Source organism: Cnephaeus nilssonii (genome assembly GCF_951640355.1).
Source record: "Cnephaeus nilssonii genome assembly, chromosome: 9".
Classification (NCBI taxonomy): domain Eukaryota; kingdom Metazoa; phylum Chordata; class Mammalia; order Chiroptera; family Vespertilionidae; genus Cnephaeus; species Cnephaeus nilssonii.
This window is the reverse complement of record NC_137080.1, coordinates 90,663,115-90,782,273: the sequence shown is the minus strand read 5'-3', so window position 1 is coordinate 90,782,273 and position 119,159 is coordinate 90,663,115. Positions and strand designations below refer to the sequence as shown.

The 119,159-nt window shown below is 56.6% G+C and overlaps 2 protein-coding genes across 4 annotated transcripts in view; both read right to left on the bottom strand.

The window, feature by feature from the left end:
- Positions 1 to 4,315: 4,315 nt before the first annotated feature.
- CPNE5 (copine 5) lies at positions 4,316 to 88,281 on the bottom strand (the record flags this gene model as incomplete). Of its 3 annotated transcripts, XM_079780998.1 has the most annotated exons (20): positions 73,997 to 74,028; positions 52,732 to 52,835; positions 52,212 to 52,251; positions 51,896 to 51,972; positions 50,152 to 50,211; positions 48,111 to 48,161; positions 47,763 to 47,826; positions 37,225 to 37,328; positions 32,826 to 32,930; positions 25,327 to 25,368; positions 23,522 to 23,597; positions 18,420 to 18,473; positions 14,915 to 14,976; positions 10,832 to 10,878; positions 9,121 to 9,302; positions 8,201 to 8,328; positions 7,894 to 7,996; positions 7,267 to 7,324; positions 6,805 to 6,878; positions 4,316 to 5,865 (listed from the first exon to the last, which is right to left on the bottom strand). In XM_079780998.1, the coding sequence occupies exons 1-20, from the start codon at positions 74,018 to 74,020 to the stop codon at positions 5,647 to 5,649; spliced, it is 1,674 nt and encodes a 557-aa protein (XP_079637124.1). In that variant the 5' UTR covers positions 74,021 to 74,028. The 3 variants fall into 3 exon arrangements, with proteins under 3 accessions (XP_079637124.1, XP_079637122.1, XP_079637123.1); XM_079780996.1 differs by lacking the exons at positions 18,420 to 18,473; positions 23,522 to 23,597; positions 25,327 to 25,368; ... (7 more) ...; positions 52,732 to 52,835; positions 73,997 to 74,028 and adding an exon at positions 18,494 to 18,597; XM_079780997.1 differs by lacking the exons at positions 4,316 to 5,865; positions 6,805 to 6,878; positions 7,267 to 7,324; ... (11 more) ...; positions 48,111 to 48,161; positions 50,152 to 50,211 and adding exons at positions 74,791 to 74,831; positions 88,161 to 88,281 and having other exon boundaries at positions 51,892 to 51,972; positions 73,997 to 74,043.
- Positions 88,282 to 100,120: 11,839 nt separating this feature from the next.
- The window catches only part of PPIL1 (peptidylprolyl isomerase like 1), a 21,884-nt gene continuing 2,845 nt past the window's right edge, over positions 100,121 to 119,159 (bottom strand). The window contains exons 2-4 of the mRNA XM_079781525.1: positions 118,355 to 118,509; positions 101,811 to 101,879; positions 100,121 to 101,265 (exon numbers count right to left, since the gene is read on the bottom strand). Coding sequence (XP_079637651.1) covers positions 101,045 to 101,265; positions 101,811 to 101,879; positions 118,355 to 118,509 — 445 coding nt within the window. The 3' untranslated portion in view covers positions 100,121 to 101,044. The remainder of the gene's footprint in view (positions 101,266 to 101,810; positions 101,880 to 118,354; positions 118,510 to 119,159) is intronic.

Genomic DNA, 119,159 nt, shown 5'->3' with positions numbered 1-119,159 from the left:
AGCAGCAGGAGGGACTCCAGGTAGACTGCAGAGTGGACTCTCGGGAAAGCGGTGAGTTCTCAGCGCATGCCAGCCACGGGGGCTCAGGTCACAGCTTGGCTTGAGGCCGATTGAGGAAAGAAGGGTGAGCCCCTGCGCGTGTGGCTCAGTTGGCTGAGCATCGTCCCATTCACCGAAGGGTTGCTGGTTCGATTCCCAGTCGGGGTGCATGTCTAGGTTTTGGGTTCAATGCCCAGTCAGGGTGCATGTGGAAGGCAACCAATCAATGTTTCTTTCTCACAATGTTTCTCTCTCTTTCTCCCTTCCCCTCTCTCTAAAACTCAACAAAATAAATTAAAAGAAAAGAAAGGAGGGTGGGACCAAGCAGGTTCTTCAGCAGGCTCTGCAGGGGCTCGGGGACCTGCAGCCCTGGCTCTGAGCCAGCTGGAGAGGGTCTCCAGCCCTGTCCCCACTGTAGGGAAAAGGGGGCGGGAACTGGAATGAGGACCCCACTGCGCCATCTTGTTTGTTGCTGGGTCCCCAGCACCTGGCCCAGGTTAACACTCAGGAAATGTTCATTTGTTGAGATACGGGCCAGCCTCTCCCCACTACAGGTGGGAGGGCATCCATCCTGCCCTGCAAGGCAGCAGGAGGCGACATCAGCCGTGGGCTGACTCTGGGTCTGCACCCCATCTCCCAGGCTGCGTCCTCTCAATCAGGCCCCCTGCCCTCAGCATGTGGGTGGAGTGGGGGTGAGGAGGGAGATAACAGCTGGGATGCAGCACCACCACCCCCAAACCGTAGAGGCTCTAAGTGGCCGCCAAAGCCCAGACCAATAAGTCACGTCTCCGGGGGTAGGACCTGTGCATTAGTCTTTTCAAAACGCCTAAGTGACTCCAAGATGCAGACAAATTTGGGAACCAGTGGTCGGGACTCGACACCTTCTCAAAGCCCTGGGCACCCACTGTCATACATGAACCTCAAGTTAAAATCTCCCTGTTTCAAGGTCAAGGTCTTTTTGTTCAAAGAAGAAAGCATAATCCTCTCTGTCTCCATCTCCATCTCCATCTCCATCTCCATCTCCATCTCCATCTCCATCCATGATATTTATTTATCAGATTCCATTTGTACTCAATGAAGAAATTTTAGAAATAAGAAATTAAAAAGAAAAAAATGAAAATTACCTGGATCTCGCCCTTTAGCGACAATGACTGTTGACATCGTTTTATTTTCTTTATTTCCTCACTTCTTACAGTTGAGGAAACCGAGGTAGAGAAACATTAGGTAACTTTCCCAAGGTCCTGGAACTACCAAGTAGCAGAGTCGGGATTTGAACCCAGGGCCTTGGCAGAGCCCGTCCCACCAGGTTGCTGTGAGGTCTAAAGGGGCTAATGCATGTCCAGGGCCTCTCCGGTACATAGGGGTCTGTGGAAAGAATGGGGCTCAACAGGGGAAAGAGGGAGGCGTCAGAAACACTGGGTTGAACCAAGTCAAACTGGTCTCGTTGCTGCAGGACTTATCAGAGCCTTGAATGCCCTAAAGGCCACTTGGATTTTCTGAGAGGTGCTCAGAGCTGGCAGTTTCCTAATGTTTCTCTACCTCGGTTTCCTCAACTGTAAGAAGTGAGGAAATAAAGAAATGAAAACGATGTCAACAGTCACTGTCGCTAACGGGCGAGATCCAGGTAATTTTCGGGCTGCTTTCTATGCGTCCTGATGTGTCTGGAGCGGAATAGAGCCCAATGCCACGGTCACTGCCAGGCCCACAGCTACACCTGAGTGACTGCTTTGCCAGGCTCTTTGGCCTCAGCCTGCTGGTGGGGCTGCTGGCCAAGGGGCTCATGCTGCTGGTGGTGGGCCAGGGCCCAGGTATGCCCACCGGACCCTGCCTGCTCCTCGCCCTGACTAACAGCCTCTCCCTCCTCTGCCTGCCCTCCCCCCGCTGTCACCCACAAACCTCTCAGCCCAGTAAGGGAACACAAATAAAGTCAGCCATGGCGCCATGAGTCTGGGCCTGGGAATTTCTGAGCACCCTGCTGTCTTCTCTGTGGTTCTCTTTCCCGCACGGCTGGGGTAGGGGCCCCTTTGAGGCCCTTCCTTCTCTCCAGAGCAAATAGAGGCCTCCATCTCCCCTCCCCCAAATCTACGCGCTCTCTCTGGCCTCCTGGGAGCAGGCTCGGGCTTGTGTGTTGGCCTGGGAACCAGGGATATTGTCTCCACTGAAATTCCCAGACAACTTGGTCTGCTTGGTAATAGTGCTACAGCGAAGCACACACACACACACACACACACACACACACACACATGTGCACACACGCGCGCACACTGACTCCACGGTCAAAACCACTGGGTTGAACCAAGTCAAACTGGTCTCGTTGCTGCAGGACTTATCAGAGCCCTGAATGCCCTAAAGGCCACCTGGATTTTCTGAGAGGTGCTCAGAGCTGGCAGTTTCCTAAAATCCATGCTAGGGAACCAGTGTCCCATGGAACACACCCTGGGAAAGAACCCAGGAGAGGAGTTACAGTGTTGAGCACAATAAAGAGGCTCTCGGCACCCCGAGGCCGTGGCTCCGAGCCTCAGTTCCCCTGCCAGGTGGGCATCTCCTCCAAAGCGCCCAAGGGGAGGTAAATGGGCCGCTGGTTATGGGAACACCCCTCTTCTCGAGCTGTGACCGTGCCGGTTCCCACTCAAGCATATAGGAATGCATGTCAGAGGAGCAGCTAATTTCAGGGACAGCCAGGATGAGCTACTGTACTACGAGATCCTAAGAAGTAAACAAGTCCCAAACTTTGGTAGCATTAGTACCACATTTCTTGTGATGTGCAGATCGGGATGGCTCTCTGGGGGCCTAATCTGAGAGCAGACTGGTCCCCGATGGCCTCAGTGATTTACACGTGGAGCGGGACAAGGAGGAAAGGGGTCTGTTTGTACCTACAGCGCAGCAGGCCCTGGGTCCGGCACACGCTCCACGGGTGCATATCTACATGTCCCTCGTCTGGCCACACCCTAACCCTGGGAGGGAGGAGTGATGGGAGGAGCAGAAAGCATCCTGGCACATGGCCTGTGAGTTGTCCTCCGGTGCCCACAGACCCTGGCCCCGCCCACTGGCTTGGCCGCGGGACCCAGGGAGTAGGAGGTCCTTGCCCACTGCTCCAGAGCAAGGGCAGGCCCTGAGGATGCAACTGTGAGTCAGGGTCTCGGCCCCCGAGTGGGGCCTGGCACTAATGCTCCGTCAGAACTTGCTGAAAGATGAGTGAGTGAATGATCAAGTGCAATAAAGTGACCCACTTGTTCTACTTACTTATTTTTAAGGAAGATCTACGATTTGGGGGAAGGGGACGTGTTAACGCCTAAATAAATTCCTCGTTGTTGTTTGTTTTTCCCACTCGTTTTAGAGAACAATCTGATCATGTTACCTCGTTCACCTCCAATGAGTCACGCTGAGGCCTTCCCATGCGCCCTGGCTCTTCAGCTCCCTGACCCGATCTCCTGCACTAGCCCTTCTTACCGCAGCTTACACTGGCCTCCTTGCTGTCCTCCGAACACACTAAGCAGGCTCCCACCTCAGCGCCTTTGCTCCTGCTGTTCCCTTTACTTGGAGCGCTCTTGCCTCCCTCTCTCATTTCTTTAGGACTCATTTCAACGGCACCTCCTCAGAGAGGCCCTCACTGACTACTTCATCTAAAATATCACCCTGGCCCTAGCTGATTTGGCTCAGTGGATAGAGCATGTGGACTGAAGGGTCCCGGGTTCGATTCCGGTCAGGGGCATGTACCTAGGTTGCAGATTCGATCCCTGGCCCTGGTCAGGGTGCATGCAGGAGGCAACCAGTCCATGTGTCTCTCTCACATTGATGTTTCTCTCTGTCTCTCCCCCTCCCTTCCACTCTCTCTACAAGTCAATGGAAAAATATCCTCAGGTGAGGATTAATAAAATAAAAGATCATCCTGTTACTCTCTCTCCTCTTATTCTCTCAAAATTTTGTTTATAACTTATCACCACCTGAAATTATGTTGTTTGCCTATGTGTTTATGTGCTTACTGCATTTTCCTGTCCTGTCTGTGTCTGTTGTAAACTCCACGTGGAGACGGGGTGTGTGTTTGGTTCATTGCTGCATCCCAGTGCTCAGCACAGACCCTGGCACATGCTTGTTGCTCAGTAAATCCTTGTTGAACAAAAGAACGAAAGAAAGAGAGACGAGAACCTGGACTCTGTCAAACAGCAACCTCTGTGCTATTTGTCTCGGGAGAAAAGAAAACAAGGAACTGTAGTAAAAGAACCAAATTTACTTCAGTTTAAGGCAAATTCCACAGAGACTCTCAGACACAGGCACAGGACCAGACAGTGTAGAAACTCCACCATCATGCATGACAGGGAGGGAGTGGTGTCGGGCGCAGACAGGGTGGGGCCTGGTCTCGCCCAGGCACAGGACGTTCAGCGGGCTGAGGAGCCCCGTGCGGCAGAAGGGACTGGCATGCATGGCCTGCTCCCAGGTGGGGAAAGGCTGGGCAGTGGGTGTGCCCAGGGGTGAGATCACCTTCCTCACCTTTCCCACGGCAGGGGCAGGGGCTCGGGCTCAGAGGGCAGAGCCCAAGGATGGAACAGGGGGACCCTAGAGCCAAGACGGCCTGGAGTAGGAGGTCGCATGGGTGAGGGTGGGATGGGGAGGCTGGGCACGGGATGAACGGACTCTCAGGGCCTCAGAGCGGCAGGTAACCCCGAGACCATCTGGTCAACCCTCTTGCTTTATAGATGTGGATACCAAGGCTGCCACAGCAGGCAGGGGCTGCAGCAGGGCCTGAGCCCAGGACCCCTGGCTCCTGTCTGTGGGGTGACGGGGCCGTGTGGGCGTGCGGGGCTGGGCTGCTCCTTGCCCGGGCCTCTAGGTGGGCAGCAGAGGAGTGGGCACCAAGGACCCTGGGCGGCCTCTGGGGGGAGGTAGGGGTGCCTAGAGCTCGGAGTCAACTGTGGTGCCCACGGGCCCACCGCCAGGGAGAGGCCTGTGGCTCTGTGTGTAGAACCAGTGCCACGCTGGGCTGGAGGGGCATGGAAAAGACCCTGTGCCTGAAAAGCCTCCATGGCTGGCCCATCGGGCGGCCTACGGTCCACATCACAGCCGTCCCTTCATGGAGCTGCGGGGTCCCCACTGCAAGCAAGTGTCCCTGGGAGGGAGGGCCACGCGTCCAGGCCTCCTGCCAACCCGTCCGCCTCCTGGGGCTCCCTGGGAACAGGGACAGGGTAGGTGCTGGGGTGGGGGTCGGGGGCCAGGGAGCGGAGTGGACAGCACAGGCGGAGGGGAGGGCGAGGGGGTCTGGAGGAGGGAGGCCCAGCCCAGGCTTCGGCGCCCGAGAGGAGCGGACGGGACTGTCCAGGGTGCTGAGGAGGACCCCATCAGCCTGATTGCTAACACCTTCCTGGCTGGACTAGAACCAAGTGTCAGGGCAGGAGGAGAAGAGCAGGGGCCCAGAGCCCGCCTCTCCCGCCTGTACCCCAGCTCCCTGGGTTTGGGCCACAGGTGAGGCCAGGAAGCGGGGAAGGCGTCTCCAGAGGCCCGTCCTCATCCACACGGGTTCCAAAGGCTGGGCCGGGTGGACGGTGGGGCTCTCGGGACCCAGCGTACCCTTCTCCTGGCCTCCTCAGGCCCCAGCCACCGCCGTGGGCAGGCTCAGATGTGCGTGTGCACGGGGGAGGCAGGGGGCGTGCGGGCTGGAGACTGGGAGGGTGAGCTGGCGGGGGCCTCAGGTGGGGGGTGCGGGCGGATGCCCTTTGCCTTCATGTAGGACACCAGCTGGTCCGGGATCTCGGCCAGCACGTCTCGGGCCAGGCGCGCCATGCTCAGCACGTGGTTGCCCGTGCGGTCCACGTAGTCCCTGAAGGGCACGAACTGGCCGGCGGGGAAGGCAGGGTTAGGCAAGGTCTCTGCCTGGACGCAGCCCCCCACATCTCCAGGCTGGAGATCCTGCCCCGCCCCCCTCCATCCTCTCCCCTCTGCCCTCCTCTCTCATCCCCTCCCCCATGGTGGACCCTCCGAGGAAGCTGTCATCATGTCACTGCTCTCTCTTCCTCGCAAACACCCCCTGAGCGCCAAGTCCACGCCAGGATGCTCACCGCCACCCCTCAGCCCGAGGTCTGGGCACCAGGCACTTAGGGGGCACTTAGGAGATGCTGAATGGGTCCCTGGCTTCCGGGAGTTGGGCCCTCAGGTAGCCCGCTCCTGGCAGAGCCCTTTCCTAAGCAGGCCCCTCTGCTTCCTCCCAGGGGGGAACCAGGCCTCAGGTCACTCCTGCCCAGGCCTTCGCATCCACGGTGCCACCACCCAGACGTGCTCTGGCTTCTAGCCCCCATCTGGTCTCCACGCCTGGAACGACCCCTCCCGCCCAGTCTTAAGTCCAGGGTATGGGGAGAGTGCTTTTTCTTCCGCATCTCCTAAGCAGGGGGCTCTGTCCGCAGGGGCTGCCGGGAGGGCTGCCTGCTCATGACACCTGCATCCTACACGGAGACTTGGGGCGCTGTCCCCTAGCCGTTCCCTCCAGGGGCTGCCAGCTGCGGGGTGGGGTCAGGGGGGCGCCTGGCAGAACACAGAAGGTGCAATAACTGGGTGCCGTGCTCTGCAGGAGCCCACAGAGGCCTGGGGTGCAGGGAGGGCTGGGCAGGCGACATTAGGGGTGAGTCTCAGGCACGGCTGGGAGCTGAGATCCGAGGACCGACTCCCATTCCTTCTGGGGAGGCCAGGCCACCTGGGCTCCCAGCGCCTCCCTCTGGCCTTTCCAGAAAAGCCCCCGGGGAGTGTGAGGTCAGCCGGCTGGGGGCAGCAGGGCTTCACCTGGACAATGTCCCGCTCGGCCAGCTTCCCCCGGGAGGAGATCCGCACCTCGTCGCCGTCCAGCTCCACCATGGCTGTGGGGGAGGGGGGCAGGCGTGGGAGTGGGGGCAAGTCAGGGGCCAATCCCAGGCCCATCCGGGGCAGAGACCCATGTCAGAGATGGGGAAACTGAGGCCAGGAGACAGGGGAAGCCCACCCAGTGAGTCCTAAGTCCTAGCCCAGCCTCCAGCTCCCCGCTCCCAGGCTCCCAGGGTGGGAGGAGGGAGGAGTCATTCGGCCTCCTCTCCACAGCCTTGGGGTGTGGGTGCGGGGCGCACGCCCTGACACACAGGCCCCTGTGCAAACACCCGCGCCTGCCAGCTGACCCAGCTGGGCACACACGCCAGGTGTGTGCGCTCCCTCCGTGGAACAGGGCCGCGCCCAGGGCCTGGAGCCTCCGGAGCAGAGGGTGGGGGCACTCACCATCGAACTCCGCCTGGCCCACGCCGACGATGATGATGGACATGGGCAGTTTGGCAGCCTGCGAGACAGCAGGAGGTGGGGGTGTTTGGGGCCCGGCCGAGGGGCCAGTTAAAAGGAGGAGGAGATCATGTTTAGGGACAGAGGATAGATCAAAGAAGGAAGTCAGGAGGACAGGGGAGAAATGGAAGGGAGAAGGATGGGGACACAGAAACACAGACAAGCAGGGGAGAGGGAGAGGGCGCCAGGGCTACAGACCCAGGGGCCTCAGGCCTGTTTCTGCCAGACCCCCACCCCTCCTGTGCCTCCGGGCCTCCATCCTGTGGGGCATCTTTGTGTGGCCTGGACCTCCCACGTTCTCTACCTGGCCAGGCTGAGGGCTTCGGGCAGCTAATGAGGGAGCCAGAGGTGGCCGGCGGGAGCAGACCACCCAGCGTGATAAGAGGTGGGTGGGGAGCTCACCGGTGGGACCACTGGGACCGATGCCCCCCACCCCAGGCCAGGCCCTCCGGATGCTGCAGCCGGAAGCCAGCAGTGGTCCCCCCCAGGGCGGGGAGAGGTGAAGCCAGGCCCACGCGTCTCCCTGAAGGAGGGGGAAGGTGCGCCCGCGGGTCCCGGCCCCCAGCTCACGTTGACGATCGCCTCCTTGGTCTGTGCCATGTCCGAGATGACCCCGTCGGTGATGATGAGCAGCACGGAGTACTGGGAGCCATCCTGCACCTCGGCCGCGTTCCTGGGATGGGGCGTGGTCGGTTCCTGGGAGGCTCTGGGCATGTCCCCCCACCCCCACCCCCGCCCACAGGGTCCCTTAACACTTGGGTGGGGACGGTTCTTTGGCTGGAGGGGGTCTCTTAGGGTCAGGGCTCCCTGGAAGGCAAGGGGACAGGTGGAGACCAAGGCCTGTGAGCTGCCGGATGGGGCCCAGGGACCGGCTCACCTGGCCACGTGGGTGACGACGGGGGCGAAGTTGGTGGGGCCGTAGAGCTGCACGGTGCGCAGGCTCTGGTGGTAGGCCTCCAGGATGCCGTCGATGCCGCAGCACGACGGGTTGTCCTGGTTGCCGTTCTGGGGGCAGAGGAGGGAGGCTGAGCCCAGGAGGAGGGAGGGGTGGGAAGGCGGAGAGCCACAGGCGCAGGGGGCAGAGGCCAGCAGGCCTGGGCTCTCCTGCTCACTTCCCTGGTGGAGGGGACGTGGGGAGCGGGAGGGCAGTGTGGGGGCCCACCCTGAAGGGTAGCACGTGCTCCTCACCCCACGCCCTGCACCTGCCCAGATAAGCCCCCACCAGCCCGGCTGGAGAGTGGCTGCTGGGTCCAAGCAGCTCTGGAAGGGCCGGGCTGACACCCCTCCTTCGTCCCGTGCCCAGCACAGTGCTGGCACTCCGCGGCCATGAGGGGCGTTTGCTGAGTGACCCAGGGACCGGCTCGGTGTCCCCAGCTCATGGCAGGGGGGGGAGGAGGTGGCCTGAGGAGTCGTCCCCACACGGCCCCCATCAGCACCAGCCCAGGGAGCTCCTGGAATTCCCCGCAGTTGCCCGTAACCCCTCCCCCCCCCCTCATTTCTGGGGCCTTGGGGGGAAGTACAGCCACGTGCCCCTCCACCTCCTGGTCTTGTCAGGAAAAGGAGGCCAGAGCCACTGTGGGTGGCTTCAGACATGATGGGAGTGTTTGTGAGCGAGGAGGGGTGGGGGTTTCTGGAGGCCCAGCTACAAGACCCCCTGCACACAGCAGGCAGCACCCTCCCCCCCCCCCCAAGGCTGCCCCTGAAGTCCCTAGCGGGTAAGAGGGGAGGTGCCCCAGCCCGGGCTTGTCACCACTACCCCCGTGATCAGCCCTCAGCCCCTGCTCTGGGTCCTCCTACCAGCGGGAACTCGTGGGACACCCTGCCGTCGGGCGGCAGCTTGGCCCCGAAGCCCAGGGCAGGGAACATCTTGTCGCTGTCGTAGTGCTGGATGATCTCCCCGACGGCGGTCAGCGCCAGCGCGTAGGCGTTCAGCTGGTAGGGGCTCATGTAGTGCAGGGACGTGGACTGCGAGGGGTTCCCTGCGACACAGGACACGGAACGTGTGCCGGCGTGCACACGCCCAGCCTCCTTGGCTTCAGAGTCCGAAGGGGTGTCCAACGGCACCCCTGACTTTTGTCTATTTATCCTGATGCCGCTCTGTCTTACTGCACATCCTATCCTTTAGCCAAGCCTGGGTGCTAAGCCTTCAATCAATATCCAATCCTAGGGTCCCACGGCGTCCTCGCCTGCTGGGCAGCAGCGGCCTCCTGCCACCCTGCCTCCTCGCCCTGTGCCCGCCACCCACGCTCAGCACACCAGCCAGCGGCCCTCAATCCGCAGGCCCGGATGCCACTCTTCTCTGCTCAAATGGCTCTGAGGCTCCCACCTCACCCGCAGTTAAACCCAACTTCCTTACCAGGTCCCACATGACCAGCCTCCAGTTACTTCTGTCCTCACCGCCTACCCCTCCCTGTCACACACTCAGTCCCCTCAGGGCCTGGGCAATGGCTGCTCCCTCTGCCCTGGGACACTCCGCAGGGGTCCACATGGCTTGCTCCCCCGTCCTCCCTCTCTAGCCCTCTTCCTCGCTTGATGCTTCTCCATCGCCTTTATCACCACTAAATACTGTCCGTATTTTACTTATTTATTAATGAGAGGCAGTACGCTCAGGCTGCAAAGGTACCAGCCCCGTCCTACCTCCTACTAGCTGTGTGGTCTTGGGTAAGCTCCCTAACCTCTCAGCCTCAGTCTCCTCATCTGAGGAGATAACTCTCTCTCCTTCTCCCTTCCATTTCTCCCCTGTCCTCCTGACTTCCTTCTTTGATCTATCCTCTGTCCCTAAACACGATCTCCTCCTCCTTTTAACTGCAGAATGGGGATAACAGCTGCCTCATAGGGTTGTTGTGAGGATTACAGAGGGTTACGGTAACTCACCTCATTGTTAGCACCACCGAGGCCCCTCCCAACTCTGACACCCTACCACCCTCCGTGGGGCTGGGGGTTTCTGACACACCTGTGCCGTGAGACCTGGGTATCTTCTGATCGGCACCAAAATGAGCATTGAGCACCGCTAACGGGGCCCAGACCCCAAAGAAGGTGGTGATGTTTCTAACAGTGCAAGGCCTGGCCCTGACTGCTCCTGGAGGCTCGGTCCCAGCCGACACTGGAGACGGTCAGAGGCGGCGAGGAAGTGGGGCCGCCCCAACCCGGGAGAGGACCGGGGTTCCCGGGCTGCGTGTCTGCCCTCACGGAGGACCACGCGCTCAGGCCTGACTCCAGTCTCCCCTCCAGCCCGGCGGCTGCACTGCTGAGGGTATGGGCTCTCCAGGGCCCAGAGCAGCCCTTCCTGTTCCCCCAGGGAGAGCGGGTGCCCTCGAGGGCAAGGCGGTGGTCAGGGCCCAGACCTGCTGTGACGGTGGTTCCATCTTTGGCTCTCGGGGCCTAAGCAGCTCTTCTTCAGTGAGGACGAGGCCAGAGAGTGTGGACGGCCTGGCTGCCAGCGAGGGAACCACCACAGCCCCGAGCGTCCCCTCCCTCCCCATCCAGGGCCTCTGCCATCCCCACTCACCGTTGGAGGCCGTGAAGTCGATGGCCACTGTGAAGTTGATCTGGGTCCTAGAGGAAGGAGAACAGCGGGGAGTTACCGGACAGAGGGGGGCTGAGGCAGGGGGAGCAGGGCTGGAGGCTGGGAAGCCGGGCCCACAGCCCGCTGCTGGCCGGTGTGTGGTCTTTCCTTCCGGAAAACTGGGAGGTGACACCAGCCCCCCTGCCGCCCCCCCCCCCCCCCCCCCCCGCCTCCAAGGATTACTGTGAGCATCACAAGAGCCAGGCGGTGAGGCTCGTTGAAGACACAGATGCTCTGTGCGGGCAAATGATTACGACGTTTATTTGCTTCCCCAAACCCTGCCCCTGGGCCGCCTGAGACTGTGTAGCAGAGTCTCACTGTGTTTCTGGCTCGAACTTGGGTTAAAACTTATAAAAAAAAAAAAAGAAAAAAAAGAGAGAGAGAAACAAATAGACATTGTCCATCTCCTGAGAGAAGCACAGACACCACCATGAAGCTGTCTTGCCCCCAATTGGACCTGAATCGGACTGAGCCTCCAGAGCATCTACCAGTTGCTCACGGGAAGCACGGGGTCGGAGGGCACCGCGGGGGGTGCGGCCAGTGAAAGCCAGTCCGGGGGGCTTTCTGGAACACCACGGCCTAGGGACCGGCAGGAGCGGGATCACCTGGGGCCGTGGAGGACCCTAAGTCTCCTGCAGACCCACTGAATCAGAAGCTGGCTGCAGGTGTAGGAAGCTCTTAGCAAACCCCCCTCCAGGTACAGGGATGCGGGGGCAGGGAACTGATAGAAGAAACGAGAATTAAGAGACAAATCAACTAACCCCAATACAGGGGTGGGCAAAAGTTGTGAGTATATGAAACACGGCTTATTCTTATATCATTGTTTATTAATTATTCTATTATTTATTTGTATTATAACTGTAAACCTACTTTTGCCCACCCCTGTATATGGATCTTGCCTGGATTTCGGCTTCAAAGAAGCCAATTAAAAACTTTATAACTCAATTGGGGAAATCTGAACACTGATTAGATATTTCAACTTCCAGGTGTGATTATGATACTTGGTTATATTTGACAAAGAGAGTCCTTAAATTGTAGAGACACATCCTGAAGTACTTGGGGGAATGAATTATGGCTAGGATTTGCTTCAAAATAATTGAATGGAAGGGAGAGTGGGTGGAACAAGATTGGCCATGAGCTGGTAATTGCTGAATCTGGGCGAAGGGTACCTGGGGGTTTGTTATACCTCCCCTGCACTTTTGCATGTATTTGGGATTTTTCCATAAAAAATTCAGATTCAGGGTTGAAATTGCTGAGGCTTCAGATTCAGGGTTGAAATTGCCGAGGGTTTGGCTGTTCCAGGTTCCGTGCGGGGTGCTAACAGAACAAAGCTGACAAGACATGAGCCCTGAGAAAGTCTAGCCTCCTGGCTCACACGCTGGATGAACAGTCATCAGGGAGCTTATTTAAAAGGAAGACCCCAGGGCACCTCTCCCAGGAATGCCAACCCAGTTGGTCTGAGATGGGCCCAGAATCTGCCTCTTTAATGAACATCCTCTGGCCTCATTCAGGATTCTGAGAAGTGCAAAGTTTGGCCCTGACTGGGATCACACTTGGGGAAACTCTCTTATGGGATCACACTTGGGGAAACTGTGATGGTGGTTCCAAGTTGGGGCCAGGGATGGTGTAAGATGAGGCAGGGCTCACCTCACCTGCATTTAGAAGCTGGTCCCTATCGGAACCACAGCCCTCTCTCCACCTAATCACCGCTGAGCTATTGCTCATGGGCCCTTTGTTCCCCAGGAAGCGTGAAGGACAGGGGTAGCAGGAGACCCAAGCCAGGATCTGCTGGCCAGAGACGGTTCTCCCCACACTACTTCCCCTGGTCTGCTCCCTGGGGCAGAGCATCTAATGGACGCTAAGCTCTGAGGGAGAAGGAGCCCCAAGATGGCAAGAGCCTGGGTCCCTGAGTGACTGTGTGGAGCATCTCCCCAGCCATCCCTCCAACCCCAAGAATGAAATTCTGTATAAGTTTTATTTGTGCTAAGCCCTGAGGGTGGGGAATGATTTGTTATAGCAGCTGACCTACTCTATCCATCTGCTGTTCCTTGTCCCCTCTCAGGTGGAATACAGAGACTGTGTCTTCAGGAAGGGACACATTGGGCGGGTAAGGGCCTGGCTCCCTGGCCTGCAGGACCACAGCTGAGGGCACAGGCAGGCCTTGCTCCGTAAGCAGTTTCCCCTGCTCCGGGTTCTGCAATGACTCAGGGAATGAAGGGACCAGAAAGTGGTACCTGTGGGAAAGGTGCTCCCTGCAGGCTCACCTGTCCTGCCTGAGGGCACCGCAGGGCAGAGCGCAGGCTGCTGAGCAACCAGCTCCGTCTCTGACGTGGCGCAGAGGTGCCCGTTCTCTGCCCCCACCCCTCCGGGCGGGCAAGGGAGGGCGGCCGGCCAGGGAGGAGAGGACCCCTAGGCACATGTCACCATCAGCTGCCTGCCTGGACACGCATGCGGGGCTCTCGCCGCCTGGAGCCAGCCTCTCAGGTTCTCCAGCGAGCGCAGAGAGGCGTGGGGTGGGTGCAGGAGGGGAGGGCCAGGGCGGCTCCGTGTTCTGACTTGCCCGGTACTCCAGGCGCCAGCTTTGCGCAGCAGCCGCCCACCGCTGAGGCTCCAGGAGACGTCACAGTGGCCAGCCCTTCAACTCGGCCGTCTCCACCTGCACCCACCCCACCTGCACCCACCCCCCCCCCCACCGGGGCGCCGGAGGCAGGCAGGGAGAGTCCCGACTGTGGAAGAAACGCAGCTGTGGTGACAGGAGGCACCCTGCCAGTAGGCCCGCGGCCTGGGGAAAGTTGTATAAAGTGAAGATCCACTGGAGGGGTCGATGGGGGAAAGGGAACACATGTAATAATTTCAACAATAAAGATTAAATTAAATTAAAAAATAAAATGAAGATCCTCTTCGCCCTGCCCACTGTGTTCTGTCCATTGGGGGTATTATGCAAATGAGAAGGAGAAACAGGACTGGAAATCGCCAGGCGCTACGGAATGTAAGGGGTGGTTGCTTAATGGATGGGGAACAGAGCGGTTCTGATGAGGGACGGGAGCAAGGCCAGGTGGGGGGCAGGCTCAGGAGGGCAGGGAGTGGGGGCAGGAGGCCTCCGGTGGCTGTGGGGAGGGGTGTGCTCAGTGGGGAAAGGAGAGCTCCCACCTTGACACTGCGGTGGCGGGGAGAGCGGGCGTGGCTTCCCAGACCCTGCCTTTGCCCTCTGCCCCGGAGAACCAGGCAGCCCAGTGCCCACTTGGCTGGGATGAGCCTCTGGCAGCTGCCCTGCCTGTCTCCTTTCCAAACAGGTGTAGTTACTCACCTGCCTGCACCTGTGGGCTCTTGGCTACCCACACCCTGACCTGGCACCTGTCCTTGGCAGGCGGGCTCCTTTTCCTTCCCTGGCTGCCTTGGCCCGGACCCTGAAACCTCTGTTCTCTCTGCTCCTTAAGTTCGTGTTTGACCAACTGCTGGTCCTGGGACCACTCCCTGGCCCACCCCCCCACGCTCTCCTGCCCCTTATATGCCCCCCATGACACCAGGCAGGTTAATCGCTGCCGCGCAGACAGACCAGAGGTATCAGAAGCTCAGAGCAGGAAGGACTCTTAGAATTCACCAAACTCCAACCTCTTGTGTTCGCAGGAGGAAACCGATGCCCTGGGAGGGACAGTGACCTGCCAGAGGAACCCCGCAAATTCAGGGCAGAGAGGGGTCTGCAGCCTGGGCCTCATGACTCCCAGTCCAGGGCTCTTTCCACCTCCCCAAGCCCTTGGGACTCTTCGGCATGGAGTCCCCACCACCTCCGGGCTCATCAGGCACAGGGACCTGGCGTGCCCGCTGGCTCCATGGCCCAGGAACGCCCTCTGCAGCCAGGCCGCCTCCAGGGCAGGCAGAGCTCTGGAAGGCTGCTCGGAGCCCAGGGTCACAGACTTGAGCCAGGGCCTCGCAGAGGCCAGGGTAGGGCCAGAGCTGCTCGTGCCCTTGTTTGAGGCCCCTTCCCCCTCCCTGAGGCCACGGAAACGGGGCTGCGTGTCTTCTCACCCTCCTTTGATGTAGTCGAGAAACGTGCACTCTGACTCCACAGCAAAGGACAGCAGCGTGACCTTGAAAACAAACGGGAGCTCAGTCAGCGGGAGCCTCAGCATGTGCCATCCGCACGCATGGCTGCATGTGGGGCTCACAGCAGCCCCAGGAAGTACTGTTATCATCCCCATTTTATCCCCAAGGAAACTGAGGCTCAACAAGGTGATGCAATGTGCCCAAGGACGCTGTCCACGTGGCCAGGTGAGATGGGAACCAGGTCTGTCTGAGCTTGCCCTCTTGACCTCAGTGCCAAACTGCAGACACCGTGTGGAGCGGAGCGTGGAGGGCAAGGGTCTTCCTGACACAGGCCTAATGCTGGCCAGCTCCACGCTCAGTACTAGTCATCCGCAAACGTGCCTCTCTGGTCCACGCTTATCTTCAACCTTACTGTCCCCTCCCTCTGGCGTCTCTCAATCTCTACCCTCAGACCTGAGACCTCTCCCCCAAGCAGAGGCCTCTTGATCTACGCCCTCTGGCGGCTTTGGCATCAGCTTCGCCAAGACAGGCAGCCACTGGCCGCTGGTTATGATGCTGACTGGGGATCTGGGGGAACCAGTGAAAGCCTGGCAGCTGAACCCGATTAAATGAGGCAGGAGGGGGATAAAAACATCAATGGTGAGAGAGAATCAATGATCAGCTGCCTCCTGCATGGCCCCTACGGGGGGTCAAGCCTGTAACCCAGGCCTGTGTGCCCTTGACCGGAATCGAACCTGGGACCCTTCAGTCCACAGGCCGACACTCTATCCACTGAGCCAAACCGGCTGGGGCCATTTCTGCATTTCTTACTAGCAACTCGGTAATGCTGACCATGCTGGGGCCATTTCCCGGCATCACAGACCTCCGCTCTAGGATTTGGGGAGCTCCCTATTCGTGTAGATTCAGCCATCTTCATCCACTTGACAAAGCTGATGAGCCATTAGCCCCCAAAATGGGAGGGTCTGTGAGTGTGAGCTGGGCCTCAGAGACCCCACCCACTGTGATTACGGTCTTAGGCACCTGGACAAAGCCTCCTTTCACTAGGAATGGACTATGGCAGTGGCCTCTTCGCTGACAATTAGTAGACCCCTTGGGGAGCTTTTAAAACATTGTGTAGCCCGGGGGAGGCCCTCACGCCAATGGCATCAGGGTTTCTGGGGGCAGGCTCTTTCTTTAGCTCCTCAAAGGTCTAACCTGCAGCCAGAGTTGAACATCCCGGCCCAGGGAAGAAGTAATTCCCTAACTTGCCTGCCCGTGGATTCACCCAGAGACTTGCTACTCCAAGTGCGGTCCCTGGACCAGCATGGTCAGCATTACCGAGTTGCTAGTAAGAAATGCAGAAATGGCCCCAGCCCGTTTGGCTCAGTGGATAGAGTGTCGGCCTGTGGACTGAAGGGTCCCAGGTTCAATTCCGGTCAAGGGCACACATGCCTGGGTTACAGGCTTGACCCCCAGTAGGGGGCATGCAGGAGGCAGCTGATCAATGATTCTCTCTCACCATTGATGTTTCTATCTCTCTCTCCCTCTCCCTTCGGCTCTGAAATCAGAAATGCAGCTTCTTGGCATTTTAACGAGCTCCCAGGAGATTCTGCTCATGGTAAGTAAGGTCCGAGAAGCACTAAGCACAGATGGCTGGGCCCCAGCCTGGAATCCGGGGAACTTGCCTGGGCATCTGCATTTTAGTAAGCACACTGGGTGATTCCTTTTAAGATGCAGACTGGGAAATGCTGCAGCAAAGGAACGTCAGGAGACCGGGGCCCGGCCCTGCGCTGCCCCTAACTCACTGTGTGACCTAAGACAAAGCACGTGCCCTCTCTGGGCCTCAGCTTCTTTATCTCTAAAGTAAGAAAGCTGGACGAGGCCAGTGGTTTTCAAGCCTTTTAAAAACTGCACATCCAATACTTCTCCGCGGCCTCCCATAGAGGCACCTGGGAAGGTGAGGGAGAATTCCGGGGGTCTCACAATGACTGGGGCTCCATTGGTAGCTAGGGGCTGAGGCCTGGGGTGCACCCCACAATGCAGGGGAAGTCCTGTGAGACGAAGAATGGTCCCACCTAAAACACCAACAGCAGCCCACTGAGAAACCCTGCGGCTTTGGACAAAGGAAATTCAGGGTGGGGCAGAAGCAGGTTGACAGTGGAGAGCATGTGAAACGGTTTATTCTTGTACTGTTATTTATGACTTATTGCATTGTTTTCCATACGAACAGCTGTAAACCTACTTTTGCCCCACCCTGTATTACTCCACGCCTGTCTGTGAAGGTTACAATCAGAGAAGCGGGGGGTCGTCCCCCGTGGATAAGTAAACTGCTGTGCCGTTTATAGGCCTGCATCTCCCATGTGTCTGTCATTGCCACGCTGTGCAATAAGCAGAGTAGGAATGACGTATCAGCCCCATTTACAGATGGAGAAAATGAGGGTCCTCAGAGGACCCCCAGAACCCCTGACTAGGGCCTCTTCTGGGTTTAGAGTTGCAGTCTGCCTGACTCAAATGACTAAGTTTCGCTGCATTCGCTGATGTATGGACTTCTGGAGTGGGGAGGGACATGAAGGGTAGAACTTGGGTATGTTTGCCCTGCAAAGATATTGGTTTATTCTGTAAATGTATTGTGCGCTCTACCCCAGGGCCTTGGCACATGCTGATTCCTACTAGAATTCTCTTTCCCCAAAACCCTCAATACTTGCTTCCTCACCTTCTTCGAATCTCAGCTCAAATGTCAGCGGAGAGAAGCTTTCCTTTTCTACTTTATATGAAATAGTAGTCTGGTCGCTGGCATTCCCTACCCCTTTACTTTGCTTTTGTCCACAGCACTCATACCACCTGACACACACAGGCATATACACGTATGCATCGTTACTTGTTTTCTGTTTCCTCCCACTGGAATGTGAATACCACTAGGGCAAGGACTTCCATTTGTTGGTAAACGCATGGAGATCAGCCCCCAGAAGCCGCTGGGCCAGCGTGAGCCCAGGACGGTCGCCGGCAAGCAGCGGCCGGGCCCGTAGCAGCCGCAGGCTCTGGGTTTAACCGTGGTGCTGACTGCCACCCCTACCACTTTCCAGCCCTGTGACCGTAGTTGAGTCACTTCCCTGCCTGCAGCCTCGGTTTCCTCTGTCAGGACCAGGGTATGATAACAACGGCCTCCCCAGGAAACAACCTGCGAAAAGCACCTAAATTGGGAATTTCCCGGAGTAAGGGCCCAAACACTGCTGCTCCTTTCCTCTTCCTGCCCGCAGGAAGTCCAGTCCCGTGGGCGTTTCCCTCTGGGATTTCTCAGTCTGAATCACAGAACCCGCTGTGCTACAACCTTAAACGCGCCTTCCCGCTGGGCGGTGGCTCCAGGGGCCCCACCCCTCTCCACCCCCAACTCTCCAGGTCTAGTTCCCACACCGCAGGAGCACACCAACACCCAGGACTCCCGACACCAGACCCCGCTCCGGGCTCAGCGTGTCTACGCAGCTGCACAGCGGGAGGGCTGGCTACTCACGGTGCCAGAATTCACGTATTTCTTTTTCTTCATTTTCTTTTTTGGGTTTACCACCTGCAGGAAAAAACAGTTACCAGGTAAGAAAGAGGCTTCCAAACTGGCAGGCTGGGCCCCCGGGGCTTCCACAGAGGGGGGGCCCCCCGGATGTGGCCCAGACCCCAGAAGCAGAGTAGGCTGAGAAAATCAGCCATCGCGGGAGGAGGCCTCAGGCATTCAGATCTAGAGAGCCTGGCATCTAGACTTACGCAACTGGGCTCCCCCATTGGACACAGTGTCCCATAAGCAAACACACCAAGAATAATATTTACTTAACCTCCTTTCCCACTATTTCCCAAACACACCCTCCTCCCTGTGCAGCCAGAGGAGGCTCGATGTTGCAAAGGGGCCCTGTCCATGCCTGCCCTGAGCCGGGGCAGGCTGTTGTCTCAGCGGAACCCGCCCCCCACAGCCCTCCCTGCTCCTCCTTGGAGATCCAGCCTTAGGGCTCCCTGGGGCCTGTGAGCTACGCCCCCCCCCGCCCCCCGCCCTCACACTGCACTTAGAGCCTCCTTCACCGTTCTTCACGTGTAAGCTTTCATTCCAAACCCAACCTGTCATCAGGGAAGATAGCTCAGCCCTAGTTAGGCGTATAGTAGGTGCTAAACAAACACTCCCTGGTGGGTTAACTCGAAGGTCTTCACTGGGGGCCCATCCCATCCCTGGAGAGATCTGGCAGCGTCTGGAAATGTTTGTGTTTGTCACAACTAGGGGAGTAGGCAGAGACAAAGGATGCTGCCAGACACCCTACACCCCGCGGGACGGCTCCCACAGCAAAGTCCCTGGGTGCGATGCCAGCAGTGCGAGGCGGAGACCCTGGCGCTGGGCGCCGTGCCTGGGAGCCCTCCGGGCCATCACATGCACACCTGGGACCTAATCTGAGCCTCGCAGGCTCTTTTGTTTTTTTCTGTGGAAGTCTAGGCCCAGCCCTCCCCCAACCTCCTACTGAACAAAGCAAGGCGATCTCCCCACCTGCCGTCCTGCCCTCTCCCCCAGCTCCTTGTCCGTCCTTCTGCCTGGAGGATGCTGATCGCCACTTAGAACCTCCTTAACTGTCCTTCACGTGTGAGCTTGGAGACAGGACAGAAGCCCAGAGACATCAAGTGCTTTGCCCAAATTCTGGTCTGGTTGGTGACAGAATTAGGAACCAGGTTCCTGCCTCAGGCCGCCTCAATAAGAAATGCCAACACATTCCTTCACAAATGTCTGCCAGGTGGGTGGGGTGGGGTGCCAGTTCCGCTCCTCTGGAAGCTTTACTCCAGGGGGAGGAAGACGCTATGTCCTCGGAGAGTGACAAGGGCCGCCGCGACGGGGGAGTCAGAAACGTGAAGGCGTTGTTCGAAGGAAGGACCACTCCGGCGGGACCACTGGAGGCGCAGACTCGGAGGGACAGGAAGGGTCTGGGCGTGGAGAGGTGGAGGGGGGCATCCCAGTCAGGAGATATTGGGGGGAAGGAGCGCAGGCCTGGGGTCCCGCTGAGCTGCAGAGCCACAGGGTGGAGGAGGGTACAGTGGGCTGGCTGGAAGAGAGCCTCCAATGCCGAGTGAAATGGCGGGACACCACCCAGCCGCGAGCAGGGACTCTGATGACCTCTAAGCTGAGGGGGACCAGGTCACAGCAGGCTCTAGGATGCCGGGACCGGGTGGAGGTGAGTACGAGGGGAGGAGGAAGGACATCCAGGGGGATGTCTGCAGATGTTTCCTCATCCGTACAATGGGGATGAAAGGCACCGACCTCATGGAAAGATGGAGGGGTTACATGGGTCAATACAAGTCAAGGACAGGGTCTGGGATGTAGGAAGTACTGTGGACGTGTAGGCTGCTATTATGTTTTATTCCTTCTGCTTACTACCACCACCACCAGTCCAGGTGACTGGAGTGAGGGCTTGTGGGTATTGGAACAGGTAATGAGCTATGGCAAAACAGCACCATCAAGAAGTGACCACAGATCTTGGGCCCCGGGCATGGCGGTGGGGGAAGGAGAGAGGGAGGGGTCAGGGCCCCCAGGAAGACACAGAAGGAAGGAGGAGCTGGATTTGGGGCGCAGGAGGGACGTCCAGGTGGGAGGGCCCGCAGGCTGTGCAGGTAGCAAGTGCGAGTCAGGGAGAGAAGCCCAGGACCACCTCGAACCCTCCCCGGGCAGGAAAGCCGGGCAGAGGGCACGCGCTCAGTCTTGGGAAGCAGCCTCGGTGTTGAGATGAGGGCACAGTCGCAGCTCCGATGCTGCACGTGCCTCAGTTTCCCTATCTGTCCCAGGAGGGTGTGGAAGTTTTAGAACTGAGTGTATCTCAAACTTTTACTCCAAAGTAGAGCCGCCCCCCCCCCCCCGCCACCAGCTGAAGAGCAGACATGGACTCCTGGGGATCTGGGCGTCACCCCAAGATCAGGCCACAAGCACATTTCTTTGAAGTCTTCTGTGTTGTCTTTAAATTAGCCACTATTCCACATTTCCACTCTCTAATTATAGCTGTTTTAATATTAAAGCAATGTTTTGTTCTCAGATCTTCATGCGAAATGGCACTGACGAGACGCCCTGTTTATCCTGAGGTTTCGTGCACTCCCCAGCACACCCCCACCCATGTACCAGCCTCACCCGCCCTCAGGTTCCATGAGGGGGACCAGCGCCCCCTAGGGGTCAGGCCAGGAACCTCCCAACCCCTGGGCTGGAGTTCTAAGCTTGCCTATTCCTCTCCCTCTCTTCACAGGGCCTCCAGCGCCCATTTGGGGTCTGCCCTCCTGTACAAGGGGTCAGGGAGTGGCTCCCAGGAGCCAGGAGCCGCTCTGGCTCTGGGGATATGACAGTGAGACACTGCCCGGACCCAGAGGCAGTACCTGCGGGAATGAAGCCACGAGGCTGAGCCAGCAAGCAGGGTCAGAGAGCGACTGGGCTCACAGCGGGGCGGGGGGGGGGGGGGGGACATAGGGAAGGGCTGGGGCCAGACTGGGGGGCCTCGTGGGGGGTGACGTGTGCGCCCACAAGGCCCCCAGGTGCACAGATTGCAAGTCACTTCGGCAGGGCACTGTGGGGGGGAGCCGGACTTCGCCCCACAGGCCCGGCCCTGTAGCATCTCGGCTGGGGTGGGCGTCTTTCCGAACCTCCTCCCCGCCCCCTGCGCCAGTGAACCAGGCTGAGGTGGGGGGTGGGACTCAGCCAGGTTTGAAGCGGGCAGCGGTGTGGTCAGGTGACCGTGCTGGAGGGGCACTCGGGTTACTGAGTGGACGGAGGAGGCGGGAAGGCCGGTAGGGGGCTGTTGCAAAACCTACTCAGGGGAGATGACAGTGGGGTGGACGGGAATGACGGGAACAAATGCCAGGATGTTCCGTTGGTTAGAGGTAGGGGGCAGCCATGGATGGCGAGGGGCCACAGTTGTCGAGGTGGCTCCCAGGGGCTGTGGCCCCCGTGGGGCGGCGCAGGCTGGCCAGGGGAGGGAGGGCTGCGGGGAGACTGTGGCCGGATGCGCTCAGTTTGGGAAGGCCGAGTCTATGGAGTGGCCCGCAGACAGCTGGACGTACTGGTCGGACCGGGTCACGCTGGGGCCCAGACGACGGTCCCTCCCGAAGAAGCCTGTGCTGTCTCAGGACTGTGAGCAAGGCCTCCCAGGGACCCCGGGGTGCGAGGACCCTCCATGGCCGCCAGAGTGCATTCCTTTCTGCCTGGCGGCATTTCAACGTGAAGACCTCTGGGCGATTACAAGGGAGCAGGGGTCTGCAACCAAGAAAACAAGTCCTCCAGCCTTCCTGCTAACTGGGAGACGGTGCCTCTTCCGGTCTGTCAAGCTCCCTTAGAAGCCAGACTCCAATCGATCTGTCCTCTTCCCTTCCCTTCCCTAAAAACCTCCTTAGAGGAGGCCAGAGAAAGACGGAGCCTGCTCCTCTGCCTGGGTGGGAGATGGGCAAAGACAGCCCTTCCCTTCGTCCATGCAGAAAACAAAGCCTTCACTGCGAAGGATTCACAGAAATCCCCCCACGCTCCATCTTCACAGTGGCCTTGTTCAACTGAAGTCCGTGTGTGGATGTCTAAGAAGCACCTACTGTGTGCCCAGCCGTGGCCAGAGGACCGTGAAGAGAGGCAGCCAAGAGGGCTATCACCTGCCCCTGGGGGGCTTCGGTGTAGTTGGAACACAAGACCTGCCCACTCAGAACAGCGATGCAGGGTGAGAGGGGAGGGTGGAGGGCTCAGATTCAGTGACGGGAGCCAAAGCCAGCTCTTCAGCCTCACCAGCCGAGTGCTGCTAACGTGAGGCGAGAGCCCGCTCATGGGATGGTTGTGAGCTGTCTGGCACACAGGATGCTGGGAGACAGCGCTGACGTCATGCCCACTCGGCCAGGCCTTGTTCTGGCAGCTTATTTAATTCCCCGTGGCCTTGCAGAGCGCTTCAGGAACGTGGCCAAGCTCACAGGGCCAGTACGAGGCAGGGGCAGGCTATGAGCTCCAGCAGCAACGCCATGGGAAGCCAGCACTGGAGCAGGAGCTGAGCGAGACTGGAAGGTGGGAGGGCACCCCAGAGGGAGAGCACACACTGGCAAAGTTTCAGCCGCAGACACTGCCCTTTGAGGGCAAACGCGATTTTCTCCAGAGAGATGGGTGCCTCGCCCGCCCAAGGCTCTCCCGGCCCTGACAGGGCCTCCTGACTGCTGCTCCTCCGAGCCTCTCCCTCCAGAAAAGGCCTGGACCTGCCCTCATCGAAGGCAGAGGGCCATCTTGACCTGAGGACCTCGGGTCTCAGGCCTGGAACCTTCTCACCCTGTCCCCCACCTTCTGCCTCACCCCCACTTCTATCCCCCACCTTGTTGGAAGTACTCGTTTTGGGGGGCACTCTACCTCAGTGATTTGAAGTCGGATCAGCCTAGTCTGTTGCCCCTTGATCCCGCCGTTTACTGAAATGTGTCTTGGGGCAAGTCCCCTAACTCCGCTGAGACTCAGTCTCCTTAACTGTGGGATGAGACAATAACCCCCACCCCACAGGAGAACCCGCAAAAGCCCCGCCCCGCACACGCTCCCTGTGGCCCCGATGGCTGGGAGCTATGTAGCATGGAGCACACCCAGACTTTGGGTGTCTGCCTCACCTCGTAGATGTTGAATTGGCTCTGCCCGCGGGCCAGCTCCCGGTAGCTGGTGGTGAACTCCCCGATGAAGTCATGGCTGCAAAGGAAGGCTCTGCTGAGACCTGTGCCCACCCCCCTCTCCCGTGCCCCTGGCTCCCAATCCTGCCCAGGCCTCTTCTCCAGGCCCACGCCGGCTGGGAGGCTGGGTCCCTGGGAGTAGTCCAGAGCAAACCCCCAATGGTCAAGGAGCAAAGGGCAGGGACCCAGAGCACGGGACCCATTTCTACTTGGATTCCTGTTAGAACGAACCAGCAACAAAAGGTGTTTGGGTGACAACTAGGGAGATTTGAATATGAAGTGAATATTAGAAGGTATTGTTCCAAGTGTCAGGTGTGATAATGGCATTCATAGTTATGTAGGAAATGCCCTCATTTTCTAGACATTCCCAATGAGATATTTAGAGATAAAAATGCCATGATGTCTATAATTTAAGTTACATCAACAAAACACAAATAAAGCAAGTATGGCAACGTGTAACACTTGTTAGATTCGGGCGATAGGCTTAAAAGTGTTCATTAAGCTCTTCTCTAGTTTTCTGTCGGTTTGTCATCTCTCCAGTAACACTTGCTGAAAAGACATTTAGCCCCGTGTCCACGGAGGCCCTGGCGGTGTTTCCTGCAGCGTCTGCACTTCGGGGCCCTGTGTGTGCGTTTATACGAAGTGCAGCAAAACCTCGTACGAAGCAGAACTGCCACCTCCGCTGTGGCCTTGACCTTCACGTGCTGGCCGGGGTGCCTGCTGGAGCGTGATGCCGGCCAGGTGCCTGCCCCGCCCGGAGCCCACACCGTGTCTTTCCTACAGGTTACAGCTCTCCCCACGCAGACTGTGAGCTCCTGGGTGGGGGGAACCGATTGCATCTGGTGGCTGTCCCCCGCTTTCTCAGTGAAAGAGAAGTGGGGAGAACTCCAGGGTAAGAGGAGATAGATCATGGGTGCAGATAGGAAGCCGACTGGCCGTGATGTGGTTAGAGGACAGCGTGGGGCCACGGGAGCCCCGGGCAGTAGGCACCGGCCGGCTCTACAGGAAGGTCTCGGGGGAAGCTAAGCTCCGGGGAAGGGGCTTGGGCCTAACTTAGAGCTGCGTTTGCACAGCCCTGTGCCACGGCCCTGTCCACACCACAGACTTGAGGACCAGCGGAGATACGGGGTGTAAAGCCCCTCTGCCCCCTGCTCCTGTCCGAGAGTGGAGGGGCCACAAAGGTCAGGAGCGGGTGCCTGGATTTGGCTCAACAGACAAGTAGGAGCCGGGGAAGGTTCTGGACGAAAGCCTTCTTGTCCTGACTATGAATTCCCAGCGACGCTGCTCCTTGGGGACATTTAGAAGGGGAGGGGACCGCCCTCCCACTGGCCAGGCTCGGCCCTACGCAGGCACCGCCTCGGTGCTCCAGTCCCTCCCTGTGCGGCCAACTTCCCTTCCCGTTGCCCGAGCTCCCCTTCCACGTCTCGGTCCCCCCCAAGGCTGAGCTCACAGAGGATGAGTCCCGAGTGCTCGGGCATCACCACTCTCCTCACCTCACAACGGGCACGTTTCAGAAAAACCCAAGTCCTCCCACCGTGGGGAGGGGTTAGGCATGGCCGCTCGGCAGCTGTCTGAGGAAAAGAGGCCCCGCGGGCCCGAGGTCCTCTGGTGCCGGGGGAGCCGGGCAGGGCCCGTCACGGGCAGTGGGTGGCCCACAGGAAAGCCCAGGCCCTCAGTCCCATGTGAGGGCGGGGCCACCCTCCCCCGGGGCTGCCATCCTTGTCCCCCGTGCCCTTCTGCCTGCTTACCTGCCATCTCGGTCCCAGTCGTACACCTCCACCTTGATGGTCCTGTGGGACAAAGGGTCCGTGGTGGGATGGGCTTGAGCCAACATCACGTCACCTGAGGATGGGGCCCTTCTCACACCCCGGGCCACAGAGGATGCTGGGACCTCCTCACACCCGGGCCAGAGAGGATGCTGGGACATCCACCAGAAGACGGGACCTCCTCACACCCGGGCCAGAGAGGATGCGGGGACCTCCTCACACCCGGGCCAGAGAGGATGCGGGGACCTCCTCACACCCGGGCCAGAGAGGATGCGGGGACATCCACCAGAAGGCGGGGCCCTCCTCACACCCGGGCCAGAGAGGATGCTGGGACCTCCTCACACCCGGGCCAGAGAGGATGCGGGGACATCCACCAGAAGGCAGGGTCCTCCTCACACCCGGGCCCTCAGTGAAAGGCAGCAGCCCGAGACACAAAGGAACTCTCTTGAGGCCTTTTAGCAAGAGTCTTAGGGACAGGTGCAGCCCTAGAGTTGTGCAGGAACTTCCCTGAATTTCAGGGAGGATATGGAAAACAGCCTCAGACTTCAGTTCACCCTGCCTTCTGCTTGCCCACCCCAGATGGGGCACAAGTCCCAGCATGAAACGGCACAATGAATTTATCAGGGGTGGGGCCATCGTAGTGGGGGTGTGCTGCTCCCCAATCTCAGGCCTAAGCCGGGTGAGCTCTCCTGGGAAGGGTAGAGACAGCGGGGCGCGGGCCGTGGGGGCCGAGTGGTGGGAGGCAGCCCTGCGTGCCAGGGATGGGCCCAGGGCCCTACTCGGGATGGCCTGCTGAGCTGTTCTGTGCCACGACTGGCTCCTGAGTGAGGGTGTAATTATCGTCACATTCTCGCCCGGCTGCTTTAATTAGTTTGTTTTGACTTCTGTGCATGGGGCTGGGCTCTGGGAGCCCATTTTATTTTTAGCCTGTTTCCATGGCAACAGGTTAGCGGACCAGAGGCAGAGGAGGGAGGTGGAAGGCTGCAGGTTAACCCTTGGTGCCAGGGGTCCTCCAGGGATGCCCAGGGATGGGGGAGCTGCCGGGTCCCACTGCAGGGTCAGGGTCGGGAGGTCTCCAGCCTTCCGTTCTAAGGGGGGCATGCAGAGGCGGCTGCCTGGCCTGTTTTCCATTAGCATCTCATCTCGCCACCCATGGCTGCGGCCCATCTCGGGTCTCTGAGGACTCGGCCTCGGGGCTCCGGAAGCCCAGGAGGAGGCGCTGTCTGCCTTCGGATGAGCCTCCGTGGGTGTGCCGGGCAGGCTGCGGATTCCCTGCTCAGGGCAGAAACTGCGCCGGAATGAAGGCAGGCCCGTAGGTTGTGCATCAATTGGGTTTCTGTTACTAAGATGCAAAGTGAGGGCGGGGGGCATAGAAGCCCACCACTTAAAGGAACCCTGTAAATTCTTGTGAGAAGCAAAAAGCAATGTCTCTCTGAGGTGAATTACGGTGGAAAGAAAAATACCAAGCCCCTGAAGGTGGGCTGGTGAGCAGGGAAGAGTGGGAAGAGCTGGGGTGTGGACTTGGGTGTAGGCTGCTGGGGACGGTGGGGGGGGGGCGCGGGGGGGCTGTCACTTAACCTCTGTGAGCCACAGGCCAGCGCTTTAAAGTAGGGATAATCATGTTCTTACAGAATAGCTGCAAAGACACGTTGGTAAAACCTGCCTGGCACGCAGTGGGCTCCATAAAAATGCCCCTTCTCTCCACTGGAGCCTTCGGCCACACGCGAGTCATTTTCACATGAAATTTACTTAGACCAGGGACACCCACACGGGGTGCCTGACCCGCACCTTCTGGTTCCTGGGATGACAAGGCTGGAAGGGACCTTGTGGCACCCACGCCTGCCCGCCTGATAGATCACCAGGAGCTTATCAGACTCACAGACCCCAGGCCCCGGTCTCAGCAGCTCCGGGCAGGGCGCCGTGAGGGTCTGAGCCAGGACCCTGCCCCTGGTTTCCCAGTCCTTCCCCAGAGCCCTCCGGCTCTGCGGGGGGCGGGGGAGCTCAGGGACCCCAGGGAAGAGTGCCTCTCCTCAGACCATTGTCACCAGCCTCTCGGGGACGGATCAGTGACAGCCACGTGCTCAGAGGCTGTAGGAGGGCCCCAGTCACGGCCATGGCGTGGACACCCACATATCACTGGGGAGATTTTTTAATAATCGCAGGGCCAGGGGGCCTGACTTAATTAGTCTAGATTGGACTCAGGCACGGGTAGCTTGAGAAGTTGGATGAATTCCCAAACAGTTCCCCTGGCTGATGCTAATGTTCAGCCAGAGCCCCTGACCTCCCTGGTTTCAACCTGGATTGCACATTGGGTGCCCGAGAGCTTTAGCAGCTCCATGCTGAAGCCTCAGATGCCCGTGCCTCCCCCCAGAGACTCAGAATCAAAGGGTCTGGGTGCACCTGGCAGGGGACTTGCTTAAAGCTCCTCTGGGGATCTGCACTGCAGCTGAGGCGGAGACACTGAGTGTGAGATTCCTATGCAATCGAGGATCCAGGGACGGCGCAGGCGGCCCAGGGTCCGATTATCTGGGAGGCTGCAAACTCCAGGCGTGGGGAGAAGGAGGTGAGAGGAACGCTGCCCAGGGACAGGGCAGGCAGGCACAAGCCGGACACAGCTGTGACTATTCTGCCGACAGCTGGGCGCCCAAGTCACCTCACGTGCCCCTGAGGGCTGCAGCCTTGGCTCCCAACCCCTTAGCTCAGGTCCAACCAAGGCTCGTGTTGGACCAAGTGTGACCTCTGGGGACAGCACCCAAGAGAAGGGGCCCTGGGTGTGGGGCGAGGAAATGGGTCTCTGCTGCCCAATGAACATCTGACTCAGCCAAAAGGCTCCGGACACAGAGCCTGGTCTGGGAGAGGGGGCAGGTGCGCAGGGAGGACTGCGGCTCTGGTGGCAGCCCCCGCTCTCCAGCTCAGAGCTGGGCGGCCCTGTGCACCTGGCTCAGCCTCGGAGACTCTGCTTTCGCCTCTGTGAAATGGTATCATCACGGCCACTGGCAGTTGCCGGGAGAAGTCAGTTACATCCTCCTTGCGGCAGCATCGGACCCTGTGGTTCTGCTCTGTCTGCCAGCCCCCAGCGTTTCCCAGGCTCCTGTCTCCCAAACAGTTCCCATTCGCACGAAGCTGCCAGCTCCACGGGCCAGGTCCGCTGCTGCACCTCAGCCTCGGGACCAGCGCCTCGCACATACGAGGTGATGTCAGTGGTCTGATTAAACGCCATACCCGCCGTCTGAGAACTTCTATCACCTGCTGAGGTGGGCCCTCCTTCCTCAGAACCGCAGGCGAGCCCGAGTGTGCGGCTTTCCCCACGGCACGCAGCCGGTCAGCAGCAGCGCCAGGCCCGGAGCCAGTGTCCTGTGGGCCCCGGACGCCTGGGGCCGGAGTGCCAGAGCCTCGGCAGGACAGGGGGTGAGGGACACGCAGAGACGCCCAGCTCACCCAGCAGCTCTAGCTATCGTCTCCCAGGAGCCGCACAGACCTGCCTCCTAATGAGCCTCTCTGGCTCCAGGATGTACATCCTGCTGCTGCTACAAGGCCCTGGGCTGACAGGCCCCGAGGGGTTTGCCCTAAACTGACAATCAGGCCGACACTCAGAGAGGCTTCAGGGCAGACGAGGGGGCGGGGTGCCCACGGGGCAGGTAGCGAGACCGATGGCGGGGGATGGCGGCGTGCAACCCGGGCTGCGGGCAGAGCCTCCCGGCCTCTGTCCGAGATCAGCCTCTGCAGGTGTGAGCGGGGTGATGACACACGCCTAACGGAGGTCACCCGGCTGGCCGGGCCCCTCCCGGCGCTCAGTGGGCAGTGGGTTCAAAGGAGAAGCAGCTGGTTCTTAAGGGAGCAGACGGAAGTGTGAGGCTTCCGAGATGTGAGCCCCCCCCCCCTCTGCCCTCTCCAGGTGAGGACCCAGCACCCTGACACCCTCTTAAAATCCACTCATTCAAATCAAGGTGTGAGTGAATGACAGCAGCCAACCAGGGGAGTCTGGTTTAATGAGGACAAACGCTCAAGTCACAGAATGTTCTAGTGGAGAGGAGGGGGCTCCGGGAAGGCAGGGAACTGCTTCCTGTCATCACCCACTTCACCCACTGGAGGCTGAACTGGCCCTGATCCTAACGGCATGCCTCTGCCGCCAGCCCTGCTCAGCTGGGGCACTTGAGTTTGGCCTCGTGTGGACTGGAGACAAGCAGAGGGGGGCCCCAAACCCCAGGGCCAGCCGGAGGTAACTCCGGAAAGGAGACATGTCCCTTCTCCTTGCCCTGCCAAGTTCCATAATCTCCGGTCCTCCCCTTCCCCATCTGTGAAAGGGGGGTCACCAGTACCCACCTTCCAGGGTTACTGTGAAATTTAACTCACAAATAATGTATTGCAACCAATGAGGACACAATCTGGTCCATATCCTAAAGACTCCGTAACAATATTAACTGTCTCCCCGCCCCCCAGCACTCCAAGGCAACAGCCCCTTCTCCAGGATCCTTGGGCCTCACCCTCCGGGCGCTCTTCTCACCACAGTCGCTGGCACTTCTGTCTGAACCCCCCTCTCCGCTCCCTGGCCACAGGCGCCCTCCTGCTGGTCCCTCCTGTGCCTCTGACCACGTCCTCTTCTTTCTCCTGCTCCTGACCTGCGGCGGCCCTGCCCCCAGGGCCTTGGGCACTGAGCCCGGCAGCCCCTCCAGGGGACTCCCAGACCTCGGTCCCCTCTCCTCAGCGGAGCACGCCGAGCCACGCAGCCACGACTCTGCTCCCTGCCACTTCCCATCTGTCCGTGATACCGGCGTCTCTCCCTCAAGCTCCAAACCCTCTTTCGGTCCCATCCCCAGGCGGGTGTCTTCTTCCACCTCCAGGCCCAGAGCAGACTGCCCCGCGCCCTGAGCACGGCTCCCACAGAGCCCCTCCAAACTCACCCTCACACCCGTTTGGCTACACAGTGCTGTGGTTAAGAACACAGAGCGAGAGCCAGCCTCAGTTTCCTTACCTGTAAAGTGGGGATAGTGTCAATCCCTTCTGCAGAGGACTAAATGAACTCACATACACAAATTACCACGTAAGTGCTACAGGGGCCTTTGCTGTTGTTATTATTACCCGCCTGTCTCCTGCCCTGGCCCGGGAGCAACCTCAGAGGGAGGCGTGGGTCTGGCGGCTCTGCGCCCACGGCCCCCAGCACGGTGCTCTGTGCCTGGCTGGCACGGAAGGCGCAGCTGCTGGATTCGCCCGAATGCGTCTGCGAGGCTTTACAGAGGTTCCCCCGCCCTGAGAGGGCCTCCCAGACGCCTGCGTGTCCCAGTGGCTGTTGGGTACACGGGTTACCCTAGGGCTCGGCCCAGCAGCCTGCTCCCTTTCGCCCAGCAGCGTGACATGCCTGGCCCCTCCATTAATACTGCTGTCAATCATGTCTCGGTCAACCTATTCCCGGCTGTGGAGCAGGGCCCCAGCTGCCTGCCACCCTGGGGGCAGAGTCTGGGGCTCAGCCAGGGAGGGAGATGGGAGCCTGCCTGCGTTTCCCCATGACCAGCACCCCCTCCCCCCGCCCCCCTGCACCCTCACCTCCTCCGACGGCTGGACGCAGCGCCCAGGCCGCTGAGCCTCCTCACCATCGCGACAAGCTGGGTTCTGAGACCCTTGGGAGTCCCTTCATAGGGATGCAGAAGTTGGGGGGGGGGGTCAACTGGATCCCCAAAACCTCTGGGCAGTGGGCTAAGGACCCTAATTCCTTCCACCCCATGAGACTTGAACTGGCATGTTCTCCCATTCTCCAACCTTGAATTTCCCTTCGCTTCCCCTCCATCTCTCTACATCCCAACCATTCTTCCCCCTGCCCACCCCCCACGACCTTGCACCTTCTCTGAGCCTCCTGTAGACCCCATGCTCCAACCACTGTCCTCCCATCCCCCCATTCCAGGAGCCCAGGACCTGCCCAGACACCTAATGGGTTTGCGTGGCTCGAAGGCCTACTTTGTCTCCGATCTCATTTTGCACAATTACTTCATTGACTGATATACTCGTGTGCACATCTGAGCTCCCTGTGGTCAGACTATAAGCTCCCTGAAGATGGAGATGAGGCTACATCCCCTTGAATGCTGCACAGCTGGAGGCATGATGAGCACATAGTAGGTGCTCATGACCACCTATTGGACTAGATGGTGGCTTTTCTGTCCCAACCAAGAAGCAGGAAAAGGTGCCACCTCACTTCCTGGATCAGCAGCCTAACCTGGAAGGAGACGGGGTTCCTGGAGGCCCCTCTCACCCCCACACATAGCCAGTCAGTGTGGCCACTGTGAGCAGGGTCCCAGCGAGCCCATGCTAATGCCCCAGCCAGGACCCCGTGTTCCTGTCCGAGTGGCCAGCAGAGGCCCAGGCCCGTGAACCCCTGCCAGCTCGCCGCCAGCTCCAGCAATCACCAGGAAACCAGGCTGGGTTCTCAGGACCTTCACACAGACCAGCACCACCTTTCGGTCCCCGGCACTTAGCACAGTTGGTAATTACAGGTTTCTTCGTGTGATTATTGGATAATGTCTGCCTCCCCCACGAGATGTAAACTCCACGAGCCTGGGTGAAGGGTGAAGACTGTGTGTCTGTTCCCTGCTGACTGCCCAGCCTCCAGTGCAGGGCCCGGCTCCTGATGGGAGTCAGTAAACACTTGAGGACTAAATGCTGAATTTGGTATTTGACGCACACCAAAGCCTTTCTGTGTAGGCTGTGTCACGTGAGCCTCAAAGCAGCCCTATAAGGTAAGTAGACGTTTAAATACCCATTTTACAGATAAGGAAACTGAGGCTCAGAAAAGTCAAAGTTTAAGAAAGAAGAAGAAGAAGAAAAAAGAAAGGTCAAAGTTTGCCCAGATTGACAGTCCATTTTAGTCACAGAGCCGATTAGAAACCAGGTGTATCCACACTCAGCAATCTGCCCGCCTGGGACGATGATGATGATGATGGTGATGATGATAGCGAACATGTGATAGCAGTAGGCTGTGTTGCATCAGAAAGTTCCATGAGCTCTGTGTCCCATCCCTCACCCCCACTTACGGCAACTTGGCTGGCAGAGAGTATCTTGGGATCCTGACTCCCCAGAATCCACCTGGCAAGAGCTGGGGCTGCGGGGACCAGGCCTCCTCTGCATGTCTAGAGCCCTGTCTGGCCCCCACCTGCCCCTCCAGTGGGAACAATGAAAAGACAGGGGAGCTCCAGGCCAGGTCACCCCAACACCCATCGGGATTCCCTGGAATCCCATGCACCTCCCATCCCCCCAGCCTGGGGTAGTTCCCACCAGTGGGGACCCCTGACAGGAGGAAAGACTTGGGGTGCAGGGAGGGCTGTGAGGAGATGAAGACACTGCCCCAGGGAGGGGGGTGGAGGTGGCGAGGCTCAGGAGTCCCTCCCTGCGCAGGGCCATCTCCAGGGGTCTCTGCTCACATAGAGGGACCACCCACATCAGCGTGAACCAGGCCTCCCGCACCCGGGACGGGGAGGGACATTTTCCCAGCTCACCGATCATAGTCCCCGTTGCAGAGGGCTCTCACGGGAATGGAGAAAGTTTGCCACACTGGATTTAGGGTGTTCTTCATGACCTCGGTCTTGTGGCAGATGGTGAACCTGGCAAAGAAGAGAGGGAAGGTGTCAGACCCCAACCCAAGGAAGGCAGACTCCAGGTCAACTGAGGGACCAGCTGGCTAAGCTCTGCAGTTGCCCGCCAGTGAGGACCACGGCTCTGGGAAGTGATGAGCTGACCGTCAGCAACAGCATCCAGGTAGAAGCTAGATGGCGTGTCCTGGTGATGCTGCAGAGAGGGCTCCTGTGGGGATGTGGGCTCCGGCCCTGCTCTCTGTGTGACCTTGAGCATGCCCTTTCCTCTCTGGGCCTCTGTTTCCAGGGAGTCTTCAACTGAGATCCACGGAAGGATCTGCGCAGGGGCTTTAGGGGTCTGTGAACCCTGAAACTGTCAGTGAAGCCAGGGTCTGGGCTCCGCATGCTTGCTGTTTTCCTGTCCCCCTGCCCCGCCCCAATTTCCATGTTCATGGCTCACCTCCTCGCTTCCTTCAGGTCTACTCAAACGTCACCTCCTTGACACGAGTACCTGCATGAGCGCCGTATCTAAAATGTACACCCCCTGGCCCCTGACGGACACCCCAGGCCCCGTCCGCGCTGTTCTTCCATTCCGCCTGTCACCATTTGACATTCGACACCGTCTAATTGTCTCCTTATTCACTCTAAGGCCTGTCCCTAAAATGTACGCTCGGTAAGAGCAAAGGTTTTGTCTTCTTTGACCACTGGCACAGCTCTAGTGCCCACAAACATTGCCTGGCACGTGGTAAATGTTCACCAAGTATTATTTGGAATTAATGAATGAATAAATGTGTTTCCTAAAAGAGAATTTCCATCGCTTTTGCTGGCCTTGAAGCCAGAGGATAAAAGCGCTGGCTGAGATGATCTCTAAGACCCTGTCAGCTCTGAACCCGTGAGCTTGCTTTGCAAACTAGAAATCAGAACTGGCTTCTCCCATCTGGGTCCCAAAGCAGTGTCCCTGCCCACTCCCCACACACGCCTGCTGGCCCCCTCCTGGAAGCCTGCCCTGCCCCCCCCGGGGCGGGGGGAGAGGGGAGGGGGGGGGCAGCCAAGAGCCAGTGGAGCTGGGCCAGGGGCGGCTCCCTGAGACTTCCCAGCATTGGTCCCAGCTACCTCCCAGCTGGAGAGGTATCCCAGGAAGGTGCCTGGGCCCCACCCCGTGCCCACACAGCCTGTGCCATTTCTTCTCTGGCAATTTTCAAGTCAAAATGTCATTTCTGTCACCAAGGCTCAGCGTTTCTCTTCTCCGCTCCTCTCGCCCACCCACTGGAGTGTAGAGATACACGTGGGAGACCTCCCCACACACCCAGAGCTGCTGATGACGGCAGGAATGGCACGGAGCAAGGAGGGGCCACAGCTGCCACGGCTGGGGCAGCAGGAAGAGGAGGCTGGCAGGGGGGGGGGGGACGGGGCGGGGGCACAATGGGCGTGAAGGGAGGGAGGTTTGCCGTGCAGAAGCCCTGACTGCACTAACCTGCGTGGACCCTCCAGCCTCCCGTCCTTCGGAACCGCTGCCGCCCCTGTCGCCTCCCTTGCGAGCCAAACTTCCAGCCGGTTCTGAGCTGTCAGCCTGATTCCCTCCCAGCTTGTTTTTCTTGAGCCCTGTGCAGTCTGGCTTCTGCTTCAGACTCTTGCCTGAATCCCCTCCCCCCACCAAACTCACAGGCCCCCGACTCCCTGCGGTCCCTGCAGTCATGTCACCACTCAATTCATTTTGACACATGCTCAGTGGGTGGTGCAGGAGAGCGCTCACCAACGGAGCAGACAGTCCCAGGGCCACTACCACCGGCTGTGCAGCCCCAGGCAGACCACGCTCCCTCTCTGAGCTCCCCTCTCCCTGTAACACGGGACGGAACAGGAGCTGCCGGGCCCTGTTCTAATCACACGTTAACTCATCAATCCTCACAGCAACCCTGCGTGCTGCTAGGATTCGCCCGTGGACACACCGAGTTAGAGCTGCGCTGCCCAGCACGGCAGCCACAGCACATGTGACCACTTCCATTCATGTGAACTAAAGTGAAATGAAATGTGAAACTCAGTTCCGCCGCCGCATTAGCCCCATTTCAAGTGCTCGACAGCTCCATGTGCCTGATGGCGACCATGCTGGACAGCGAGATACAGCACTTGTCCTTCTCCCAGGAAGTCCCAGTGGGCTAGACTTGCCTGAAGCCACACAGCTGACCACAGGCCGGCGAAGGCAGCCTGGCGGGGGCCCGTTCTCCTGGCCACATTCTTGCTCCCAGATGAGTGATGGGATGAGTAAGATGGCAGGTACAGGGCCAGGAGCACAGGGCGCTCGGTGGATGCCTCCTTCCCTGTCCCTCCTAGGGTGGCAGGTGTGACATCTCACTCCCCGGGCCTCTCACTGACCTTCTGCCCATCCTCCTAACTGGGGGTGTCTCCCAAGCCTTCCACTCTCTCCTCCTCAAACCGGGGGGGGGGGGGGGGCGGGGACCACCGTGCTCTCACTAGTTCAGCATCTTCGCAGATGCCTGCAGACTAGCCCAGCTCTCAGGGGCCTCTGGGCGGCTTTCTCCAGCTGCCCTGGGTGTCCCCGGGGACACATCCAGCCCTGCTTCAGCTGCATCTCCCCCCCAAGAAGCTCCCCCCGCCCCCGTCTGACCAGCTGCCACCTTCGGCCCTCCCTCTCCCCCACAGCTCACTGCCAGGGAGGGGCTGTGACTCCAGGCCCCGCCCAGTTTGCTGACAGGTGCCCGCTGTCCTTTTGCCCCATCCTCCCGCCCCCGCCTCCCGGCACTTCCACAGCACAGCTTGCCGGGTGCTCAGCACCTGTTCACGTGTCAGTCACGAGTCTCTTCCTCTTCCCCGCCCTCCCCATCCATCCTACACATCTGCTCGGCTGGAACCATCTTTGGAAAACACTCTGCAACACACCCCTTTTCTGCTCCCAAACCCAAATCCCGCCCTCCTCCTGGCCAGCCGGCCCCGCCTCTGAGACAGCCCAGTGTGACCGGGCCTTGCCTCTCTGCAGGGGACCTGGGTGGACATGCCTGTGGCCCTAAAACACCACTCGGCCTTTTCCTCCCTCCGTCAAGTCAAGTCAAAGTCAACAGAATTATTTAAAGAAATTCTACTGGGCGTCCTCTGGTGAAACAAAGAGTGCTTTTGTTATGCAAATGACACACCTAATTTCCCTTGTTTTGTACGTTCAGATTTAAAAATCCATTTTCCCTTGAACTGCAACACACCTCCTCCCTGCCACTTCCCTGCCCCCCAACACACACACACACACACACACACACGCACGCACACACACGGGCACACACACACACACACGCACACACACACACACGCACACACACACACACACACACACACACACACACACACGCACGCACACGGGCACACTAAGCATTTCAGAATCAAAGAGAACTTGGCTTGGCCTTTCTGCCTCTGCTCCGGGCACTTGCTCTGCGCACGCCTTTCCCCTGGCCTGTGCTTCCCGGCGCCTCCCCGTGGACCCATTTTCTTCCTCTTCTTCAAACCCCGCTTCCCTGCCCTGCTCCAGCGGCGCTTTTCTAATTAACCTTCCTGGCCCTTCGCTTCCCGGTTCCGCAGAACGCCAGCCTAAGTGGCCTCAGCCTCCCAGCCCTGTGCTGCTTAAAGGGGCCGCGGAGACCACCTCATCCAACGGGTTTCTTCCACTGATGAGACAACAGGCCCAGAGAGGGGCCTGGCCTGCCTGGGGTTAGTTACCCAGCGGGTGGGTGGGGAGGCCCTGGCCCCCAGGGCGCCCACCTGGAATCTGTCCCTCTGTGCGCCTAGCTGACCTACATTTGCCAGTGTGTGTGTTTCTGTCTATTGTGGTGGCTTCTAGATCAGGGACAGGAGAGGAAGTGGGGCTTCAAAGACGTGTGGAGTTTTGAATGAAGCCTACGGTGAGGTGTGGGGCTGGGCGGGGAGAGGGCCCAGATGTGCCATCTGGGGGTGCAGCAGTCGGGGAGACATGGCAGTGGGGTGTTCAGAGGGCTGTGGGTGGAGAACTGGGCTTGGGTATATGGACTGATTGGTGTGGAAGAAGGAAGGGACTATCAGAGGGGACCCTTATTCTCGCCCTCGCCCTGCTCTTACCCACTCCCCCACCTCCCACACATCTACCGCCCGCCGCCGCTGCGGCCCCCAGAGGAGCACGGCTGGCTTGGAGGCTGCCCCCAGCCCCACCAGCCCACCCACGTGGCCAGGCACCCCTGGAGCCCTGACCTCCGACCTCTCTAGAGCAGGAGCCCAGCAGCACAGGGAGGAGGTGGACCCCAGCCCGCCCGCCCCGACCCCAAGAAGGGGTGCCGTGCTGCCGGGGACTCACGTTCCGTCCTCGTTGCTTCTGTAGAACACCAGGAACGGGTCGGACTTCCCGAAGAAATCTTTCTTGTCCAGCTTGTTGGCACAGAACTGCATTGTGGCAACATCCTGAGGGGAGGGGAGCAGAGGTGTGAGGAGGAGAAGGCCGGAGGCGCCCCAATCCCTGTAGCAGGGAACGTAGCCCAGGCCCTGGAAGCAGGAAGACCCCCGGCACCAGCTGTTAGAAGGGGCAGCAGCTTACATTGCCCGGCACGGACTAAGGGCCAGGCCCTGGGCTAACACTTCGCGGGTCTCATTTCATCTCCAAGCGACCCACCGTCAGGTCTAGCAGAGAGAGCAGTCTGCCCTGAAGCAGGTGGGTTCTGGGGCGAGCGGCCCCGGGTGAATCCTGGCTCTGCCACTCTAGCTGGGAGACCTCAGGCAAGGGAGGTCCCTCTGGGAGCCTCAGTTTCCCCTCTCACATGGGCCGACCACAGGACACACCCCCAAGGGCCGTTGTGAGGACTGATGAGGTGAGGGGTGTGACGTGCTTGGCAGAGAGCAGGCCGTCATGCCCACACGGCCAGTGCCAGCCACAATCTCACTATTTCACTGAGTGGCTTCGAGCGGTGAGAGGACTAACCCAAGGCCACTCTGAACTGGGCCTGCCACCCCAATGCCCATGCTCCGTCCAGGCCTCGCTCCCTCACACGCCTGTGTGGCTCCTAGAAGACACATCAGCTTAGGCATCACTTTCACACCCACGAACTCACGAGGGGCACCCAACTCACTCTAAGGCAGATGCGGCCTGAGGCCCAGAGCAGGGAGGACCCCCCAAGTCCACCAGGCAGAGCCCTGGGTTTCTGACTCCCGTGGCCAGTTCACGTCCCCGTCAGACCCAACACTCAGCCCAAGAACAAAGACGGAACTCGGGCCCTGGTTGGCCCACAGGACCCTCCCCTCACATGGTGACCGGCCCCTTAGCTCACTGTGGCCGGCAGGGCACTGGGCAAAGATGCCGCCGACCTCCCCACCCATCCCCGGGTGGCCTCTCCAACCGAATCACCTGTCCAGTGGCCAGAGCTGGGGCCCTATCTTATACTTGGGCCTGGCCTGCCCTCAAGGGCGGGGCCTGTAGGGAAGCCGCCCGGCTCCATCAAGCTGCCCCCCCCCCCCCAGTGAAAAAGAGGCCCCGCCCTTGAATTCAGCGTCCTCAGCCAGCGAGGACCACAGCCAGACACCGTCGTCGGTGTGGGCCAGCCACTGAGCTCGGTGCCTCACAGCCTTATCACATTCAGCCTCAAGACAACCCTTCGTCCCTTTTTACAGAGGAGGAAGCTGGGGGCCAGGGGCGCTGAGTAACCTGCCCAGGTCACCGGCTGACACTGCAGAGCAGAAGTTCCACGTGTCCGACTGATGCCAAGCCCAGGCCCCTTCCGGCACCCCTCCGCCTCCAGAGAGCACGTTACAGCTCACGCGGCGCTTCCCGGCCTGCCCTGGACTCGGGCAGCCGGGCAGGGAGGGCCGGGCGCGGGGCCCCTGGGACAGAAGTGCCCCCTGAAGGGCGGAAACACGGCCAGCACGGAGGGGCCCAGGAATGACGGCTCTTTCATGCCCCTCAGATCGCCACCTGAGAGGGAGAAAGAGGCTTGGCCAGGGCTCCCAAGGCCTGGAAGCCCAAGGAGTCCCAGAGCCCCCCAAGAAGTCTGGGCTCAGACCTGGCACAGGAGGGCGGCTGCCTCACCGAGCACTTACTAGCACAGCGCTAAGAAGGACGGCCTTCTTCGTATGTTATTGCTGTACGTTACTCACTGAGTCCTCATAACTGTCCCTCTGCTCTCCTACTGATGAAGAAACAGGCTTTTCCGGCTGTCAAATGCCCAAGGCCACACAGGACTTGCCCCCTCACCCCTGGAGATCCCGATCCCTAAGCCCAGACCCAGCAGGCCCTGCCTCTTCTCAGGAGGAGGCTCCACTCCGCCCCCTGCAGGGCGGAGGCGGCCTGGTCATGCCTCCCGGGAGCTCCGCCCCACGGCCCCAGGGCCCGGGGCTCCTTCCAGCACCAAGTGGATAAACTGTGGGGCCAGTGGAAAGAGACATTGCGGGGTCCTTTGTTCAGGAAGTATTAAGAGATTTCAAGACAGTGACAAGAGAGCATGAGACCAAGCGCAGGCCCCGGGCGCCTGCACAGGCCACACGGCCCTGGCTCCTCCCCTCGGAGTGGCATCAGAGACAGGGAGAGAAGACCAGCCCCTGCTGAGGAGGGGGGGACAGTCCCACAGGCGACCAGGGTTCTGCGTTCTAGGTGGTCCCAGCAGCCCCTCCAGCTCTCTGGGCCTCAGTTTCCTCATCTGTAAAGTGACGTGCTCAACAGGATGCCCTCCACTGTCCCTTCAGGCCGGGAGGTGCAGTGTCAGTGCCGATGCCGATGGCGTGGGGAGCGCGCTGGGACGAGCAGCAGCGGGGAGGGTGGCACCTGGGAGGGCGGCAGCTGGAGTGCCAGCACTTGGGGGACAGCCTGGGGCCCCAGGCTCCTCCAGCCTCCCCAGGCCACAGCTCCGCGTGTCTAGACGCGACCCACCCATCTGGAGGTCACCTGTGCGACACCTGAACACACATCGGCGAGCCGACCCGCTCTGTCACATAAATACGTATATTTGAAACAAATGCAACTGATGCCACAAAATCCAGGGGCAAGTGCTCTGATTTTTGATTCCTCGGAGAACCTCAGGGCCCTGCCAGCTCAGGAAGGGGAGTAGAGTATTCGAGAAAAACGAATGCAGAACTTAGTACCAGGCTCCCAGGACCATTCAGTGCTCCCCCGGGAGCCACTGGCCCAGCCGGCACCTGACGGAGAGAACAGAACCACGGCACCAAGGCCTCCTGCTTGGAACCCCAGCTCGGCACCTACCAGCCGAGCAGCTCAGGGCAGCACCTTAGCCTAAGTCTTGATGTTCCCCTCTGACCAGTGGAGCCCTAAAGCCCCTGGGAGCCTGTGGAGAATAAAGGAGAGGGCACATGCCAAGTGCAAGAGCACCGTGCCCAGCAGAGAGCACCTACAGGAATAGGAGCCAGCCCCCGAGTGCCACTTTCCACCGGGCTGAGCCACAGGAAGCCGCCACGTTCCACTGTCATTCACCTGGAATGGCCACGTGGTACAGCTCTACCTCTTATGTGCGGGCACTACCTTTACATCTATTAGCCCATTCCATCCTCTCAACAACCCCACGAGGTGGGTATAGTTATTATTCCCATTTCTTTTCTTTTTTCTTTTTTAATCCTTACCCAAGGATATGTTTCCATTGGTTTTTAGAGAGAGTGGAAGAGAGAGGGAAAGACAGAGAGAAATACCAACGTGAGAGAAACACATCAATTGGTTGCCTCCTGCACGCGCCCCGACCAGGGCCTGGCCTGGGGAGGAGCCTGCAACCGAGGTGTGTGCCCTTGACCAGAATCGAACCTGGGATCCTTAGGTCTGAAGGCCGATGCCCTATCCACTGAGCCAAACCCACTAGGACGATTCCCATTGCAAAGGTGGGGAAACTGAGGCAGGAAGCCACACGGAGAGGGAGAAGAGAAGCTGGGATTGGAACAAGACAGTCTGGCTCCAGAGATTAATAACAGATTCCAGACGATGGGCCCGATTCACCAAGATACATTTAATTATGTTCTGTAGCCTCAGTTTGAGAAGTCAGAGAAGTGTGAAATCCATTTTAGAAAGGCCTCCTCCGTGCAGACTAGTTAAAATTAAAAAAAAAAAAAAAGACTGGCTCTGAGACTCAGCTAACTGGAAAAATCCACAGTGAGCCGCACCTCATCATTTCCCGCTGACGGCAAATCCGAGCGGCGTTGCCGGGGGCTTGTTTTGTAGCCCAGCCTGGTCTGCCCGCCCTAACCCAATCTCGGCCCGGAACAGTGGTCACATTCGCCAAAAGCCCACTATGCCCATCTGTATTGTTGCGCTATTGTCAACTCCATGGGGATACGGCAGCTCTCCGAGATTTCTAGGCTGGAACCAAGGCAAGCTTCCCCCTAACGAGTGTGCACCCACAGGGAGTCCTCGAGGCTAGCACCCGGTTCGTTGTCTGGGGACTGTGCTCTAACTTATGTCAACGGTCATATGAACAAGGCCTCAACTGCTCCCCTTATGAGGGTGAGTGAACGGATCGACCCTCGATATATGTGTGAGCCCGGGAGGAGGCTGGCAAGGGGCCGTAAGGAGGCCTGGGCGGCAGGGTTAGGAGCAGGAAGCCTGGCTGAGGACCACAGTGCCTGCACGAGCCTTGCCCTCGCCCTCACCCTGGCCCTGGCCCTGGCCCTGGCCCTGGCCCTGGCCCTGCGGGAGGGGCTCTCAGCACAGGAAATGCTGCTCCCAAAGCAGAAGCCTCCTTGCAGTCGACTGTGGAGAAGATAAAGCAGCTCCTGCAATACATAATTTCCTGCAATTTCTGCCTTTTCACCCTATCTTTTTAAAAACCATATTAAGTTCTTCTTAAACAGCAGGATTGCCTCAATTTGCATCTTTCTGCATGTTAATGAAGCTGCTGGAGAGAGCAGAGCAAACAGCCTTTCTCTCCTGGGTGGCCTGGCCTACTCTAGCAGTTAGCCCTCCCTGAGCCCCAAGAGGGCTGTGGAGGGCAGAGGTCAGCACGTGGGCCGAAGGCTGGGAGGGGGAGAACAGCAGGCTGCTCTGGCCCGGGCTTGCTGGCAGCCCCTGGGGCCGGAACAGGAATGAGGCCAGAGCAAAATTTAACTTAGGTCCCAAAATCTCAGTCATCTAAGCAAGATTTTAATGTGATAGATTAAACAGTAAAATTCAATGCAGAAACCGATGATAAATAAAATATCAAACATGTAAATAAAGCCATTTTACAAGTGAAGAAACCAAGGCACAGAAAGCTCAAGCAACTTGCCCAGCATCACACAGCTGGTGAGCAATGACATTCTGTCTGGGTCCGGAGCCCAGGTTCCTAACCATTTGGCCCTCTGCTCACACGCTACCCCGAGAAGCACTTCTGAATAGATGGCAGACCATGATGACATCTGTCTTCTCTTTAGAATTTGATGGGTTTCCCTAAAATCAGTTCATTGTCTTTTTTAGTCAGAAGAAAAGAAGACATCATTAAAAAACGATACCTGAGCGAACATTAGCCACCACTCTGAAATTCGGGACTCCCGCAGGAGGAAGTACAACCCGGACCTGGGGCTGATTTGGGAGGGCTGCTGCGTTCCCAGAGGGCCCCAGACCCCCAACCTGCCAGGGTAAGGCTGCAGAAGCAGGACAGCAGGTGCAGGGCCATCAGCGAAGACCCCATAGACCAGTCATTTGAACACAAACGGTGGGTGACGTTGGTCAAGGAGCCTGGCCTGTCTTACGCATCGACTGTAATAACCACACTGAGGTCAGGCTGGCTTCTCTCCGCCATCTCAACGACCGACTTTTCAAACAATTCAATCCGTTGTGCATCTGTTGATTAGATCATCCAGAGGCTGAAAACCTAGATTGACCATCTTCCTCCCCACTCATTGAGCTGTGTGTCTGGGACACGGACTGAAATCCATCCATTAAAGTTCAAGAGAGAAAAGATTCGGCTGTGAGGATGTTCGCTGCAGTATTAATTATATTGTTGCCCATAAGAGAATAGTCAGTGAATTATGACCCATCCGTAGAGTAGAGGGATAATATGCAGCTAGCAAATGCACGTTCTCCAAGAATATCTAATGACAGGGGACAATCTGGACACCACATTCTACTGACAAATCAAAGAAAACTGGATTCTACATTCTACTAATTATAAGGGAAAAGCCATATACGTGAACACCCAGAAGAAGCCTGGAGGCAATCGTCAAATGTCAGCCCTGATTATCTCTGGGTGATTTTCTCTTCTTTGTATCTTCCAACTTGTCCATATGAACATGGTATTTTTTTAGCTTCAGGGAAAATGTGTTTGTTTGGTTTGGTTTTCTTTCTTTCTTTTTAACTAGAGAAATGATTTCTAAGACAAAAAAAAAATCACAAACGAACTTTTAAAAGGGTGATGGTTGAATGCTGGTCACTCACCGTGCAGAACACAAAGCTGTGCTAGCACAGCCCACACGTTCCCTAAACATCAACCTGCAGACTCCCGAGGCTCAGGAAACCTGCCCCACGACCCTGACTTCCTCTTCCTCTTTCTTCTCGTCCTCCTCCCTTCCTCCCAGGCTCTTCCCACCAGGAGGCACTGGCTCCCTGAGGGCTGTCCTGAGAACAATGAGAGTTCTGACTTTTTCAGGATCCAGGGCTGCTAGGCTCCCCTGCGGCAGGTCCCGCACGATCTCCCACCTACACCCTGGCCTCTCTGACAGGGTCTCTCCCTGCCCCAGGGTCTTAGCACAGGCTGTTATTTTTGCCTGGACCCACCCACCCATCTTCCCCCAGGTGGCTGCGAGGGCTCCTTCCCGCTCCTGTATGTACTATGTCGGCATTACATAGTACTGTCTGTGAACTTTCCTTCAGAATCGTACAGAGTGCTATAAACGACTGTGATAAAAAGAGGCCAGGGGCCTGGCAGGGTTGAGGACTGCTGTACTGTGATGGCTGGTTGGCATTTCTGTCTCTCACGCTAAATTGGAAACTCTGGGAGGGCGAGGACGGAGCCCGGCACATCTGCTGAAATGGAATGAATGAGGACATGAGCGGGTCTGAGAGGTGAGTCACGCTTGCCCGTGTGTGCGGGGACCTGACTGGGAGGCAGCGAGGACACGCTCACTGGCCTGGAACTAAGATCCGGGTGCCCCGCAGGCCTACGGGGAGCTCGGGGTCCCGGAAGGTGAGAGCGAGGAGCAGCCCGCTCCCTGGGCCGCAGCACCCCTGCCTCTCTGCAGAGGCCCACCACTCGCCAGGCTGCTAAAGGCTAGTGACCCCACAAAGCCCGTAGCTGTTCATGGACCGTGGAGGCCCATGGCTTCACTGTGGGGGAGGGGAAGACTCCCTGAGGATTCTGGGTAGAATCCTGCGATCTTAGGCAGGCCACTTCAACCTCTGTGTCTGTAAACTGGGGTCAGCACCCCTGTCCAGCCTGTGGGGGAATCAAATAGGCGGTAAACGGAGAGCCCTGGTCTTCTTGTGAGGACGATGCAATCTTGGTCCGTTTCACGGGATAATACCGGCTTTACTGCTGAGCGTAATTAAACGGTGATTCAGGAGCTTAAGCTCATCATTGTCAACACCAAGTATCACTATTTTGAAAATCAAATGCTGATTGTTGGAACTGCCTTGGTATTTTGATTCTAGATGAGCAAGGCTTTTCTGCAACCTACCGAAGCGTGCTGGTAAGCATGCTGGTCACCCCGGAGTCCACTCTAATCCTTTGCGGGCCCCGGCCGCCCACGCATCCCTGGGAGAAGGAGGGTTTGTCTGCCTCGGCAGAATGTATTCACTGGAGCAGGAAGCTCTGCTCTGGTGGGAACCCATCTCTCCACTCCACCCTCTTCCTTTGATCCTCCCACGGAATCGGGAGCTGGAACAGCGGAGGCAAAGCCGCTCAGATGTAATTATTTTAATTCAGCCAGATGCTGGGAATTAGTCTCTTTTCCTCGCAAGTATTCTAGGGAAAGACAGAACTCAGCCAAAGATGACCCAAAGAAAGGAGCTGACGGTTCCAGGGAGGGGGGCCCCTGTGCTGGAACAGCTTAAATCCAGCAAGCCGCTGCCATCCCTGGATGCAGCGGGAGGGGGAGGGGTGGAGGGGGGTGTCTAACAGGTATTTCATTCAGACTGTTCACCAATCCCAGAAAACTAGACCAAATAACAGCACCCAGCATTTTCTAGAGCTTTAGAATTTCTTTAGAAAGCACTTTCGCTTTTATGACCTTACTGAATTATAAACTAGGCAGGACGTCACTGGCTGAGCTAGAAGCTTGGGGGCAAACTGAGGGGAGGCCGCAAGGAATCCAGTCTTTCCCAGGCACCCTGTAGAAGCCAGGCAGGCACAGTCCATCTCTAACCTCCCAGCAGCCCTCTGAGCCCCGGCATACAGGTGGGAAACTGAGGCTCAGGGAGCTTAACCAGAAGCTATCCTCCGTGTCAGCTGGGTTCCTCCCACACACAGGTGTGGTCTCATCCTCACCTGCTGCTGTGCTTCCTGCTCATTCAGTCACAGGTTGTCATAGGTCATTGTGAGCACCTACTGTGCGCCCAGCCCTCTGCTGGTGGAGACATGGGGGAGGTTGAGGCCTCTGTCAAGCTCCTCCAGACCCACTGAGGGACGCAGACCAGTAGAGAGACCAGAGCCGGCAGTGGCATGTGAGTAGATGTGGTTCTTACTATAGTGCCCTGCTATCCATTGTACCTCATTCTCCAACTGGAAGCAGTTGGGGACCCCACAGCCTAGAGGTTAAAGACCCGGCTCTAGAACTGGACTGCCTGCGTTCAGTCTACTCAGTGGCCGTGTGACCTTGGGCAGGCCACAAGTTCTCTGCAAAATGAGGACCATAATACATCAGACATTATAATATGCTAGAGGCCCGGTGCATGAAAATTCATGCACTGGAGGGGGGGTCCCTCAGCCCGGCCTGCCCCCTCACAGTCCGGGAGCCCTCAGGGGTGGGAGGTGATCAGGGGAAGGTGACGCCTCATCACACCTCTGCTGCTGCCACTGCTGGCAGCGCAAGCCTCGACCAACCCTGGTTACCTGAGCCTCAGGCAGCCCTGGGCAGCTGGGCAGCTGCCATCTGAAGCTTGCCTGCACCTCAGGCCAGCCCTGGGTGGCTGGGGGGCTGAGGGGACTGGGGGACTCTGGAGGCAGGCGGGCTCGGCCTTGCCACACACCTGCCACCCTGGGGGGGCTGAAGGGACTGGGCACTGCCATCTTGTGGCTGTGGGCACCGCCATCTTTGGGGGCAGGGCAGTCAATTAGCATATCCCCTGCTTATTGGCTGTGGGTACCACCATCTTTGTGATGGTGTGAGGGTCAATTAGCATATTCCTTCTTTATTAGATAGGCTCATACTACACATTACATTACATATTATAACACATCAGATAAACAAGTAGATACATGTAACGATTTAGCACAGTGTGTGGTTCAGAATAATCACTCAATTAATGTTGGCTAACAATTTACACCTCCATACCAGGAGTTCTCAAAGTATGGACCAGGACATTCCCCCACCCCCCACCCCGGGAAGGGGGTCCATGAGGCAGAAACTATGTTCATAATAATGCTGATAAGACGTGGAATTTTCTAGAAGTCACCCGACGGTGGTGTCACAACACCTGACTGCAGAGCAGTCTCGCATCGAGCGGACTAAAGAGATGTGCAGAAATTAAAACAAGGCCACTCTTCTCACTAGATGACTTTTGTTTTGGAAATACAGTTATTTTTCAAACAAGATGTTATTTATGTTAACCAGTAGCGGGGTAAACTATTGCTATTCTTAAATACATGAATTCATAATTTAAATTTTTTCTAATCTTAAATAAATATTGGGAGCCAACAGACACAGTAGTTGCACCCACTTTGCACGGAGGTCAGGGAACTTGTCTCTCCGCATCCTTCCAGGCCCCTAACCTGAGCTGGACCTGCCCACGGGGGGCTGGCTCCCCAGGTTACCCCAGGCTCGGTCTTGTGCTCACGCTCTTGCTGCCTCCACCTTTCCTCCTGGGACCCAAGTTCCTACCCGGGGCTCCTAATGACCCTACAGGCATGCCAGCCGGGGTGGTTTGGGGCAGTGAGCCCGGGTTTTAGAGTCAGGCTGACCTGGATATGAACCCTGACTCTACCACTTCTCGTCCTTCATGGGGTGACTTAGCCTTTCTGAGCCTCCATTTCCCCACCCATAGAATGGGAACAGCAGCAGTATCTAAAACGAGGAGTGTTCAGGAGCAGAGGTGACTTCTGTAAAATACCCATCACTTGGCAAATAAGTACAGTTTTATCATTGTCATCAGCCATCGGGTCCGATCCCCGGGGGCTGTGTCCACCACTGCTTCTCACAGCCGCACAGAACAAAACCAAGGCTGCCCGGGACTGAGACTCTGCTTCCCAGCACACACACACACACACACGTACACATGCACGCACACCCACACACAGGTACACGTGCATGCACACCCCCCCACACGCACGCACTCTCACACATACACCCCTACCACACGCCCTCGCTCTCTCATCCCATGCAGGGTGTCCCTGCTCTAGAGCTGAAAGTGAAAAAGGACCATAAATGCCAAGCGCCCAGGCTCCGGCTGAAAGGCCCCCCTGCTGCAGGGTTGGCGCCAAGGCAGTGCTGGCTCAGGACAGCGAGTGGTGCCATGATGGGGAGCAGGGGGAGGCCCGGCGGGAGCCAGGGGGCAGGGCTCTGCTGCTGACGGCCTGTGAGGTAAACAAGGAAAGGCGTTCGCCTTCCAGCTTCGCCTTCCAGCTCGGTGTTAGGGAATTCTGGGAGACGTACGACTGAGGAGCCCTGTCTTCCTGTTTCCTCCCAGGACCACGGGGTCCCGGGGCCACAGGAGGCCAGCCTCCCCCCCATACCCCCCACCCCACCCCCCACCAGGGCCTGCCCTGCAGTCCCCCTGCCACTCACCCGACAGTTGCTGAGCTCCTCGGCGGACAGGATGATGGTGCCGCATTTCTTCCCTGGGACACCGCTGGGAGAGGAGAAGGTGAAAGGATGGAGAGCCAGACACAGACAGAAACCAAAGCCTGAACACGCCCTGAACCGCCCTCCTCATCCTCCCACCGCCCCCCCCCCCAGCAGATCTGCCAGAGCCCCCCACCCCCCAGAAGACAGAGTCTCTGAAACACGGTGCAGGGTGGCCCGGGGCACTGCTTCCCGGGCCAGGCCCAGGCCGGGCGCTGCCGCCGCCGCTCCCACCAGGAAAGGCAGCGTCTGCACCGCAAGTCCTAGGATCAGAGGAGCATCCCGACTCACCCGGAGGCTTCCAGGCCAGGGGTTCTCAAACTTTCCATCCAGAGACCACTTCTGTGGGCAAAAGACCTTGTGGGCAGCCATCCCGCCCTCCACACAGCTGACCCCGGAACCCCAGAACGTTCCGGCTCTGAGCCGCTCTGATTCATCTCCGGAGAGCAGCAGCAGGGAGTGACGCCGAAGGGCTGGCCTACCCTCAGGGGAGCGTGCCCAGCCTTCCTCCCATGACCACCTCCCCTGGACCAACCTGGCTGGGGTCTCCCTCCCAGAGAGATCCCAGCCAACCACGAAGCTCCTCGGGGAGGTCGGCCCACCCAGGGAATCTCGTCCAGGAGAGCAAGTTCCCAGGGAACTTGACCAGCACCGCCTCCTCGTATTCAGGAGGGACCCCTCCCACCAGCACCAGTCGATCCCACTCCAACGTTTGGGACTAACAGGGGTCCCAGTGTGGCCAGGGGCCCTTGGGAGGTAGAAGAAAATGTCACATTGCCCAGCAGCTGCATGACTTTGGGCTCATGACTGTACCTCTCTGAGCCTCAGTTTGCTTACCCGTAAAACGGGTATGATTATAGCATCTGTTTTACTAGCGAATATGCACACACAGGCCTGGCACAGAGAAGGACCTGAAGAAGCATCATTTCCCTCCCTGCCCCTCCTTCCTTTACATCCGTGGTTCTCAAAGTGTGTTCCACAGTCAGCATGCTGGTGGCCCCACACTTCAGACCAGCCTCAGGGCCACCAGCATGCTGACTGTGGAACACACTTTGAGAACCACGGATGGAGCTCTTCCTCGCACCAATTCTCGGAGGGAGGGGCCTTCACACAGAGGAGGCAGGGGAGGCAGGGGAGTGGGTCTGATCAGCCGGCCTAGATCTCTCTGTATCAGGGGAGCAGGGGCCACTCTGGAGGTCCCCCTGCCACAAGCAGGTGGCAGTGCCTGCCAGCTTGTCCCCTTAGACAGGGTGGCTGATCTGGGTGCCCCCCTGTCTGGCCCTTCCTGGTAGTAGAGAGATGATTTGTGGACCAGGTGATAAAACCCTCACGCCCTCCTCACCCAGCGCCTCTCCATCTGTCCCTCTCTGCCTCTGAGCCCCTCTCCTATTTCCCATCTTCCCTTCCCCTCTCCAGCCTGCTCCACCTGCTCGGCCTTCCTTTCTGTCTCTCCCCGCCTCCCCCCTTCCCTCTGGTCTTTCTCACACACCCTCCCACCCTCCGTTTCTCTCTCTGACTCTGGCTCTCTTTCTAATTGCTGCTTCTCTGCTCCCATGTCAATCAGCATCCACACCCTCCTGGGCTGTGCGCCCCCTGGGTCCCCTGGAGGCCCCTCTCCCACATCCAGCTGGTCTGGTGGTCAGTCAGCTGCTGGGACCCCAGCCCCTGGGAGCCCTCCGCAGGCTCTGCTCACTCAGCCTGGTGCTCATCCTCCGGACGCACCTCCAGGCTGGACCCCAAGCCCAGCTCCCTCCCCTGCCCCCGTGGGGTCAGGACCCTCCCTCCTACCAGGAGAGGAGAGGGGAGGAGTGGGGAGGGTCTGCGTAAGGCCAGCCAAAAGCAGAGGCCAGAGCGGAGGCTGGAGGCTGGCCGCTGCAGCTGGTGAGCAAACGCAGACAGTGAGGATTCGCTGAAGTTACTGAGAGGAGCCTGAGATCCAGCAGTGGGAGCCGTGGAGGGGGAGGGGAGAGGGGAGGGGAGACGGGAGGCAGAGGGGGACAGAGGAGGGTGTGTGGTGAGAGGAAACCAGGCCAGAGAGAGGAAGGGAAGGGAGAGTGCCCAGTCCCTCTGACTCCTGTTAACAGCCCCTACATCTAGGCCCCATGCTGCTCACAGAAGTCCCGTGAGCCACTGGGGCTCCAGCCTGGATGGGGGCAGGGCCAGCTGCAGAGTGGCCCAACGTGCCTGAGTCCTTGAGGAGGGACGGGCCCCTCTGCCCCCCGCCAGGCTGAATGCACGGTGGCGGTGGCGGGAGTGGGACAAGGCCAGGACTCCCCTCTGGAGAGCTGGCGGGAGGTCTGAGGACTCCGGCCAGAGATGCCTGGGGACCTACCCGCTGGACACAGCCGGCATGGGTTTGCCCGTCCTGGAGTTCAGGCTGAACGCTGCTATCCTGTGCGGAGAGGAAGAGAGAGCGGGTCGTGAGCCAAGCTCCCTGTCCTGAGAGGCCAGAGCACTTGGCATCTGGATTCTTGGAGACAGGTTTCTGTCCTGGGTCAATCATCGAGGTAGGACCAAAAGGCACAGGTCTTCTTCCCAAACCTTGTTGTAAAGTCCTGGGTAACGCTACCTCAGGGGTTCTCAAAGTGGGGTTCCTGGCCGGCAGCATCAGCACCGCCTGGGAATGTGCTAGACATGCAGATGCTCAGGCCTCTGTGGCTCTGAAGCTCTGTGGGGGGGAGCCCGCAGTCTGTGTTTACCAAGCCCTCCAGGGGGTGCGAGGCCCCCGCAGCCTGAGAACCACTGGGCACCTCCCTGAGCCTAGGGCACAGGCTGCGGAGCGGGCAAGTGCTGAGGGACCCCATGGGGTCACAGAAGCAAAGCTGTCTGGCCCAGAACAGAGGCCTGGTGATCGGGAGCTGCCCACAGGCCGGGCCACGACAACCACTGCCCTTAGGCACCGGACCCTCCAGCGACACCAAGCATCTCACAGCCCCCACGGTTTAGATCTGCTGCCCCTGAAGGCACAGCTCCCAGCCCCCTCCTACCCAGGTCTCCCTCAGTCCCCCCACGGTGCGCCCTTCACCTGAGGTGGACCAGGTGACAGCGGATAGAAACCTGACACAAGTGACTCATGGGCTTTTGACCCAGGCTGTGGGGAGCTGAGGGGGGCAGACACACACTCACTCCTGGGTTCCCACATTCTATAAGCTTCAGAGCCCCCCTAACCTGCATTTGCTCCCTATTTTCAATATTTGATAGCTATTATCATTATTTTCTGTGAGCCCAGAGGAGGTGACCTTTTGGGGGACAGGGAGGCGTTTCTGGAGGCCCTGAAGTTACCACACAGTTACTGGGGCGTCAGAGACAAGGGCCTTGGAGAGAGACCCCCTGCACACACACACTCACAGGTTCTGCAATTACTGATCCTGTGAGGGGACCGCAGCCAGTGTGGACTTGGCAGAGGCAAGTTGGGGGCTGATGCCCCGCCCAGCCTGATCCCCCTTTCCTGCCCACCCTGCCCATGGCCTGGGTGCTTATACCAGTTTTCAGGCCTCTCTTGCCTGGGCTCTGCTCCTGGGGTTTCCTGAGAAATGGGGACAAGAGGGGTCACCCCCACCACCTGGCCACCCTCAGACTGCACCGTGGGAAGCCTTGGGACTCCATCCCAGAGCCTGCTCAGAATAATGGCTTCCCCCTGCAAGCACTTAAAACCCCTTAATGCAGGCCGTCGGGGCAGCGTGAGATGGGGAGGGCCTCACTGTGCCCAGCTCCGGCCCCCGCCAAGGGTGAACAATCCAAGGAGCGTGAGATGTGAGGAGAACCCTCCATTCAAACAAGCCCCAGCTCTCCCCTTCCGAGCTGTGTGGCCTTGGACAAGTTACTCCCCCTCTCTGGGCTTGGGTTTCTTCCCCTCTACAAGGGGACAGCACCTCAGGGCCATCCTAGCAATAAGGGGCTCTAACAACTAGCTGGGGTCCCTCCAAGGTAACTGGTTAAAAGCCCTGCAAGGGGCGGGTCCATGGGGTCTCTTACTCCTCGGCCCTCCTCGAAGCCCGCCCTCGGCAGGGCTGGGCAGGAAGTTGGCCCGTCACTGAAGAAGGAACCCAAACAGGCCCACTCTCCTCTACACTTACGTCAGGGGCTTCTCCAGGCGGCTCCCGGGGGACCCCACAATCTCTCCGAGGGTGCAGAAGGCCTGGCCCAGGAAATCCTGCACATCCGGGGTACAGAAAAGACCAGTGTCGCCCACTCTGCTCACAGCCATCCAGCAACCGCCCCCCCCCCCCGCCAACCCTCGCCCCCCCTCCCCAACCCCCGCCAGAAGTGCGATGGCTCTGAAACGACAGGGCCCGCACCAGACACACACTCTGTCACAGGGAAGCAGGGCTGGCTCAGACGTGGCATTTAAGAGACTTGCAGAATCGCTGGGCAGTGACAGGTGAGACTCACGTGTTTGGATAAGTCTGGGCTCTTCGAGTCAACGTCGTATCTGCAGAAAACACAGAGGTGGTGAAGGGGTCCTGCCCAACCCAGCCCCGGTCAGGACCCCTGCGCCCCAAACACGGGCTCTGATCCCAGGAAAGCTTGGACGGGGGAGAGGCCAATGGGGTCCTCCCTGTCACCTGGGGAGAAAGGGGCTGCCAGAGCTGGAGCTAGACTTGTCCCCAAGATCTCTCCTCACCCCCACCCCCTCCCGCCGCCAGGTCAGGTGGCTGCTCAGTGCCTCCCACTTAACTGAGAACAATGGGGGTGCTTTGTCCCCTCTCCCACCCCACCCCCCCCTTCCTCTCCCGATGAGGCTGGACTCCAGCTAATAGTCACTTTTATTCCAGGCCAACTCGGGTTTCCTCTAACACCGCTGTCCCCCTTCCCTGGAAAGGGGACCCCCTGCCCAACCATAGGTCCTGCGGCCCCACCTCCCATCACCCCTTCCTCCCCAGCTCCATCCTCAGCACCAGCTTGCACTTACAGGTCGAAACGGAGGTTCTGCTTCTCCTCGAAGAAGTAATCCACAATGAATTTGCGCACGAAGTCGGGGTTGAGAGTGTTGTCGATGACTTCGGTGCGTCCGAACTGCAAGAGGAGACGGGGCGTGGACCCGGGTCCAGGCTGGCAGCGCAGGGAGCCCTGGTTTGGAGCCTCAGACCTGGCCCCGTGCCTGCCCTGTGACCACCCTCCTTCCCTGACTGATTCCGGTTAGGTGTGCCCTCATTTGATGCCCCCATGTCAATGCAAGGGCAGAAACAGGGACGGTGGGGTGAGATCCCCCCTCCTGGCATCCACGCCCTTGCGTAATCCCTCCCCTTGAATGCGGGCTGGACCGCGTGGCTCACTTCTAATGAACAGACTAGAGTACAAGTCACTTCCAAGATGACGTTATAAAGGGCTGTGACTTCCATCTTGGGCAGCCTCTCTTCTCTCCAGCTGGCTCGCTGTGAGGAAGGCAGCTGCCGAGGTGTGAGCTGCCCTATGGAGAGGCCCATGTGATAAGGACAGCCAACCCACCCCTAAGAATCGGAATCCTACCGACAACCACCGACAACTGAGAAGTGGACCCTGCCCCAGCTGAACTTGTGATGACTGAGGCTCTGGCCAACACCCCCGACGATGGCCTGGTGAGGTAGAGGATCCCACAAAGCGGCCCCCAGACTCATGACCCTATTGTTTCAGTGGCTAACCCCTGGGCTGGTTTGTTACGCAGCGGTAGGTAACTAATACACGGACTTGACTTTCTTGGTAGCCCCTGCAGCATATACGCTAGAATTTTTCACACATTAGACACTCAATAATTGAATCCCCTTAAGCTCCCCCAAATGATGTAGGGAATTCACTCCCCATTTCTGGGCATCTGAATCACTTGGAGGGTTTGTGAAAATAAGATTCAGGCCTCACTCCCAGAGGTTCTGACTCAATAGGTTTAGGGTGATGCCTGAGAATCTGCATTTCTAAAAAACATGCAGGTGATGCTGCCACTGCTGGTGCAGGGACTGCCCTTTGAGAACCCCTGGGAGAGTGACACTGTGGTACACGGGGCCCTGAGCTCCCAGGAGTCTTCCAGGCCTGGGAGGAGGGCAGTGTGGGCTGAGCTCAGGCCATCAATTCCATCAAAGCTGCTCTCTTGCATCTGTTCAGTGCACTGGACATTTTTTGTGAGATTTTGTTTCAAAAAGGGACATGGATAAAGATAAAGCGCAGGAGCCCGTACTTTACCCCCCATGAGGGGAGGGCACTCTCCTGGGCCGTGGCCTTGGCCAGGACTCGCCATTTTCTTATCTTGACCACTGCCTCCTAGTTGGTCACCATGTGGGCCAGTGGCTGATGTGTGAAGACTCAGCTCCCGGAAGTCCTGCTCTCCAACGTCCACCCCTCCCCTCTGCTCCCATAATCTTCCTCACGTCCCTATCGCTGCACTTACCACACCCCCTGACAATAATCTACGGAGGCTCGTTCCACCCCTAGACTGAGCTGCTCAAGCCGCAGAAGGACCCAGGTTCTCCTCATCTCTGCAGCCCAAGGCCCAACGCTGCTCGACAGTCACAAGCTCACAGCTGAAGATGATTGCAGCACCAGGAACTGTGTTAAACGTGATGGAATCGTCCTGTGGTAGACTTTCCCCATGTTATTGATGAGAAAACAAAAGCACAGAAAAGCTAAGTCATTTGTCCAGGGTCACACAGCGCATGATCGTTGACTTCAAGGCGCAAACCCAGGCCTTCCGGCCATGCTAAGCCACGTTGCGCTGCAGGGGCAAGGGCAGCAGGAGCGCACTGCTCCGGCGGCTGGCACACAGTAGGCACTCAGGAATTGTTGAATGAAGTAGGCTGAGTGAGGAAATGGATGAGTGGGTTTGAGTCCTGACTTCCTCCTAAGCTAATTGTGGACTTGATCAGAGCCTTTGAAAGCCTGTTTCCTCAGCAGAAGATGGAGAATACTACTTGTCTTGCCTACTTCTTAAAGTTATCCAACCGATTCAGTCACCAATTGAATGAACAGTTGTGAAGCACTTGTTATGGCCCAGGCAGTGTGCTGGGTGCTGAGCTACAAACATAAACGGGACGTGAACCCTGTACTTAGGGGCTTCTCTCTCATTGGTGGGACAACCCATAGACAAAGACCGACAATACAGAGCTCTAACAGCTGCCTGCAGGGCCTATGGCAGGGTCCTCCCCTGTGGCTGCATGAGAACCGCTGGGGAAGTGGGAGATACGGAAACGTGCAGAAAAGCCTGGGTGCTCCTCTCCACACACTAGTCCAGATGTCCGGCTTCACAGAGGTCCGCACCTTCCATCATCTATGAGATACCTTACAGCTCTGCAAATGGTGGGAGGCGCAGAGTAATGCAACTGATTCTTGTCCGAAGAAAAACAAATAAATTTAGTAAGGTGGTATGCAATTGCTCATTTGATTATTGCCCTCTGGCTCCTGACCAGCGTTGCATCTATTTATAAATTCTTTTCAGCACTCCTGATTGGCCATAGATGTGTGTTATTTGAATTACAGTAAGTCCTCACTTCACGTCATTGATGGGTCCTGTGACTTTAAGAGAAATGATGTATAATGAAAGTAATTCTACCACAGGCTAATGGGTGTAAACAAGAGTTAGGTTCCCATGGCACCTCATCAAAATTATCACAAAATGACAGTGAAAAGGGACCCCGGTTGAGGACCTGCGGTATTTGAACCAGTTGTAACTCTTACTGGTTCCCTCATTAATTAACGAGTTAAATCGTTGCCATGTGTTCATTTTATATTTGTATGGGGTTAATGATTTTACTTTTTAAAAAAATGTATCCTTTAATAGGAGCTTTTTAAAAACACCCATCCTCAAGCCCCACCACAGACCGATTAAACCCAGATCTCCGTGGGTGGGGCCTGAATGACTGTTTTAAAGTTTCCTCGGTGGTTCTACTGTGCAGATGGAGCTGAGCACCAGTGCTGGAGGAAGGAAGAAAACGAACATTTACTGAGCCCCCACTGAAGCTCCATAGACAAGCAGGTCATTACCCTGTTAGATTTTCACAACAATCCTGTGAGTTTTTTATTGCCCATTGTACAAGTGAGGAGACGGAGACTCAGAGAGGTTTAGTGACTTGCCCAAGTCCACACAGGTAGGCAGAGCTGGGATCGAAACCCAGGTATGTCTAACTCCAAAGGCCATTATACAGGGGCAGGCAAAAGTAGGTTTACAGTTGCGAGTCCATGAAACAGTTTATTGTTGTATGACTATTTATTAACTAGAGGCCTGGTGCATGAAAATTCATGCACTGGATGGGGGGGTCCCTCAGCCTGGTCTGCCCCCTCTCACAGTCTGGGAGCCCTCAGGGGTGGGAGGCAACCCGGCGATCAGGGGAAGGTGATGCCCCATCACACCTCGGCTGCTGCCACTGCCGGCAGCGCAAGCCTTGGCCGGGTCTGGTTACCTGAGCCTCGGACGGCCCTGGGCGGCTGGGCAGTCGCCATATGAGGCTTGCCTGTGCCTCTGGCCGGCCCTGGGTGGCTGTGGGGCTGAGGGGCTGGGGGACTCCAGAGGCAGGTGTGCGGAGCGGCCGGGCCCACCTGGGGGCACGCCGGCCGCCCCGGTGGGGCTGAAGGGACTGGGCACTGCCATCTTGTGGCTATGGGTGCCACCATCTTTGAGGGCGTGACAGTCAATTAGCATATTCCCTCCTTATTGGCTGTGGGTGCCACCATCTTTGAGGGTGGGGCAGTCAATTAGCATATTCCCTCCTTATTGGCTGTGGGCGCCACCATCTTTCCGATGGTGTGAGGGTCAATTAGCATATTCCCCCTTTATTAGATAGGACTAGAGGTCTGGTGCACGAAATTCGTGCACAGGGGTGTGTGTCCCTCAGCCCAGCCTACACTCTCTCTAATCAGGACTGCTGGCTCCCAACTGCTCACCTGCCTGCCTTCCTGATTGCCCCTAACCACTCCCCTGCCAGACTGATTGATGCCTAACTGCTCCCCTGTCAGCCTGTTTGCCCCTAACTGCCCTCCCCTGCAGACCTGGTCATCCCTAACTGCCCTCCTCTGCAGGCCTGGTCACCCCTAACTGCCCTCCCCTGCAGGACTGGTCCCCCCCCCAAACTGCTCTCCCCTGCAGGCATGGGTTCCCCCAAACTGCCCTTCCCTGCAGGCCCAGTCGCCCCCAACTTCCCTCCTCTGCTGGCCTGGTCACCCCTAACTGCCCTCCCCTGCAGGCTTGATCACCTCCAACAGCCCTCCCTTGCAGGCCTGGTCCCTCCCAACTGCCCTCCCCTGTTGGCCATCTTGTGGCGGCCATCTTGTGTCCACATGGGGGCAGCCATCTTGTGTCCATATGGTGGCAGTCATCTTGTGTGTTGGAGTGATGGTCAATTTGCATATTACTCTTTTATTAGATAGGCTAGAGGCCTGGTGCACGGGTGGGAGCCAGCTGGTTTGCCCTGAAGGGTGGTGTCCCAGATCAGGGTGGGGGTTCCCTTGGGGTGTGGGGTGGCCTGGGCGAGGGGCCTGTGGTGGTTTGCAGGCCAGCCACGCCCCACAGTGACCCAAGCGGAGGCCCTTGTATCTGGGATTTATTCTATAATTGAAACTTTGTAGCCTTGAGCGGAGCCAAGCCTCCTGCTTGCTCCATGGCAGCAGCCATTTTTGTTGGGATTTATTTATCTTCTATAATTGAAACTTTGTAGCCTTGAGTGGAGGCCTGGGCTGGCCAGGGTGTGTGGAAAGCTTGGCTTCCTCCATTGCCAGGGAAACCCAAGCCTCCTGCTCGCTCCATGGCCGCAGCCATCTTGGTTGGGTTAATTTGCATACTCACTCCTGACTGGCTGGTGGGCATGGCTTGTGGGTGTAGCTGAGCGATGGTTAATTTGCATATTACTCTTTTATTAGATAGAATTATTGTATCATTTTCTATAGGAACAACTGTAAATCTACTTTTGCCCACCCCTGTATTTTTTTTATTTCATCTAACTGGCAGGAGTCTTCAAGCATTATAAAAATCAAATAAAGATGAGTTTTACTTCACAGGCATTTACAGAAGCCCCACTGTGTGCAAGGCAACCGGGAGAACTTCGAGTTGAATAAGACTGGGTTCCTGCCCCATCGCCTAAATTCAATCTAAATCTTATAATGTCTAACCCTTGTTCTAAGAGTTCCTGCATTTGCCTCTCCTGCGCTTTCTAATTCTTAATACCTCCTGTCTTCAGACAAAAGGAAAATTTCTCCTAATGGCAGAATCTTTGGTAAACACCCGGGTTCAAGAGAATCCTCAAACTGGGCCATTCCTCTCCCTCAGTGCATCGCCTCCTCCCTCAGACACCTGTAAACCCTCCCTCCCACCCCCCACCCCCAAGCAGGACTCTGGATAAACCCCAGTGCAGACGGAGCCCGCATTCTTTGTGCACCCATCTCCGCCAGCAGGGAAAACACCCATTAGGGAAGATGACAGCTGCTTTTAAAATGGCACTTGAAGCTGCAATAGAGGGGAATTCCCTAGAGATGGATCTGCTGCTGGAGAAGAAAATGGAGTTCCCCTGGAAACAGGACAGGGAGGGGGACTCCAAGGGCCCCGATATCTCCTGGGGCGGGAAAGGGGGCGGTGAGCCAGGCTGGGCAGTGATGAATTACCAGGGCTCGGGGGTAATTAACATGGGCCCAGGCACAGAGGCCTGTGCGAGCCACAGCCCAGGGACTTCCTAAGGATGGTTTACAGCTTTCATTACTTGAGCTCATAACAAAGGAAATACATGCGAAAACTTGGATTTTTAAAAATCCAGAAGCCACCAGGTCCCTGTCAGGCCCAATTTACACCCCTATTAATGCTGGTAGGAACACAACTGAACTGATGTTCAAAAGACTCAGTGTGGCTGCATGTCATCCTGCACAGGAGTGCTGAGTTTTCCGGCAGGAAGGGCCTTGGAGCAGAGGTGTTAGAGGGAGAAGCACACAAAGGCATGTGGTCTGTGTACATGGAGGGCAGGGTGGGTTAACCCCTCACACCTGTGCGCAGAGCCGAGCTCGCCCTGAACACTTCCGGCTCCTTGGAAACACCCGTCCCTCCTCCCGGTCCTTTCTGAGCCCCTCTGTCCACACTCCGGGGTCTGAGGATGTGAGGGGCCTCACACTGCTCACAGTCTGGGGGCACCAAACCCCGTAGCACAGGAACTCTCAGGTCAACAAAGCCGAAGAGAAACCCCAAATCTTTGTTTTACCAAGTGAGTCTGATGCAGAGGGCCCTAGGGTCTGTGTGTGTGATTGGGGAAGGGACTGTCAATCAAGGAGGTGTCGGGGCCTCCCTGACCTCGCGGGCTGGGGGGGCAGTCCCCCAGGGGGAGAAAGAAAGAAAATACAAATGAGAAAAGAGCCTGGAAATCCGGGCATTAGCGCTCTGAGAAGCTCACTTCTGTCCCCAGCAACGAAACCCAGTGGGAGCCCCTGATGTGCCACTGAAGACGCTCTGAGGGCTCCCGGAACTCCTGACTGAGCCCGGGGAGTAGCAGTTAAGCAGCATTAGTTACATGTCACCGGTCCAGCCAGACCCACACAGGGGAGGCAGACCGGAAACTTCTTTGAGAACTAAATTAAATGGCTCCCGGGAGCGCCGCCTCACACAGGTGTTGGGATTTATGGGGGCAGGAGGGCAGCTGTCCTTCCGAATTGCCCTGGGACAAGGGCCAGTGCAGGGCTGAGAGAGAGGACCCAGGCCAGGCAAGTGAGACAAGCCACCACAAGGAAACCGGACGTCTCCCAACATCCGCCTCAACGCCCGCCAATTCCCAGAGCCAGGGTGGTGCAGAGGGGTAGCCGGGCCAGGGCCCCAGGACCCCCACTGCCCACGGCCTGTTGCTTATTGTCTACGTGAGACAACGTGGAACTCCTGAGAGGCTGCATGTCCTCACCACAGAGCAAACCATCCCTGCTCCCGAGGGAGGGGGAAGGGAATGTGCTCGGACCCTGTGCCGCGCCTGCTGCATAGTAGGCCTCCAGTACCTGTAATAACCTGTAATAGCCGCCCTACTGTGTGCCAGCTGCCAAGTGTTTCCATATATTAACTCATTTAATCTTCATAACAATCTTATGAGGCTGTACTATTATTATTCCATTGTACAGGTAAATTAACGAAGATAAAACTCAGAGACACTGAGTGACTTGCCCAAGGTCACACAGCAAGTGAGTGGCAGGGAGAGATGTGAACCCAGGCAGGTTTCGCTCCCACTCAATGAGGAGCTGAGGTGGGCACCAACCAAGAAGAGGCTAATACTGTGCCTGAGGCTGGAACTATGCCCCAGCCAGTCTCATGCACAGTATGCGACTGCCCAGCGTCTGACCTTCGGTGCCTACGGTGCCTTCTGCCTTGTTGACTCTTCCTGTGGGGTCTGGGTGGTTCTACAGGTCAGGTGGCACAGGGGCGTGTCCCTGACCTGTACCTCGGCTCACACCATCCACCTCCAGCCCCTACACACACACACACACACACACACACACACACACACAGTCCTGGTCCCTCTGGTGATTTCCATAAACATTCATTGATTAACAAGTTGACCCTTCAGCCTAGAGATCTCAGAGCCGAAGGAACCAAATCCTCTCAACCAATGAGAAAACAGAGGCAGGAAACGGGGCCGGGGTTCTGACGGGGGTCACACTGCTAATTAGGAAAAGGCTGTGACAGAGCCGAGGTGGCAGCGGCGCCCTGCTCTCCCAGACGCCTGTCAACGCCGCCTCGGGTCCCTCCTTCCATCAAACCCTCCTCCTCCTGCTCCCGCGTTGTGTCGTGACTTCTCCTCTTTGAAACACTTCACTCATCCGTGGTCTCATTTAATCCCCACTGACCGGTGCACCGATACTATTGCTAACGCCCTCCCACCTTACAGACAAAGGAGCAGAGCTGCAGAGGGAGGACCTGCCAGCGGCCCCGGGGTGGGGGGGCGCCAGGCTGCCAGGAGTGACAGTCACCGGGTCCCCTGCTCAGTCCGGAGTGGTGGCTCTGCAAGCCTGAACGGTCCTAACGTGCCCTTTCTGTACGGGATGACGCTCTGCCTGTTTACAAATCCCAGCTGGGTGAAGCTCTGGAGACCTCCTCCCCTGCAAAGCGCCTGTGCAAGCGCCCGTGGCTGTGCCGGCCCAGCCGGTGGCGGCCGAGGACTGCTCTCCCCCGCACCCCTGCCACGCTTCCCGGCCCAGCGCCCTGTCGTATACTATTGACGGCTCCATCGCTGGGACGCTAAAGGCCCGGCCCAGCCCTTCATGAGTCATGATCATCGAGATTAAAGAGAGGCCAGAAAGCCACCAACTTAAACAGACATAGGAAGACGGAATGTGTTTGCTCTAGGAACAGGGCAGGTGGGTGCCCAGGGCGGGGAGGAGGAGGCCGAGGTCTGGGCACCTGGAAGGAGGGCCTGGGTCTCGGAGAGGGGCATAGAGGGCTGGCTTCCATGCCAGGGCCTGTGTGTTTCTGTGCCAGGGCTGCCACCATCTTGGGTCTAGAAAGTTCTCCCAGGATTCTGCAGCACCCCTTGTGGAGTGAGGGAAACCGGCGAGTGAGGAAGGGCTCGCCCGGAGTGGCACAGGGAGAGCGGGCTTGCTGGCCTGCGGCCTCCGGGTGAGGACAGGCAGCGGTGAGCGGGAGACCTGCCCAGCGCCGGCCCTGGACAGAGGAGGTTCCCTCTGCCCGACGCCAGCAGCAGCCTGTGAAAATGTACCAAGCTCATAATGAAAGACTTCCGCCTAAAAGCCTGTTCCTAATTAGCCTTTGTTCCGGATAATCTGTCAAATCTCAGCTCCTGGGGAAAGAACCCTTTTACCCACGAGCCTGGCTGCCACGCTGCTGACAAACGCCCTCCACCAGCCCGTCCCCTGGTGGCTGCACCGCTGAGCCCTGGGTCTGGCTGCAGATATGGGGGGAGGGCCCTCAGCAAGCCCCTCCCTAGAGGCACCCCTAAAATCTCTAGCTCCTAACAACGACCCCAGGATGTCTGAAATACCATCAGTGGTTCCTTCCTCCTGGGAAAGCACTGGTTTCTCACTCAGGGCTTCTTTTCTTTTCTTTTTCATCCTCACCCCAGGATATATTTTTATTAATTATAGATAGAGGATGGTAGGGAGAGGGAGAAGAGGAGGAGGAGAGGAGAGGGGGAGGGGGAGAGGAAGAGCAATGTGAGAAACATCTATCAGTTGCCTCCCATACATGCTCCTACTGAGGATGTTCCCCGAAACCTAGATACACACCCTGACCAGGAATCAAACCCACACCTTTTGGTGTAGGGGACCACGCTCCAAACAACTGAGCCATGGCCAGGGCTCGTTTGGGCTTCTTACAAGAAGAGCCATTGTTGAACATTGTCTGCTCCGGGCACTGCTCATGAAGGAGCTCATCTCCTCCCAGCAGATCCTAAACCTGCGCACCTGCCCCAAAGCCCCAGCTGGGAAGGCGGCAGCTGGATTTGGATCCAGTCACCTCGGCTTTGGAGCCCACACTCTCAGCAGCTCAGCCGCAACGATGAAGTGCCCTGGACGCTGACGCGAAAGAGTAAACAGATTGATCGGCCGCCGAGGGACCTGGCCTGGAACCTCAGGGTTACTAGGACAGCACGCTCCTTCCTCCAGATGGAGTCTCGGGCTCCTCTAATGCTTTACCCACAAGCAGCAAACGCCTCCGGCTGAACGGGGGGGGGGGGGGGGGGGGGGAGGGGGCAGCAGGAGTCACACACCCCCAGTTGGCCCTGAGGCACCACATCAAACTTGGAGCCAGAGAAGGCCACTCTGGAAGTGCAGGCCTGGGCGAGGGGAGGAGCCGGGAACCAGACCGCCTCACTCCCAGCTCTGCTGCTTTCCAGGCCGAGTCTCTGGGCAAAGGAAGCAAAGACCCCTTTGTGCCCCTGCTTCCCCTCCTAGGGTGTGGGGAGGCCCGGGGAGCCGGGGGTGCTGCCGATGTGGAGGCTGCACAGGGCGGTAGGAATGTCAGGGGACGGAGCCCCCCCGGCTTTGTCTGGTGGCAGTACATAGTTACAGTCCTTACCAGTACTGGGCACAGCCAGGCACTGTGCTGCTTCTGTCATTTAGGCCCCCCACGGCCCAATGAGCAGGCACTGGAGCCCCGTTTTACTGATGAAAACGAAGGCTCAGCCTGGCTGGTGTGGTTCAGTGGCTGAGCGTCAACCCGTGAATCAAGAGGTCATGGTTCGATTCCCAGTCAGGCCACATGCCCAGGTTGCAGGCTCGATCCCCAATGGGAGGCGTGCAGGAGGCGGCCAATCGATGTTTCTCTCTCATCAATGTTTCTATCATCCCTTTCTCTTCCTTTTCCTAAAATCAATAAAAACATATTTTTTCAAAAACAACAACAACAACCAAAACTAAGGCTCAGAGAGGTTAAGGAAAGGGGCAGAGTAAGGACCTGAAGGGGCACGGGACAGTGTGTCCTCACTGTGCCCCAGCGGGCTCTAAAGCCCCAGCATTCAGAACAGGTGCCCAGGACCCATGTGCTCCCTAAGCCGGGCCTTGACTTCTGGCTCCTGATGACGGGGAGTCAGCGCCCTGAAAATTCAGCTGCATGATGGGAGCCAAGACCCCTAAAGGCTGCCCACGGGAGCCACGGCTCAAGAGGGGCCATTGGGCAGGGGCAGACTCCTCCCCGCAGAAAGGGGGGAGTCCCAGAGCCGGCCGTGCTCTCCTCGGAGTGCGCCTGTCTCCTGCGTTGGGCTTTAGCACGAACAAGGGCCCAGTTTTTACCTTAACCATTTTGATAAAGGCCGATGTCACACGGCTGGGCCCAGGACCTGTGTTGTTCATCAGGGACCCTAAATTGGGCTCACGGCCTGGTGGGCAGAGGGTCATTTTGTTTCAAACTCGTGGCCATTGGACAAGCTGGATCCCCACTCCCTTGCCCACCCGGCTCTCATGCCAGGATCTCCTCCACGAGACCGCACTGTCTTTCTGCTTCTGCCCTCCCCCTGCAATCCACTCCGCACACAGCGGCGGAGGTTTCTTTCTGAGACACGCACTAGGCTGCACCACTCCCCTGCTCAAAACCCTCAAGTCGCTTCCCGTCACACTTCGAGCAGCATGTGAGCTCTGACCTGGCCCGTGACGCCCTCAGGATCCGCCCCTGCCAACCCCTGTGACCACCTCACCCACTGTCTTCACTCCTCACACCGCTCAACCTATACGGCCCTCCTGAGCTGACCTCCCACCTCCTGCCAGCGCTCTGGGCCACAGTCTCCCCTCTCACGGGCACACAGGGCATTCTCACCTCTGGGCTTTGCTCATGCCAGGCCCCATTCCTGCAATGCCCCTTCCTTCTCCCACCGTCCTCCAAGTGCCACCTCCTCCGGGGAGCCTCCCCCGCCCGCCTGGACCTCTCCCTGCTGGGAAGCACTGAGAATTCACCTCTGTCCCAGGGTGGCTCCTGACCTAGTTATGGTCTGAAACTGGGGGCTTCCTCGAGGATCTGTTCTAATACACTTACCAAGATGAAGAAAGTGAGGCTTTCAAATCCTTCTATGTCTGAGGGTGGTCTCCCCGCTCCCCGGACGGTCCTTGAGGGCGGGGAACTCCCTGCTTTACACCCTGGAGGGTAACAGTGTCTTATTCAAGTTACTTCTCTTCTCCTGGCCTCCATGCTCCTATCCATAGAATGGGTTACCTGAGATAAAACGTGTAAACTGCCTGGTGCATTGTCTGCGCCCAGGGCCCGTCAATGATACTATTAACAAGAGCTATCTTTATCAAGTACCTGGCTCCTCCAGCTGATCCTGTGTTATCTCCAATCCTTAGACAACCCAGCAGGTAGATACTGCTCATTGCCCACTTTACATGAGGCTCAGAGAGGATACGTGCCTAGTACACGGCAACACAGCTCTAAGTACCAAGGTCCTGACCCAACCTCTATAAGTCAGGTTTGTCTGACTCCCAAGAGCTGCCCAAAACACTACCACCCTCTGGCTAATGGGGAGAGAACCCCTGTTTCCCAGGCATGTGGCCTGGGCCAGTTTCTTCACCTGTCTGGGGCTGGGGATGACCTGTACCTGGCCACAGAGCTGCCATAAGGATTAGGGACGATGGGTAAGATGCCGGGCGCATGGCAGGCACAAGTAAAAGATGCCTGTTGTTACAGAGCAGATGTTGTGAACATCTTGGTTGACTCTGACTCTTAAACAATCGGAGTCACTGAGAGCAATGTCGGCTGCTGGGGGAGGGTGTCCGGGGCTCAGAGAGCTGGAGACCGCAGTCAGATGCAGGCTGGACGGCCTGGGGGCTTCCCTCTGCAGGAACTGAGCGACTGCCTGGACACAGTGGAGGGACAGGGCGAGGGAAGAGGCGGGGAAAGGCCAGGAGGCAGGCGGGAAAAGCCTCGAGCCAAATAGCTTGGGTCTTGTTTTATTGTTTCTATTATTTTAAATTATTTTTTAAATGAGTTTCGTCCATCCTAGGCACGGGAGTTACATTGGAAAGACGATAACTAGGAGGCCTCGCCTGAATACGTGACCTCATGGGCGCTGGAGAGCCCTGTTAACAGAGGGCAGTGAGCGATGGTTCTTCACAGCCAGCGGGAAGGGTGGAGAGACACGGGTGGTCAGAAGCGTGAACAAGCACTCAGCACTCGCACAGGGTGTGAGAACCTGCAGACACCGCGGCCTCACACCTTGGGAGTGTGTCTGGGCTGCTGACGCCCTGGGTCTCTCTCGCCCGAGGCTGTGGCAGCCTGATCCTCACGGACGGACGAGGGAGCATCGTCCCAGGCTGCCTCCAGCGAGCCGCTAGGCAAGGGGCAGGCGGGACCTCACTGAGCTTATGAGGACAGGCGTGTGACTGGGGGCCACTTGCTCAGATTGCATTAGAGTCTGACCTAACCATCAGACCATGTGAAATTGCCAACATTTTCAAACTGCGGGTCCGTGTGGTGGTTCCACCTGACCTGCCGGTGCATGGGGCAGAAGTCGGCCCGCTGTCGAGGTTGTGCGGGGCAGAGCTGCGCCTGTGCCACCTCTGACCGCGGCGGCTGCTGGTATCGGCCCTGAGGGCCCGACCACTGTGGGCAGCTTCATAACCGGTGGGAACCCCAGCCCTCCCTGAGCTGCGCGGCCTCGCACAAGTCGCTTCAACGTTCCCAGCCTCAGTTTCCGTCTGGGACCCGGGCCAGCCACCTCCCCTCAGGCCGCCGCATGGGCACGAGCCAGTAGAGCACGCAGCGTGGGGCCGAGCCGGGGGTTCCTTCCCGTGGCCTCTGTGAGGGCACCCCAGTGGGAAGGGTTCTGACACCAGGCGAGGGAGGTGACTCATCTCGAGGTGAAGCCCTGTGCTGTGTTCTGAGAGCCACTGGAGCCAGGGAAAGCCTTCTGGGCAGGAGGAACTAGAGGGGGAGAAGGGACGCTGCCTGCCCGGGTGCGGGGGTGACCTTCAGAGCCAGAGCAGGGAGCACGTGGGGCCTGGAGAGGGCAGGAGGCAGAAAGGCCACCACCCAGAGGGGCAGGTCCCCTGGGCAGGCTGACAGGACGCCCCACAGCTCACCAGCAGGGCACGGAGGCCCCGGAGAGGCAGGGGGTGGGATGCCGCACTATCGGCGGCCACCCCTCCTGGCAGCCAGGCGCCAAGGTGCGCGCTCTGTTGGGCAGGACAGCGGTGGCAGTGTCCCTGGGTCCAGCCGGTCCTGCCAGAGCCCTGATGAGAGTCCCTTCCCACACAGGGTCGGGCTACGTCCCTGCAGCCCCTCTTTTCCTCTGGGCTGGACAAGTGGGCGGCACAGGACCCACAGCCGGGGTTTTACAGGAAGCCTGCGTATTAGGAGTGCCGCCTGGCGCTCTGAGCTCTCCCGAGGGCAGGCGTGGTGTCGGTCACAGGACCTCGAGTGTGGCCACTTGCGCCGTGACGGAGCGCCCACGTGCTCCGGCTGGGCAACACCGCATTGCCACGGACACTTCCAGGCGTTGTCAAAGCATTCTCCGAACCCCGTTGTACAGGTGAGAACACTGAGACCCAGGTCACGGTGAGTGTCAGAGCTGGGAGGGGAATGGGTCTGGGACCTCACATTCACGGCTTCATCTGACAAGGCATCTGACGGTTATTCACGCTGTCCTTAGGGGCCAGGTGGAGAAAAGGGGATGGGTCGCAGGTTATGTAGATCCCAGTGGCTGAACAAAGGTCAATTAGAGAACTGAGGTCAATCCAGGGAGAGGCCTGAGGGAGGACCACAGCACCCAGCCCACCCAGCCGCTCCTCATCCCGGGTGGCCATGACCGCCACCCTGCACCAGGAGACAGAGCCAAGATGCCGGACGCACAGCTGAAACGCAACATGACCTTCACAGACCACACATAGACTGAATCTACCCAAGGACCCACGATGGAGGCAATGTAAATCACACTGAGATTCAAAAACTCAATTTCCAAGTCTGAGCTGAATCCTCTGTGAACCAGCAGCTCATGTGAGAAAGACACAGCAGCCCCCAACTCCATATGAAGTTGGAAACATCTGTCACAGAGGCAGGTGGGATACTGGACAGCACGGACAGTGCACAGCCCTGAGGGAGGGGAGACACCGTCACAGGGGCAGGTGGGATGCTGGACAGCACGGACAGTGCACGGCCCTGAGGGAGGGGAGACACCGTCACAGGGGCAGGTGGGATATTAGACACACGGACAGTGCACGCCCTGAGGGAGGGGGAGACACCGTCACAGAGGCAGGTGGGATGCTGGACAGCACGGACAGTGCACGGCCCTGAGGGAGGGGAGACACCGTCACAGGGGCAGGTGGGATATTAGACACACGGACAGTGCACGGCCCTGAGGGAGGGGGAGACACCGTCACAGAGGCAGGTGGGATACTGGACACACGGACAGTGCACGCCCTGAGGGAGGGGAGACACTGTCACAGAGGCAGGTGGGATATTAGACACACGGACAGTGCACAGCCCTGAGGGAGGGGAGACACCGTCACAGAGGCAGGTGGGATATTAGACACACGGACAGTGCACGGCCCTGAGGGAGGGGAGACACCGTCACAGAGGCAGGTGGGATATTAGACAGCACGGACAGTGCACAGCCCTGAGGGAGGGGGAGACACCGTCACAGAGGCAGGTGGGATATTAGACACACGGACAGTGCACGCCCTGAGGGAGGGGGAGACACCGTCACAGAGGCAGGTGGGATGCTGGACAGCACGGACAGTGCACGGCCCTGAGGGAGGGGAGACACCGTCACAGGGGCAGGTGGGATATTAGACACACGGACAGTGCACGGCCCTGAGGGAGGGGGAGACACCGTCACAGAGGCAGGTGGGATACTGGACAGCACGGACAGTGCACAGCCCTGAGGGAGGGGAGACACCGTCACAGAGGCAGGTGAGATACTGGACACACGGACAGTGCACGCCCTGAGGGAGGGAGGGGGAGACACCATCACAGGGGCAGGTGGGATATTAGACACACGGACAGTGCACGGCCCTGAGGGAGGGGGAGACACCGTCACAGAGGCAGGTGAGATACTGGACACACGGACAGTGCACGCCCTGAGGGAGGGGGAGACACCGTCACAGAGGCAGATGGGATACTGGACAGCACGGACAGTGCACGGCCCTGAGGGAGGGGAGACACCGTCACAGGGGCAGGTGGGATATTAGACGGCACAGACAGTGCACAGCCCTGAGGGAGGGAGGGGGAGACACCGTCACAGAGGCAGGTGGGATATTAGATGGCACGGACAGTGCACAGCCCTGAGGGAGGGGGAGACACCGTCACAGAGGCAGATGGGATACTGGACACACGGACAGTGCACAGCCCTGAGGGAGGGGAGACACCGTCACAGAGGCAGGTGGGATATTAGACACACGGACAGTGCACGGCCCTGAGGGAGGGGGAGACACCGTCACAGAGGCAGGTGGGATACTGGACGGCACGGACAGTGCACAGCCCTGAGGGAGGGGGAGACACCATCACAGAGGCAGGTGGGATATTAGACACACGGACAGTGCACGGCCTGAGGGAGGGGAGACACCGTCACAGGGGCAGGTGGGATATTAGACACACGGACAGTGCACGGCCCTGAGGGAGGGGAGACACCGTCACAGGGGCAGGTGGGATACTGGATGGCACCGACAGTGCACGGCCTGGGAAAGATGCAGAATGCAGAGACCTGGGGAGGAGTGTGACTGTCTAGCTCAAGCCCCTGAGGAGGGGCGGCCCATGACTGGGCTGGACAAGTGGACAGCACAGGCCACACACTTGGGGAAGGACAGTGAAGAATAAACGGGTGTTCTGGGGGGTGGGGGTGCCCGGATTGGTAAAGGGGCAAACGACAGTGGTATAAACAGGAACGACTGATAAAAAGAAAAGAAAAAAAAGGCCCCAGTCTACGTCTGCTGAAAAGCAGGCTGGCAGGGCCCCATGAGCAGTCTTCAGACGTTGAGGGAAAGAACACGTGGGAGAGAAAACCACCTTAGCGGTGTCCGCCGAAGGAGGGCAGAATTCGGGACAAGCGGAACGGAGTCCTTTATGTGTAACTGTTACCGTTTTAACAACATCATGGTTTAGAACCTCTTTCTCACCAACCTCTCTGTGCTTGTTTCCTCCTCCAGGAAATGGGACCGAGAACCATAATAAATAATAATAATACCTCCTTCCCAGGGTCGTCGCGAGGATTCAGGGAGAGGCTGTGGGCGTGCTCGGAGCAGAGCCTGGCACACCCCGCTCCGGAAGCGTATGCTGTCCGCTCCACTGTTTCTGATTGTTCCCCGGATCGAGAGTGAGCCCTGCTGGCTGTGAACAGTGCCTGGTGCCCTCTGTGTGCCCAGCACTCGCCCTGCCACACAGCAGTGCCAGCACAGGCTCACGGAGTCACAGTTACGAGGAGATTATCCCAAATACTTAGCGATGAGCCGTCCTCCTCGCTGGTGTTAAATGTCCAGTGGGCTGAGGTCACTCAGAAATAGACTGGGTGCTCTGGTGGGGATGTGTGGGCTGGCCGGTTGGGCCACACGCCCTGCAAGTGGTAGGGGTCAATCAGCGGGACACCCTAACACCCGTCTCCTCCTTACCCAGGGGCCCTCGGCCAGGACAGCCACCTGGCAGGGGAGAGGCAAGGATCGCCCCCTCACACACACACACACACACACACACACACACACACACACACTTTTCAAATGGGACCCTTCCCACCCTGCTTCCCCCGGACAGCGGAAGGCCCTCCAAGGCTTGATGCAAATAGTGCCCGACTTCCTGGGCTAAAATCACATCTCGAGTCAATTTTCATAAAACGTGGTGACAGATTTAGGTGCTGGGAAGATGGAGCTTTCTCCGAAGGCATTAAAATGACCTAAACGGTTAAAATCAGCTGAAACCGGCAGCCAGGGGCTGCGAGAAGTGCTCTCATCCCTCTGCGGCCGGTGCGAGCCGAGCCGGGGCCAGGCCCTGCCTGGGGGAACCCGGGGCCGGCACTTGACCCCGCTGGTCCTGGGATGCATCTCCCGGCCAAGATGCCGCTAGCGGACGCTTGCGATGCACCAGCGGTGGCTACTGCTTTCTGCTTACCCGCAAAGGCAGGCTTCCTTCCCAGGGCCGTTCCATAGGGAGGGGCCCAGATGGTTCCCTACGTTCTCCATTCCTGAGACTTTCCTCTGAGGCAAGAAGCAGGACCTCGATATGTGTGAGTGCATCTTCTCTTTGCCCAAACAGCTCGAAGCCTGTGTGCTGGGGTACTGCCGCCACCCCTAAGGCCCCACAATGCATAGCGATGACTTGGAATTAAACGTACTTGACAAGCAGCCGTTGTGGGAAAGAATTCTCTTCCATGAAAAGTGCCCCCTGGCTGCAGGGGGGCTGAGAGACACCCTTGTCACCAGGATTAAGGAATCCAGGGCCAAGAAGCTTGCCTAAGGAAGCTTGTGCTGCTTCACCAACCTACTCCCCAAGCCCACATATTGTTCAGATTCCTCGGGAATGAGCACCCAAATGTAAATGTCTTTGTCCTGCCATGTCCTCACAAATGTATTGTTTCTGTGCCTAAAAAATGTAAAAAGATGGCTGGTTCACCATTTCGGAGAGCATCATCTTTTATGGTCTGCCATGCACACATCGAAGTCGGTATTTCCCCTGTTAATCTGGTCTTGTGCCAATTTTATTGAGAGTCCAAGAACTCAAGAAGGGCGGGGCGGGGTGGGGTTTCTCCCCTCCCCAACAGTACCTGTGGCTGAGCTCTGCCACTCACCCCTGGAGGCTGGACACTGTGCTGACTGCCTCTCGGACATGAGGTCAGTCTCCTTGACCTCTAGAGACCCTCCTGCCCTGAACTCTGACCCCAGGACCCCACCTTTTCCCGTATCGTTCAGCCCACACCCTGAATGCCAGCCTCGCTCATCTGCTCCATGTCTGCTCGGGCGTCTCCACTTGCCCCTCTGGATCCACCCCTGCCCTCTCCACCCTGACCTGTGCCCGGAGGCTGACCAGTGTAGACCACATCAACGTTCCCACCCCCAGGCCTGCCTGTGGGTCCACCCATGGGCGCAGAGAGCGGAGGTGGGAAGAGAGCGAGGCTCCCTGGGCTGACCGTGTCCCTCACCGGGGGCTCCTGCTCCTGTCCTAAAGCCCCCTTACCCCTTAGGCTGTCCACTGCTGCCGCCTCGTGATTCCTCACCCCACTGGCCACCCTAAATCCTGCCCACTGCTTTATCACATCCACCCCAGCTACCCCGAACCTGGACTGGCCTCTCACTGCGGCCACCCCCCCAAACCGTTGCTGCGGGGCCCCTGTGCTGTGTCCCCTCCCGCCCCCCACATCCCCAGCTCCACTGAAGCCCAGCTCCCCGGGGACACGCCCACTGCAGTGGGGCCTAGCGCCCTGGCTCAGCCCCGAGGCCCGTCCTGCCCCTCAGAGAATGGGGAGGTTGATCCCCGAAGTTCCCTCCACCCACTTCCTCCCCTTCTCTACATCACGCGCCCCTTGGCCAGAGGGCTGCGTTCAACCGAATCCCGTTTTACAAAATCCAGCGAGCTGTTAACACGGCTGTAACTCCCCTCCGAACTCCCGCTCTCCTCACCGGTGCCGCTCACGCTTCCCGGCAGGATTATTCACGCCGGTGACGCTGCCCGGCCCAGCTGCCAACCCCCTGGTTCCGCTGTTCTCCTGCCGGCTCCCTCTCCCCACCCGCACCTGGGCTGTTGCCCAGCACCCATCAATGCTTCCTGTTGCAAATATTGACTGGAACAGGGCTGTGCCCGGCGAGGCTCCGGACGATGCTGCTCAGTGATCTTTACCGAGCGGTGACTGCGCCCCAGGCACGCGACCCCGTCTTGTTCCATTCCCACCACCGGCCTGCAAGGCAGGGGCTCTCCCCATGTTACACACGCGGAAACTGAGGCACAGACAGGCTAAGCCACCTCCTGAGGCCCCACCCCCAGGAAGGGCTGGAGCCAGGATCACAGCGCAGGTGCAGCTGACACAGCACACCCTCCCCCCCCCCCCCGTCTGCCCCCTGCGGTGCCCCAGCCCCAGCCCCAGCCCCGGCCCCGAGGGGAGACTGGCCAGGCTGGAGGGGAGTGCCCTTCGGAAGCCCCCCCACCCTTTCCTGATGAATCACCCGCTTTCTGTGAAGCCTGGCCCAAAGGCCTCAGAAGTAATTAGTCCCTTTAAACCGGCTAACGGCTTCCCCCGCGTCTGGTCCACACTCTAATTGGCGCGTCTCGGAGAGAGTGAGAAAGCAAAACGCAGCCCAGCCCTGTGCAGGCATTTCCCAGACACTTTGTGGGTGAAGGTCAGCCCTTTGGCCACTTGCTCCCCCTACACGGGGTGAAGGGGGGGGCGGGGCAGGAAGGAGGGGCCCTGGCCGCCCACCCACGAGGAGGACGAGGGACAAGGCCTTAGGTCCTGACATTTCCTGGCTGCTCTTACCCTCACCGTGTCATCAGGGAGGGACCCCCGGGTCTGGCAGGGCCTGGAAGCCAGGCTGAGGGGTGGGACTGATTCAGAGCAGGGGAGTCACTGAAGATTGGTGGGCAGGGGTTCACCTAACCAACCGCTCACAGTAGTCAGGACCCGGGACGGCTGCCGGGGTGGGACATGGTCTGGAGGCCATGCCCACGGCTGTCAGGCCACGGAGATCACCTCTCTGTCCCCCTCAGACTGGGGCTCCCCGAGGACAGGGCTGTGTCCCCCTCAGACTGGGGCTCCCCGAGGACAGGGCCGTGTCCCCCTCAGACGGGGACTCCCTGAGGACAGGGCTGTGTCCCCCTCAGACTGGGGCTCCCTGAGGACAGGGCTGTGTCCCCCTCAGACTGGGGCTCCCTGAGGACAGGGCCGTGTCCCCCTCAGACTGGGGCTCCCTGAGGACAGGGCCGTGTCCCCCTCAGACTGGGGCTCCCTGAGGACAGGGCCGTGTCCCCCTCAGACTGGGGCTCCCTGAGGACAGGGCCGTGTCCCCCTCAGACTGGGGCTCCCTGAGGACAGGGCCGTGACCCCCTCAGACAGGGGCTCCCTGAGGACAGGGCCGTGACCCCCTCAGACAGGGGCTCCCTGAGGACAGGGTTGTGTTCCCCTCAGACAGGGGCTCCCCAAGGACAGGGCCATGTCCCCCTCAAACAGGGGCTCCCTGAGGACAGGGCTGTGTCCCCCTCAAACAGGGGCTCCCTGAGGACAGGGCCATGTCCCCCTCAGACTGGGGCTCCCTGAGGACAGGGCCGTGACCCCCTCAGATAGGGGCTCCCTGAGGACAGGGTTGTGTTCCCCTCAGACAGGGGCTCCCCAAGGACAGGGCCGTGTCCCCCTCAGACTGGGGCTCCCTGAGGACAGGGCTGTGTCCCCCTCAAACAGGGGCTCCCTGAGGACAGGGCCGTGTCCCCCTCAGACTGGGGCTCCCCAAGGACAGGGCCGTGTCCCCCTCAGACAGGGGCTCCCTGAGGACAGGGTTGTGTTCCCCTCAGACAGGGGCTCCCCAAGGACAGGGCTGTGTCCCCCTCAGACTGGGGCTCCCTGAGGACAGGGCTGTGTCCCCCTCAAACAGGGGCTCCCTGAGGACAGGGCCGTGTCCCCCTCAGACTGGGGCTCCCTGAGGACAGGAACTTTCCAGTCCTCCACTGGATTCTTCCTGCAGCAGCAGGGACGAGTCCCCCGTCTGCACACCTCACTCTCCTTCCCCCGGGCTCAGAGGCTGCGGTTATGAACATGGGGGGGGGGGGGCTGTCTCCAGAGTCAGGTGGCCGCCATCAGGGGCCAGCAGACTCCCGCAGGGCCAGGCTGGTGTCTGGGTGGGGAAGGGGCTGGACCTACCTCCCTCCACTGCTTGTTCTCCATCCCTTGAGTATACATGACGCACACTGTGGGGAGAGGAGGGAAAGGGTTAGCATGCCACACAGGCAAGAGAAGGGGGGTCCCTGTGCAGAGGGCCCTGGAGGGGCGGGGCCTCGGGAGGGCGGGGCCTTGGGAGGGCAGGCCTGGGCGGCAGGGTGGGCCTGGGGCATCCTCAGCTTGGAGAATGGAGCCTAGAACATCGGTGTGCCTGAGAGGAGTGCCCCTGGGAGGGGGTTGGGCCGTTCGCATCTAGGCCTGAGCAAGTGTGAGGCAGGCAGACAGGTGGGCATGATGGGTGGCTTGGTGGCAGGTGTGGCAGGAGAGCACCTGAAACTCCAGTCACCCCCAGGGCTCACGGCAGCCTCAGAGGCCTGTCACTGTCACCAGCCCCCGCCCCGACGGGCCGGCTGAGGCTGGGAGGAGGCCAGTGGCCTGCTTGAGGTCACATACTTGAGTGGCGCTTCTCTGGGCGAGAACCCCGGACTCCAAAATCAGGGCTCGATCCCCTGGACCACAGCCAACTGGGGCCCTGAAATGTACTGGTTTCCCTGGTTCTGAAAACTCTGGGCCCTGAAACGCTGACCCGCCCCAACCCGCTCAGTTGTGTTGAGGCTTCACAAGTGTGGGGGTTGGGAGGGCCAGCCGCCCAGTCCTCTTTCCAGACAGTGTTCGTGAGAACAGCCTGGGCCGGGACCGGGTGCCCCGACGCTCAGTGAGGACTCCAGGGCTGGCCGCTGCGATCGCCACCGTTACCGTGTCAGAGCAGGACTTACGTGGGTCAGACTTGGAGAACATGTCCTTGTCCAAAAGGTTCCTGAAAGAAGGGGAGAGAGGAGGAGTTAGCAGAGCCCATGGTGCAGGGCAGGGGGGTGGCTTGGGGATCAGGGCCGTTTGTGAGACCTGAAGCTGCCTCCGTTCATTTGGCTCATTGCAGCCCACAGGGGGCGGGGGGCGGGGGAGGGGGTCCTCGGCTCAGCTTTCTACGAATGTGGCTCCCCACCACCCACTCCGCCTTGCACACTTCACACACGCTGGTGCCCTGGGTCCCTCAGCCCCTCACCCTTGGGCCACATCTCTCTGTGCCCAATGTCTTAGCCGGTTCTAGAAGCTCCTCTGTTTCTCAAAAAATAAAAGCAAGCTGTCAAAACGGATCCATCCAGGGTCCTGTTCTCTCAGAGCCCTACTTACAACCAGTTTATCCCGCCATCTCATCTGTGCTGATGGATAATGAACTCTGCCTCCCGGGGACGCAGACCCATTTGGGCAAGGCCACAGCTGACACCCGCCCTGCTAATCAGATTGAAGGCGTGCGGCCAGATGCGGAACCGCGCTGGGGGACCGAGAGGCCTTTGACAGGTGTGAGCCCTCCTGCCTGCCTGTGTGCACTCACAGCCCCGGCTCACGGAGCCGCAGCGACGGGCCGGGCACTGCGCTAAGCGCTCTGCAGGTAGCAGCTGCCCCCGAGGTCAGTCCTGGGCAGGCATCCTCCCATCTTACAGATGTGGAAGTGGAGGCACAGGGAGATCAGGCAAGGCCTGTCCCGCACATCTGTGCACGTGTTCACAGTAACCTGCTGCTGGCAGGAAGCACCGCGGGACGTCCCTCGAGCCCTCTGAGCTGTTTCCTCATCGGTGCAATGCAGACAACAGCGCCAGCCTCCGAGGTACTGGATGCCCTGGGCTGCCTCCTCAGCCCTCCCTGTCCGTCCCCACACATGGTTTCCTCCTGCCGCTCCCCCGGGGCTTTCTCTGGCTCGGGGGCTGCAAATACCAGGAGGTTTTCGCTCAGAGGGCAGCCCTCAACCAATGGCGGGCAGGAGTTGGGACATAAATACTGGCTTCCTCTCTCCCCTCCCCACACCCGCCCCTGAGGCATGCTCCAGTCTCCCAGAGGGGCCCAATGAGACGGAGCCCAGGAAACCTGTTCATTCAAGAACCCCCACACCCCATCCCTGAAGCCCCCTGCCTGCTGTAGCTATCCCCCCACCCCAACCTGCTTTTCACACTGCCCTAACCGAGGCTCTGCCCCGCCAGCCGTCTCAGCCCGTCCCCCTCCCTCCCAGATGTCCCGGGGTCATCTCCCCTTTCTCCTCTCCATTCCCACACTCCCCCAGGGCCTCTGTGCCCCCTTGAACCCCCTTCCCAAAGAGGAGAAACACTCAGCACGGGTCTGTGTGGCTTCCTAACAGCCAACCCCAAATGTCAGAGCCGATGGACCCTGGGACCATGTGTCTCACCTTCTCCTGAGGAGGGAGCAGGGGCCCAGGGCAGGGAGTGGCCACTCCCCACAGCAAGCAGCGGTAGAGCCGGAAAGGCCTAGCTCTGACCCTGCGGCCACATCACCAGAACCATCAGGAGTGACAGCCTGTCTGGGCAACCTGACCCCACACTCAATTCAGTCGCCCTGACTTGGGAGCCAAAGGCCTACTGACAGACAGATAGACAGACAAACAGAGAGCTGCGGTAGCAACCTGGCAGGAGCACATGACATCCCCGCTGCCTGGGGAGGCCCCAGATTGTGCTCACGAATCACTCAGCTCCAGTCCTCACGCAGTCTCCCAGAGATGTCTCTGAGAGAGACCCCCAAATCCCCGCCCTCCGCTCCAGTCTCTTCCTTCGGGGCCTCCCCCCCCTCGGTGGCACACAACCCCTCTGCTGGCCCCCACCACCCCCCACCACCCCTGCCCCCAGCCAGCTGTCACTCTGGAAACCATCTGACAAAGCCCCCAGCCCCTGCAGTGAGCAGCAGAGGAAGTGATACGCGGGGCAGCGCTGAAAGGCAGGGAGCAGGGGCTGCAGGTCAGACACCACTTACGGATGCTCAGCCCACCGAGGAGGGCGGACCTGTGCCTGGGTTGACCTTGCCCTCCTGCGGTGTGCTGGGCTTGGAGGCAGGAGCGTCCGTCTTGATTTAAACCAAAGACACCAAGCCTTAGCCCCAAAGAGGACTCCACAGGGGTGGAACCTGGGGCAGGTGAGGAGCGGGAAAGCGAGAAGAGGGCTGGGGGCGGGGCTTCTCTCCCGGAGGGAGCGCGGCTGAGGCTCCCCTGTGAGTGCTGTCAGGAAGCTCTGTGATTGCATAAAACCCGAGAATGGTCCAGCGGAAGGGGCTGCAGCGGTCGCCTTTTCCAGTCGCTCTATCAATCAGGAATGTGAGGCTCGGAGCGAGGCCGAGTGGCTTCTCCAGGGCCTGGGCCCCTCTGGGTCTGGCCTGGAACTCAGATTTGGGAAGAAGAAGAGGAGAAGCAGAGGGGCTCGCCCACCCTCCCCGCTGGGGGAGAGGCACACAGCCGGGCTAAGAAACGGGATCCAGCACCCAGCTTCGGGGTCTCCCTGCCCAGTAACCGAGGGCTCTCACTGCCCCCGGGGCCACGCAGCCAAGGGTAAGGCCACCCTCTGCCCCCACGCTGCTGAGGTCATCCTTCTAGACCCACTCCTGCCTTCCTGCTCGACGGAGCCTCTCCTGGGCTTCCCCTGCGCATGACCAGCAGCCGCCCTCCCCTGCCCGAGCTCTCTGGTCCGGTGTGCAGCCTCTGGCTGGGACTCAGCCCCCCCCCCGCCCTCCCCCCCACCTCGGGCTGCACAGCGGGGCTCAGCCGCCTCTCAGACTGGTGTGCGCTCCTCCAGGACAACGACCCGCCTCTGCCTCGGGCCAGCCCGGCCCCGACGCAGAGCAGGGGCCTGGCACACGGGGTGGATGAAGGCAGACCGAAGCCAGATGGGTGAGCGAGGCCCTTGTCCCCTGTCCAGTGCAGGGGAGCCCCAGTGCTTCCTCTTAGCTGAAGAGCCTAATGGTTAAGTGCATGGGCTGCGGCCAGACATGCTGGGTCTACCTCCCAGATCCGGACAAGTTCCTTGCCTTCCTTGTGCCTCAGTTTCCCCATCTGTAACGTGGGGCTAAAAGCAGTTCCTCCCTCAGGACAGCTGTGGGCAGTGAGGCGTGTCAGATGGGTCAGTCGTGCTGGGCAGAGCAGCCACGCCCGTGTGGGTGCTCGGCTCACTTGGGGGCCAAGGAGAGACGGGACACTGACAGCGCCACCTCCACCTCACCAGCCCCGGGAGCCCACTGGCTGGGGACCGCCGTCACCCAGCCTCAGGCGTCCCCTTGGCCTCCCTCTCTTGAGGACCCCCCAGCCCTCTGTGACCCCTTGCCTCATCCATGCCTGTCCCCCTGTGGGCTTCTCACTTCTTGGGACTCCTCCCTCTCCCACTTATCAGAAGGCAGACTCTTGGGCCCATTCCTGGGGTCTGACTGTGTAGGTCTGGGCAGGGCCCCAGAAGCCATGTTTAAATAAGACACACGCACACACCTGCACATACCTGCACACACACGCACATACCCACATGCACACACACATGCACATGTGCAGTCCAGATACCACACATCAGGACTCTTGGTCTTCAGGCCTCGGTTTCCCCACTGAAACAGCATGCTCCTGTGAGGCACGTGAAGGTCCTCACAGGAGCCTCCCCTGGTCCCCTGGGGCCTCTGAGGCTGAGGGTGAGGGGCTTGCCCCCAGGCAGCAGCAGTGAGAAGCTGAGGGGAGGAGCCAGGCTTCCCACGCCAAGCGCCAAGCTCGCCGAACCACCAGGGCGCGGGCAGCCAGACCCCGAGTGCTTCTCCCCACCTTCTGCCTTCGGGGAGCTCACAGAGACATTTCCCAACAGGCATTGTATTTCCCAAAAAGAGCATAAAACCCTTCAGCTGTCCGCTCCGCAGCCTGGAAATCGGTTTCTTTTGTTCCTCAAATCAAGGCCAGGGAAGCAGACTGAGCCCTGCCTCTCTCCCCCCGGGAAGCCCTTCCAGGGCCTGGCTGCCTGCGAGGTCACAGCCCCCCGCAAAGGGAGCCCCGGGAGAGGCCGGAGCCAGGGAGGGAGCCTGCGGTGCCACCCACCCTTCCGGGACATTAAAAATGTCGAGAGTAGGAGCTGTCAGAGAGGGGAAGGCAGTCCGTCCTCATGGAGAACCCGTCTCAGGGGGGCACAGCCCTGTCCTCAGGGAGCCCACGTCTGAGGGGGACACGGCCCTGTCCTCAGGGAGCCCCCGTCTGAGGAGACCCATTTGCTCCTGGGCAGAGCTGCCGGGTGAACCCATCGCACACCCGTTTGTGTCTGAGGCCCCTCGCGGGGATGCGCGGAGCAGGGGCCCTGGCTCCCGCAGGAAGAGGCGCGGGAGAGCCCCGCCCTCAGCTCTCGGGGCCACAGGCCGATCCCTAACAGGGTACGTGGACCCCTGAAACTGTAGGACAATGTGGCAGGTTGGCACGGCTGGATGCGTTCTTTGGAGGGCTTTCATCGCATTCCCACGGAGGTTCGTCAGGCTATAGAATTAGGAAAACGTGTTTATCTTCTTCCCAACAGCCCCCCTCCCTCCCCTCAGCACCCGCCAACCTCCGAGGAGAGTGGGATGCTCAGAGCGTAGACTTGCAGCTTCCCGCTGGTCCCAAACCCAGCGCTGCCCACTGGTAGCTGTACGGACCGCCCCAGCTCCTTTGTGCCTCGGTATCCCCATCTGTAAAGCGGGGGGAATAACAGTCCTCTCCTAGGGGCTTCCTGAGAAGAGAGTTCACATTTGCAAAAGAGCTCGGCAGTGTCCCGCTCACAGGAAGTGCTCGCTCAAGGCCCTCGGGGACCGAGCGGCGCCCGGAGATGCCCGTGTGCTCCCTGCTCGCCAATGCCGCTGGCGCAGGTGCTGGTGCCCACGGGCCCGGCGGGCGGTGCGGCCCTCCTGCTGGCTGAGCGGACGGGACAGGTGAGCCCGGAGGCCCACAGAGACCCCTGAGCCTGAGGGGCCCGCAAGCAACACCCCATTTCTCTGTGGAGCCGTTCAACACCAAGCATCTGGCCAGCCCCCGCGGCAGGCCAAGAGGACGGCAGGGGCGTGATCTAACCCGCACCCAATCCTTTGTTGGGTACGTGATCTGGGGCACCCTATTCACCCTACACACCAGTGCCAGGAGGTGGATGTCACCCCAGGCTACGGGCAAGACATTTGGCGCAGAGTCGTGCCCAGTTCACCCAGCTGGCCAGGCGGCACGGATGGAGCTCTGAAGCCAAGGCCATTTGGGGGGCGTCCGCATTACCAAACCCAGGTCTCCCCAGCCCTCTCCTGCCCCGGGCCTCCTCAGGGCTGCTCCCCAAGGAAGAGAACTGGGGGCTCTCACCTCCTCCCGCCCCGGCTCCCCTCCTCGCAGGCAGGAGTCCAGGCGAGGCTCTGAGGGAGCGGGAGGAGAGGGCGCTTGGCAGCCAGCCCCGGCACTCCGTCTCCCCTCTCAGATCCCGCCTCACGTACGCTCTGTCTCCCTGCCAAGCCTCCGCGCCAAGGTCTAAAGAGCAATTTCCCCATGGCTTAGCGAGCGCTCCTTCCTGGGCTATCTGCATTCTGTAATTATTAATTATTGTAATAACTGTCCCTCCCGTGCTGCATGACCAAGGAGAGCGTGCGCTCCGGCTGGCCTGAGCCGCAGCCAAGCGGCAGTCTCCCGGGCCACGGGGTAGTTCCGTGCCCCTGGACGAGCGGCTCGACCTCAGTTTCCTCACCCGTGCCGGGGTCACAGACCTCCTGCGCAGTTGTTGGGAAGCCAAGCGTTTAAAACAGAAATACAGGAAGCATGTGCGAGTCCTCTCTCCCGGTGCCCACGCCCTGTCCCATTCATCGTGTCTTCAAGGTTTCTAGTCCAGAAACACATCCCAAATCTGCCCGCTCCTCCTCACGCCACAGCGCCGTTAGCTCTCATTTGGACGCCGCAGAGGCTCCTGCCTGGCCATGTGCTTCAATCCCTGCCCCTCTCCCCCTCCCCCAGTCAATTCCCTTAGGCTACCCAGAGGGCAATTTTAGAAGGCCAATCAGATCACATTCCTCCTGTTTAACCCCGCCCCAAACAGAATAATAACAATTATTCTGTTACTATTAGAATAATAAATCAAACTCCTTAGCATGGATCTGCACCCCCCATTTCCTCTCTGACCTCATCCTCTCCACTCGCCTCTGGGGAGTGACACTGCTCCAGCCACACTACCCTCCTGCAGTTTTGCAAGGATGCCAAGGTCTTTTCTGCCACTGGGCCTTTGCACTTGCTCTCTCTCTACCGGAATCACCCTCTCTCCAGACCCTCCTCCAGATGGCTTTCTCCTCCCTGGCTCTCAGCTCAGTGTCACCTGCCCATCCTGTCTAAAGCATCCCCAACAACCACACACTTACTTGCAGAGCACTTATCCCTATCAGACATTATTTCATAAGAAATGTATATATCCTGGCCTGTGTGGCCCAGAGGTTTGAGCATCAACCTATGAACCAGGAGGTCACAGTTCGATTCCCGTCAGGGCACATGCCCGGGTTGCAGGCTCCATCCCCAGTGGGGGGGTGGGGGGGGTGGGGGGAGGTGCGGGCGTGCACGAGGCGGCCAATTACTGATTCTTTCATCATTGATCTCTCTCTCTTCTTCTCTGAAATCAATAAAAATATTTTTAAATGTGTGTATTTGTTTATATTCCCCCACCACCAACGCCAATGTGAGTTCTATGAGAGGAGAGAGCTTGTCTATCTTGTTCACACTATATCCTCAGCACTTCGAACTGTGCTCAGCACAGAGAAGCCTCAGTAGCAAATGAGGATTCGTATCAATTATCGAAAGAATGGATGTGTCCGTAGCGATCAGTTATTGGTACCCATCATCAGTATTGAGTTTAGTTCTCACATTCCACTTTATACAGGACTTCACAAACATAATCTCTTTTGTCTTCATAACAATCCTACAGGAAGTTAACAGGACCAGTATTTCCCCCATTTTACAGATGGAGTGACTGAGGTAGAGAACGTGAATGACCAGGCCGAGGTTTCAGAGAAGGTAAATGAGGAACTGCACTGACTTTCAGTGTCCTGCCCAGAATTCTCCAGGACCGAACGGCATAAAGCTATCCCATTGGGACCTTCAGGCACTACGCTAGGCCAGCAGAGGTGAGTAACATTAGGGGACAGAGGCCCCTTGCAATGTTTTGAAATCCCACTAAGTCATTTTTTCTTGCCCAGGAGACTGGCAGGAAGAGAGGTAGTCAGGGTTCCAGCTAAGCTGTGCTTGGATCATCAGTCAGTCACCTAACACTGGCTTCCACTGACTGCAGGAAAATCCAGGGAGCCAGTCCTCAGAGGCCCCCCGAGACCCCTGCACCCCAGGAGCCCAAGCAGCCTGTGGGTCCCTTGGACCCTCTCCTTGTGGCAGAGTCCATGGCTGTCAGCAGCAAGCATGCCTCTCCCTGCTGACAGAATCCACGTCGCTTCAAGTATTGTGTACCCCCCCTGCCCCAATTTATATATTAAAACACTAACCCCCCTTGAGATGGTATTTGGAGATGAGCCTTTGGAAGGTAATTAGGGTTATTTGAGGTGGTTGGGTGGGATTACGACGGGATTAGTGCCCTTAAAAATACACACCGGAGAGCGGAGAGCGTGAGAACACAGCAGGAAGGCGGCCACCTGAGGCCCGGAAGAGCGTCTTCCCCAGGACCCGAGCATGCTGGCGACCAAGCCCACCGTCTTGGACGTCCGTTCTCAGGTTTGTGATAAATACATTTCTGTGGATTGAGCCACCCAATCGATGGCATTTTGTTATGGCGGCCCGAGCTGACTAATATACTCGTCTAGGGGTGTACATGAGACCCAGCTTGGGCCATGGAAATAGAAGGGGAAGTCTGCTGAGATGTTTTGGGAGGGATTGTGCTTCCCAGATCAAAAGAACTTTTCAAAGAGCGGCCTTTGGCCCTATGTCTTGCTTCCTATTTTTGGATGTGGCTGTGATGCCTGGAACAGGCAGCCTTTTTGCAATAACGAGGCCCAGCATTTGGATAATGGCCGAGTACAAAGACAGCTGGGTCCTTGACGGCAAAGTGAGCTGACAAACCATCAGATAACCTCCCTCCAGACTCACTGCGATCTGAGAAACATAAATGTACTCAGTTACTATTAAACTTTCGGTTACCTATAGCCTAAGTATTCCTAACTGCACCTGCCTCCTCTGTGCCCTACGGCTTTACAGCCTTCTTCTCCTCCCCTCCTCCCGCCTCTCTTCCCAACGGTAGGTCATCTCCAGCGATGGCCGTGGTTCTGAGCAGGGAGATCTGCGGGCTGGGGAAGGAGAGACAGTCTGGGTGCATGGAGGGCAGGCTGCCATCCCGTGACTCTCTGGTCTCTGCTCCTTGGAGATTCCTCCAGTTCTAGGTTTGTATCCCAGAGCCAGAGGCATTCTTGAGCAAGAAAAAACTCTCCCATCCCTGGAAAGCAAACACCTAATTCTTGGTCACAAGGTTGGGACCCAGGCCCCTACCGTGATCCTCTTAGAGACCCCATTCCAGCCTTGAAGCTTTGAGATTTGGGGAAACTGAATTTGAACACCGCCCCCCCCCCTTTCCAAAACATACTAAATGTGTAACCTTAGCAGGTGCCTTTATCCCCTCTAAGCCCTGATTTCCTTAAAAGGAACTGCTATCTACCTCACAGGACTGCCGTCAGATTAGAAAGATACACAGTGAGGTAGGGAGAGGTCTAAGGTGCACAAGCCTGCACAGCCCCCTCCCGAGTGCGGGTGGGGCCTGGGCGTAGGATGGGATCCGCACTCCTGTGACTGCTGTTACCTCATATAAGACTGCCCAGCGGACTGGGGAGGACTCTGCAGGCTTCGAAGAATAAGCTGTCCTGCTAGGAGCAGCGGGTGGCCCCCGGGAGCTAAGCGCCACCCGGATCCAACAATCAGCAAAAAAACAGGACTTTTAATCTTCCGGCCGCAAGACACTGCATTCTGCCCACAACCTAAATGAGCGTGGCGTGGACGCCCAGCCTCGGAGGAGATCACAGCCCCTGCAGGTGCCTGGCCTTCTGCGGGGGGAGACCCTGAGCGAGGAGCAGTGAGGCCTGGGCTCTCGCCTAGAGGCACAGAGAGATCAGAGATGGCTGTTGCTTTAAGCCGCTAGGAATGTGGCGACGTGTTACACAGGAATTGAAAACCAGTAGGATAATCTCAGTTTGGACCAAACTGCTATTCGAGTAGGCCAAAACAGTTAAGCATGGGCAATTGCACATGGTCCCGCCTAATACAGATGTGAGGTGCCTGGCGCGTAGTAAGTGTTCAACAAACCCCACTGTCATTATCCCCCGGGCTCCACTGGAGACCGCTTGGCTATTCAATGGCTGACGACCTCTTTTTCCTAGCACTGGCTTTGACAGCTGCCCGCTGCCCCCAGGCCCTCCTTCCCGAGAGCCGCCTCCCCTGCCGGTCCGGTCCGATGAGAGCCTTCCGAGCCCATTCCCGGGCCTTGTGAGAGGCCCAGGGACAGCTCCTGAGCAGACTGCCTCAGGCAGCAGAACACCAGCCCGAACAGACAGCACAAAACATCGCTGGGGCAGAGGCAGCCGCTGCCCACCAGCCCCGCGCCAGCTGGCGGGGAGGGCAGCTGCCTGAGGCTCCAGCAGGGCTAAGGGGCGCCAGCCTCTGGACTCCACCCCTGCCCTCCCCGGGGGCCTGGGGGCCCCACCGCTGAAATGTGCTGTGCTTCTTGCACCCACCGGACCCTGCGGAAGTGCAAAGGTTTCCTGTTACATAAAAAATGCAAATCGCTCTTTTCTAACCAGCAGGCCGGTCCTGGTCCCTGCAGCAGATGACGCACAGAAACCAGAAAAGCAGTGCGGCCCTCGGGGACCGGGACACTGGACAGGTGAGTTTCGGCTGGGTCTGCAGGGAGGCTAACGGCGTCAGGAAAGGTCTGGAAAAGACCACCAGAGGAGAGAAAAGCTGTGGCTCACACTTCCTACAACACCTCCTGGTTCCATAACCATCTACCCTACTCACCCAGAATCCCTAACTGGCAAATAGATGTCAATAAAGCTGGGAGGGGGTAAGATCTCTGCATGGATCAGATCCCCAGGACCCCCACAGACCCTGGGACTCAGCTAGAGAGACTGGATTTTATTTACTTTCAGGTGTCAAATAGGCAACACAAATTACTATTCCTGGGCTAATCCCCCTATGATAAGGGTTACTGTACTTCCTTTATAGATAAGGACACGGGGGCTCAGTAGTTTACCCGATGTCACGGGGACAGGACTGGGATTTGAACCCAGGTGGACAGATCCCACAGCCCATGTTCTTAACCACTGAGCCAAACAACCAGGCACTTTATAATCTTTGGTCCTAAGTTCACCGAAGCTGGTAAGAAACAATTATTTGGGAATGGACTTGGATTCACCTGAGAGATACCCTACCTACAGGAGGAGCCTGAACATCCATCCCACAGCGTGATCTGCCTTCCGCGGAGGCTCGCTTGGGCCTCTGCTGTGGTCCTGGGCTGAGGCTCAGACGTGCCCGGGTACCAGGCAGCTTTGCTTGGCTGGCAGTGCCCAGGGGAGGCATGGCAGGGGTTTGGGTCCTACCCCGGGCAGGAACAGGAGCTCCTAGAACTGTGGGAGGTGGCAGGGACCTTCCTAGGAGCAGAGAGGGGAGGGAACTGGCCCCGGCTGCTCACTCTGAAGCCCCTGGAGTTCTCACCCCACCAACGCCTCTGCCTGCCCTACTGTTCCCTGCACACCAGCAGGTGCCACCTGCATGCCCAGGGCAGGGCGGCCCCATGGCCTCCTCCTGGGGCCCAGTCAGTGTGGACCTTGAGGTGCAGGGAGCAGGACTTGACCCTCATTCACTGGAGACTATGAAGTACAGAATATACTGGAGAGCCATTCTGTGCAGCTCTCCCTCCTCCCCATCCTCCTCCTCTCCTCCTCCTTTTCTCCCTGCCCCCCTCATCTCCCCCCACCTCCTCTTTCTTCTAGAGCCTGGAGAGCTGGACCTGGTTGAGGGAAAGAGATGGATTTACAATTTCAAGCTCACTTACATTGTCTTCCTCCTCCCTCTGTTCAGACGACTCCCCCTCCTCACTCCTTTCTACCAAAACCCACTTCCCACCCTCTGGCGCTCAGGAGATCAGGAACAGGGCCTGGGCCGGTAGACCATGTGTCCTGAGAGGGAATGGACACAAGGGTTGACCCCAGAACTACATCCACCAAGATCGCAAATGCATCCCTAGGTACCTTTCAGGCAAAAGGTCTGACACCTCTACTTCGAGAGAGCGAGCAGGAGGGACCAAGCATTGCTGCCTCGCTGAAACCATTGCAGCTGCTTACTAAGCACCAACTGTGGGCCCAGTAAGTGCAAAGCAGTGTGTTGGGTCCTTCACGATCCCCTATTCCTGTAAGTTAATTCCTCCAACAGTATTGGTCCAGGACCTGCTACGGCATGCCAGCCACTCTTCCAAGCACGTGAGCTACCTCGGCACAGGAGGCTTCTCATTGTTTGCACTTGACAAATGGAGGAAACCTCGGCTAAGTCAGATCTGGTGGAGCAGATTCCATTTCAAAGTGTCTGACTCCAAAGCCACGGTGCCCGCTGCCTCCTCTCCTCTCCACGGGAGTAGAGGGTCTGTGGGTCTGAGTCGGGGGGAGGGGTGGGGGGTGGGAATCGCTGCCCTCTAGGTACTCTGGGGCAGGAGGGATGAAGCACACACCCGAGATGTCTTCAGAGGCTGAGTGCTCAGTGTGTGAGCGGCCCCGTGGCCCAGGCTGAGTGCCCAGGACCCAGGGACACAGAAGACAGTGATGAGGGCTGCGTGTCTCACGGCTGAGGTGGAGGCGGGAGGCCAGGCTGTTCAGGATGCGGGGCAGGGACTGGCAGAGGTGAAGGAGGGGTGAGCTCTGGGTGGGGAATGGGTTGTTCCTGGGCTTGGAGGTGGGAGGATCTGGAGACAGCTCTGACACAGGCATGACTGACGGCTGGAGGGGAGTCAGGCACAGGGAGTGTGACCTGCCGGAGAGGGAGGGCGGGCTGTGGCAGCTGTCGTGGCTGAGGAGGTGAGGCTGGAGCTAATGGGCCATCAGGATTCTCCCCGAAGAATAATGGCAAGATGCAAATGGCGCTGGGACATGTTCTGACAGCACTGTGTGTGGGACCACCGGAGAGACATCCGGGAGTTATCAGGGGAGCCTGGCACAGGGGGGCAGCTGTGTTCCACACCAACCCTCGCTCACCACCCTCAATCCCCCCCCCCAATCCTTCTCTCACCCCCCAGCCCAGGCCCTGTCTCTCCCTCCCCACTGCCTGGAATACAGGGGTGGGGCCATGAGGGTCTGACCTTAGAGGGGCGCTGAGAGGATGGGGTGGGGGATTTGGGACCGGGGAAAAGCCAGGACTCAAGTCATGAGGGGCAGGGAGAGTGGCATCTCGGGGGACCTCAAGGTGGGCTATGCCTGGGCCAGTGCCCCCCACAGTGGCAGCAAGGCAGTGCCCGAGGCCAGCCACAGGGTGACGGCACTAGGAAGAAGCCCCCCCCCCTCTCCACTGCACCCCTCACTGCCTGGGGCCGCCTTCCCCTCACATGGGAGAACCTGGCAGAGACCAGCTCTGAGATGGAGAAGTTACCCCAAAGCCTGTGTGAGGACTTGGGGGTAGACGCCCACAAAAACACCCCCCCCTCCCCTGCTGGACTCTAAATGACACACTCAGTGTTATAGTCCTTTGGCCTAAGATCTTGTACCCAAGTTATTGTTTTTTTCATGGTCCCACTTAAAACTGTCAGCAGCAGCCACACCTGTGACTGAGGGACCCACTGGGATTCTTCTCCAAGAGGCAGTTTGGTTGCTGGAGGTGAAGAAGGCCCTAGCATCCTGGGTCTGAGGGGGGGGGGTAATTAGGGGGGGTAGAGGGGGCAGAAGAGAGGACAGGAGGCCGGAGGCAGGGGCTGGGCAGCCTGGGAGGTTGGGCAGATCTCTCCCTTCTAGATTTGGGGAGGAGTTGCTCAGAAATAACCTGCTCGAAGACCCGAAGACCCCGTATAGCCTGCCACTCCCTCCCTCTCCCCCTCCGGCCCGGGACCCCTGTTCCTGCGTCTTCACGTCTCCCCGCAGCAACAGCCCGGAGCACAAACTTTCAGAAATGCGACCCCAAGCCTGGCTTCCATTCCGCGTCGCCACCGCGGCTGGGCAGGGGCTCTCGCCGGACGGGGTGGGGGGTGGGGGCCTGGGGAGGAGGGGGCATCCCCGAGGCGAGGCCACGGGCCACGGGCTCCGGGACCATGGGCGGGACAGGGGGACCGGCCGGCGGGAGGCTCACCTGCAGGACACGGTGATCTCCACCTTGGTGGCCGGGATGCTGCCCGCCAAGGAGTCGAACTCGCTCAGCGACGTCATGTCCTCGGGCTGCTCCATTGCCCACCGTGCCCGCCCCCCCGCCCCAAATTAGTCAGTCCCTGCGCGCTTCACGCTTCTCGGGAGCAACTGAAACCCCGGGCTCTCCCCAACTACGGAGCCGGAGCCGGAGCCGAGGCTGGCGGCAAAGGGAGGCGAAGAGCGGAGCGCGAAGAGGGGGCGTGGGAAGTGAGAGAGGGAAGGGGGCGGAGGGAGCGGGGGCCGCGGACCCAGGAGGGGTGAGGGGGCCGCGGCAAAGAGGCAGGGGGCACGGCGGGGAGGGGTGGGGTGCCCAGAGAACTGGGGCGCAGCAGGGCGAGGCGCAGGGGCGCGGGGCGAGGGCGCCGGGCGGGGCGCGTGCAGCTTGGGGCGGGGGCAGAAGGGGTGCAGGAGAGAGAGGGGCGTGGGGGCCGGTGGGGCGCGGGCGGGGGTGGCCGGCGCGGGCGGCGCGGAGCCCGGGAAGCCGGAGCTGACCGCCTCCGGCTGGGTCCAGCGCGGGCGGCGGCGGGGCTGGGGACGCGGCTGCGAGCGCACCCCCTCGGCTCCAGCTCCGGCTGCGGGGCGCCCGGGCTGCGGGAAAATCAAATCTGCCCGAGCCGCCGCCTCCCGCCTCCAGCCGGGCTGCCGGGGCGGGGAGCGCCGGAGGGGGCTCCCGCAGGGGCCGGGGCGGGGCCGGGGCGGGGTCTGTGTGAGCGTGTCCGTGTGCGCGCGTGGCAGGCGTGGGGACGCGGCTCCCGATGCCGGGAGCCTGGGGGTGACAGCCTGAGAGGGTCCTGGCGGTGCGCGTCTCCATCTGCGCGGCCCCACTTCCACCCCCTCGGGGGGCTCCACCCACGGGGCCGGGGGAGGCGGGTGAACCACGGGGCACCTGTTGGAGGAGGGTCTGCGCGAGGCGCGCGGGGAGGGGGGTATGTGCAAAAGAGACCAGGGAGGTGGGGAGCTCTCTGCTGAGGGTGCCCTCACCGCGGCGGGGCTGGTCTCCGGCCAAAAACGGACTCCACCTCTCCTGGGGAGGGAATAGGGGTGCCCCAGAGCCCAAGGAGCCGCCTCGTTTTCTAGTGAGGGCGGTAGGCCTAGGAGGGGTCGGTGCCCGGCTGTCCCCCCTCTCCCTCGCCCCCACCCCCCGCCACTAAGTCATGCACCAGCGCCCTCCCCACCCCTGGCCCGTGGTGACCACAGGCTGAACCGCCGGGTCTAGAAGCTTCCTCGCCAGATTGAGGGTGGCCCGGGCTCCCAGGCCACCAGCTCTGCGTAGGCGCCGCCTGTGGACCGGCTCTGACTCCTGCCCTGGGAGCCGGGGAAGGCTCCTCTCAGCGGGCCCCACCCAGCCCAGCTCCCCCTGCCCGGCCTGGGTCGCCGCGCTGAGGCCATGCCCGGGCTGAGCTCCTGGACTGTCTCCAGGAAAAGCCCCCGCAGCCCCTCCTCAGCGGGGCCTGGGCTTTGCAGAGATGGAGCGGCCTCCTCCGCGCCCACCATGGATGGAGCGCTTGGCCCTAAGCCCTCTGTGCCCGGCAGCCGCTGGGAGTCCAGGAGCCCAGGCTGGACCCGGAGAGGCCACGTCCTCTGGGCCTTGGCTTTGGCAGCAGGGCCTTAACTGGTTCCTGTTTGAAGTCAATTCCCCGAACATCAGATACAAAGTCAAACGTACATATAAGAAGGCATTCCTCCGCCTAGGTTAAGTGTTTTCCTCGTCCCATGGCACCGTGTTGGCTGGACTCGGTTCAGCCACGTGGACCGACAGCAAGGGGCAGAGGCTTGGCATTCCCAGGGCAGCGGGCACAGCTGGGTGGGAAGGCCCTGCTGCAGTTTGGGCCTGAGGCCCTCTCTACATGGGGAATAATTTGGGGCTCCTTTCCTGAGGGATACAAACTGGGCTTGGAACCTCTATGTCCACACCTTTCTCCCACCCACCGGTCCTAGACCAAACATGCTTGTGGAATGCGTCATGCATTCACCCACTAGTATTTACTGAGTATCTGCTGTGTTCCTGGCCTGTGCCAGGGCCACCTGAGAAACTTCCTTGAGAGCAATGATAACCACTACTATACAGGGGTGGGCAAAAGTAGGTTTACAGTTGTAATACCAAAAAAGTGATAATTAATAAATAATACAAGAATAAACTCTGTGTTTCCATACGCACAACTGTAAACCTACTTTTGTCCACCCCTGTATTTTCAAAGAGCTTATCCTGGGCCAGATACCATACTTAATTTTTTTAAAAGGTATTATTCACAATCAACCAAAGGACTTGTATGCATACATATAAGCCTAACCAATGGACACAGACAACAGGGGGGTGAGGGAATGAGTGGGGTGGGGGGATGGGGGATAATGGGGAGATAAGCAGTTAAGAGCCAGCAGTCCCAGATTGCGAGAGGGATGTCCAACTGCCGGTTTAGGCCCAATCAGGGCCTAAACCGGCAGTCAGACATCCCCCAAGGGGTTCCCGATTGGAGAGGGTGCAGGCTGGGCTGAGGGAACCGCACCCCCCCCCCCATGCACAAATTTCGTGCACCGGGCCACTAATATATTAATAAAATAAAGTGTGCATACAGTTTGGTGGGTTTTAGAATGCACCGTTAAATTCTCAAAATAATGATAGGTATGCGGTATTATTACCTACATTTAATAAGTAAGGCAGACAGTGCCCAGAGAGGCTAAGTAGCTTGACCATGACCACCCACCTGGGAACTTGGCAGAGTGAGAATTTGAACTCAGGCCATTGAGACCTAAGCCGGACTCTGAACAGGAGACTTGAGTGCCTCTTTGGATGGGGCCGGGTAATGGAGGTCTTAAAAGCCGACTATGACATTAGCCCTGTTGGGGAGGACAACAATAGGGAGCCACTGCAGGTTGTTCAGCAGGTAAGTGGCGAAACTGAAGTTCTACCCCGTAACCTTGTAATGCAACAGATCTGGAGTAGCAGCCCCTCAGTCTCTTTCTAGAAAGATTCTGGATGTGTGTCTCTCTCTCCAGTCCCTCTCAGTCATTGCATTCCCACTGCTGGCTCTTTGGCACCGTCCCAGGCTCAGAGAATAAAGACGGAAAAAGAGCAATAACTGTCTCCAAAGAGTTCCCTGTGGGGCCCAGGACACGCATGCAGGTCAGCCTCCGTGCGGCATGAGGAGTGCCGTTGAGGTGTTAAGGGCCCTCAGAATAGAGAAGGGTGACCAATGACTCTCCCAGGAGTGGGAACAGCGGGTGTCAGGGTAAACTACAAAAAGGAGGTGATATGGAGGAGGGCATTGAAGATGATGTCTCTTTGGTTCCCCGAGAAGCAGACCCTGAGAGAAAGATTTGAATGTGAGCAGTTTATTGGGGAGACTAAGGACATGCTATGTGGGGAATGGGGAGGGGAGACGGGGAAGGCAGCCAGGGAGGTGGTTTAACAGCCAGTTAGCGCTGTGGGCACCAGGGCTCATCCCCACGAGGATGAGAATGTCTCAATCTTAGCCCGCCAGAGGGTGAGGGAGCAGGTGCTCATCCAGATTAGAACTAAGCAGGGCCGTGGCCCACCCCACCACGTGACCAGCACTGTCCCCCCTGATTAAGCACTGGGAGCACGGAATGGCCCATGCCCGGAAGATCTGGAATCATCAGCATCAGCGTTTTGCCTTTGCCTCCAAGACGCAAACACGCGCTCATCTGACCTGACCGCGGTGTTAATGACGGCAGAGCAATTTGGAGAGGCCGCTCTCCGCATTGCTAAGGAGAGGAAAAGCACCAGGGCTCCGGAGCAGCTGCTGCCTCCCGCCAGGGCGCCCTGTACGCGCGGCCCTCGGGTCCTGTTTGAGGCTGGGGACGGCAGGTGAGAGGGGACACAGAAGAGAGGAAGGAATGTGGATGGGACGGGGGCGTGGGGGCTGCCCAAACTGCACCTTAGAACAAACTAGAAGAAGGTGTTGTTTACTCTGGGTAAATGCAACTTGTGGGGCAGAGAGCGGGCTGGAATGGAGCTCCCCTGGCTCCCTGGGCAGGTGTCCTTGTGCTGTGAGACCCTGCCGCACCCTACATGGCAGCCCTGGAGAGAAGGCAAGACAGAGGGCATGGCGGAACCTGAAACCACCACGACAGTGAGGAGTGGTGAGATGCAGTGTCTGATTCCACCCATTAACAGAAACGCTAGAAGGGGCTTGGTTGGGGGCCATCTAGGTTAGCCCCGTTCTTTTACTAAAAAGCTTCGAGTGATGCACTCAAGATCACCCGACTCATCCCTTGATAAGAAGCTCTGCTAATAGCAGCGGGTCAGGTACCCAGTGAGGACTGACAGGTGTGGGAGAAGCCATGTGCTGTTGGGTAGAGGAAGAGCCAACGGCCGACCCCCAGGGCTCTCCACACACCCGGGCCCCATTCCTCCAGGAGGGGCAGTCTTGCTGCCAGGTGCCCCACCACCCACGGGAACCCCACACTTTCCTCCCTTCCTCTTCTTCCAGATCACAGCACCAGCCAGCTCGGTCCACGTCTCACCTGGACAGAGGGAAGCCCTTCCTACTTCTGGTATCTGCCTCTCCCTCCCTCGCCCGCTCTGGCATCTGTCTGAGGCCCAATGGCCCCTGCTTCCTCTCTCACCTCTCATGCCCTCCTTTTCCTTCCAGCAACTCATGTTTTTCTAAGAGGGCGAGGCCTCCCTGCCCTTACATCCAGCTGCCGGAGTCTTCACACCAACCGGGCAGGTTGTGGCACTCCTGTGCTTGGGACCGTCGCTGGCTGCCGTCTCGCTCTTTCCCTGACCCCTCTCCCTTAATCCCTCGCTCTTTCCCTGACCTCTCTCACTTAATCCCGTCTTTCTCGGCCCCTCACTGTCCATCGGAAGTGGAACGCTGGCTTTATCTTCTAGGAATGTGTAGACAATGGGTATTATCTGCTCCATCTTAAACGTGGGAAGTAGTTCAGTACCTTAACTTGCCCGGGTGCACACAGGTAAGTGGCAGTGACGGGATGCGAACCAGGACTCTGCGGGTCCAAGGCCGCTGGCGGTGCCTGGTACCTCGCTGCTCCTTCCAGTCCTCACTCGGGGCCTGTCCAGGAGCCTCAGTGTCCGCCTCCAAGGCCCAGGCTCCGGCCCTCACAAGTCCACAGGGCCCAGGCCAGCACCCTGTGATCAGTGCTCAGTTCCTTGACCTTACACTTGGCACTGTGTCCCACATAGAGGTCACAGTCTGTCACTCCCCACACACACACCCCACCCCGAATTTCACCCAGCATTTACCAGGGCGTTGTTAGCTGTGGGATTAGAAATCTCAGTGCTGCTGAGGACTTTAAAGATAATCAACTCACCTGTATTTTATAGATCTGGAAACTGAGTCCTAAAGAGGGAAAGAAATTGGCCCAGTTACTTTGCTAAGAAGCAGCAACTACAGATAAAAACAAACAGGAGCTCTGATTAAATCAGCCTCTGGATCCTTTCTTCTCTGCAGCTCTTTCAAGGGATGGGTCCCCTTAAATTTCTGCCGGGCCATCTCTGGGCCTTCCAGTCAGCGCCGAGGTGCGTACACAGCGCCCCACCCCCACCACCGGCTTCTCACCAACGGGCCCCAGCCACGCTGGTGGCCTGGCCTTTCCTCCTGCCACTCCTCACTGCCAGGCCCAATCCCACCCACCTCCCAGGTACCGTCTCTACCAAGAAGCTAATCTAATTCTCCCAACTGACTTCGTTTCTCCCTCCACTGAACCCCCAAAACACTTCCCTTAGGTAGATTTCTCCTCTCCCCCCAGCAGGGGTGTACCCTGAAGACCTTGGTCCTGCAAAGCCTGGCCCTTCCCAGGCCTCAGCACCCCCCTCTCTCCTGTAGCCAGATTTCATTACATCTGAATAATTACCCCCAGTCTGCTCTTGGGCCTCCTGAACTCTCTCTCTCCACTTGATACAAACCCATTTCCTCTTGTTTGGGCATCTTGGGAAATAGAGGTAAGTCCTCACATTTCTTTAGGAGCGTCAAAGCAGTGTCCCTCCCTGAAGGCCCAGCCTCCCACCACACACTTGCCGCCTTCCTGATTGGCCTGCGCAGGCCTGGTGCGATGGAGAGCTGACTTCACCCGGGAGGCCCTGACCAATTCTAGTCTCAGAAGCCCCTCCATTTCCTCCCCTGACACAGTAGCTGGGAGGCCTAGGTCTCCGGACTCCCTGCCCCTCCCCACCTGGGCTGATGGGTGGGAGTTGGGGGTCACCCCGGCCCTCAGATTCTGTCACTGCTGCTCCTTAGCATCTCTCCTGGCTGTACCTGCACCGGGGCAGCCCCAAAAGCCATTGTGGGTGAAACACTTGTTTTTCCTAATCCTCACCCAAGGACATGCTTTTATTGGTTTATTTAGAGATAGGAAGTGGGGAGGGGGGGGGAGAGAGAAACATTGATCAGTTGACTCCTGCATGTGTCCCCACCGGGGCTCAAAGCTGCAACCTAGGTATGTACACCTTGACCAGGAATCAAACCCAAAACCTGTTGGTGTTGGAAACAACGCCCAACCATCTGAGCCACCCGGCCAGTGCTGAAACACTTGTTTTAAGCTCTAACATCATGTTCATGCCCAGCTGCCTGCACTCGCCTGCCCAGCTGCTGAAGAAAACAGAAACGCGCACAATACGCCACCAGCCAGGCTTTGTGCGGAGGCTCATCCGGTGCCTGCCCCGGAGCGCCTGCGTCTCAGCCGGCCGTGACTTCCTGGGCTTTCTTAACTCTGGGCCCGCACTGGAATGGGAGCTCATCAGACACACCTCACATATGGCCTCCTCCACCCCTGGCTAAGAAAAGTCGCCCTGATTACGGAAGTATGTGTCCCCAGTTCTCTGATAATCTATCAGGAGCCAGGGCGAGGTCAGGGTCGGGCTGTGGGAGCTGCAGCTGACAGCCTCAGAGGCCGCCTGCCGCCGGCCTGGGGGCACGGGGCAGAGTGCGGCTGTCTTTCCACTCATGTTGTGACCTTGAACCCTCATTGTATCTCTGCTCCTCAGGTTCCCCCAGCTTTAAAAATGGGGATAATAAAAAAAATAAAAATAAAAATAAAAATGGGGATAATAATACCCATACCGCCATCCCCTCCAAGTGGTATGAGATGAAGATGTGCTGGGAGTTACCTGGAAGAAAAATACCATCAGGAAATTGCCCAAGTTTAAATATACATATTTTTAAAATATATTTTTATTGCTTTCAGAGAGGAAGGGAGAGGGAGAGAGAGATAGGACCATCAACAATGAGAGAGAACCATTGGTCGGCTGCCTCTTGCACAGTTGGGACCAAGCCCACAACCCTGGAACATGCCCTGACCCGGGAATTGAACTGTGACCTCCTGGTTCATAGGTCGACGGTCAACCACTGAGCCATACCGGCCAGGCAGGAAATCGTCCAAGTTTAGACCAGAGGGATCCCTCTTGTCTGGGCCCCTCATCCTACAGATGGAAGAAGGGAGACTTGGGAAAGGTTGTGAAGGTTAAACAGGGATCTGGCTTGAAAACCAGCTTCCATATTTTCTGGGCTGGAGCGGGGAGCAAAGAAAGGTAAGGAAGCCCCTCCTGTGGAGTTTAGGGAATGACAGAGGGTGACAGCAGGCCGCGAGCTCACACTCAGCCCTGCCCCGTGGAGCCTTCATGAAACGGGCACTGTGCTGCCCGGTCACAGGCCTCCGAGAGGACTAAGTGGAATACACGGAGCAGCCTGGCACCTCGTATGTTCCCCGATCTCCAGTTCCTTCCCTTTTCTTGTTTTATCTTTAATAGCATCACAAATGCTTTCAAAAAGGGAGTCACAAAGAAAACCATTTTCTCTTAGAGCTGAATGTTGCCAAAAGACAATTGTGAGCCTCGGATTCCCTTTCCCTTGGGGGCTTTTCTTATACGGTGAATGTGAAATGGCCATTTTCCCCGTCAGCGTAATGAGGAAGCAGAAATATTGCTTCTCCCTCCCGCACTGCCTCTGCTGTGCAGCTTCCTCGCAGGTACCGGCTTTTAATGGAGCTGCGGCCAGATCCTCCCGGAGAGGAAAGTGATTTCTATGCGATTAGCTGAGTGGTGAGGCTAATAGTTATGATCCAATAAACACACTGATTAGGGTCATTTGTGCTCCTTCCCTCCCCCCTCCCTCCTGCGGGGCCAGGGCAGGCCTGGTGCAGGCTCTTGCTTGGAGGCCTCCCAGCGGCTTGGCCTGGGGACTCCTGGGACAGAGCAGTTGGTCTGCCAGCCCAGCCTTCGAGGCAGGAGATTCCGTTCTAACCCCGGCCCTGCCACCAGATCATTTTTCCTCTGCACATTTTCCTCCCTATATCAAAGGAGGAGATACAGGGGCTGAACTTGGGCTGCCTTTACTAGCTAAGCAGCCCTGGCCCGGGATTCCACCCATTCATCACTCTGTACAAGGCTCTGTGCTACTTGCTTTTGGTCCTCAGTTTGCTCACCTACCAACCTCAGAGGGAGGTTTGGAAGATTAAGAGAAAAAAAATATATAAGAAGGTTCCATGAACCATGGGACAGAGAAAGGGCAACAATAACTTGTTTTCTTAAGTTTCCTTCTGGCTAACTTTCTCTGATTCCATGAAAACATGGGCTGTTGCTGGGCACAAAAGAGGGGCTCCAGAGTTATCTATAATAAAATCGTAATATGCTAATTAGACCTGATGAAGCCGGGGCTGCGAGGGAAGCTAGTGCTGGCAGCCGGGGGAAGGACGGCCTACTCTTGCATGAATTTCGTGCATCAGGCCTCTAGTTGTTGAATAAAGGAATTCAACTGTGAAGCGGAATATGAAGCAGTTGGAGGGAATTGTCCCTTTCTGATGAGGCATGCTAGAGAATCAGGCTCACCCCACCCCGCCATGAACGAGGCTTCTCCTCCACCCGATCCAGTACCCAGGAAGGGGCGCTGGCTGGCCTCCTGACAGAGGGCACCTCCTCCGCCTGCTCAGTGGTGGGCGGACATCTCAATTCTGGCCCCGCAGTCCGAGTGGCTGGTTTTCTGCCTCCCAGGTCGGCAGGCCTGGCTTAGCATCATGGAAGGCAAGGGTAGACTTCTGCCTTTTGAAGAAGCTGTAAGGCCAGACTGTATTCACAGTGGCCTCTAGTGGCGAATTTCCAAAATACCATCCTAAATGGAAACTTGGCAGCTGAAGGAATCTTCTCAGAATGACCTAGATTTAGAAATTTAGGGTTAAAAAGGACCTAGTTCTGATCTTTGCTTGATGAACGAGTTCCAGAGGTAAAGTGTTGTGCCCAAGATCACACAAAAGCCTCACATCTCTGTCCACAAACCTTGCCCCAAACTGGCCATCTGTGTTTCAGACGCAGTTAGACATCACGAATTACCCGTTTGGAAGAACAAAGGAGGACCCAGCTCCTAAGTCAGACCAAGCCAGCCTGGAGTGACACCCTAACTCGTTCTCTTCCCCTGCACGTTGCTTCTCTCTTATCTGTCAAAGAATGTTGCTAGAAGGCACCCTGTCCCGATAGTTACCTGAAGAATTATAATCTGCTCTACAGCAACAGGGCTCTGAGGCCACGGAGTGATTGGGAGGCAGTGAACTCCGCCACTTCAAAAAACGTGCTTTTCATTGCTTCCTCCTCCACGCGTGACAAGAATGTAGTGCCAGGAGGGGCCACGGTGACGGCTCAGATTGGCTTGAGGATCTGGGGATAGGAATCCTTCCACGTGTTCAGGGGGAGCTATTTTGACATATTCTGGAGACACAATCCAAAAATAAATCAGGCTGAGGACTTCCAGAGGGCTAAAGCCTGGGTTTGGAGATGGGGTGAAGCTATTTCTGCAGGTGGATCGCAATCTTTTCCTGCCAGAGAACAAGTTTTCATTTGATTCATTCAGCCGTAACGTCGAACAATTGTGTGACGTACTAAGGGGACTCAGAGGGGAGTGAGGCAGGTCTTTGCTCTGAGAGGCGGGCCCAGAGGGAGGGAGAGGTGTGCAAGGTCAGGCTGCTAATGTTGGGATGAAGAGGTGGGTCAGGTGCACGGTGTATTGTAATAACAGGAGCTGTTTCCTAATGCTGGTCCCTGTTCTAGCTCCTAGATGAGGTTAGTACCATTACCCCCATTTTATGGGTGAGGAAACTAAGGAACAGGGCATCTGAACCCTGGAAGGGTCCTTCAACGGCGTAATTGCTGATACCCGCCCTGCATTTTCTATAACGTCCACTAACCGTGCCACCTTACCCCCTGCGGCACCCACACAGGATGTGGTGTCCACGGTGTACCACAGTGGGAACGAAGGCAGGCCCCTGTTCCTTAGAGTTCCACTGTAGCAGCCAAAGCCAAAAAAGCACATCCTGACTTTGAAGCTCTTCATTCTTCCAAGACCACCCCTCGTCTAGGAGGAGGATCAGGTTATGGTCCCAATTGCCCCACGCTCTTAGGAACCACCCCCCAATTTCACGTTGGACCTAGGCTCTCACCACTCAAAGTGTGGTGTCTGAACCAGCAGTCACCACCTCCCGGGAGCTGCTGGAAATGCAGAATCTCTGGGTAGATGCTGAAGCCAGGGCTGCCTTCTCGCAGGCTCCCCAGTGGTTCTTGTGTGGGGGAGTGTGAGAAGCCCTGGGCCAGGGCCGTGCCTTTATAGTCTGGGTGCCAAACTTCTTACCCATCCACAGACACCTGTTTGAAGGCTTCTTTCATTGGCTTCTTTACTCACAGCTTCAAGCCTTCTCCAAATCTCCAAAGTCTAGAATCTCCTACCCTTCCCACCAGAGCTGTATTTCTCCCATCCCTGATTACCTCCGGCAGTCCCACACCTATCTTCATTAATCTCCATCAAAGTTAGAAACTTCTCATAAGCTACCTCGCCTCGATCTGAGATGTGACTGAAACGGGCTACCGCCCAGCACACCCACTTTTATGAGACTTCTCCTAACTGTACTTATCCTAGGAGGGTGTGGACACTCACCGGACAAAGGGATTAATCAGGATTCCCTCAAACCAGCTCCCTTTACACAGATACAGAAATTTCTACATCTCTGGCTACTGGCAGAATCTCAGAAATTGTGAAACAATTCCAGTTTCTCTTTGAGGTCACCTCCTTCATGAAGACTGGTTCACACTCACGCGCGAGCACCTCACATGCTTGGCGTACCCCAGAAACAGGAGCTGTGCCTGTGCCCCTCTTCCCAGGTGTGCTCACAACCCTCTCTCCTTCTCAAAGCAGCGGTAATGGGTTTCCGCCGCTCCCTGACCTGGTGGAAGCGGGCGTTTCAGGACTATAATTCTGGGAGGTAACTGGACGAATGTCTTATTCCTTGCTCCTAGAGGTGGACCCAATTATGTCTGCCCAGTTCAGGCTGAAAGAAATGTATTTTTAACTTCCCAAAACAGTACTTTGCACCGAAAACCATCTCTGGGAAGGTACAAAGTCAATTACATAGCTTGTGATTGGGCGTTCCTTTTTTTGTTGAGAGAGGAGGACAGGGAAAGGTCGAATAGGGGAACAATTGGGGACTAGAACCTTGTGTGGTCATTCCAGAGAGTAAGTCACCATCTCCAAAATTCAGAGAGAAGGAAACGTACTGAAGCTACAAGCCCCTCTTCAAGTAAGGAGCTACCAGTTTAAGAGCGTCAACACCACAACACGTACCACCTCTGACAGGCAGGTGCATCTCCTGTCAGTCTGACGGACAGTCAGGTCTCTTAGCTCATCCTCTGCTAATCTCCAGGGAATCCCCCTCACTCAGACATGCTCATCGAGATCACCTAACTCTCTCTTCGGTTCTGCCCTTTTAAGTCAGACCTGCTCTTGAACCGGAGAAGTCCCCTGGAGATCACAAACCTGCAATGATGTGAAATCTTGAAGATGAGCCCTAAAATACTACTTGAGATCGTTCAGAGGTTAAAATGGTTCATAGAACCTCATACAATATTTAAAATCAGACCACAGCAAAAATTTCAAACATCAATGGCATTTTATTTAGGAAGTTTCTATGTATCACACAGGTATTAACTTCCTTTCTCTCATACCCCCCTAAAAAACACAGAAAGATTAAAAAACAAACAAAAAAAAAGCCCTTAACATATAAAATCTCAGTTTCTCTAAAGTCTTAGGTTAAAAAAAAAAAAAAAGGTAGCGGCACTTCTCCTTTATGAGAAGAATTCAGTCTTTTCTTGGGCTCACTACAGATTTCCACTCCTTCCTGGGCAAAAAATGGTCAACGCTTCTGCTTCCTTTTAGTAAATTCATTTCTTGGTTATTACACATTAGCATTCCCCACTTGACACCTTCTTAGACACTTGATTGTTGGATGCATTTCTCATTTGGCAAACATCCAAAGTGGCTTTGCGTGGGAAGTCTAAGTGTCAGGAACAGCAGTGTTGATATTCTGCTTTTGAGGGGAAATATATATAGCGATGCAGACATTCCCAGGAAGAACAAATGGAGGAGACTGAAAGGCTGCGCAGAGTGCAGAGGGCTGACAGGCACTGCTTGGTTTGAATTCTGTGGCCATCAGCCACCCAAGACTGCAGTGTAGGCCAGAATATAAATCTTCGCAGAAAGAAGTTTGGTTGGACACTGAAATGGCACAGCTGGCTTCGTTTCGTTCCAAGGGTATCGAGCAGATGCACACAAGATGCAGTCTGGGTCGTCTGCAGTGAGCAGTAGCCTGTGTGTGATCATGTATGGGCAGTTCTGCAAATGCTCTGTCAACCTAGGCTCAGGGAGGAGCGACAAGAAGCATCCTATTAAAATACACTTCCACCTCTCGCTCACCCAAGATCCCAGGCCTCGTGGCTGCATGATTCACAAGGCCAGAATGAAGTTCAGAGACGTGTCATTTAGGTCACCGGGAAACCGGTCCGCCGGGCCATTTCAGACCCGGAGAGCGGCACGGCTACCCAGAAGGGTACGCCTTGATGATCTTCACGTCGTCCACAGGGCGGTCCTGGGAGTTTGTTTCCACCATTCCTACTCGGTTCACCATTCCTATACCCTGGCACACGCGGCCAAAAATGGTGTGTTTGCCATCAAGCCACTGGGTGGGAGCCAGGGTCACAAAGAACTGGCTGCCATTGGTGTCTGGCCCTGCATTGGCCATTGCAAGAATTCCAGCCCCTGGTGGGAAAAGGGAGAGAGGAGAGAGTATGAATAACCCCACGGCTCCAACCTGGAGCTACTACACTATCGCAGGGATGAAAAGAAGCCAGACTTTGCTCTGGCCTCTCTCATCAACCCCCCTTCCCCGGGGCAGGCTCTCTGCCCTTGCACAGAGGCCATCAACTGCACCACCCCAGCCTCTTCTCCTGCTCCCCAGCCTCTGTTCATGATGATCCTCACTAACCACTGAGCTATGGTGCCATTCCCCTAAAAATCCAGCAAGGTCTCCTCCTTCTCTGAGGAAGCTTTTGTGTTTCTATAGTGTATAAGAGCAACATTCAGCAAGCAGAGTCTAGAACACTCAGACCAGCACTCTGAGTCGCTCAGGATGCTGAGAGGCGCCACTCTCTCTAATCCTCCAGGGCTCTCCCTGGCGCCGCGGCTGGGCAGCGACGTGGCACCATGCCACCATGTCAGACTTTCACCTTGAATCACAGCCAAAAGAACAAACCTTTAAAATCCACCCTCCCTTCTCACCCAGTCCAGCCAGATTACATACTTACCCGTGAATTTCAAGTCTGGATGAAGTTCATCTTCAAACTGCTTGCCATAGATAGACGCACCACCTCGGCCTGCCACATTGGAAGACAAGAAGCCAATCAGCCAGTCTCACATCCCCCCTTGAAGCAAGAACTATGCCCGGGGTCAAAGGATTTCTTGCAGTACAGGAAAGGAAAAGGCAGGGAGCACTGAGCCCCTGCTCGTGTGCTGCAGCCACACAGCCCGGCAGCAGAACCAAGCACTACACAGCACGTTCCAATCACTGGTTTCATTCAGGTAAGACATTTCTTTTCAAAATAACACCAAGAGTGTTTTCTCACTTATTAAAGTTATATATGTTTGCTGTCAAAAATGTAGAAAACACAGAACACTATTAAAAGAACATTGAAGTGCCCTGTAATCTAACCATCTACAGATAACCACCATTCATAGTTTGATGTATTAAGACATTTGTTAATTTCTTAACATTTTGATGAGTATTTCAGACAGGAGTGCCGCAAGCCCTAACCCTGTTGCTAATCAATCAGCACTCTCCTGCTGAGCTCAGATTTGCCCCTGAATCCCTATGGACCCAGAACCTCGAGCAGCCATTTGTAATGGATCAGAGATGGCACAAGAATTGAAAGCTATTTTCCTTAATCTAGATGAAGGAAAGGAAGTCACTGAACTCAAAGACATCGAGCTTAAGGAGAAACAGGAACGGCGGGTGGTAAGTGGTAACGTGGCAGGAAGGAGAGGCAGTGTGTTGGAAGGAGATATGAAGAAACATGGGGTTGAGAATGATTGGCTAGTGACCTCCCCACCACAGGGTAGTTACACTGTGTCTACAGAGCGGGGTGCTGTGCTGGACACCCAGGTTTTGTTGTTAGAACACAATGATATGTTCAGCCATATGCCTTAGTGAAGTACTTTGGTTTCTCCGAGTTGACCAGCCAAGACAAACCGTGAACACTGGGTTTGCCAGCTTACTCTGCTTGCCTGGCAGCCAGAAAACAGCCCGGACCCAGGGAGCGCCCCCCCACCCCCCCGCCCGCCGCTTTCAGCCAGCCTGCTGAGAAAGTAGCATGTGAAAGCGCCATGCCCACCCCGCAGGCCCCTGGGCCTGGGCCATGGTGTTTCCATGGTAAAAATCCTTTTAGGATGTTCCACCACAGGGAGCCTGTCACAGCCCCCGGTTCTTTGCAAAGAGGAATGGGGGTGAGTTCTAACAGAGGAAACCTCCTACCTGGCCAGGCTACCTATGCTTCTGGACTAAACTATGTAAAAATTCATTCCAAAAATTCTAATCTGCAATGGACACAGACCACAGGGGGGTGAGGGCATGAGGGGGGAGGAGGGGATGGGGGGTAATGGGGGAATAAGGGCACCTATGTAACACAGTAATCAATAAAGAAATTTAAAAAAAAATTCTAACCTGCCAGTGTACCTCCAAACAGCTATTATGTAGCCAATATGTTCTGACTACAGAGTCCAGGCTCCCGTCTGAGGTTTGGGGGGAGGGGTGGTTAGTGGAAATGCTAGGGCTGAAGATGAGAGGGAGAGGGCTGTGGCAGCACACGGTCCAGCCCACACCCAGGCCTGACAAGCGAGCTGGGGATAATGCTCAGGAGCGCACTGTCCACCGGCGACTGAGTCTTGAAAGTGTGACCCCTGCAAGCGGGGGCTGCAAGAATGAAACATCAAGGCCACTGAAACCCACCACATAAATGGCACCACAAGCAAGAGGGGGTTTCAGGAGTCACAGAAGAAGCCTGGCTGCATAGTCACCCGAAGGAGATCCAAGGGCACTGAGGCCCCTTTTTACTCTCTAGGCATAGTCTGACCGACTGCAACGAGTCGGGGCCTCCGCAGCACATACACCCATAATATGCTATCTTCATAACCTAAATTGACTCAGTAGGGTTTGTAACAAAATGTCATCAAGACAAATAATTCAAATCAAAACATTCCTTTGGGCATGTGGAATGGGGGCGCCCTGGTGGGGGGCAGAGTGATGAAAGCGCTCTCTGGTGCAGAGCAGGATGCACAGATGTCAAGGATCACTTACAAAGCCGACTATGTTGCTGTCAAAAATGTGCTATGTGCCTGGCCTGGTATAGATACAGCAGACAGGCACAGACCTGCTTCCTAAACTCTCTACTCTCCAAGTCCTTTTATTCTTCCGTCTTCTCCTTTAAACATGTATTCAATACTAGAGGCCCGGTGCATGAAATTCATGCCGGAGTCGGAGGGGGGGGAGTGGGCGAGGGGGGGGAAGGGAGGGTCCCTCAGCCTGGCCTGCGCCCTCCCGCAGTCCAGGACCCCTTGGGGGATGTCTGCCTGTGGGCCTAAGCTGGCAGTCAGACGTCTCTCTCGCAGTCCGGGACCCCTTGCTCCTTACTGCCCGCCTGCTCCTTACGGGTCGGCTCACTGCTCCTTAGTGCTGTGGTGGAGGTGGGAGAGGCTCCCGCCACCACCGCTGCGCTCACAAGCTGTGAGCCGGCTTCTGGCTGAGTGGTGCTCCCCCTGTGGGAGCACACTGACCACCAGGGAGCAGCTCCTGCGTTGAGCATCTGGCCCCTGCTGGTCAGTGCGCATCATAGCAACCAGTTGTTCCGTCGTTCGGTCGATTTGAATATTAGGCTTTTATTATATAGGACTAGGGGCCCGGTGCACGAAATTCATGCACTGGGGTGGGGGCTACCTCAGCCCAACCTGCCCCCTTTCACATACTGGGAGCCCTCAGGGCATGTCCTACTGATGGCTTAGGCCCGCTCCCCACGGGGAGCGGGCCTAAGCCGCAGTCTGGCCTCCCTTTGTGGGAGGTGACCGGGCTGATCAGGGGAAGGCACCAGCCCCATCACCCCGCTGCTGCAGCCACTGCCAGTCACCACAGCCACCAAGGTGTTTTCATCAACATGACTCCAGTCCCTTCACCAAGAAAAAATGACAACTTTCTTTAGGCATTTTCATGATGTGTATTTCATAGGATATGACATTTCTTTCTTTCTTTTCCTTCCTTCCTTCCTTCCTTCCTTCCTTCCTTCCTTCCTTCCTTCCTTCCTTCCTTCCTTCCTTCCTTCCTTCCTTCCTTTTTTATCCTCATCTGAGGATATGTTTCCAATGACTTTTAGAGAATGTGGAAGAGAAAGGGAAAGACAGAGAGCAACATCAAAGTGAGAGGAACACTTTGATTGGTTGCCTCCTGCATGAGCCCTGATCTGGGCCCCGGCCAGGGAGGAGCCTGCAACCTAGGTACATGCCCTTGATGAGAATTGAAACCAGACCCTGCGGTCGGCAGCTGAGGCTCTATCCACTGAGCCAAACCGGCTAGGGCAGGATATGACATTTCTTAGCCCTCCAGCAGCGGACCTTCGTTTTTTTCTCCAAAAGTGTGGTGGAAAAACCCTAGATCACCTTTTTGGATTCTTATTACCCAAGTTACTAAGAATATTACCAGTGTCACTCAGGAAGCTTAGCCAATGAGCAGTCAGAAAAGGTGTTTCCTCTATAGTTCACACCAATCGCAGGCTGGGCCCTGCCCAGGCCTAAAGCCTCTGGCTGAAGCTTTAGGCCTGGGCAGGGGGCCCCCAGCTCCCTCTGATCGCCAGCTCCACCCCTTCCCAGGCCTAAAACCTCGGGGCCTGGGCAGTAGCCCCCCAGCTCCCTCCGATCGCTGGCTCCACCCCTTCCCCCTTGGCTCTGATCGCAGGCTTGGCTCTGCCCAGGAGCCCCCTGGCTCCGGCCCTTCCCAGGCTGCTCAGGGCCCACGCGGGGCCTACCTCAGAGTGACCTGGGTGCCAGGATGTTCCCGGGACCCAGGCGCTGGGCGCGTATGTATGCAAATTAACAGCCATCTTTGTTGGGTTAATTTGCATACTCACGCTGATTGGCTATGGGCATAGCGGAGGTATGGTCAATTTACATGTTTGTCTATTATTAGGTAAGATACTTAATATTTCAGCCATAGCAAATAATATGACAAAAATTGTACATCTTACCCTTAAGAAACAAAATGTGGCAAATCAGTTAGACCCCATGCATACACACCCTGCCTCCCTCCCACCCCCACTCTCCCAGGGAACCACTATTCTGACCAGGAGTTTGTCATGTCCATGCATTTTATTTTTTACTACGTATATATGCAGCCCTTAAAAATGTGCTGTTCTGCATGGTTTTAGGTTTAGAGAAGTGTATTATAATGTATTCTTCTGCAATTAGCTTTTTTTCTGTTCACCATTGTCACAGTCATGCACTTTGCTCCATGCAGCTCTCTGGAATATTCGTTGCACTGTATGATTACACCAATCTTATCTTTTCTCATGTTGATGGCTCTGTAGGGTCTTCCCAATGTTTTGCTATTATAAAACACACTGCAATCACCACTCTCTTATGGTCCACAAACAAGTGCAGAAGCTCTCAGAGACCACACCTCGCCGGGGATAGACATGCAGGGTCACAATCTGACTATTTCACCGTTACTCCATGTGGGAACCACGCCAGGTCCCCGGATAGTCAAGGCCAATGGGAGCACAGAGGCCTCATTATCAATACACCAGAATGGCCAAAGGCCGCTCTGGGCATGAGCCTAACTGGAAAGTCTAAGGACTCAGAGCCTGGGAATCCTAATCAGGCCAAGATACCCTGAGTGGGTGCAAGGACACACAGTAGACTGTGCCCTTCAGTAGCCAATATGATTGATGTAACTACTGGCACGAAGCCTTCTTTGTCTAAATAGTGTAAAAGTAGGTTACTGACCAGCTAGTCTGCTGGAGTATGGAGAGAGCAGCTAAGATGAAGTGTGAGAAGAAGTCTGCTGGGGAGAGCAGCGGGGCAGGGGAGACAGGAGAAGCTGCTGAGCCGAGAGCTCAGGTACCACTACCATGTGAGGCAGTGAGTCTAGGAGGCAGCGTGCGGCTGCTCAGATAATGACTGTGGGAACAGAGACGGATGCTGCTTCATGGGAAAGGTATGTGTTCACCAGCCAGTGTCCGGCTGCCTGCTTGCCTGGACCTTGCTGTGCGGACTGTTCTTGTCTGGTGGCTATGTGGCCGCTGGCTTCTGCAATAAAGACTCATTCTTATACACCCACAACCTCTCATGGCTTCTCCGTCTGCCCTGCCGCCGAGAACTGACCTGAGGAACTTGGACTAAGTTCCCAACAGTTAGTAGAGTGGGCAGGGTTCGAGGAAGAACCAGCCCTGGTGTAATCAGATAGGATAATTTATTTATTATTTATTTTAAAAATGTTTTTATTGATTTCAGAGAGGGAGAGATAGAAACATCAATGATAAGAGAGAATCATTGATCGGCTGCCTCCTGCATGCCCCCTACTGAGGGTCGAGCCTACAACCTGGGCATGTGCCCTTGACGGGAATCGAACCTGGGACCCTTCAGTCAGCAGGCTGACGCTCTATCCGCTGAGCCAAACCGACCAGGGCCAGATAGGAGAATTGAGAAGAATACATGGGCTCACAGCCACTCGGAGCACCAGCGCTCGTGTAGGGCTCTGGCGTGGGCTCTGACACTCCATTTCCCAAAGGTGCTGCCAGAAGAGCCCAATGTGCGCCCCCACCACAGTGCTCGTCCTCTTTCTCTCACCGCTCTAGGTTCTCTGGCAGCTTTCCAACATTGGTCAGTCTAACAGGCGTCTGATCGCTTGGGGGGTTTTAACCTGCGTTTCTCTGAGAGAGGAAATGTGCGTAATTTCAGTTTATTGGCCACTTAGCTTTCCTTCTCTGTGAACAGCCACTTTTCTAGTGAGTGGCTTGACATTTTAGAATTTATATGTACATTATATTATTAGGATTAGTATTCTGGATACGAATCCTTTTTCAGTTAATGCTTTGCAAATATCCTCTTCCAGTTGACTTTTTTCACTTTTTTATGCGGCCTTCTGATGCACATAAGTTTTTGCAGTTGAAATGCCTTAATCTTTTTCTTTATGACCTGTGCTTTTTGCTTCTTAAAAAAACATTTATCCTCAAGATTCCCGATGTCTTTTCTTCCTCCTCCTGCTCACTGACTGCGAAAACCTCTTCAGACGAACTGGAGTGGCATCGAAGACACAGAGAATGGCCTCTAACCTTGGTGCTTGCTACCTGTCCCCACGACTCCCATGCCACAGCTGATGAGGCCAGAGGTTAACACCCAGCCCCAAAGCAGCCATAGATAGGCCAGTCAGTGACCCCTAAGGGGGCCCACGTGACAGATCTGTCTGGGGACTGCACACTGGAAGGTGACTGACCACGCCAATCAAAGCCTTTCTTCCGGGGAGGGGAGCTCTCAGACACCGCAGGCTGGCGGTCCTCTGAGCACGCCATCGCCTTCACGGCCTGCCTCAACCTCAGAGACAAGGAAGGCGACTGTCACCCAGATGCCTCTGCAGCAAGGGGGGCCGGATGACCCAGTTCTGACCTCTAACATAGACAGGAGCCTGCTGAGTGGTAGACTCCTGGGAAAACGACAGCTTTCCTGATAAAAAGGGACAAACACACTCCTTAGTCTCACCCACAGCTCTTTCCCCGTCTTCCTTCTCTGAAAGCAGATGTTAGGAGGAGTAGCAACCGTCTTGCAAACGTAAGACAAGTTTGAGATCAAAAGTCAAGACAGTAAGAATGGCGGAGTGGAAACACACAGCAGGCCTGGGTCCCTCCCGCTCTGTGGGCAGCTGAACCAATGGCTGCAATTGCTTCCTCCGCACATCCCCTCACTGAGAAGAACAAAAGCTCTCTGTTTAAGCCATCAGGGCTGAGTTTTCTGTTACTTGTAGCCAATGGCATCCCAAGTTGACACAACCACGGTGTTAGTAACAGGAGGAAGGGGGAACTGACTGGTGCGGCTGCTGTTAGGAAAAGGCGGGAAATGCCCAACACCAGATCTAACGTGGGAATCCGCGCTGCAGCTCTCCCTGCAGCTCTCCCAGAGGCGCTGCAATTCTTAAGATGCTCTCTCTTCCTCACTTGCCTTTGGGGTTAAGAGATCCAGATTTCGGTTCCAATTCCACCATTTACTAGCTGGGTAACTTTAAGCAAAATACCCTCTCTAAGCCTCCGTTTCCTTGAATGCAAAGAAGAAGAGTAGTACTTACGTCTCATATGATTGTTATGAGAATTAAATGAGATAAAGCACGAAAGCCCCGTGATGGGCTCCCTTTAACTGAGAGAACCTGAGCATTTTCCGTGAGAGGCGAAAGCATGTCGTGATTCTGGGTTTATTCCAGTTCCTCTGTCCTCAAACCTCACCATTCCCTCACTGCTCCTTGCTCTTTGTAACTTTCCTTCTTATTTCACTGAGAAAAAGGCAAGAGACCTTTCACACGCTCACACACCAAATCCACTTCCCTTCCTACATCTTCCCGCTTCTTCCTACAACTTCCTTCCTCCGTTACTAATACAGTATGAATAAATTGTTCATATAACTATCTCACCACCACAAACCATTTCCCTGCAATGAACTTTGCAGCTACAATTACCCCCTCTCCTGTATCAATTTTTCTTTCTAGTGGATCATTCCATCAGCATAAAAACACGGTATGAATATTTCCCATATCAAAAAAAAAGCAAAACAAAGAAGTCCATCTCCTAGTATCTCCTCATTGCTTTGCATATCATCACAGAACAATCTCCTCAAAAAAGCCGTCGTCACTTGGTGTCTCCACTTCCTCTCCTGCCTCTTGAATGCTCTCCATTCAGACTTTTGCCTTTACCACTCCAACAAAACTGCTTTTGTCAAGGTCATCAGTGACCGCCATGCCCTTGAACCCAATGGCCAACCCTCAGGCCTCACCTTGCTTGATCCATAAGCAGGATCTGACAGTTGATGTCACCCTTCTTGAAACCCACCTTACCGGCAGCTCCTCATATTTTTCTGCTGGCGCATTCTCCTCTTCCTGCTCTCCTTTCACAGGTGTTAGGCCTGCACTGATGTGAGAACTCCCCTCCAAGGCCTTACTCCCTCACCCCTTTATCTTTCACAGGTGGTACCCCAATAAAGCTCTTCCATACCTAACTCTGTTTTGGCATCTGCTTCCCAGAGGACTAGGACCCACAGAACCACGATCACTCTTGTCCAAACTACAAGTTCTAGCTTTGACAACGAAAGCTTCCAATTGGTCGCCTTGCCTCTCCCTTTCCACACCAGTCGATTCTCCACCTGAAGGCCAGAGGGATCCCTTTAAAACAAGTCACAGTGTGGCAGTCCTCTGCTCAAAATCCTCCGGTGACATTTCAACACTTAGGACAAAATCAGTCTTCAGCACAACTTACAAGACACTCCATGATCGGGGACTCAGCTAACCTTCAAAGTCACCTCCTGCCACTCTCTCCTCACTCACCTGCTCCAGGTACTGTCCTCTGTGCTGTTTCTTGCCAAGCACGCCCTGGTCTAAGGCCTCTGACTGCTGTTCCCTCTGAGTGTCCTGCCCCTGACAGTCTCAGGGCTCAGGCTCACTGCTTCCCTGTATTTAGAACTCTGCTCAAATGCATTTTATCCGACCGAGAGGTCTTCCCTAATCACACTCTCCACAACAGCACCTCCCTCACCCTCTATCCCAGTGGTTCTCAACCAGGGGTGACTTTGCCCCCTAGGGAACTGGGCAATATATGGGGACATTTTTAGTTGTCGCACTGAGGGGTTCTATTGGCATCTAGCAGGTAGAGGTCAGGGACTTAGCTAAACATCCTACAATGCACAGGAGAGCCCCCACCCCCACAACAAAGAATTATCTAGCCCAAGATGTCAGTAGTGCCAAGGTTGTGAATACCTGCTCTACCCTTGTATACGTTATTTCTTCCATATCATCTATTATGACCTGACAGTATTTTACATACTTATCTGCTCATTGTCTCTTACACCACGGTGAGAGCTCCACACGGCTTTCTTATTCACTATTGTGTCCCCAGCTCTTAGAATGAAGCCTGGACCACAGTCGGAGTCTAACAAACATTTGTTAAATGAATTAACAACCAAAATAAATAATACCGAAACTTTTTTTGCGCTCCTATTTGTGCAAACCATTTTATGAAGATCAGCTCATTTACTACTCACAACAACCTCATGAGGTGCATATGACCACACTCCCCATTCATAGATAAGAAGGCTCACAAGGTCACATAACAAGTCTACATTTATTAAGTGTTCCTGAGAAGCCAAGGCTCAACCCCAAGCCTACCGGGCCACAACCTGCTGTTCACCCCCACGCTGAACTACTCGCCACATCCCATGGTTGGATTATTTTCTCACATCGATTTTTTATTCCAGACTTTAGAGTTCCAAACGGTCCCTGAATGGTGCTAGGTCAAATCTGAACTCCCATCTGGAGGGTCTCGGTGAACTGGCCCTCTTACCCCCACGCTATCTCCTACTCTGCCCGACACCGCTCCTTTACTGTCCCCTCAGCATGCAGCCAGGCGCCTTAGATAGCACATCATATTTGTTCTGGGTGTGCAGAGGTGGCTGGGCTGTGTCGCAGAGCCAGTCCAACGGGTGAGGCCACCTGGGGTGGCCGGCTCTCCTTCACACCCTACATGCTTGTTACTTGTGTGTCCAGTCTGTACTGGTTCTTCTTCCAAAATCCAAAATATCCTTCCCTGTCCTCCCAAGAGTTAAAATTCTACATTCCTTCAAGGCCCACCTCAAAATGTGCTCCCTACCCATTCTAATCCCACTCTACTGTACTTTTCTCTTATTATTAATTACTCCAAACTATGTTATATAATCTACAGCACACCAGCATACATTTGCATATCCTATATAATAAAAGCCTAATATGCTAAATGTCCAGTCATCCACTCAACCAATCAAAGTGTAATATGCTAATGATATGCTAAGACCACTCAACCGTTCACTATGATGTGCACTGACCACCAGAGGACAGAGTCAACCAGTCAACCAGTTGCTATGACGTGCACTGACCACCGGGGGCAGACTCCCCAACTGGTAGGTTAGCTTGCTGCTGGGGTCTGGTAGATCGGGACTGAGCAAGACGGGCCGAACATGCCCTGGAGCCCTCCCGTGTCCCTCCCCAGCCCCGACAGTGCACCAGTAGGGTCCCTCAGCCTGGCCTGTGCCCTCTCGCAATCCAGGACCCCTCAGGGGATGTCGGAGAGCCGGTTATGGCCTGACAGCAGAATGACTGGTCGCTATGACACGCAATGACCACCAGGGGGCAAACACTCAATGCAGGAGCTGCCCTGTGGTGGTCAGTGCACTCCCACAGGGGTAGCGCCGCTCAGCCAGAATCCGGGCTCACGGCTGGCGAGCGCAGTGGCAGTGGCGGGAGCCTCTTCCACCTAAACAAGCAGTTGGACATCCCCCGAGGGCTCCTGGACTGTGAGGGAACAAGCCAGGCTGAGGGACACAAACCCCCCCCCCCCCGAAGTGCACGAATTTCGTGCACCCAGCCTCTAGTTGACTATATTGTTACTTTCTAGATATTTCTCATAATGAATATCTTATCTTCCTGGACAAAGAGCTCTGCAAGGAAAAGAACAATGCCTTGACTTCTCTCCTGGCCGGGTGGCTAAGTTGGTTGGAGCGTCGTTCGTACACCAAAAGGTGGTGGGCCCGATTCTGGTCAGGGCACATATGATCAATGTTTCTCTCTCTCTCCCTTCTTTGTTCTCTAAAATCAATAAAAACATATCCTCATGTGAGGATTAAGAAAAAAGGGGGGGGGGGGGGATATTCCTTGGCTTCTAATGCTTGTGTACCCCTCACAGGCCTTAGAATAGCACAAGATACCTAGCAGCCTCTTAGCAAATATTCCTCAAATGAATAAAATTAATAATGAGTTTGCTGGCAACATGTTATACTTCAGGTGTTCCTGGAGCAAGTGGAGAGATGAACTCAGAGTGAGGGCGACGCACAGCATAATCAGCACATAATTAATCACTATAATCACAGCAGCCAGTGAGCCCTGTGAGGCTAAGCACAGAGCAATAGAAGCAAAAGGAAGCGCTGGATAGGGTGCCATGTCTTACAGGGAGGAGAGGAACAGCAGTTAGTAGAAACAGGTAAAAGACATTCAGAGCCCTGGACGGTGTGGCTCAGTTGGTTGAGAATCATCCCATGCACCAAAAGGTTGCCGGTTCAAGGTCATCGGTTCATTTTCCGATCAGGGCACATGCCCGGATTGCGTGCTCCATCCCTGGTCAGGGTGTGTGCGGGAAGCAGCCAGTTGATGTTTCTCACAACGATGTTTCTCTCTCTCTCTCTCTTCCACTCCCGTCCTTTCTAAAATAAAATAAACATATAAAAAAATAAGACATTCAGAGGGCTAAAGAGCTAGCATAAAGTTATTACAATAAAGGAAATGTAAAGGAAGAAAAATGGTTTAAAATGAAGCAGGAAGTCAAAGGGTATTTGAATTGAGAAAGCATCTGGAAAAGGTGTATCAGAAAGACGCTGGTAAGAATATGTTCATCAGAGTGAGGGACAGTAGGGGATGGAAGAGGTATTTCAACTTGCTGCAGAGTCCACGATGCCTGAGAGGTTTAGTAAAAACCTGTTACCTTATCAGCTAGCAGTTCAAACTAGTGACCTAGCTCTTGTTTGCCCTCAATCAGAGACCTGCCAGCAGGCTGAGCTCAATCATTCGTTATACTTGAGGTTGGATGCAATTATTTGGAAATCTTTTGAGTGGTTTAATTTCATTAAAGTTACAACATGGAAATGTGACATTATGAAGGACTGAGAACTACAGAAATATAGGGAAGCTCTGGCATGAGTAACTCACATCTGAGTCACTTCCAATTCTTTTACCCTAATCATTGGCTCTCTCAGTTCACTGCTGACATGAATTAAAATTTTATCTCATGACGCCCTGGCTGATGTTGCTTAGCGATTAGAGCGTTGGCCTGAACACAGATAGGTGGAGGGTTCAATTCCTGGTCAAGGGCACATACCTGGGTTGCAGGTTCAATTCCTATCCCCAACTGGTGTGTTTCTCTCACAACCATGTTTCTCTCTCCCTCTTTCCCCTCCACTCTCTCTAAAATCAATGGAAAATTTTCCTTGGGCAAGGATTATCTAAAGGATTTTTTTAAATCTCATAACAACAATGAAAGAGAGGAAAATGACAGGAAAGAAGTGCATCAAAGTGTTGGCAGGACACTTCTAAATAAAGAATGTGGACTCTTTCCCCCCCAACACCTGATGAAGCAAACACAAAACAAATCAAAAAGGCAAAAATTTCAACCAAATAAGAAAAAAGAAACAAACTTAGTCCAAAAATTTTGAAGAGTTAGCCAAGGGAAAAAACAGACTTGTCTGCTTGCACTCCCTAATCAAGAAAGGAGGGGTGTCACCCAGAGAACCCTCCAATTGTGAGAAGCCACCAGAGGAAGTGGGTGAGCAGCCCTGAAAGAGCTAAGGAATGGACTGCCGCGCACACAAGTGCTCGGGAGTGGCAGGAGGGCTACCAGCACTGGCCACTGTGGGGGTAGGGGAACCCTGCGTTCCTGGGCCACCTCAGGAACTCAGTCTGGGAGAAAACATAATCCAAGAAGGGCTTCTCCGTGGCTGTCTCAGGCTACTGAGGCGTCAATAAAAATAAGAATCCAATAAAACGAGTTCAAAGACAAGATAATAAATCAATAGAAAAGGTTGCAGAACTAAGGAAACAGATTTAGAATGAAATGACACCAATACAGCACTGATAAATAAATCAGAGCAGGAAAGAACAAAATAGACACGACTAAAAATTGAATAAGGGACAGAATAAAGGTGTGAGATTATTTCAGTGGATGCAAGAAAATATGGAAAAACATCATCTCAGACTCTCAAAAGAAATGTGATATAGGAGGCAAAGGTGATGAAACAAAGAATTAGTTTCCTGAAATAGAAAATCCAATAAGTATAACAGAAAAAATTCATAAACATAAATCAAAAAAATTTCCCTGAATTGAAGAAGTAAATCTGACCTCAGTATTCTTCAAAGCCATTTTCAAAATCAGAAGGTGCTGGAACAGAATGTCTATTTCCCTCAGGAAAAGATCTGAGGGAATGAATGTAGCCCAAGAAGAGCTCACCCAGGCACAGTCTTTTTCAAGTATAAGGGCAACAGGCAGAAACGCTCAGCCATGACCTAGTTAAAATATAACAGCCTCCGGCCCTTGCAATAAAAACTGCTCGACAAGAAATTCTACCTGCCAGCCCTTGTGAATAGAAGAGCCTAGTGCTGAGCCCCGAACCCTCTGAAATACAGAACCCAAGAGGGTGTAGAATAGAAAATGCTATAAACTCTGACAAAAATAAATAAAACAAAAATGGGGAGTGAGGAAGGGAGAATAGGTCTGAGATCATTGAAAATATACTGTATAAGCTGGTCTCTGTTCCCAATTCTTGGCACAGGGCTCCTAAAACCCTTCCAAAGTGGTAAGAGCACTAGGAGCATCTTTAGTTCTAACAATGTGACTCTGGGTGGGCTCCTGAGGGGTCACAGGAAAGACCAAGCCATGATTAGAAGCTTGGCATCCTAAGCACAGGGTTCGAAGAGCTGCCAGGTGGGCGAACACATCTACACCAGGAAGGTGGCACACTCCACCTCCACAGGGACAGAAGCCCTGGCACTCGGGACCTCCCAGACCTCGCCCTAAGCATCCTTCATATGGCTGTTCATCTGTATCCTTTACCATTATCCTTCAACAATGGGTAAACATAAGTGTTTCCCCAAGTTCTATACGCCTCTCGGGCAAAGCAATCAAGCTGCAGGAGGGTGCCGTTGGAATCTCCCATCTATAGCCAGTTGGTCTTTAGTAGATACTTGTACCTGGGCTTGTGGTCTGAAGTGTTTGTGTGTGGGTGTGGGTGGGGTTGGGGAGAGAGACAGTGTGTGTGTGGGGTGGGGGTGGAGTTGGGAAGAGAGACAGTCTTGTGGGCCTGAGTCCTTAACCTGTGGGATATGACATGGTCTCCAGGTAGATAGTGTCAGAGTTAAGTTAAATGGTAGGACACCTAGCTGGTGTCGCAGAGAACGACTTGTCGTGAGGAAAATTACCATATATTTGGTGACACAAGTGAAGGGTTCTGTGTAAATACATAAAAGCAAAGGAGAAATAGGAGGGAAGCATTGGGTTTTTCCCAACACAGGAGGATGCATATGCAAAACTGAGTTTTTACTAAACAACAGGGATGAGTAGAAATTTAAGTACTAATTGCTTCATCTCTCATAGCAGAATGTCAATTTTTCTGTTAAATGTATACAAAATTAAATACAATACCTTTTTTTAAAATTTCTTTATTGATTAAGGTATCACATATTTGTAAATACAATACCTTTTGTGTAAAAAACAATAGCATACAGGTCACAGCCTATTCTCTAAATCATTCCCATTTAGCTAGTTATTCACCCATTCATCCTTTTAACTAGGAATCTGAAAAGAAAGATGTCTAGAATGGCCACCAAAAGTGAACACTGATGATTTCTGAGAGATGAGATGTTGGGGAAACAGTTAATGGTTAGGAATCTTTAGGAGGTATACTTCAGAGTAATTTTTGTTCTTTTTTTCTACTTTCCTATATATTCTATATATTTTTTAAAATATTTTCTTATTGATTTTTAGAGAGAGAGGAAGGGAGAGGGATAGAGATAGAAACATCAATTGGCTGCCTCCTGCACGCCCCCTACCAGAGATCAAGCTCACAACCCAGGCATGTGCCCTGATTGGGAATCAAACCATGGCCTCCTGGTTCATGGGTTGATATTCAACCCCTGAGCCACACCAGCCAGGCTACTCTACATACATACACACACACACACACACACACACACAAACACACACACATATATATATATATACATACATATTTATGTTATATGTATATATGTATAATGTATATATATGTGTGTGTTTTTATATCAAACCGCAACATCCTAGATCATAGGTTGGCACTAATAAATCCCATTTAAATGATGGTAACTCTCAAATTCATACCTCAATCCCAGAACTTTCCATGAAATCCCAAACTCATATCCTATTACTTATTCAACACCTCTCTTAATGTGTCCAAAACCAAAACCAAAACCAAATTCTTAATCTTCCCCACTCCAAACACGCTTCTCTCTTAGCCTTCCCCACTTTATTAAATTCTAGTAAAAAACTTTGAAGTCATCCTTCATCTCTTTCTCTCACACACACACCCACCCCCTAATCCAACCTCAGTAAATATCATTGGCTCTATTTCCATTGAAACATAACCTCAACCCAGTCACTTCTCACCACCTTCTCCACTACCGGCCTCGTCCAACCGCATACTTCTGGACTGGATGACTACAGCAGCCCTCTAACAGGTTCCCAGCTCTCACACTTGCCCCTTTATCTGTTCTCCAAACAGCAGCCAGAGTGAGCGTTTTAAAGCATACGTCAGATCATGTCATTCCTTTGCTCAAAGCTTTCCAATGGCTCCCATCTTATCTATAATAATAAAAGCGTAATATGCTAATTAGACCGAACAGCAGAACAACTGGGGCTGTGAGAGCCAAGGCAAGCCACCGCAGCTGTGAGGGCCGAGCCCCTTCCTAGAATTTCATGCATCGGGCCTCTAGTCCTATATAATAAAAGGCTAATATGCAAATCGACTGAATGGTGGAACCCAGTTGCTATGACACGCACTGACCACCAGAGGGCAGACGCTCAACTCAGGAGCTGCCCCCTAGTGGTCAGTGCGCTCTCACAGGGGGAGTGCCGCTCAGCCAGAAGCTGAGCTCCCTGCTGGCGAGCGCAGCGGTGGTGGCAGGAGCCTCCCTGGTCTCTGTGGCAGCGCTAGGATGCCCGACTACCGGCCCAGGGAGTGGGCTTAAGCTGTCAGTCAGACATCCCCCAAGGGCTCCCAGACTGTGAGAGGGTGCAAGCTGGGCTGAGGGACGCCCCCCCCCACCACCACCTCAAGTGCATGAATTTCATACACCGGGCCTCTAGTTCAGAATAAAATCCAGTCTCTACCATGTCCTACAAAATCCTATATGATATACTACATGGACTCCTGCCTCAAAGCATCTGGGCCTACTCTTCCCTCCAGTCATAAAATTCATTCCCTCACTTCATTCAGTTCTCTGCTCCATTAATAGCATCTACTCAGAGAGGACTTCCCTGGCCTTGCTATTAAAATCACATCCCCACATCCTTTTCCTGCTTTATTGAGAGCAAGTTTTTTTCTTTGTTCATGGCTACGCAAGAGCTTAGAAAAGTACCTGGCACAAAGCAGGTGGTCAATATTTATTAAATGAACAAATTAATCAAACAACCCAGTATTCTATTTTTCTCACAACACTGAAAATGTCTTCCTTTACTTCTGATTAGTAGATTATACTATACATTACTATAATATTATCTGCTCTTAGTAAGCAATACATGGAAGTTACGAGAAACTCTATAAAGCCCAAGAGTCCAGATTAATTTCTGGTCGATTCCCCATGTGTGTATTTGGGGGAGGGTGTGTGCTAGGGAGGAAAGCAATAGTCACCCGAATCACTAACCAGTCCCTGGCACGTGGAAGAGAGCCCTGGCTGCCTTGCATCAGTTACAACAGAATGAAACGTCAGAAACGAATGCTGGCTGAACTGTACCTGTCCCTGTTGGGTCACCTCCCTGGACCATGAAGTCTTTGATGATCCTGTGGAATTTGGTGCCATTGTAGTAACCTCGACGGGCCAACTCGGCGAAGTTCTTGCAGGTCTTTGGAGCATGCTTCCAGTACAGCTCCAGCACGATGGTCCCCATGCTGCAGGCGGAAGGGGGTGGGAGAGCGCCAGTCAAGAACGAGGCCACGGCAGATAGGAATGACGTGGACTGCTCCAGGACTCTTCATTTTCAAACGTGTATGTGAGTCATGAAATTGTGATAAACATCAGACTCCATGCTCACCAAGGAAAACAACGCAAGGCAAATAACATGAACACAACCATGGACAACTAAAATGTTAACACCTTATATATTAAAAATTACTAATTACCAGAAATTAATACAACCAACCCCCAAATTAGAAAAAAAAAATCTTACACTTAATTTATAATTTTTTTAAAGGAAGACATTAAAGTATCAGGAATTCATATTTATTTACACATGTATAAGTTTCTGGGTGGGGTGGAAACTGGGTAAATTGGAGACAGGAAGGTTTTCAATGAATATCTTTTTTAGACTTTATATTTTTGAACCGTGTAAATACAGTACCTATTCATAAATATTTTAATGGGGGGAAAAGGTATAGTTTGTGTGTATTTAGGAGGGGCTGCAACCAAGGCGAAACCTGATTACTTCAAACCTTTATACCTAACCAATGTGATGAGCACTCCCCTGCGGAAGGACTGCCAAGGAGAAGGAAGAAGGAAAAGATGGAGGCCAGGTGCCTTCCCCTCTCCATCTCTCACCTAG